The following is a 144,179-nucleotide window of genomic DNA, read 5'->3' as shown; positions in this document are numbered from 1 at the left end:
TGTCTATATAGTTCCAGTGGACAGGGTTTAATGCCATTGGGTAAATTAACAGACAAATTAATGCTTCATTTTGTGTCTTTTTTCAGTTCCCTTATTTTAAAACTGCTGTATTTTTTCCCCTTATTTGAGATGCTACCCGAGTAGTTTTTAGGCAGTGTATTGCAATAAAGATACTGAAGGGTTTTGGGTCCATTGCAAAACTGAACTTAAATTCTTCTAACTGATGCTGACAGGGCAAAAATTGACAGTAAGCTCCTGCTTCCTGATATAAGCAAATTTTGCTTAACTTCAGGAGTCCTATATATACAAGCAAGATTAGATCTACCAGATGTCTGAATCCCTTCCAGTGTGTCCTCTGGAAACTTTGTTCAGGTGGACTTTAAGGACTGTTACATGTCTAGTGTTTCTAGTGTCTGTCCAGTTGGAATGGTGAGAAGCTTGGCAGCAGCTGATTTCTTTCTGGATACTTCTGAAAATTAAAAAAGGAAAAAGAGAGCCATCACTCTGCATTTATTTGTTTTCTTCCTTGAATTTTTCATTACTTGCCTAAGCCAACTGCGTTGGAGTCCCATTCTTATTTACCTACCTGACCGTCTGAAATCCATGAAGCCTTCAAAGCAACATCTCAGCCTGTGCTTTCCTGAATTGTACAGAACCAAGATACCCGTCTTTGCTAGCTGTAGTAGTTGCCACCGTTCAGATAGGAAAGGGTATGGTCATTGAGAGAGGCTACTGGAGAAAATGCAGGACAAAGCGGGGACAGGGCGATAAGAGTGGGGTAGAAACAGAGAGGAAGATTTATTCACTGGCAATTTCTGTAGCACCCTAGATATCACATGTCCGCATTAGACTGCAGAGTTCAGAGTAACATGAAAAGATAAAGCAAAGAAGGTTGTTTTAAGATGGTGCCAAGTAGTATAAATTGGAGAGCAGAGTAATGAGCATTGCTGGGTAAAAGGAGACAACGTCATTCAGAGGTAATGCAGGAGGGGAAACAGTTTCTTCCATTTAGGAAAACAGCTGATGAGAATAGACTTCCCTCCAAACCAAATTAGGGAGAAGAAGTTAATGCATCTGAAGGGGCTGCAGAGAACAGGATTCCTGCTCCTATAGTCAGTGAAACAAGGTACAAATAGCAAATAAGATTTGCTATTTAAAAAATTATTTCAAAGTCCTTTAGATTTCACCAGCTGCTGAAATGGAGAAGGCTGCAGATTTTTTGTTTTAGGAAAGTTAGCAGTTGACAGTTATGGGGAAAAAGGGTACTTGAACTTGTCAAGAAGAGTTTCTACTCTGTTGTGAGTTCAGCCTGAACAAGATTTTGTATGTATGTGAAAATCTTGTAGACCTATGACTAAGAGAGATTTCTTGGGGCAGCAGATGTTTAAAAACCACACTTGGTGGGGAAGAAACATGGATATTTCTTAATGGCAGGTCTTAGAACATGTAATAATTTCAGTTTTTTTAATTGAAAATGAAAAAGCTTGTTTTCATCATTATAAATTACTGATTTATATAGCAGGAATTGGTCTGTTTATTTAAAATTTGTTATATCCAGTCTGGACAGGGACTAGACATTTATCTATATATGTATTTATCCACCCAAAATTTGGTCATCTGTTATAGGTTACCTCAATGGATCTCTAGAGAGAGGGTTTAGGGCAGGTGTCTCAAATGAGCATAAATGACTGATAAGAGCCTAATGGCTAAATTAGTTTAAATGGACTAATGTGAAAGCAGTAGGTCTTAATTTATTGCTTGTGTTACCTTCACTGTAAAATTAGAGGTTCACAGGTAGGGTCCCCCTATCTCTCCCCTTTTTAAGATGGTTTAGTTTCAGCGCTATAGCAAGCCTGAAGACCCTCATGTAGATGAGTTGCTGGCTGCTGTAGCCATTACCAATCACCTGAAACTCTGCTCAGCTGAGAGTAAATGTGTTATGGACCCCTGCTGTAGCCAGGATCAGTGTATGCTTTTCCTAGAATAAGTGGATCTGCCAAGAGCACTGTTTTTAAAGCAGAGTTTTGTCTATGATAGAATACATAGCAACTGTCCTGCCTCCACTCTAGCACAGTCTGCTCCTCCAAGATGAATGCAGGCATAAAACAAACAAAACTCCTTATATCATAGTGAATTAATAGCAGCAATAATCTGAATAGGAGATAGAGCCTCTCATTCTCATAGAAAAAGCTAGACCTGGCTTGATATTAGAGTATTATTTGTGCTCAGAGCACTAATAAAGTAGTCTCTTCCAAATTTTTGAACAACTGTTTAAGTTAATGTTATATCAATGGTACTATAAGCTCTTGCTGCTGAATTTTGTCTGAAATGTATATTGTTTGATGACCTTGACACTTTGCAGCTCATCTCCTGTGGCTAGTTTTTGACATGGGATACATCTATCAAGGCTAATTTGACTACAGTAATTGTATTCAGTAACTAATAAATTGTTTCCTTCCAAAAATGTGTGCTATTTATTTGGAGGGTTTGGGGGGGGGGGGCATTTTGAGTGAGATGTTGCACCAACACAATCCAAACAAGAGATCTCTCCATTTTTGCAGGCTAAGCAGGAGTTTTAATCCATTGTCATCTTTTGACAGAATTTTGAGACAGTAGGATGCTTTCTGTAAGCCACCGAGAATGAGCTTTGAACTCTTCATGAAGGTGTTTATATTTTGCCAGCTGACTTTGACAGCTGGCATATGGGAATACAATTACTGTGTCCTGCATGATTTTCAAAATAGGCTTTGTGTTTGTTAAACTGCCAGTGAAACACAGAGGGGAAGAAGTCTCTGTAAGCATTTATGTAAAGAAAATCATATTATAATTAGTTCATTACATTACATGCTCAATATTAGATGAAGAAAGCTAGCAGAATTCTTTAGCATTCTGATTCCCCAAATACCTCATTCTGCTGTACTCAGACAGTAAGCAGCTGGGGTGAATACCTGCACAGAGAGAGACAGACGAAGACTGGCATAGTTTCTTGACAAATCGTGTGATCAGGAGCGTGAATGGTGTTTCATATGTGGCATAAGGTTATGGAGGGGAGGGCGGGCTGCAGCTTTTACTTGCTATGGTAAATAATATGCTTGACCAGAATGTGTTGAAAGTGTAGGGGAGGGGGTGAGCGTCGGTCTCTCTCTCTCTCTCTCTCTCTTTTTTTTTTTTTTTTTTTTTTTTTGTTCTATCTGTATGCTAAATAAAGGCTTTTGTTGACTGTGGGAAATACAATTATGATGTATGGAAAAGTATCATCTATTTTATCTACTTTCTGTTTACACAAAAAATATGATCACTGGCAAGTGTTCGCACAGTAGACTCTAAGCCACTTATCTGTAGTCAGTCATGGAACAGTTTAACTGTGAATTTCAGTTTCTGAAATAGTTTTTCCAGTTCAGGAAATAATTAGATATGTAGTAAAGCACATACTTTATTCCAAGGAAGAGAGCTCCATGGATTGATTTGTGAAATCTCAACCAAAAAAAAGGTGTGGTAGTGAGATGGCCACATGGAAGACTCATATTGCAAGTTTTCTTCAAACAAAACCATTAAAAAAACTGCTAAGGAGCAGGGTAAAAAATGCAAATTCAAATAATTGCCACATGGTAAATATGTGCATAATTGAAAGCTCATGCTTTTTATGAAAATTTGATTTTTCCATTGCATTGTCTTTGCATGCAGCATGATTCCTGCCCCCTCCTGAGAAAAAATTTCAAATGCAATACATTTAGAAAAATATCCCTGACCGTTTTTCTTTTCCTGCTTTTGGCAGTCTTGATGGAGACAGCAGTAATCTTGACTAGTAATCCTGGGAAGAGGAAATCTGCTTGTCTTGCAGTAACATATTGCTTTGTGCATTTGAAGTTTTTCATGATGAACATATTGCTTGACAATTTATCCCATCCTACTCCAGATTTTTGCTGTTGCTTGTGGTAGTTTCATATGTATTCTAGCTCTTTCCTCTGAAATGTCATGAATTACGTGATTATGCTTTAGTAGATTGAATCTGGCAGCTCTGCCAAATTGGTGCAAATCTTTAGGCAAGATTAAAGCCATTAAACTTTTGGGAATTATCTGATGGCATGCACAGTTTTCAACTCACAGATCTTCTAAACTTTCAGTTGTAAAAGCTGAATTAGATTACATTAATGGGAGATCACTTTTGGAGGGACACAGTAGAACCTTCAACCTAAATCCAAGTCTGAAGTTAGATTGGGGATGGAATAGAAAAACATTTTCTTGACCAAAGTTCAAAGCATTCAGTTGAATCATAGTGCTGAAATACGAGATTATGGGCCAGATTTTTAGCTGGCATATGCTGCTGTGATGTTATCAAAGGAGATGATGTTTTCTATTGAAGGACTGAGATTAAAGTATTCTATTTCTATTAAAGCATTGTGTACTCCTCAGTATGCCCTTTGCCAAAGATGAGGTCTGCCAGACTGTATCTGTGCTGAACCAGAAGCAGCACTGCAATACAGGTGGAAAACCTGACCTACCTGAAGGGTGAAGTATGTTCATCTACAAAGCAAACATGTTCCCAGCAGGTTATTCCACCTTCTTGATTCCCACACCACACGCTTTCTGCCATTCTTCTCATGCATTGCATGGTGTTCTTACATACTGGCCTATTGTTGTTGCATACATGCAGTTAAGGCATACTGGATGAACAGAGTACCTTAAAAGTATCTTAGCTAAGAACAGATAAAATAAGACATCTAGCAATGTTTATAGGGATAAGTACGTTTGATGAGTTTTCACAAATGTGATGAAGAGAGAAGTCACTTGTATGATCCAATATACTTCTGAGTGAGGAGTTAATAGGATTAGTATTAGGCCTCATTAATCCCCTTTACTATGGCAAAACAATGCAGGTAAAAATCAAAATGGACTGACTACAAAAATGCAAGGAAAGGGCTGGTATGCCTAGCTAGCCTACACAAATTATCTACAGGAGCTTGCTTGACACATTGTATCTGTTACATTGTTAATTACAGTAAAAGCATATCTCAGAAAATGAATTGCTTGGGCAAATGTACCTTTAGGCTCTTGTCTTCAGCTATTTCTGAATCAGCACTTGAAGAATGTTTAAATTGTCCTGTTCTATCTAAATACTGGCAGCGGCAACCCACATTAAATAGCAGTTACCTGTTCATATGTAAGCCCCACTGGGTCCTTTGTGAAAGATTTTGCATCATGGTTTCTGCTTTAAATGCCTAATAGTGTATTGGGTGTATCCAGTAGACCGAGTATGTACTTGTATGTACAGGTTCCATTATATTTGGCATGACCTGACTTTCCAGTACTGCTAATGGGTTTTCTATGGCCAACTACTACTGGAACACCTGTATGATCTGCATTACTGAAGAGACTTTGACAGCATCTTGCAAAATCTTGTGAAGAAAACAGGAGCTTCCAGTGCCTCAGCTGTGCTGTCTGGAAGTTCACATGATGTTGATGGAGTCCATGCCCAAAAAAGGGGTGATATACCTGGATGGTGGTGGTTCAGTAAGTGTAGGTACTTTCTCATCTAAGGCTCCACTTTGTGATGTTTCAGTGAACCATGAAGGGGCTGTGAAGATGTACTGTCAGCAACGGTCTTCTAAGAAGAGCTAGTTCAGCAGGCCTCGTGGAAGATTTCAGTTAAGACATGTTAAGCCAGAGCCATCCTGGAATGCCAAATTCCGAGTGCTGGAGAACAGTCAGGCAAACATTTTATTTTGTAGTGTAAAATCAGCTGGCAATCAAAAAGAAACTCTGACTGTCTGAGCTCAAGTTTGTTTATACATCAGACCTTATGAAACGGCTGCTCAATCTCTTAACTCTGTAGGTGGCTGATTTATCAAAAAATAAACTTTTGAAGAAAGCCACAAGGAAGAGCATTGAACTCCTCATTTTGTTTGAAGGAAAAGGAATGGTTTTGTTGCAGCATGAGGATTTTTTGTTGTTGACATTCTGGCAATTCAGTCAATTAAAGTTTCCTTTCTGTTAGTGTTGCTAGTAGTTATCAAAAGCTATTTTTTATTAAACTGATATATCTTTAGAGAGTGTTAGATGAGTGGAATACGATCATGAAATATACAGGCTGGACACCCCAGGATACTGAAGCTGCTTTGCCCTGTTCTTATGACACAAAGTTGATATAAACTTGGCTTATGCAAGGCTGGTGACTGGTTTGTCTCATCAGAGCAGTTCAAAGCAGTAGGAGTATATCAGTGAATCTGCAAAATATAAAGAAAGTTAATACAAAATAGAACTTGAACTAAGAAATATGTTTTAATTTAGGAAGATACCCTATTCCTTCTCCTGTTTTTTTTTCCGGTAATCGTAGTAATACAGATATCTTTCCAGATTTTTATGAGGTTTGGATTCAGGAGAAATTATTGAAATTCATTTTTGACTGGTCTTTAACTTCAATATGTAACAGACATGCTTAGGGATGTGTTTGCCCTTCTTGAAGCACATTAGATACTCCAGGGGTGCTTTTAGGCCTGTGCTGATACCTAGTGTTGCTACAAAGAGCATGCCTTGTTAATGACCTCACTGGTCCAGTCTTCTACTGAATGAGCCCTACAGTCCAGCTTTTTATCACAGCTCAGATTTGGTTTTTATTTTTGGAAAATAGATTCCCAATTTCTGTTTTAAGACAGTGCTTTTTGTCAGACAGGGTGTCAGGATCTTAGAGACTCACTAACTCATTCTTCCTTTTCCCTGCACCTCTCTTGTTATTTAATGCTTGTATTTTCTCTTTTTTTAGCAAATGTTTTTTGTTTAAGAGCAGATACAGAATAAGCTGGTTGCTGACAACCTTAATATTGTGTCTGAGCCTCTTAGGGGCCAGATTCTGGTCTTGGAGATAGACATTTCAGCTCTTTTAAAACAAGTGAAATTGGCTCACATGGACTCATGAATGGGCTTAGTACTAAACAAAATTGGTTAAAACATCCAACAGTAGGGAAAGGTGTTTGCTCTTTTTTTTTTGCTAACAAATTGAAAATAACTTAGTGACAGCTGGCCATGGAAAATGTAAACACCTGTCACTTGAAATGATTTCTTCTGAAGCTTGGAGATGAGGCACTTCGCAGTTCGATTTGAGCAAAGCATGAGGGACAAAAGTATGTGGTGCAAATATTATAGTTACAGAACAAAGTTTTGTTTCTGGGCCTTAATTTTATTCCATGGGCCCCTTCTCCACTCTCCAAAGCAGAGAGGCTTTAGGAGTTCCCTGGTAGACTTCTCCCTCCTTTTTGGACTGATGCCACCTGCAGGCCCAGATTAGCCTGTGAAGTCACACGTGGGATGGGTGTGGGGGGTCTCCTTTCTAGACAGTTCATTGCCTGCCCCCCATGTCCTTTGCCCAACCTTTGGGAGACCCAGTTATCCTTCTGACTGCTCCATAAGGACTCAAGGCTAAAGCAGCTGGACTCTGCACAGCCCTCTTAGGTAAATAAAGGGAGCAGATGGTGTATGTACAGTCCAGCAACTTGTAACACCAGGAAACTGTGCAACGCTTCTTTTGCTTTCGAGTGCACCTTTAAGACAAGAGCAAGGGATATTGCTCAGAGTCAAGAGGAACAGTCTGAGTCTCAGCTGCCCAGCTATATCTGCTGTTGCTTCAGAGTGACTACGAGTTGAACTATGAGTGACTACGTGCTGAAGTGGGCCTGGTTAAGAGCAGGAATACACTGTGAGCACATATGGGGACTGACAAGGAAACAGAGAAGATGCTAAACATTGCAAGACCTCTCTATTAAAAAAAAAGTACCGAATGTTCTCCTCTGCCACATCTCTGCTTTTGGCAGCAATGCATTTGCAAGAGTCCTCAAGCTTAACAGACCTCAGGGATAATCTTTCAGGGAGGTGTCTGGTGGGTGCATAATGCTGGTACTGCAGATGAGCCCTCTCCCCACTGGATAATCAGAGTTAATTTTGCTGGCCCGGGCCTGCTTGCACTGATAGTTGGTGAAGAAACTATCCAAGTGGTTTCTCTGTGGCTGGGCTTTCCTGTCTTTCCAGGATTGACCCTCTGACCTGGAGCCTGGCTAGAGAAGAGGTGCTACGCCAGCACACATTGCACTAGCTGTCTCTCTTGAGCACGGAGCATTTAAGCTGAGAGAGCAGCAGTCAGAACGACACCATGAGTGGTGCAGCACTCATGGTGCACAAAGCAAGGGGCGAAGCTGGGCCAGAGCCAGACAGGGGCCAGTGGCCAAGCTGGAGCATTGTCCTGCTGAAGGTGGACAAGTGCCTGTGGCTCTTCTGTCCTTTGTGGAGCCAGCCACAGCTGGCCAAAATAACCTGGTCATGGTCCTCTGTCTCCATGTCCAGGACAAGGGAGATCTGGAGTCAGAGCCTGAGGGTCCCAGACCCACAGTGTGGCTAGGGTTGGTAGGGACGTGGCGTTTCCTGCCTTCCCTGGTCTCGTTTTGCAAGTGGAGGTTGTGGCAATGTCTGCTGCCATTTGTGTGAAATCAATAAACACGCTCAGTGGATATGCAAAACAGGGCCTTAAGACACTTCCATGAATTCAGTGGCCTCTCGACATGCTGCAAACATCCATCACACAGATCTATGGATGTCCTACCACACGCTCAACAAACAGAGCAAATAAACAGGGTAGGTGACGTAAAGCAAATCACAATTTTAAACTTAAAAAAAATCTACTAAAAAACTACAGAATAAGTGCTGTTTTTAATATGTGACATAGTATTCTTGGTAGGGCTTGTTGGTGAAGTGGCACTTTTTGAGTGAGACAGGCAGGGGTTGGGAAGTAGGCTTGATCTTGGTCTTGCAACTGCTTCGTCTTCCAACCATTCACCAGAATGGAAGTGGAGGGTGGTGGGAGAAGCTGATTTGAATCTTGCCATGGAGATATGGATGATTGCCTCCATTACGAAAAGGTGAGCCTTGCATGGAGAGACAGCTTCAATGAGCAGTTAGATCAGGTTTATAAATTATAATGGTTTCTAAAAGCAGTGGGTCGTTAATGGCCAGATAGAAGAAAACACTTGAACAAAGTATTCCTGAAAGAAAGCATTTTGAGCCACAGGGCTCAGGCACAGATTTATTGTCCTGATCCACCTGCAGTGCCAGGCAGATGGCTGCTGGGCAGGGACCCTGGAATAACACCCCTTATACCCCTTATATTTACTTTCCATCTTTTGCTTTTATGTTCATCCCCTTCATTAACCTCATACCCCCACAAATAAATAACCCATCCCTGATTACCTTCTCCCCCTTGATCCTGGCTTTGCTACACCCATAGGCAGCTCTGGTATTTCTGATGTGGTTCAGCACTTGCTCCCAAACACCAGTGCAATCTGGCTGTTCCTCACATGGCTACCTGCAACTTTTGCTAGTTTCTTGCATTGTTATCCATCATGTCCAGCACTTTTTCATGTCACATCCAGTTCTTTCTCACCTCCTGCTCAGCTATCCAAACTGCAAGCAGCAACCTGGGTAAGAGCTGGCAGTCCCGACTGCTCCTGTTACGGGTGCTCAGGAAGCTGCTTGATGGTGTGAGCTGGGGTTAAAGATGTGGTACAACTGCTTTGTGCCACACTGTGGCTTGGTCTGGAGCAGTAGAGACATCAGGAGAGACACTGAAACGCAGCATTTCCAGAGCAGCCTTGCTTGGCTGTTCATTGGTTTCCCAAACAATGTGTCATTCCCCCTTCCCAAGAAAATGTGAAAAAACACCCATAGCAGTCCAAAGAGTAAATCCCTAAAATAGAAAAACAACATTCTTGGTGGGTTACAGCTGTGTGCAGAGCTTTATGGAAGCGTGGCCTGTTTTTGGCTCTTGGTGTTTGTCCTCTCACTGTAGATTCGGTGAGATAACAACACTCAGCCAGAAAACTGCAGTTAATTAGTGGCAAAAGCTTGTGCTGTTGGCACTGCTCTGAAGACTAATTGCTGGCACTCAGAAAGCGCTGGAGGACTGGTTCTGGAGGATACGTGTGTACTCCCGATGCCTACTTGCTCTCCTTCTCTTGACCAGGTTTGCCATAGAAACACGCGTGTCACAAAGAATGGGTATAGATTATTTTTCATTCTTTTAAATACAGTTTGTCTGTTTACATACAATGGTTGGCTGTTTAGGAAGCTAAAGTCCCTCAGCCTATTCACCAAACATTTGTGTTGCTGGCAGCAATAATGCTTGTGTTTGCACACTGCTCGCAGGGACGGCGCTTGCTTTGACGAGGGGACACTCCCTGCTGAGTGCAGAAGAGGTGGTTTATTTTGTTTTCCACCTTCATCCCATAACTTTACAGAGCACAAGCTGCCAGCTGTCCTGAAACCTCCCACAGTACTGTGCATGCGGTTTTGTGCAATTAGATGCTACCAAAGAAGGGACAGAAACGAAGACCACTCAATCCATTTGGGATTCCTGTCATAAAAGTAAAAGGCCCTAGTTTATTTCCTAGCCATGCCAATTTGTATTTGCTTTCCTTTCATTTCAGGGTTACATAACTTTTCTCTCAGTCTGAGTATGAGAACAAAACACAATACCGATTACTTCATTACTTCTCTCACATTCAACTTTCCTTGTTAACATCTCAATTAAAAAATGTAATGGGACTGAAGTAATGTATCATTTCCTTTTCATTTTATATAATTCTTGTTTACAAAGACGAAGACCACAGGTATCTGTAGGAATCAGGTCATGGAAGGTGAGATTTCTTTTTATACTTTCTTCTATTCCTAAATATGCAAGTGTTTTTGCTAATTCATCAGATAATCACTATTGTTTAAATAATAGTTTCAGAAAAGTAATTATTTTGATAACTAAATTCTGAAATTAATTCTTTTTCTGTCGCTCACTTGCAAACTCTTCTTGGTAAATGTTCAGTATCTTAAATTACAACTTCAAGCTGTTCCAATTAGACACATGATACATTTCCACACAGAGTGCAATGTAATTCATAATCAGATGCCTAGGGCAAATATTTACATCTGCAAATTCAGCTTTCACTTTTCATAACTATTCTGCAGTACCGACTAAAAATTAGCAGCTTTTGTGATCGTTATTGTTAGGAAATGCGCTAATTGGAAGCATTATGTTCCCAGAAAGGCAAATTCAGAGGGGAGAAAAATGAATGAATAAAATAGTTAAGATAAAGAACTGTATTTCCTTTTTCAAAACATTTTCTAACTTGTACTGATATTAACTGATGGATGTTTTAATATTTGAACTTCATGTCATACTCAGTGCTTTCTCGCCTCTTACCCAGTTAGCCAAGCTGATTAATGTAGTTAATTTAGTTTTAAATAAAAACAAAGAAGCTTCCCTTCAGGGGAAGGACATTCCCTGGAGGTATGTCTTGTTGGAGACAGACTCCAGGTTCCTGTCCTCTCTAAGCTGAGGGAGAGGAAAGGTGCAGGCACGAACCTGGGACCATGGGGGTGGTATGGCAGGTTGTGTGGGGTGTCCCTAATTCCCAGTGTCTTTCACTGTCAAGGGATGCTCACAGCACTTCTGTGAGGTTTTCTCCCTGAGTTGTTGAAGTGTGCTTTAATACAATTCAAATTTCACATACAGTTTACCTGAAACCTATTTAAAAACAGACAAATAAAAAATTGGTAATATTTTTAAGTTCTATCTACAGTTTCTCTAGAGTCCCAAAATGTGGGTTATTTATAGAATGCCAGCTCCTGGAAGAGAAATTGTTTAAATATTAGGTTGCTAGCGAAGCGGGCTCTGATAAGAGAGGAAAGGGGTAGGGGTGCAGTTAGACCCCATCAGCACTCCCAGAGTAGGACAGCAAGAGCTGCAAGGAAACCTTGGCCTTTCCCCTGTGGGACAGCAAAGGAGGACTTGAAATTGCAGAGAAAAAAGAGGAGTTTACAGGAGTTAATTGAAACTGGGAATACCAGATGCTGTGGGAGTTACTTCTCAGGATATGAAAGAAGTGGCTGCAACCTTAACAAGATTAACTGAAACTGAGAAATGTGTAGGAGATTATTGAGGAAAATGTACTGCTAATTGGAGCAGCAGTCAGAGGACTGAGTCCACACAGCTGCGTGTTATAGGGAGAGGAGAAAATGTGTCTGAATTTCCGTGTCATGGCTACGCGGCTCCACACCTGAAGTTGGCTGTTGCCCTCTTGGATGTGTTGGACGTGGAGGTGCCAGTACAGGACGGGTGGGGACAGCTGCAAAAAAGCCACAAATTCGTGTGAAGAGCATCCAGAGAGCAGCTGTGCTGGACATACGGGGGACCCCACACCACGGAAGATATTAGCAACTGCATGAATTGAGTGTAATCTTTAGGGTACTTTTGGACCTTACATATACCTGTATACACTCTGTGCACACTTGCACCTATGCTTATTAACGTAGTTAGCACTAGCGGCAGACTTCTAGGTGTGAAATATCAGCTTGAACTCGGAGCAAAGACCTGAGCTCTTGCGTAGCCCTGCAGACCTGGGATCCCACGTGCCCAAGGACTCAGCAGCCACCTGGAGCTGGCGAGCTCTGGGCACGCGGGCATGAGGAGTGACAGTATACTGTCATCACCGGCATCAAAGCGGTCAAGTGAGGCGCTCGTCATTTGAAATATTTGATTAACTGTTTTCAGACTTTTCAGACTTTCTTCTGCTGTATGCTGTCAGCTCTGCTGCAGTTTCCACCTGGGGTCTGTGCCCATTTTGGAGAGAGCAGGAACAGACATGTCAAGTGAGCATGGGCTTGAGCCTGAAACCAGGAACGGGCACGTCTGTGTCCCCCTTCACCTATCTGAGAGGAAGCAAGTGTTGCAAAACTCCTTTGAAGATCTGTCTGTAGGGGTGCCTAAAACGAGAAAGGAGTGTGAAACAGAGGCTGCCGTATGTGCCTTGACTGTGGAGGGAAGAGGTGACAGAAGCCAGACAGGCTGCATCTTTCGGATGCCAGTGTTGGTGCTGTGTTTGCTACCTCGTACGAGAGCCAGGAGAGTTAGCTGAGCTGTGTGACATGGAAGAATAAAAAGGGCCTGCAAGAAATATTAGATAATAAAGCTCCAGGACCAGATGGATATGCAGCTGATTTTACAGGACGTTCTGAGACAAATTGCTTCCAATTACACATGAAATTTGTTAATGCACTTTAGAAACAAAATATGTTTTCCCCTAATTTAATTCAGCCTACCAGGAAGAAAGCCAAAGAAGGATAATGTGTACAAATCTACTTCATTATCCAGCATTGACTACAATAACTCTAAAAGTCCTTGTTATTAGATTAGTGGCCAACCTAATAGGATTTGCTGGGGACAAGTTTTCTGGAAGCCACGGCTCTGCGAATGACAGCGCAAAGCGAGCGTATCAGCTTTGCTGTAGCATTATAACTTGACTGACCAGAGTGTCTCAGCAGGGGACTCAGCTTATCCCGAACACAGAAGCCACTTGCGCGGCAGGTCACTCTCCCAGCCCGCCGACTGGAAAGGCAGCGCTCGCCCTCTCCCACCGCCCATCGGGGCCGCCTCCCTCGTGCCTCTCAGCGCCGCCTGGCCCCTTGCCCGGCCGGTCCCCACGGGCTCCTCGGAGGCTGCACAGGGAGCCGAGACCCCGGGACGGGACCATGGTGGGAGGACGCAAGGGTCCCTGGCCAAGCGCAGCGCGGCGCCGTGGGAAACGCCGTCTGCACGGCTGGTCCCGCCAGCCAGCTCCCTCCCAGGCAGGGGGAATTGTTAGCGCTTCCTCAAAAACACAAGGAAAACCAGCACTGTGTGCTGTTTGGCACTTGTGTGCCTTACAGCAAACAAAATCTTTTTTCTAAAAAAAGGTAATATTGTGTGAGGTTGAGGAGAGGATATTTGAGGGAGAGATCTGGGGGAACAGAGTACAAGAAAGAAGTCCTAGTAACACGGTGTGGACACAGTTCATTGTGCAATTAATTAAGCCTTTTCCTGAGCTGAAAATACAGTGAGCACAGTTATTCGGATAGAGCAGCATATGCTGTCCTCAGCATCTTGCACTAATAACCATGATTCATTGTTAAGAAGCATTTCTGTTTTTTTAGGCTGTGCTGGGCAAAGCTGAATTTTCTGTCTGCATAAGAGGTAATGTACCTATGTATATATTCATGCAGGTGTTAGCCTAGAAAACCAGTTTTGTCAGAGGTGATGTTTTTGAATGCCACTATCCAATTATCAGAATTGGAGACATTGCTTAGCACCTCTGTTTGATGGGATTAGCTTGTATTTATATGGAGCCAGTGCTATAATCTATGTGTGTATATGTATGTATTTAGGAATACATATGTATATGCTATTTAATTATCTATTGAAAAATGGGTGAATAATTATTCTACCTAAGCACAGTTTCATAAAACCGTGTCAGCCCTTAGAGTTGCAAGTTATTTGGAAAATACTCTGTGCCCCGCATCACCCTGAGACTGCAGCTCCTGCGCTAACGCAGGGAGGTGGGTTGTTTGGCCTGGGAGGGGAGAGCGGTGGGCAGGCGTACTCGTGTGCGGCAGGTATGGCGTGGCCTCCTTTGGCGGGGGTGTCCCTGGGTGCAGAGGAGGCCCTGCTGGTCCACGGGCTCTCTGGAGTCCGGGGATGCTGTGGGGGGTTATTTCTGCTCCAGGAGGAGGGGCGTGCAAGCCGGAGCCGAGTGGCCCTCCGTGTGCCAGGCAGCGGCTGTGCTGGCTGAGAGGGAACATCATCCCGATGAGGTGCTCTTCGCTCCCGGCTGACCTGTCGTGAGGGACACCAGCCTGGGCTGCATGCCTGCTAAAGCTTTTACTTCTTGAATTTTTGTTCATGGCTCCATTAAATATATTAGCAGTGTCTTCAGTCTAATGCACATCTCGTCCTTGTGAATTTGGGATGAGTGCAGCCCTCTCACGGTCGGTGAAGTCTCCGTGACTGAGGTAGGACATTGCGCTTTTCTCTGAGGTTGTGTGTATGCCATGTGTTTCACTGAAAAGCACACTGAATTTTCTGAACGTTTGTGGGTTGTATTTCTCATATCCCTCATGTTGCAAAGACAGGCGAAGGCTCTTAACGGTTTATTACCGGTCCTTCTTATAGGCTCTGGAGGTAAATTAAAAATATCAGTATAATTTCAGCAATAGCTAGAACATGACTTTTTCTCACCTAGCTGTTTGTGACTTAGAAGATCCCAACACTTTGTCTCTCTAGGAAATTATACTCCTGCAGAAGCTGGGAGACTTTTTTCCAGTAATTTCTGTAAGATACCAGACGTCAAATCTAGGGCTTGTTCAGGACTAAACACAGTCTCTTAGGCTAGTGTTACTCTGCAGGGAAATTTTGTAAATAAAGGAGGAGGAAAAGCATTTATGTTTTTTTTTAACCAGTACATTGGCATCTGTCTAAACACACTCAGGAGTCTTTAGGGCCAAATAGCCAAAAGTGAGCACAGCTGTCTTGCACAATAGCTGCAGTATGTTTTTCTGAGTTTTTCCCCGCTTCTGTCGTCTCCGGCGTTGCTGTGCTGTGCTCCCCTCAGTAGATGGCAAGCTTCGCAAGCTGTGGCTGGCGGGGTTTTCTTGCAGGACCCTTGTACTGTAACTGAAAGAGAGCGAGCACACTGGGAAAGCTTTGCTTGGACCTTTTCCAAATAAAATTCGTTGTCTTCCATTTGCAAAAATGAGCCGTTATTGCTCCTCATTGATATATTTTCTTTTCTGCACTGTGCTGTGAAAAGACTATGGCCACTTCAATGTAATATTCACCTTCTGAGTGCAGTGATCTGTGAGACTGTTGAGGAAGCAATGGGGAGAATACTCCTTTTTGCTGTTAAAAAAACAAACAGAAAGGCAGTGCCCCCATCCCTGAAAAGCTGGCCTGATTTGTTAATAGTACAGAATAATCTTTTGCTAAAATAAGGAAAAGCACTGCCATTTCTTTCCATACAATAAGTATCCTCTGGTGCAATCATTTGTTTATTGTCATTACTAAGTGTGGGGTGTGTTCCTGGTGTTCTACATACCACAGAGAAAAGGCCCCAAGAAACCTAGGAGTCCGGTTACCCAGAATATGAGTAAAATGATCCCTGTGTTTCAGCAACCATATAATCTCATTTTAAATAGAGAAACAAAGTAGCTGAGTGATATAAGGAGAGCGATCTGCCCTGGGATCCCAACAGGTTTTCTTTTTACTTGTGGATTGGTGGCATTTCTACTAAGCCTCTGTGGGCACTGCAGAGGAACCGGCATTTCAGGACGCATCTGGCAGAGAACAACCTGGATGCCCAATGCACTGGGCAATGCACTGGGTTAACAGTTTAAACAGTTTAAAGCATAAAGGGCTGTGTTAGGATGTTCTGAACCTAATCGCACCCCCTAGAAATGTGTGTTATTACATTTACAGTGTAAGACATGGTGCATTTAATTTATGTAGCACTGTATAGATGCTTGCTATGCAGTGTTTCTCACAGTGAGAAAGAAGAGATGGTGAAGAAAATTGGAGAAATAAACATAAGGAGCAACAGAGAGGTTTAACTGTAAGATATAAAAGAACTTGGGAGGATGGTTCAGCTGCTGTTGCAGCTGTTAGGCTTCATTTTAAAGATATTGCATACAGACAAAGGACAAAGCTTCTCTATTGCACAGCGAGTCCTGTGAGGAAATGCTTCTGGGCATGTGAAAGAGAGATTGCTTGCCTTTTAGCAGGAACGATGTGGGTCAGGGGGGAAGACTGAAGCCAGCTGAATTGGTAAGATTGTGTGGTTTTAACTGAAATCTTTTTTCTGGCTGGGTGTGACGACAAGCTGCGCATCCAGAGGCACTCTGTGCCTCTGTCTATCTGCACTGCTAACCATGACATGACATCTTAAAGTAATAATATGGGTCATTTTAAAATATGAGATCTGATTTTGAGCTGGAGGGGTCCATCCTGCAGGATTCATGTAAATTGAGGAAACCCTATTAGATTTCCATGAGGAAACTCTGTTAATCCTCTCCTCTTGCTTGGACTGAGTCTTTATTCTTCTCTGTGTCCCCTACCTTGTCTTCCCCCATTCTCTCATCTGTACCCTCAATAAATCTGTTCACATAATCACCTCATATGATCATTTTCACAGTACAATACCTTGTTCCTTTTCTTCTCCTTTCTGCTATCCATCTCTTCTTGCTTTGCATGTTCCCCAAATAACCTCAGCCTCTCTGAATTTATGTCCTTCTTAATATTGTTATTTCCCATGGATTAAGGTGGGCTTTACTGTCCAGCTGCCTTTTCCCATCTGCATCCTCTAGGCCCATTGCTGCTTGTTTGTCTTCTTTTCAATATGGAAAAAGACCATGACACTGAAGAGAGACATGTCTGAATGTGGCAAGATAGGGCCAGTGTAACGCCAGGAGGAAAATTCTCTTCCCATGACGAATATGTAGCTCAAAGCCCAGCAATGGAAGAAGGTTTTGAAGAGGGGGTCCTCCAGGTCTCCCTCTGATTGTCCTTTTAAGAAGAGAAGAAAAAAACCTGAACTTCATAACCAAATAGGCAGGACAAAAGCAGAAAGCAAAGATCATGCCTGCATACAACTGTTTTTTAGTAGCTGGGAAACAGAGCCAGAAGGGAGACACAGTCCTTTTGGAGCAATCCCTTGGAGTCAGCTGTGGGAGAAGAATGTGTAAGGGAAGCCTTCCCCTCCGACCCAGCTAATGCCGGTTGTCAGGGCAAGTGAAACAGCTACTTGAAGGCATGAGCAAAATGGCCACCAAAGCCATGAAGTTGGAAAAAATATTATCAGGGATGAAATGCAAGGAAGGGCTGAAGCAGAGTGAGGTGAGTGTACCCAGCTGTGTACAGAGAAGCTAGAAAAGAGACAAGTCCCACCTCTGAAGTTCACACTGAGGAGAACTATGTCCTCCATGAAGCTGAGTGGTGAATGTGTACTAGAAATACAGCACAATAAAAGGGAGTGGAAGTAGACTGTGGGACTGATGGTGGAAGAGAGAGATTGAACATGGCTTAAAATATTTACTTTTAGCTGAAGTAGTCTTACCTGGGTACTGATGTCCTGCCAGAATTGCTTAGTTGCTTTCCTTGCCCCCAAAAGAAGAAACGCTGAGCTCTCCACTCCTTACTGGCACAGCCCTAGCTCTGGCCCAGGGCACCTCTGGGATGCCTGAGCTGAGGGTCGGGGTGACCACTGGCAGGGAGATTTCCCTGGGCTTGGCCACCACTTCCACATGTGTCTGCACGCAGCCTGGGTCTGTGCTCATGTCTCTCATTCCCTCCCGTGAGCTAGCATTTGGCTCTAAGGACTTAGTCCTGCCTCCTCTCATACCAGAACTGCTCAAAGACCCTTGAAAGTCTAGAAAAGAAGAGAGAAAGCGAAAATTCTCCTTGGAGAAAATTTTTGTTAAAAGTGTTGTTGATTCTTCAGGTCTTTGCTATACAAAGGATGAATTATTCTTCACCTGCTCCCTCCAAACAGACAAGGCAGTTCAGAGTCTAGCTCAGAGTATTTGCTCAGATACATGGCCTGGAGGATCCAGGATCTCTAGCAGCTGATGTTTTGTATTTTTAGGAAGTAGCCCTTTGAGGAGTGCCTCTTCAGGAAAAGGGCCTGTAAATATTCCTGAAGAGGGCAATATGGTGTCAAAAACGTCTCAGAGAAAAAGAATCACCTTTTTCCATGTTTCATTTTAACTACACAACAAAAAGTAAAAAACAAAAAACACACAAACAAAAAAGCCCCCAAGGCTAGATGTTTGAAGGAAGTTCAAAGTCCCACTGAGAGACCTTTCACAGGGATATGTGGTACAAATGAAGAGAACAAGATTTGAGCAGCCTGTCTTAAATGCAAAACGAGACCATAGGGACTTGATCTGCTCTGCTGCCAAGGTGACAAGTACACTACAGAGGACTGACTATGTAAGGGCCCCTGTTGCCCAAGCCTTGAGCTGATGTTAATGTTGGTAGCACAGTTCCTGCACCTCACCTGATCTCTGGAACAGATTGAAGAAATCTGCACTGCCCCGGGAAGTCAGGACCTCTTTCTTCCCTGTACACAGCCTCAACTAAATTGTGTTGTTTTTTAGTTGAAGCAAGAAAAGTTGAGCTAAGCAAGTGGCTGTTTACTTATGTTGTGTGCAATTGGATGGGCTGCCTGTGTTTTCTGGAGAAAGCTAAGGCTTGGCTTGGGCTCTGCAGAAGCTGAAGATGAAAGTTGTTTGTGACTGCATAGTCTGCAACATGAAATGTGAAATACAGCTGAAAAATACTCTGTCTAACCCACACTGAGGCTGTGCGATCTTTCTAGATTTTGGCACAGATATGCTTTTCAGAACAGGTGGCCAGGTTAAAAGTACTTAATGTGTTTGACACACACAGGGCTCACAGTACGTGAGAGGAATTCAAAGTCCATCATAAACCAATCTGTACTTTGTTTCTCTTTCTCCATACCACATGGTCACTTGTGATTTTCATTACCTGTCACGTGTTAGAGTCCTATTGCAACCACCTTTCCTACCCTGTACATTTGGAGTTTTGAAACAGAATCTGTTAAAGCCCCAAACTTCTTTTTAAAGGAATTATGAAAAATCAGGGTATTCATGAATTCATGTTTCAGCATGAAAAGGGAAAATGCTCATAAAACCTGTAATGTCTTCCTTTGTTTCACTACCTAGTTAGTCTCATGCTCCCATCTGCTATTCTGTTTTACCAGTATAGCTTTGCTCAAAAATATGGACATAAAATGAATGGATGCAATACTAAATCAGGCTTTGTCCTTCTCTTCAACTATCATTTCCCTTTATTGTTTATTTATTTACTCAGTCACTTGGGATTTGAGTTGTTCAAAAATGTCTTGGATTAGCTCATGTGATTAGTGATTTGTGTGAATTAAAAGAGTTTCTGGAGCAGGACCCTACTTTGTTGCCAGAACTGCCATAGAAAGTCTCCATTGACTATGAGCTTTGCAGAGAAACCAAAGGCTTGCAAAGCTCTTGGAAATTGTTCCCCTGGTTTCTCTACATAAAGATTGAGATAATTCAGAGAATTGTGATGTTTAGCTCATTAATTCCTCCAGCCAGTACATGCAAGCATGGCAGGAGCATCAAATCATGCTTGAAAAGAGAGAAAAGAGTTTTGTTCTGATTTGAATGAAATGCAGAGAAGACAAAATGAGAAGGTATACAGCTCAATTTGTATTATTCTATCACTAAGCTTTCACATGAGGACTGTTTTCATAACTGCATTTGTTGCCCTCCTATGGAATTATGCCATGAGTGGATTCAGCTCATCATGACTATTTTTGGAGGTTTTCCCTCTCAGGCTGATACATCAGTAGAACGGCAGCTGTGGTAGCTCTTTCCCTGGATAATCTGTGTAGTTTTATGTCAGTTCTCAGGGAGTGAGGCAGAGGAGGCTGGAATACACTATCTCATTTCTGTAATCAAAGACAGCTTCTGGCAAGAGCCACAGAAGCTTTTTTCCAGAGATCAAAAGATGTCCAGTGGTATCTTTAGACACTGTCCATCCAATCCCTACGCCTTGCCTAGTGATTTTATCCACTTACTGTTTTACAGGAAGATGCATCGTTATTGGAGCAAAGGATAAGGTTCATAGGGTAAGAGATTCAAGGAACTGGAGTAAAAATGCTAGTTATAAAAGAAGCTGGAAGTTAGAAACCACATGATTGGAGTCAGAAGCCTTCCACCTTTATTGACTCACTGTTTGGACCTGGGCAAGTCATTCAGTGCTTGCATTTCTATTCCTATGTGTTTCAAAGGGGGATAAATGTTATCCATCTGCTGAAGGCACACTGATGTCATTTGTTGAAATGTTTTATACAATGCCAAGTGATATTTCCTTGGGTTGGGTCAGCCATACCTGCATCTGGGGGTCTACTCCTGTCCCAGAATTTCACCGCTTAAATCAGAATGAACTTCTATATTGTCTGAAGTCATCGATTCCTCATGAAGAAATTTAGTTTGCCTCTTTTTTTCTGGGTGTAAATCCTCATTATCAAATTTGCCCAGTACAGAATGCAGAAGAGTCCCCCTGTTCTTCAGTACTTATCCTAGGTGTCAGAAGTTTCCAATTTGTCTTATAATAATAGAGTAATAAGAACGAGCTCCTTAAGAAGATACTCTTAGTCCAACATCATTCTAGGAATCCAGGTTCCCACTCTTTAATTCACCGCTTTTCCCCTATTGTAGCTTAAGAATTAGCTTCTTTCTTTCTCCCCTCCACACACTAGAAAGATCTGTGGGAAAATGACCCAGATTGTTTATGTAGTTAGTTGCTGCTGCAGGTTCCCGAAATTATTCTTGCTTGTATTAGTCTTCCCTTCATATAAATCATTGGTCTTTGCAGCAACGTTGTGTGGGTGTTTTTACTGATTATGATCACATCTCTGACTCTTCATGTTGGGGAGGCAGAAAGTGCACTCTCACTCTTATTTGCTCAGAACTCCCCCGTAAAATGCTAAATTATACTTAAGAAAAACAGCCTGTTGTTCCCATCTAACTGCTCCCTTTGAGAACTTATCTTATCTTGCAGTCATTTTTTGCTCTGTTTGATCTTCTGGTAACTGTTTCTGATCCTAAAATTGAACCAGTATGTACAAAACATAGATCGGTCTTGCTTCCACTGAAACTAGCAGGTGTGTAAAACAGCCAGTGGCTTCAAAAACAGGACACTCAGCTACCAGTTCTGTCCTTTGCGTTGCCATGCTCCCTGGCATGCCCGTGTTTGCCATTCGGTGAAGTTAGAGATGCAAATACTCCGCTGGATCATGTGCTCTATTCGCTCTGCTGGATCAGGTTAATTCCCAGAAATGTAACATTTTTGCCTTCTTTTCCATCTTTTCCTGACTAGACAAGGGAGGGCTTTTAACTACATCCACTCTCGTCCTTTGTTTCATTCTTTGCTTCACAGTATATCAAAGTACTCAATGGACCTCAGACATCACTCATGACTCCTTCACTACCATCTTTATCACGCTAACTTTGCCTTTGGCCATGATGATATCTGCAAACACTGCTATCTCATCCTAAACATGTTACTCTGCTTCTTACCTCCCTCCTTCACCATTCTTCCTTTCCACTGCATCCAATTTAATCCCTGGCCCTCAATTTTAAGGGCTGAAGCAGTGCTATCTCCTTTCTCTCTATCTGGTCAGCTTCTGAAGGCCTGCCTTGGTACCTCTTTCATCTGTTTTTCACACAACTGTGTCTGCATATTTAATAATGGCAATTGTATGCACAGATAGCCTTCTTGCTTTAATTGTTAGTTTTCTCTTCATTCTCCAGGAGCTCGCTTTTACATCAAAGAATGCCATTATATGTCATTGTCTTCCTTAGCTAACAAACAACCTAAGATGCAGTAATAAAACATTAAGGGAACCTCAGTGGCCTAGCACAGCCTGGATAACTCGCTACTGAATTGCCGTGAGCTTTTTCAGCTTTTGCCCAACCCTCTTCTAATTCTCGCCCCCAGTCCATTCTGTTTCAGCTTTTGGTTACTATCAAAATATCAAAGTGATGTTTCTGCTGTGTAGGAGGACCCCAGTCTGTCAGGGGTAGAAAAAAGTTCAAATATGCCGTTTGTAGAGCTGATCAAAAACTGACTGATGCCTTTTCGTGGGGCATTTTATTGTTGAAATCTGGAATGTCTGAGCGACACTCCCCAGCTCTCATGCATTTTTAATCTTTTGCTACATTCTTTGGCTCACCACTGTGATTTTGGCTTTGTAGCGTGCCTTGGGCTCCAGTCCCACAAGGTACTGATTATTCTGACTCCTCTTGACAATTTAATTTTTTGCTCTGCTTGTGTATGCCTTTGTCTTCTTACTACTAATGAGCTACATCACTACATGATGGTTCAATTTCCTTTTAAACACTTCTCCTTCGGTATGTATATGAAATTAATGACATTTTATTAACAGAAACAGATTTGTAATATGTGATTTTATTTGCAACATCTTTTTTGCTGACTTTTAACATGTCTTAAATGTTAGCTCAGTAGAAAAAAGATGTATACTTACACTGTGTGCATTGGCACAGTCACGGCAATCACGGCAGTCATTCAGCAGAACTTCCCTTGTTGCCTAAATGCGCTAATGCACTTAGAGTGTGTTTAAGAGCTTTGTCCTGCAGGGACCTTTCACCTTACCCTAGCTGCAGGAGTAGTCATGGACATGGAGCAGCTTTCAGGTTGGTGCCATGGTCAGTGTGTCCAATTCACAGGCTTTTAATACAGCATTTCACACCATTGTGGTAAAGACATTTGCTTCCATATGGTTATCCTAGATATGCATCACCTGGTCTCAGACCAGTTGTGTTTTTAGTTTACGTCTTTCAAAGCTTAACTTGGGATTGCAAGGAGGCTACCTTTTTCTTCTTATTTTCATTAAATATTTTAGAGCAAAAGGGAAGCAGGAGAAGATAAGGACTGGAATGTGCCATTTGAATAGAATACAAGGAATTATAACCTTAAATAGAAACTGTAGGATGAAAAGCTATTTCCTAAAAAGTGATCTCCTTGGTAGCATTGCTTTTATTTACTGTGTCTCACTGACTTGTGGGCCAAATATGCTTGCTTACAAAATAAAAATGTCTTGGTGACTCTTTTGCTGTCCTTTCTGGCTAATGTATTCTCGATATTAATAAATGTTTTCCAGTTAGTTTTGAATGAAACTAATGAAATTAGCAGTGACAAATGTAACCAGTGAGCTTTAGAAGAATATCTTGTTCTGACAGCAAGGTAATAGTTTTCATGGCTTGCTTTTTCTTCTTTAATGGCAAAGCCTTATAGTGGGAAATACCGGTCTTCCTGTTCCAGAGGTGGAGAAACTGACGCACAGCAAGGAGGGAGATGAGGCAAGCTGGCTGGGATTAACCATCCAGGTCCACAAGTCACTTTCCAATGGTGTCTGCACAGAGAAAAGGAGGAGGTCAGGAGTCCAGACTGAGCATAACCAGCCTGGCAAAACTGGGCTGCCTGTGGGTTTTTAGCTTCTCCAGGCAATGTAGCATTTACATGCTCTATACCCTTTCAGGTTGATGCCCAAGGAACAACATGACTTTCCAGTTTCGGTCAGAGTTGTAAGCACTGTTGTAGGATCTCACAGCTGTGTGCATCAGCTAAAGTACGAGGGGAATGGAGTACTTAGCTTAAACTAGAGAGCAATCCTAATGCTTAGTTAAAGTCATGAAGGAAAGCTTTTCTGCTATCTGAAAGTTGTTCTGTTTTGGTGCGAGGTGAACGCAAATTCACTAAAATATATCAGAAAACATCTGGTTCTTAGCATTTAAATATTTTGCAAGAAGCTGTTAAGTGTTACTCCATGTGTTCCCCTTTCTTCAACCCAGACAGTGAACACACCTTGCAAAGAAATCCATTTGAGGTGACAAAAAATGAAACCTTCTGGAAGGGCTTGCCACAGCTCTGCCTGCAAGTTATCTTAGCAAACCTCATTGTTCTGGACCTGAAAAATGCTCGTACAAAGGCATGTTCTTTGCAGTTAATTCTGGCAATGCTTTTTTAATCAATTCTCTAGCAGAAGACCACACAGAAAGCAGAGCAATGCAATGTAAAGGACAAGCCTTCAGGGATCGCAGCCCCCAGAAGGCAAGCAAGACCCTAGAGCGAATGCTGGCTGGAGAAAAGTCTCGAGAGCCTGTAACTGATGGGGAGCTCAGGCCTAATTCCCTGCCTGCTTGCAAATGTAAAATTTGAAAGAAGCAGAGCTCTGTTCATTGCTGCACTGTGATCCCTTGCAATAGCAACCCAAAGTGGGGCAGCAAGTGTGTCTCAGCACAGAAGATGGGCTTGGGATGACCTGGAGAGGAGAAGCCCTGCAGTGAGGTGCAGAGGGTGCCGGGGTCTCCTCTCGTGCGGCTACATCCATTAGCTGAATATCCACCATGATGCATTCCTGCAAATACCTAGGCTGCAGGATTTTTCATGCCTGTCTTAATGCCATCCTGGGTATTTGAATCTCTTCTTCCACAATGGATTCTCCTGTCCGACACTATTAACTGAGGTTAACACTCTCATAAGCTTCCACCTGCGACTGTCTGTTACTGAGTGTGTTAGCTGAACAGCTGTTACGCTGGAAACTGGTTTTGAATATCTGTCAAAGTAACACTCTTGTTTTAAATGTCTTTCAGAAGCTCTGATGTGTTGTGCTTTGCTTTTGTGTTTTTTCTTTTAATGGGTAATCCTCATCCTTCAGCTTGTTTATTAGCTGTGGAATCTCTATAAATTCAGAGTAGCAATCAATTAATAGTAAATTGTCCTGTGAAATTTTAATATGCCTCCTGGCCTTTGCTGTGACATTCCTGGGATTTCATGATCCTGTTTCCTCTTTCTCTTCAATATCCAATCTGGCTGCCTTGTTGGAATTTAAAGCGTGAAAGCACAACTGCCAGGAGCTTATTGTTGATCTTGTTATAGTTTCTGTATGTTTCGTAGAAGTCGTTAATCATGACTCAGTGGGCAGCTCTTCATCCATTAGTAATAGACGGTGCATCTACCAGGACATGAAACCATTTGCGAGGCACCTGGCCAGTCATTTGTAAGCTGGACAGTTGGCAAACAAAATTTTTAGCTGCCTCAGGGACTTGATTATTGAATTCTGTCTTCTAGAGGCCAGCAAAGTCACTTTCCACAAAGCCTGGAGTGGAATTAGGAATCCTACATAGATTTAGGAGGAATGTTAATAAGTAGCTTTATATTCTTATAAATGTAATTAGATTCTCCATCAGGAAGACATGTTCCATGTTTTTAATGTCTCTGGACTGCTTTGTTCAATGTTTGTTCTGTAAAACAACTCAGTTTTTCATTGCTAAATTGCATTCCTTGGGGCTTACTTTTGCTTTTTGCAGCAGTTCTCTGCCACAGTTCTTGTGCCTTTAGGGTTATTTGAAATAACTATTTTATGCCTGATTATTCTTCAAAATATATGCAGTTATTCATGGAAATGCCTTCATGTTACATTTGTAACAAATGACATATTAGGGTCTCTAGTTAAAAGTCAAACCCATATTATTTGCAAAGGTCTGGTTTTCCCTTCACTGAAAGAAATTGCAAAACTTGTATTGGTGCTTTTATTAAATGGTGTGCATTTGATTGAACTTCCTTCACTTTTAAAATCTACTGCAGGAAGTTACTGCAAATAAAAACTCTGCAGTTGCAGTTTCAGAAATTACCACTTGTCAGATGAGGTCTTTGTTGGAGCTCTTAACCTGCATGTCTTGGTGAGGCAAAATGTATCAATACTATTCATCTACTGCTCTATTTTACATCATGTTTGCCACCGAGAAAGAACATGCACCCAGTTACCACAGTTAAGATGCACAATAATGCCTTTGTAAAAAATACAGTTTTTCTGACCTTCTGCCATTGTGTAGCCTTAAGACTTGCTGGGTTCTGTTACGAAAGATTGAATTACCCTTGTTGCCAGCGCTTTTTTTGCTCATCTATCAGTCTTCAGTTTCTTCATATCAGAACTGCATTTTCCATTAAGCCATCACACCTCCCTCAGCTGGGAGACCAGGAGCATCATCCTGCACCATTCCCTCCCTTTGCTCCCAGTGACGGAGTGCTGGTCGGTTAGTTAATAGCAGGAGGGGGGCATCACCTCCATATTGTTCTTTCATTAGAGCGTGTAGATGTAACACTGTCTTGCAAATATTCCCAGCTGCAGTGTTATATGGGAATTGCTAAGCTCTCCATGGGAGTTACCATGTCCTTCATTGCATGCCTCTAGGTACTTCTGCAGCTGGACCATCATCCTGTTTGGATTCATCCTTTAGCTGATGAAGTCTGTGTCGTCAGTGAGTACACCTTAGCTTTCCAACAGAGATATTTTTGCACAATTTGTTACTGGGCCTGTCAAAATTCGTAGTCTCTGTAAGCCAAGTAAAACACATCAATTTCAAGGTCTGTCACAAAAAACACATTTTCATTGTGCAGTAATGACATAAAAAGATAACATGGCATCTGGAGTTTTTGCACAAAATTTTCAGGAGAACAGCATTTGACTATAGGCAATCTAGTTACCACAGTTTTTACAAAAGCATTATCCTGCATCTTAACGATGGTAACTGGGTGCATGTTCTTTCTCCATGGTAAGCATGAAGTTAAATACACTAGTAGATACATTTTGCCTCGCCAACTAATTTCTTGCTTGTCTCTGAGAAAGCTTAAGCCTGGACTTTCTGAAGGTAGTTCAGCACTACCTGTTGTTCACCACCTGGCCTATGATACCCTTCTGGAAAAGTTCTGAAATATTTAATGCAGTAACATTTTCCCTAATACAAAATCAAGGTGGTTTGAACCTGGCATGGGCGAGTGGGGTGAGGATGATGTTCCAAACACCTTCTCTTGCATTTGAATCCTTCATCCAGATGTTTTCAAGAATTGTAGGTCCAAGGTCCATGGCTCTGGCAGTTGCACACATCCTCAGTGAGGTCAAATAATGGGCAGAGAAAAGATATGGCACTGTGTGGGGTATGCAGAACAGGACCTTTTTGTAGTTATTTTTTGGATGTATTTTTTGTCTGTCAGCTTGCTTCTGCTTACGATTGTCTTTAATGGATACCAGTTAGGGCAATAGGACTAATAAGATTTAGAATACAAACCCAAGCAGAATAACAAGAAATGGAGAAAGAGAGTGCTGTTTCTCTCTAATAGCACTCTGAACAGAAGTGTGACCAGAAGAACACTGCCAAGGGCGCTGCATTTTCTGGTTGAAGTAATCCAGTTGCAGTTTATTTGAGCGGTGTTTTTTTGTTTTGTTTTGTTTTGTTTTGTTTTGTTTTAAAGCACTTAACTTCAGAGACTAGGGAAGGTTCCTAAGTGCTGTGGTGGAAATTTCCTGCCAGTGGACAAGGACATTTTTATGTGACTTTGGTTTTATTTTTGCCTTCTCCAGATGTAAAATGTCCATGTAATAAATGGAAAGATCTATTTAAGGAAAGCACTGAAAGGGCAGCTTCTCTTTCCTACAAGAAATGAAACACTGGCATTAATAAAAAAGGAACTGAAACCTTGTTGTTAGTGGCTTTATGGGGACCTACTTCTCATTTTCATCTTAAAAGCATGTTTTTCCAAAAGACTGCAAAAATGTAATGGATCTGCATCAGATCTGGACTGAATCAGACCAAATCTCCATCTCAGTTTCTGCCTCCAACAGTCGCTAAAGTGGGTGCCTGAGAAGGAGTGTAGGAATTGAAAGATGACTACACAATATTTCAGCATTTTTGTTCCTCTTCCTGCCCCCAATGTTCTTCAAGCCCTCAGTCTTTTCCATCCACCTCTCACTGAGCCAGAAGTGGTTTCTGTCTACTTTGTAATTCAGTGGATTTCTCCTCCATTAACCTGTCCAGACACCCTTCAGTGTACATAAAATTTTAGTGTCCCTAACATCCTGTGGCACATTGCTCCACAGCTGAACTATGGCTTGTGTGAGGTACCACCTCCTTTGGTTTGTAGTGAACCTTCCTGCTACCAGCTTTATTTGCTGATTCCTAATTCTTCCTGAAGGCTGTAGGGGATAACTTACATCACAGATGTACTTCTAGAACAAACTGGCTTTATTAGGATCTCGGTTGGTATCTGAATCATTATGTCACCATATAATATGATATTGAATAACCTGAATTCTGTATTTGTATGAAGGTATATATGTTTATGACAGGTACACCTGGCAGTAATAATTACTGAAGAGAAAGCTCATTATGGGACCTTGTTACTCTTTGGAGAAAACTTTGACAGATTTTAACTCCTGCGGCTGAAATTTTATGGAAGTGTTGCCTAAGTTTGCCTAAAATTTTGTCAGGCTAGTGAGCTCCACCCACTGTAGTTAGCCACTTCTGATTATGAGATCAGCTGAAGCGAATTTTAGCAATGTTTGTTGCTTTGAGAAGTATGCCCAAGCTCTGGGCATGGACTTCTGCTACAGTGGTGTGTTTCCTTGGGCTGACACTTGCATTCAAATCAGAAGTCCCTTACTGCCTATGTCACTTCTCCTTTAACTTCCAGGCACCAAACAGGAGGATGAGACTGGTTCATGCCTGAGTCTTTTGCAGGCAGTGCAGGGACAAGGAGCTTCTGCAAGTTCAAGCTCATAGCTAAGAGCGCCAAAAGGCAAAATGGCCACGCACTGGCTCTGAAAAGACATGAAAAGTAACTGGCATGTGGTCTAGAGTCCTTGTCTCCAGATCAAGCAGAGTGGGGAGATCTGGAAACCCACTGATCGGTGGTGGAGGTGGTGATGGGTAGATGGTGAGAGGCCGAGTCTTGCTCTGCAGCAGTTTGCTGTAGCTGGGGCTGTGAAGAAGAAGGGGAGACCTGAACCAGGGCATGCAAATGTGCTATCAGGTCCACCACTGTGGAGGGGCTGATGACGGCTGACAAACTGCAGAGTGAAAGGGAATGAAAAATTTTAACCCCAGATTGACGGCTTTGAACAGTTGGGGGAAACTGGCCCAAGACAAGGTGTGGACTGAAAAAAATCACTGTTATCCAGGACTTGTGTTGCTGCACCCCAAAACTCTATGACTCTGAGATGATGCTCAAGTCATGCTCCTCCATGATGCTGCAAAACATTCCCAATAGGAAGGGCATGTTTAGAAACCTGAATGAGGGTTTCTTTTCTGTGAACATTTTGAGTCTAGAAGAATCCTTGGATGGGTGTGTATGGACCACTACAATAAATTTTTTTCCATTAGCTGTAATTTTCCATTTCCACATCCAGTGACAACTTTGGGGGCTCTTTTGGTTCTTGCGAGTTAAAAAATTGCCCTTCCTTCCCTTTGCCCTTTACCAAATAAAGTTGCCTGAGGTTTAATTTTCATTTCACTGATAAGCTTTCTCCAGATCTTTTCTAACTGTGAAAGCCATATGTTCCCTGTCACACAGAAGACTGTTAGCCAAGCCAAGCTGACTGCCAAATGCCCTGGGGCCTGTGAGGTGCTGCGTCTCTGGGAAGTTTTCCTTTTTTATCTTTTCTGCAACTCCCTGCCTTTTGTAGGGATCTGGCTGAAACTTACAAATGGTTACATGAAAAGGACATAACATAGCTGGAATTTCATCTTCAGCTGCTCTAGGAATAAATCACATCCTGGGCCTCCTTATCAGTACAATGTCATGAATGCTGTTACTGACACAGAACAAATTGCTTTACCACTGCATCAGACAAACTGTGGGCAGCAGTGTGAACCTGAGATGCCCTTGCACAGTTCATGCTTGAAATCTCTTGAGTATATATACAGATTAATCAGACTGGGGAAGAAGAACAGCTATTTAAGGCACTTTAATACTACTAGATTGGGTGCACTCTGTGGTGTTCCTGATTTTTTATTTATTCAGAGCTTGGGAAAATGAGGAATGAAATGCATCAGTTCACACAATTTATTTAATGATCCTCAGAGCATGTACTAGGGTGCTTATTCAGGGTTTTTCATTAATAATGAGAAGACTGTGTCAAAGCTTTTTAACTGTGATGAGTTTCAATATTAAAATAAGCAGTATTTGTTACTGCCCATTTTAGAAGAAAGTAATTCTATGTCAGAATGAATCAGACTACCAAAACTCTCTGGAAAAATCAGAACTACATTGGTTCAAGAAGAGCCGTATTTCAGTACAAGCCTGTAAGAAGGCAGTTATTCTTACCTTCTTTAACTGCTTGACAAAATGTAGCTGTAGCTCCACAAAATGCTTGGACAGGAGTCCCCTTGAAGACGATTAGACCCTACCTTGAGAAAAGTAGTTTTGCAGGTTTTTCTGGAAGAAGGTAGTGTCTGTGCTCATTCCTGAATGGTGGTTCCTTCAGAACAGGAGCATATCGATTGTTTAAAAATGCATCTGTGGTATTGATATTTTCTGATTTTATGAATTTTGATGTGTCTTCAATACATTTCCAGTGACAAGTGAGAAGCTTCTGCTGCAATTCTTTTCTACTCCTTCTAAACTCTAGAGGACTTCGTTTTTCACATCTTCCAAAACTTTAATGTATGGAGTTGAAAAGCAATTCCTTGCATGTCAGTGGACCTCTCCATTGGTATGGAAAGCAATTATAAACTCTGAAATTGATATGAAACGTCTCATGAAAGAAGAGCAGCTGATTCATTTCCTATTCTTTGGTCACCTTTCGGAAGCTGTGCCCTGTAGATCAAACAGAGGACAGTAGCAGGGAGCACATTTTCCAGGAACTTCACATTTCTCCAGGCTCTGACTCAGAGTCTAAACTCCCCGGCATGGACCTGTCACTGTTGGAGCCTCTGCTGCGGAGTGAAGCCACTTCATGGGAGTGAAGTACTAAGACTGAAAGAGTAATTTATATGTCTGTATGTCTAACTTTTTTTTTTGATAAGAAAGTCGTGTGCATGTATTGAATGACAGCTTCTGGCAATTTTACAATTGCAGTTTTGTCTTTCCATAACCTGTGGCTTACTTCTAATAAATAATAGTTTACAGGGCTATGTGTTCTATATTAACATAAACATGCCACTAATGTTATTATGTAAGTCTGTCAAATATTCACCTGTATTTATTTTCATCACTATCGACTTGTTCTTCCTTTTGTTATTTCACTAATGTAGGATTAAAGATGGAGCTAGTGTTGCCTGCTTAATGTCTAGCTGACCACAGACGTGGCTTACTTTAGTTTCTGTTGGCCCTTAGTTTTGCTTTATTCTCTGCGCAAAGTTCAGAATAAGTATTGTCACGCCTTAAGGAACGTGGAATTTTTCAAAACACTTAAACATTTGTCCACTTTAATTAAAGTGCACTGGAAATGATGAATGGACCCTTTACTCTACGTGCTTTTCAGGCTATCTTGGGGGCTTAAGCATTTGTCAGAAGAAACAGAGGAATTTTACTTCTTTACTTTCCTAATCCCCCATATGTTGAAACTTATACCAGCGAGTCTAACACTGTTTCTTTGTCACTGTAACCAAATGCATGCCTTTGCACCTACCTTTAGAGAGAACAGTAGCTGGGCAGTGTGATAAAAATGACTGAGGAAAGTTATACACTGTATGCTTTGGGAAACTGCATCTTTGGTCACTCTGAAGAAGAGTTAGTTTTCATTAAAACAAGCGAGGTATATTAAGACATGGTCTAACAGAGACATGTTTGATGTTCTATGGTTATTTCTCATTTCAAAATTGTCTGAGACAAAGTATGATTATTCTCCATCAGTTGTCTGTGATGAGAAAAGGTCTCAGTTCGGTTTGCGTAAATCTAGCTGTGTCTATGCTAATGTAGGATTTATATTACAGATCAGGTTAGGTAATGTGACTTCTCTTAGCCTGATTTTCCAGCAAGGTAAGTTGTGTAACTCATTTAGACTTTATTTCTAAAAAGACATGTCACAGGAGTTTTGGGGGTGGAGACCACAGTCCTGGAAAGGACTGCCTTTGGCTATTGCACCAGCTGGATGTGATTTGGAAAATGCAAGGACACTTTTTTGCACCACAAAAACAGAAAACAAATTCAGAAAAATGCAAGAATTAATGGCAATATTGTAAGTGAAACACATACGCTTCTGTGCACGTATTTAGGATGTCATCTGACTTACTGTGCTCTAAGCTCCAGAGCTATTGTAGAAATAATGAACTGAACCTAGTGGCTTCCTCAGATCTGCAAATAATAATAGTAATAGTAATAATGATAATAATTCTAAGTATGATTTTGAAAAAAGAGAAAAAAATCATGAAGGTAATTTGTTGAATGGGGTTGAGAGGCAGCATATGGTTGAGAGGTTTAGTCCATGAGAGACTTACACTGGCTGTCATGTTAACAAGTGCTTTCTTCTCAAGGGGGTGTTATGCATGCACCTTGAATTAACAGAACTGTTCATCCTGTTTTGTAGGGGGAGAGATCCATCCACTGCTCCATAATCCAAAGGAGGACTATAAGCATATTTGGAAAGGTAAGACTGAAATCAAAATTTGTCACATTACCAATTTGTATTCTCCTTGTCCAGAAAAAAACATCTTCCAATAAAGTGAGTTCTTTGCATGTTCATGAGTAGAAAAAGGACTTCTCAGCTTCATTCAGTGCTTCGACTGCACTGAATGGAGTTTATGCAGTGAAATTCGAATCACAAACACTTTGTTATTTTCTGTGTGAAACCAAAACTTTGATAATATCAGTGTTATGTTATTTTGAGGTGGACAGAAGTGTAAACTGGAAAGCAGTTTTAAAATCAGATTTTCACCTATTTTTAGCTTCCTTGGCTTTTAAAAAGAGCTTGACCTCTCCTTTTCAGCCCACCCCTCTGGTTTTAAAAAGAGTGTCTTTGGGTGTTTCCTTTCCTTGGAAAGGTCAGGAGCAGCTGCTTTGCTCCATGCTTGTTTTTCTGAAGGAATTCCTGGCTGAGAAGGGGTCTCATGTTTTGTGTTGTCAGCTCGCGTTCCTTGATTAACAGGAGGACATTTAAAGTGTTAGCCAAAACTTCATTAGAAATCAGGATAAAAAGCTGTTAACAACTGAAGGAAGCCAAAAGGTTTTAAAGAATCTGCTGTTTACACCCTTTTTTTCTGGATTTTCAGTTTCTTGAGTCTAGTAACAAAGCCATTTTGCCAGTTGCCTAGGTATCTTAATGTCATTCTCAGTAGACAAGACCTGGTGTTCTGAGTAAAGAGAAAAAGGGTTCCTGCTGCAATAGACTACAATAGTTTCTGTCTCTCTTGTGCATCCACATCTTCCCAGAATACTTTAAAAGAAATCCAGAAGGTTGAATTTCCTGTTCTTTCCCCTTTTTCACATCCCTGTAGAGGAAATGGGGGTGGAAGGATGAGAACAAAGAAGCAGAAAAAGTAAGTGAGCAAACTCACAGAACAAAGTACTATTTTGACATTCCTACAAAAGCATTTCTTGTCTGGCCCCTGACCCCTGAGATCCTTCTGCTCACTGCAGAAATTGTGCAAAGCACTTTCCTCATGGGAAAGGAGTAAGTTTCTTCCAAAGTAAGCAAATGCTTTGGTAGAGTAGAACCAGCACTGGGTTATGAAGTTGTGTTATGGACGGAAATGCATTTCTTTGCTGTAAATAGTATTAAGTTTGATCTCCTAAACAATAATCTTTTTGCATTTAAAGTATAAATGATGTGATAGATATCAGCTCTGATGACACTTGCAATATTAGCAGCTCATTTTTTAGGGTATTTGGTTTTGGCAAGGCATGCTATTAGTCAAATGGATGGTCACTCAGACCTCCTAATCTTATTGAATGTATTTCCTATAGGGAGCAAAGAGAGGTTATTCACATTTTAGAATCAAATATACTGTGCAAAGCCAGCAAGAATATTTACTCTGGCAGTTACCATGTTTATGGAAGGTAATACACATGCTCCACGGCCTGTCATCTCCAGTGCTTGGCGGTGCTATTAGCAGAATCTGGTTTGGTTAATCTGGCTGGATGCAAACTTGGGGCCCCTTGAACTCTGGCTGTTCAAGAAGTCATGCTCACAGTTCCAGAGAGGAATGTTGAAGTAGATGCTGGACCTTTAAATGCATTTAAAAACATTTCTTATATGCAGTTTACTTCTGTTTACATGAGATGTTATCTAGAGGATGATAAGAATGTAAACATCACTGTTCATTTGTGCTTACCAGTAAAAGCTGATTATAACCATCTGTTATAAAACAGACTAGGAAAGACCTGACCTTTCTGGCTTCTAGCTCTTGCCTGCCTGAGCACAGCCTAGCAGAGTGAGTGAGCAGTGAAAGCACTATTATGTTGCTGTGTCCTGTGTGACTGCTTGATAGCATAGAAGAGCCCCTCAACATGCAATGCAGAAAAAAAACAGGCATTTCTGCTTGACAGTACTGCACCTAATTTTATAATGTAATTAAAAACCCATTTGGCAGGGTTTGTGCCACTGGTAGGATTTCTGCTTAGCTTGCAAAATAAGGTACTGTTAATAATATTTCTATTGTATTGTCCGTAAATTATGAGGCTTGGATCCCCTGATAAGCTCTGCGTGGGGAGGGTGTATATTTATTTCAATGAGGCCCCATGCAAATACAAAGACCCACCCAGGCAATGCTAATTCATCGCATACAGGTTGGACACTTGGCATGCATTGTCCAGGACAAGCAATCAGCCTCAGATTAAAATACAGTCACTGAAATTTTCTAAACAACATTATTCTAGCTTTGATGCACACTGCTGGTAAATGAAGCAGTTTAAAATGTTATACTATTACAGTGCTGCCTCTGATCTTGTTGGCAAATCTCTGTTTGTGTGACATTGTTCCCTGAAACCCTTAACCCCTGCCCCCGGTAGTTTGGAGGTGCCGGATACTCAGCACCTCTGCAAACAGAGTAATATCTCACGACAGCATTCAAATGCTGGTGACAAACTGTCACATACTGGACATTTCGTGGCCCAGCCTGCAACGGGCAAGGCTGAGGGCCATCCTACTGCACATGCCTTCTGGAAAGAGGAAGGTGCTAAAAACGGGCAGGAGCAGGGTTCTGAATTGGCAGAAATGAGGCTCTAGAGGATTATATGTACTATGTATATGAAAACTGGCAATGAGAAAACATGAGCTGAATACCGTAATTCAGAAGAGACAAGACTTCAGTTTAAGTTAAAAATGCAGAGGTTTTTTGGATACAGTTTCAATGAGACCTTCCCTGTCTCCTATGTGCTTGGAAGACAATGGCTTTCTGCTATTGGCAGAACCTGTTTGCTCCAGTCAAATTAAAAACTCAGGAAATGAAAGTCTGAAATGTGTTTTGGCTGAGGCTGTGAGTTTTTAAATAAATAAAAAACCCACTGGTTTAACTGATGTGTCTTTGATCTACTTGATATGGTTTGCTCTTTCATATTTAAAAGCAGATTTGAATCAAACTCCATGAATCGTAAAGGGTAAGTTCTTGATCCCAATGGATAAGATCATCGATGTCATTGTTACAGCTTTCCTTGTCTTTAGCAGAAATAGGCTTCCACCCCAAAGCTGAACAGAAGTCTCCATTTTTGTAGCCTGCCTGCATCCCTATTTATAATGTATCCTGTTAACTATGTCAGCTGTCCTGCACATAACTCAGGCCAGCTTTGGAAATACAGGCACAGTATTAGAAACATAGAAATTAGTTTTTTCACTCGACAGACAATTTCTTTTGTCTAGTACCTTGTCAGTAAGTATCTCTGCATACAGCCGGAGAACAAAGGCAAAGGCAAGTTGGAGAAGGGATGGAGATTTTCTGGTCAACTTTAGTTTCCATTGAATACTAAGGTCTACAGTCAGTTTACACTGAATACTAAGGTCTGGATAAAACTTCAGAAAGCTAATGCCATATGTAAGCTGTTGCCTCCTTCAGCCACAAGCAAACCCCCATGTGCTCATTTGTTCATATTCCAATTTGTATTTCATCTCCTTGCCCCAGGCTGATGCTCCCAAGTCCAGACTCTGGGGCTGTGGGGCTGTATTGCCACGTGGCCTGGGGGACAGCAAAAGACATGTGGAGAGCACTGGCCTTTCTAACTGGTTCGTAAGGGCTGTGATCTGGCCTTTGCCTTTGCCAGGATACATGCAGTGCAAAAAGTGTCTACCAAAGGCGGCCCTCAGTGGTGCTACTGCTTCTGGAGTGGATATTGGGCAAAGTATAGTACAGGCCTGTGCATTTAGTCTGGACCGTCAATAAGACCAGGCTGCTTGAGCAATGTTGGGATAACAGGTTTTTCCACAAACTTTGTTCCCTCCTGAAAGGGTCTAACTTAGGAATCTCTTGGTTTGTGAGCATATTGACCCCAGGCTCCGCTCTCTCACGCATGGAAATGCAGAGAAGAGAGAGAGAAAAAAAAAAAAAAAAAAAAAGGCAACTTCTCTCAGGTTATGCTTTCAGTCTCACTTACTTTAATTACTTTTTAGAATCCATTCTTTCTACCCTCTCTTAGGATGGAAGAGCAATTAGGAGAATACAAGAGCCTTGAAGCAGTGAAATTCAGTATGTTTTAAAGACTGTGAGCCAAGATCATATCTGTCACCACAGGTAAGAGGCCTTTGATACTGTCTGTGTAATTCCCTTCTGTGTAATTACATACATGACCTGACTCTGTGATTTAAAAGGATCAAACTGCAGTTTTTGGCTAGACTCTTAATAGGGTTTTTGTTGGTGTCTGCATTGGATGGATTTAATAAAGCTACTGACTGGAAGACTGAATAGCTCCATAAATTCCATTACTGATTGTTTTGACTTGTTTACGTTTGAGCTTTGAACATTAATGAAGGAAATTTTTGGTAAACTTCATAATGGGGACCCTATGATGCACGTTATTTCTCTCTTCCCAAACAATTCCAAGTGCAAGCCACACCTTTGTGATATTGATGCCTGTCATCCTATTTTTTAATCTAAAGGGTATTTAACAAAATATCTTTTCAATTTCGTAAGTCTTAAATATCCAATGATGTTCCTACAGATGCTGATAGATCAAACCGTTAGAAAACAGAGTTGCCTGCACTGATTTCTACAGAGGAAAGGATTCTCTTTCCTCAATAATTACAGAAAGTTCAGTTTTACAGCACTGAGCTAATCTTTCCAGAAATGAACCAATAACCAACAAATGGAAAACTCCGTGTATGCTTGCAATGTGACTTTTTAATTTTTTTTTTTAGTTTTACTCATGTTAAATAAAAGCCCTTTTTTGTGCAGTAAAAGCTTTCCTTAAATACAAATGAGCTTTTATTCCATGCTGGTTTTCAGTTCTCAACCCTCTGCTGTTTTGGCTGCATCCTGGGTGAGAGCATTTGCCGACATGTGGGCGATTGCCTGTGGCCTGCCCAGTCCTTGCTCTGAAGCTGCCGAGGAACACTTGTGCCATCGGCTCTGCTCCAGGGCCGTGGCCTCTGGACCAGGGTGGTTGCAAGCTGCTGGTGGGTGGGAACAAACTGCAGCGGCTGTCGCAGTAAGTGTAAGTGTAATCCTTTAGCTCATTATTTCTGCAGAAAGTGGAGACAGCAGAAGTTCCCCAGGGCAAAGCTCCATGCCAGCGTGGCATGCCTTAGGCGCCAGGCAAACACACTCAGCCTTGGCTGGGGAGTGCCCGTGCAGCACCACCATCCCCAGGTGTCCTGCAGTTGAAGCTTCCTTAGGGCTTTTTGACCCACGTGCCTAAAAATAACTGGGCAGCTTTGACATTCAGGCAGGTTATTTTTTTGAGACCATTCAATTTTATACCCAGTTCAGTCTGAAAAGTGCAATTTTCAAAAGCTGTGAGGGACTGAGAACAGGCAACGCAAATTTAGATGTATACACCCTTCACTTTCATGGCAGCTTTCCTGCACGCTATACTGCTAAGGTTGAGTAAGTCCCTAATCACCCTACACAGGCTCTGGGGGAGATGCTTTCTCTCTCCTCCTGTATGGATGGATGAATAAAGTAATTGGATATTTCAATCGGGCATTGACATCTGAGATGTGCCTGAAACCCATCCTGTGAAATCTATACCAAGATGAGGTTAGTTGGCTGGCTTGAAATTTCAGCGCTGGCTCCCATCTCTGTAATAGCCTGAACCAAAACTCAGAGCGCCCCATTTTTGCAGTCTAGTGCTCTCGTTATTCTAGTCTAGTCTCAGTCTTTGGGAGCGGAGGGTCAAAAGATAGGAAAATTTTCCTTGTTATGTATTTACATTTCTGTGCTTTCATAACACCTACCTCTGTCTGGAAACAGTAGTTTTTTCTTGCCAAAACACTGCAATTCTCAAGAGAGTTCCTGTATGCTTTTTTAGATGGACCTGGTTTGGTTATTTTCAAATTAAGCTTGGATGAATTTCCAAGTGAATAGACACCTCACCCTATCATTCATTTGTACTCTGTAGAGAAGATCAGTTTGAAAGCAGATTTTTAAAAAGTTGTTTGGTTTAATTTGACTTTTTTTTTTTTTAATGGGGATCACCCTCTAAAAAGCATGGGAGTAGGGGGAGCTGTAGGTCTTTCATCTCATTATCTAGATGATAATTTTAAAAAGAGGGCCTGAAGAAGGAGCCAAAACTAGCAGTGGATGGTGATACAGGTTGAACACAAAGCTTAAACTGGCACAGCATCGAAAGAAGAGATTTTTAGCACAGAGATTTAGGAAACTAGCTGACCAGCTCACAAAGTAAAAATCCAAGGAATGGATCAAGAAGAAGAAGTGATTTCTGCAACATTGTAAGAAGCAGATACGGAGGATAAAAACTAAGCACTTCCAGGAGTAGCTTAAATTGAGTGACTTCTCTGCTTCTGGTGGTTTAAAGACTTAAAAAGACAGAGATGTGAAAAAAGCAATGAAAGAGGAAGGGCACTATTTGTGAGCTAAAGAAGAGAGAGAATTTGGTTTATTTGAGAAACAAATGCTGCCAGCTACTGATGTGACTTCTAGACTGACATGCTAAATTTAGAAAAAAGTCCCTGCTCTTGGTGCTTGCCTAGCTATTTTATGATGTATGTTTTTAATTTTTTTTCTCTACTGATGTAAGAACATGAAGCTCAGACAATCTAAAATATTTATTCAAGAGCCTTTCTTAGGCATCTTTCCCATTTGAGAACTTTCTTCTTTTTCTTGCATTATCTACAGCCATCCTAAGTGCTCCTGAAAAAAAAAAGAAAAGAAAAAAAGAAAAAAAAGAAAGAAAAAGAAAGAAAAAGGCAGAAAACTGCTTCCACTGACCTACACTTTTGGACTACTTGCACCTTTGCAGTGATTTCTTATCAAAATCTTGCTGGCTTTCATTTGTCTGCCTGTCTATGTCAGGCTGGGGAACCAGTTCTCTGATCTCAGCAGATCATACAGTAACATGTGCTTTGATTTTATTCAGTTATAATAACAAAAAAAAAGGTGTGCCTTGGGCTGCACGAGGTGAAGTTATAGACTATATCTGGTGCCCAAGTTTCAAGTTCTCCTTTCCTAATGCAGGTTTTGTTCTGCACCCCTCTCCTTTTCTTTCCAGCTTTGCCTTGCACTCTGGCACCTCTCAGGTCATCCATCCTCCCTTACAATCCTGTGCATTTCCCACTCCTCAGGTCTGCATCTGCCCAAACAACACCAGCTACTACTTGGTCCACAGCTGAGCTGTGGCATTTAATTAGGAAGAGCACTGGAATACCTGCATGTGCAATGGGGATTTTCTGGAGGAGTATGAACTTCGCCTTTCCAGGTGGTGATAATTTCGTTCATTGCTAGAGAGTATCGGTTCCAAGGGTGTTATGATTTAAATAACACATCTGTCTTCCCAGATTTCCGCAAGACCTCTCTAGGTGCCTAGAAGTGGAGTTTCTTTTCTCTCTGTATCTCAGGAGGCTCCTTCAATTTTCTCTAATTAAACTGTCACTGTAATAACACCTTGGCTGGATGCCAAGATATGAAAATCCTTCAGAAACTAATCTTTTTAGAGGTTTATAGCAGATTAAAGCACCATCCTGTGCTTAAAGTCTTCAGCATGCCCCCCAAACAGTTACAGATCACACTAGTTTTAGAACATGGTTTCACACTTACTATAATGTTGCTGTAAGTAAAAATGTGTTCTCAGCACAAAACTTCAGAGGGAATGGAAAATCTTTATGAAGATTAGCAGTCCTGGTTTTCAGTTTGAATGCCATTTGTAGCACGGGCAAGGGTAAATGAAGGATGATTTCAATGTACTAATGAATTGCTTTACTGGAGCTATTGTTTGAGATCATATTGCATCAGTTTTGTGTTAGTCCTGCCTAGTTCTAAGAAGTACTCTGCAAGTTAGGGAGTAACTCCACAGGGCTGTATACTGGGCACGTTGTCCTCTGGTCGGGGGGAAGGTTTGCCCACAACTGGTGTAGAGGTGCTCCTGACGCTCTTCTGACTTTACACCATCTGCTTGCTCTGACTGGTGGAAGTGACTACAGGAAACCAAGGCCCTTGCCAGGATCTCCCTGTTCCCTTCCTCTTGTAAAACACTTTTTCTTCAATTTATGTTTATTTGATTTGTGTTTATTTACTGGCTTTACTTAATACATAGGCCATTGGGCAATTACTGATGTCCCTTGGGAACTGCAGCCTGCTGTGAGGCTGAATGTCCCCAGCAAGACCTTGATAACCCACCTGTGGTGTGGGATCAGAAGGGGGATGGACGCTTGAGCCTCATGTAGGCAGAGAATGAGTTTCTCCATTGCCTGGGGAGGAAGGACCGTGCTGTGTCACTCAGCAGCCGTAGGGCTGGTGGTGCGGCTTATACAACCAACGTCAGCCCGGTAAAAACAGGCACCGAAGCAAGTGTCCTCCTTTTCCTTTCCCAGAGGAAGGTGATTGCAGTGACAATGAGGTAGTTCTCCTTGAAGAATATATATGTATACTACAGGCATACATCCATATGTATATCAGACATAAATATGTATATCTGGTCCAGATAGATGTTGATCTCTCATCTAGGGGAAGCCAAAAGGCACAGATCTTAGTTAATTTGTGCAAAATTCTGCTGTTGGTCTGTCTTCCCACAGAGTAGTATACTTTGAATAGCACCTGGAAAGATAGTGTGTGGTCTACATACCTGCTTGATGCTGTAGCACTTCTATTATGCATCAAGTCAACTTTTAAAATGCTTCATATTCAGAGATGTGTGACTATACTTGTACTAAACATTATTTGGATGGTTTTCCAGTTGGTAACTTATTGTCCTCTTCATCTTGCCAGGATCAGCTCATCTTCTCTGTGTAATTAGGGGAGAATCAGGTCCTATCAATCAGCTTGCTGGTGGTGATGGTTACACCCTTCTGGGGTTAGGAAAGCTCCCATGACACAGCTCTGGTCTTGGGCAGATCTCTGCGGATGTATCTCATATCCCCTGAAAGTTCTGTGGTCTCTGCACAGTCAGCTGCTGGCAGTGGCTGGTGAACTAGCTGCTGCCCTTACAGCGTATCTATTGCAAAAACTGCCTGGTCAGCGCAATGCATAAAGCCAGCTGACAAATACAGCCTGATAGCTCCTGAGCATCGCTGTGGTATGAGAACATGGTTGTACCCCAGCTTACCAGCCAGTTGTAAAGGACATTAACAGCTCTTGAAATGGCAAGAAGAGAATCACGTAAATCTGTGGTTTTGACCCCAGCTTTCCCCACACAGCTACAAGGGTGGATGGGAGTGAAGTATGCACAATGTTGAGAGTTTAAAGAAGACCCTGTCACATGAAGGCTGTGGTTCATGCCTCAGAGAGGGACAGCTAGACACATTCTTTATGCAGCCCTTAGGCAGAAGATACCATTCCTTATCTTGCTACCAGTTATGTATGATCTGTTCCTGATTCTCCTCTTTGGCCAGCCCTGATGAAGGAAGGCATAAAATTCACCCAGCACATGAAGGTACCTCCTCTCACTGGGTGCTTGGATGGTTGGTTATTCCTTGGGCTTTTGCTTGTCTCTCCTGAGAGCCAGGCAGAGCAAGGTGCCATGGCCTTCTGTCTTCAGGGATTTTGTTTCTCCCTGGGGGGGTTAAATCATCTTCAGCAAAAGTGCTGATGAAAATGAAACAAATGGGAAAAAAAAAAGTTTGTGGTGACTGATTTTCAGCAGAACTCCCAGTAAGGCTTAATAGCTTTTGCTCTGGAAATATCTAGTTATTCCTGAACTCTCTGTTTGACAAAATGCAATTTTCCTTTTTTTGTTTTCGTTTAAATAAAAATGCTGCTTCAATGGAGAAAGGAAGCGGCACTGCTGCAAATATGTCAAAGGTTCATTTTTGGGGCTTAATTGTTTAATTCTGAATGTACATATTTATAGAAACAGTACATTTTTAATTGTGTCTTTAATTCTCCCAATTAGTTTAATCTGATCAGAAGTTTACAGTGCTCAAAGATCTCTGACTTAACAGAAATACTTGCTTGAGTAGGAACCTTGCTCTCTAAACAGACCCTTTATTTTGTTCCGTGCTATGTTTCTGTAGATTGCATTTTACAAAGTTAATTAAGAGCTTATTGTTCTGCCCAAACTGATAAGGCCTTCAGGCAATGTAGCTTTACATGCATGCTGGTACAGTTAAAGATAAGGTATTATTCTGTAGTCTTTGTAATTACCCCTGAGCTACTAAAGCTGTTTACAGCCACAGCCTGAAGCGAATCTTTCAGATGCTAAAATGCAACCTTTGTGGGTTGAAGAAATGCTAGAAGGTTTCTCACCCTTCTGTTAAATGTCACCGCGCCGTGCCTGCCACTGCAGCTTCCTGCAGAAGGCAGAACATGAAGTAAAATGGATGGTCTGGTCTGGAAATTTTTTTTGCAGATCTTTGATGGTCAGTGGCAGTGTGAGCTAAACAAGGAAAGTCAGTGAAATTTTAAAAGCATTAAGTGAGATAAAAATCCAGTTGTGCCAGCTGTGGTCTAAATCCATATAAACCAAAATAAAGGGCCTGCCCTCAAAAGGCTCAATTTTCCAAGACTCTGGGCTCCTGGTAAGGATGTTCAGAGCCCCATTAACTTTACTTTTCACAAAACAACTCAAAATAACTAAGAATCCTTTTCTGAGTATACCAATATTGTTTTAATGGCAGTAATAGAATGTTTCTGAAAGCCTGTCAGCTTGCAGTAAATCAGATAGATGTTTAGCTGTGAGGACAGCTCCCCAGCTGTTTTAATGGGGCTGTGTGATCTGGGGGTTTTGGTGGAATGGTCAGAGCAGGAATAGATTATAAAGAGATCATGGGCTCTTCTGGACATGCGCTTCCAAGCCTGACTGTGAGCATTTTTACAGGGAGTGGGCAGCCTGCATACACACAGGCCTTCATGCAATTTTTTTTTTTTTAATCAGTGGTGATTGACTGCATGCTGAACTTGTAGTCTTTACCCCTTCCCTCCTGCTCATCTTGATGTGAAAAAAATTGTCTTTTCCTGTCCCTTGTTAGGTACATTAAAGAAAAAGCCACCGTTTGGAATCTACTTTTTCTTCTTTTTTGATCCTCCAGTGCATTCAGTTAAGTTTCTGTCTCCATACATGTCAAATTCATTACTTTGGTATTTGTTTAAGACCTGCTTTTGCCATTTGTGAGCACATCAGTCTGCTCAGGAAAGGGTGGAAGGGGTTCATCTTGGGCCTCCTGACTGACAGCTGTGTGATGGCTCAGTCCCCACACTCAACAGTTAGAAATGCTGAAGGTCTTGTTAGCTGCTTCCAACCAGTTCATGCCAGTTCATGCTGAACACTGGAAAAACTCAGTCTCCACCCGTTTTTGCTAGATATGCAGCCTTTAGCAGCAATGGCCAATACCGTCATTGATGCCGGAAGCACAAGTGCAAACATCCATAACTGCAGTTTCTCCAGTTAAAATTCTGTCTTGTTAAATGTGCAGACATGCCTATTGGCACTGCAGAAGATGCTCTGTGCAAAAAGTGGCAGCTGAAGAGCAGCTCCTTCCTGCAGCTTTGCTGGTTGGGGCGCAGTCCCACCGCCCTCCTGGCAGCTCCGCCAGCTCTGAGCTGCCTCTGGGCATACGGGGAGGGCACCTCGCTGCTGGCGTGCCGCCGGCGCTGCCTTGGCCACCTCACGCGCCAGAAGGAAAGGCATGACTGTGAAGAGGTGTTTGGGTGGTTTGCAACGTGTGCAGTGACCCTTATGACTCTACGACTTGAGGTAACCTTAGGAGTGACATGCTGCAGACGTGGTCAGGGCCAGAGGAACTGCAGGGGCTGTCAAGATTTCGAAGGTCTTTACCTATCTCTAGTCATTATTCAGGGAAACTGAATAAACCGCTGGAACAGCGGAGGGTATAGCCCAAGATATGCAGAATTTTGAGAAAAATGAAACTGTTTAAAAATGAATGTTTTTGTGCTATCTTGTGGCCCTTTTATTGTTTTTTTTGATTTTCCAGAATGCCATTCTTAACCTCAGGTTCAGTGCCTCTTTTGCAGTCAGAAACTTAAATAGCCCATCTCTGTGCTCATGAGCTGTGCTACTACAGATATGGTGCATGCACTTTCCAGGGAAGCAGCCGGCAGCGATGCACTGCATTTGATCTCCTGAGAGCTGTGCTGTGTATAAGACATTAACACATTAGAGTAATTTCTTTAAAAGCTGCGTGAGATTAATAAAGTCTATAATGCAAGCTCTTGCTGCATGGCAATACATGGTTTTACTTCCTAGAGCTATATGTGAACCTAAAGTGGGTTGTTGTTAGATCTCATTGCTTGACACTATATGAGGCTCAATTAGTAATTATTTCCCACATATTCATCTTCTGTGACACAGTGCTTTGTTTGCTTTTAATTGATATATCAAAATCTTTTTTCACAAGCCCATAATGCCTTGTGCAGTTGGAATTATTAAAAATACTGAAGATTTCAGAAAATGATGTCAATTACTGCCTACGGGTTCAATGTGCACTGGAATTTTCGCTTGTGCCATTTTCTATCACTTTCTGTTACGCCTCACAGACAATCACAATTCCCATCCCTCTTGCCTGAAGGGGCACCATTGTAGAGCTGTGCAACGGGAACCATACACCAAGTTTTCCAAATGTTGCTGCGAATGTGATTGCAGAAACACGTTCTGCAGTATGTTCTGTTATGGTGACTGTCTGTGAGACTTCACTCTGTTGATGTCCTTTTGCATTATTGAGATGACCATTATAAAAAATACTGAAAGAATTTGAGGGCTCCTAAATGAGCAAACTTTGCCTGCCACAAACCAGGCATGATGGTACTGCCAAGAGGGAATGCTCTCCTCTCCAGGCAGTGGGATTGGGATTGTTGCTGAGACCATGTAGCTGCCGTATCAAGGGATTATTAACAATGTAACCTAATTCTACCAAATTAGGAAAAATGGTAATCCTGACAGGATATATAGCATATCACTTAAGGAAAATCTCTGCAAAAGCAAGTGATGGGTCCTCATTTGAGCCTGCAGGGTTTACTGTAAAGATGAGTTACATGCTGCACTAGGCTTGCTGCTGCTGTGTGTGACACAACACACACAAACAACGTGCTCTTTACCCTCCTGCATTAGCCGTCCTTGTCTTATGTTCAGCAAAGCCCTACCCGTCTCACACAGCGGTAAGACCCAATTCAGCTGCAGTTATTTAGATTGCACGTTTTGCAGCAGACTCACAGTAACTGGTGTCAAAACAGCACTGTAACACATCTCTTAGGCCAGAGCCCCGCACTGGGATTTTGTCCCGCCGGTCTGTACGAGCACGAGGGGGGCTCGGCTTGGGCGCTGTATGGCAGCAGCCGCTGCAACAGCCACGTCCTGTGAGCAGGACCCGCGTGTCTGCAACACAACAGCTCTGCTCTGCTCCCATCTCCCTCTGCCCTAGCCCCGCACAGGCATGAGGGGGACTTGTGTTTTGCTTGGCCCCGCGTGTGGCTGAGGAAGTGAGGAGGAGGAGGAGACCAGAAGGGAGCTCTGCTCTCTACAACAGTGACAGCTTAGTTTGTGAAGTGAAGAAAATATACAGCATAAACTAGAAACAGCAAAATATGCCATTCATGTAATAATCTCAAAACTTAGTGACACAGCTTTACACAGTCTGGGGGAGGAAGGCTTCACTGGCATGGCCCAGATTTTGTAGAAATGATGGCTTTGCCCAAAGATTACTTCATTTAGATTGCCAGCTTTATAAAAGCCACCTTTCTTTTATTAGCAGTAATAGTAGACAAAAATAGCATCTTGGCTCCCTTTCTTTCCTCTGTTCTTTGCCAAAAGCCTACACTGTTTAAAGAGAAATCTTAGTAAACATAAATAAAGAAATCATTTTCCATGGTATGTGAAATAAATAGCTTTGTTGCTTTTCTATAATATGTTTCCAGTTGAGCATCTCAGTGTTTTATAAGTGTAGGTTTGAACTTAACTTAAAAGAAAAAGATTCCATAAAAGCAGTCATGCTGCAAATGGCTTTGATATGATTTGGACATCAATAGATCATGTCATTTAATATGACTGGAAGATAGCTGAGCAGAGTTTTCATTTGTCAGGAAAGCTGAGGCATACAGTCCTTCCCAAAAAGTTGCACTGAAGCTTTCAAGCTGAAACCAGTATCCAGAATTTCTAACTTCATATGTCACGCTCAGTCTGGAGAGCATTTTGACATACTGGCATGTCTCCACCATGTTCATTACCCATTAGAAGGAAATTGAAAGCCAGAGCAGCTATGCCTAATCAGAGTTCATCCCAGCTGTCTATTCAAGCAAAACTAAAATTCTAAATGAAATCTGAAGTAAATAACCGTAACTTATCTGCTGATTAGAAGCTAACAGTAGGGTAAATATAGGCTTCCTTGTATTCAGTAAGCGGCTGTTGTGAGTGGATTGGATCTATGGTAACTTCCCCCATTCCCCGAAGCATGCCTGGATATCACTTTAGTGGAAGCGTATGCTGGTTAAAATTCACTTTAGGTCACAGCTACATGGACTTCTTGTTCCAGACAACACAGCAATGTCATGGTTCATGAATTAAGAGGTCAACTGTTTGTCACTGGAGCTGAAAATATCTCCTGAAAGGTTAGTTAGGCATCTAAGAGACTCTTTAAAACGTTGGCAAGTTTCTATGACAATGGCCCTTTGGAAAGAGTGGTTTTTGACACTTACCAGGGAAGAAACTTCAACAGCATGATGCCATGTCATTCTGGACTCATTAGCTTAGAAACCTTTGCCACGCTTGCTGAATAGAAGTGTGCATAGCTTGACACTCTCATTGTTGGTTACAGGGAGAATTAAACCCTTCTGTACTGCAGCACAAAACTCAGTAGCACTGATGAAAAGAAAGTTCCAGTCTTTCTGTTGCCTAAGGATAAGAATGGCTTCATAGGATGCAGACAAAAGTGTTCGTTCCTGTAGGTGTAGCACAGCATCTCAGAGGCTGCTCAGCTGCATGTGAGAGGGCTAGAGCCATCAGAAAGCAAATCTCTTGCGGTCCGGGGCCACAAACCATTGAGCCATTTTTGAAAGTCACTAAAATCGTCCAGGACTCAGGGTGCTTCCTCTACCCAACTCCCTACTTACCATGTTCTCAGCAACAGTCTCGGCTCCATCCAGGATACCGACAGGCAAGCCTCCACACAAGCCTGCCAGACCGCCTGCCCTTGCAGGATCAGTCCTCTGCCAGTTTATCTGCCCTTATTTTCATGTTCACCATCCGATCTTGCATTGTTGATCCTGCATTTTGTGTTTTGGGAGGGCGTAACTTAGCACTCTTCCCACATTTGTTGTAGCCAAGAGTATGGTGAATCTTTAGGGCCATAGGCTGGGGAAAGAGAAGAAGGCAGATTTAATACTTTCACTTTTTAATATGATCTTTCACCCTCTCAACCTCGCCCTGCGTCAGAGAGTGAGGAGCGGGCCCTCCCCAGAAAGCACCCCAGAGGTGCTGCAGCCTGGTGGTGTTGCTCAAGGAACAAAATTTCTGCCATTTTGCAAATTCCTGGGAAATAATGGTATCTCCTTTTCTCACAGCTCAGCAGACCTTCCTCCTGGAGTCCTCTGGTCTGGGATGAGCATCGTTGCTTTGAGAGCACCTTTTCCCTTGCAGTAGTGCTGGCTGCACTTGCAGGTCAGCTTGCTGTTTACAGCACTACACATTACAGTAGTTAGGCCATTGCTTATCAATAGGAACTGGAATAAAAAAGAGGAGGTTGCTGGGGGGTTTTTTCCCCTTGCCTGTGATGTGCTTCAAGTGCATTTTTTTTCTTTCCAAATAAAAGCCAGGAAAGAAAGGGACTGATTATGACTGTGTTCTGTTAAAGAAAGCTTCAAGAAAAGAGCTGGCCACTTACCTTGCTATCCACAGTCTATGCTGCAAGATTATAGCTAATTATTCACAAGGAACATATGCTATGCTTAAGTTTCATTCAGAGTAAACTGAGCCATTGTCCTTCCTGCATGGATATACGTTGAAATAAAAAGGGTGACTGTGTGTATAAAAAGCCTTGTCTTTTCTTCAGTGCTCTGGCATTTCTCAAGAAAAGCTTTGGTAGTTTCGGTCTATCCTTTAGAAAACGTGACCTTGATACGGCAAAAATTAATCACAGTTAAGGGCTACAATAACAAATAAGATGCCAAGTTCACTGATGAAGTAATCACTCAAACTGGTTTGAAAGGAGCCTCCACAATTACATTAGCAATTAATGGCTCAGAGATGTTCCACTTTAAAACAAGCTGTCATTTTTTAAATCAGCATATACGTACAATTATGTTGACGATTCTAACTAGACCACTGTGCAATACAAACAGGCCATTCATCACAATGAATTAGAAGTCATATTTTACTAAACACAAACACTTGGCTGCTAATGCAAGCTAAACTACAAGCTAAACTACGTGACTCAGACAAGATGAATACTCATTCCATATTTTTCTGGAACTTGACAAAATCTGAGGGTTATTACAGGTCTGAAAACCAGGGCATTATATTTACTCTGATACTAGTATTGTATCTGAAGGAAAGGTTTTCTCCTTAGTGTTTTTCCTTAGGCAAATGTAGCCCAGATTGTATCATATTACACATAATGTAGCTTTGAGTTCATTTTAATTTTTAACAGTCGTCTGTTTTCTTCATCTGCCTTTAAGCTGTGCCACAAGAACATCTGCTGGTTCTTTTCTTTTATCATAGTTTGAGGTCTTATTGTTTGGAAAATATTGATTTCAGTTTTATATTTTTACAGTGCACTTTTTGTTTCGCATATGAGGGCCAAAGTCAGCCTGCTTGTTCAAATGGGGCAAAGAGATGTAGTATGCTGTGGAGTTACTTTTGGGCTGGAAAAGGGCAACTCTGCAATATAGACCCTGTGATCTGAAAATGAGAGCTAACTGTCAGGTTTAGTTATCAGGAGACACCAGTGAGCCACTGCTCAGCAAATTTTGCTTTAACTCCCACCAGCCAGTCACTGCTGCAAATCTGGTGATAGAAGGCTGAAGTGATGACGTGATTAAGCGATTGGTGTGATTTGGCCTATACCCTTCCTCTTTCCCGTAGTTCTGAATGGAAAAAAAATCTAGAATGCTCCTGTATTTTCTTTTGTTGGATCCAAAATTAGTTAGTAAAATGAGTATGTTTTAATTTGAATCCTTATTATTTCAATATGCAACAGGATTTTGAACTGTGGGTAACTGAACGCTCCAGCCTGTGAAAAGTGTCACATTTATAAGCATGTAATATGCATTACCTATTAGACTGATAATTTACTTGGTTTTAATTTCCTCAGTAAAGATCAAAACCTGTCTGTTTATTATTTTACGGAGGAAATCAATTATATCTGTATTTCAGCAAGGACTCTTTTTCCCTTTCTGTAGGAGAAAAGATTTTAGGTCATCTCTTTGTGAGTGCGTGTGTGCATGTGCGTGTGTGTGCAGAGGGAATAAGCCAGCAGAAGTGGAGAGAAAAAATGAGCAGACCTTATTAACAGGAGCTCCGTTTTTAGTCCCAACAGACTTAACTAGCAGAAGGGGAAGGGAAGATCTGGGGCTGGCTGCCAGGGAAGCATTGCTTAGTGTAAAACACTTCAAGGCATCTTAAAATACTCTTATCATAGGGAGCCCGAAAGCTTTCCTACTCTGGGACCTCTGCAGTCAGGAGCAGCCTCGTAAGCAAAATTGTAAGTGTTTATTGTGGTTTTTCAGTATGAAGAAAACTAAAACCCAGCTGACCAGAAAGACTGGAATTTCAGCTCTCTCCCCCTCACCCCCCGCCCCTTGCTCTCTGTCTCCCACTCATTGGATTTCTTTCTCTGCCAGCCCTTTAAACCAGAGATTACTGGGTCAGTGATGTTCTTTATTCCTTTTATTCCAGTATCATCTTGTGTTCAGCCTCCTGAAGTAACACTGCTGAAGTAAGTATCTGTTTCAAGTTTGTTGTATACACTGAATGCTATTGTGTTTGTAGTCATAGTAGTATTTAATGTCTTAAGAAGCACTGCAACAAGGCAACCAGACAGTATTTATTGTACTTGGGATGTATGAACGCTTAATTCTAATTTAGAGGAAAAGAGGCACTGGGTCTTGCCTTTAGAAGTCAGATCCTTTGGAAGTTAAGGATTCCAAGTAACTTTGTTCAGCCTAATGTACAAGTTGGTATAGATTTCTCAGCTATGCTGGCTTTTTTCCATCTGCACTAATAAAACTTCATGGTTCTGTATTTTATAGGGGCTCGGAAGCATTCAGCAAGATTTATTTTTTTGGAATTGTCTGTTTAATGAAACATACTGGCAGAAAGAAACATGATATAAAGCCCTGAAAATATCACAAAACCTTTCAATATTGGTAAGCTCTTTCAGTAGATGTATTTTATCTAGCTGGTAGAAATTGATTTTTAAATGCATGCTTTAAAGTTGTAGACTTTCATTTTGCAGTAGGGATCTGTGAGGGTTTTTACATTTTGTTTGTATTCAGACAGCTGACTTTATTTGACCTTAAATACACAGATTTTGATTAGTCATATGTATGTGTAAGTGTTTGTGTTGGAGTATCCACATACATGCATGCAGTCTTTACATTTCTTGCTCATTTTTCTGTCTTCCTTAGACTAAATTCTAAATTCTTCAGCTTTTAGAGATTAGTTGCTGTCACTCTGTGCTGCACTGAGACACTTCAGCAACTCCAGTAGATAATTATACACAGTTTCCTGAAACAGTTATTAGAAGGGAATTTTGCAGGTTACAGTTTTTCTAATTACAGAATTCCACTAGTTCATTGTTTCCGCTAACTCAGGACAGCTCGTTACTTTAGGCAGACTGCACCTCTGCTGTGGACGTGTCCAGTGTTGTCTGCAGAAGACATTGGCACTGGAAATCACCATTTGCTTTCACAGTGACAGAGCTCATACATCTGTAGGAGTTGTCCTACCTCTTTTCTCTTACTCAAGCACATGCCCAGCTATGCATGCAGTGGCCTGCCACCATTTTTTTTATGCCTCTTCGCTTGGGTTTATAATGGGAAAATTTTGTACGCAACACGACTATATGCAGACTGTTTTGACCTACAGAATGAGCTGGTTTAGAACTCAGTCTTATTCTGGGCACCTTTCAGTTTTGAACATTTTCTCCAGCATAGATCCCTGCTCTGAGGAAAATTAGGCAAGTATATTGACCAGTCAGCAAGTCCTTGGACAACTACCTGAATTTTTAAATGAAAGTACTTTATTCATGCTTGTTCAGTCATTTCATTTATTTTCTGCAGTGTTTATAGGTTGTTTACTGTAATAATAGCAATGTATATGACAAAATTAGCTACAGTACAGCAGGAATTAATTTATTCATGAGGGGGGAAGAAATATTGATTGACTTGATCAAGCAATCAGAGAATGACTTTAAATGGGTAAAAATAATCTGTGTAGCCCAAAAAAAAAAAAAAACCCACAAAATAGTTTGTATTAGTCAAATAATGCCACATTAAAAGTGCAAGCTACTTCAATATACCTGCTGAGCAGAAAGGGAGGTTAAGCAGACCATTCTTGATGAATATTTTAACTATCCTCCTCTCAGTTTTTGAGATTCTGTCGCAGGCCAAGGTGGACAGTCATTAACTTCTCTCATGCTAGTGGCTCTCTGGGTTAGGAATGCTGTAGCTAGGTGCTCCTCACACAGCTTCATGACTGCCATGCCCTCACACTGTGCCACATCAGAGCCTCAGGATGATTTGCCTGCCTTCTGTGCTGCTGGGTGAAAAACCTGAACAGACTACTTTTGGGAAGTTGCTATACACTCTCCAATGAAACATGCTACTTCTGCTTCTAGTTGCTATCTTGTGAAGCCTGTAGCAGCATTTCAAAGGACTCTAAGAGCTGGTTGTGAAGATAAACTGAAGCTGGATTGTGTCTGATTTTTCAGAAAAATGTAGCCTCCAGCTATCTAGTGAGTACTTGGAGCTGACACATTGTATTGCATTTTGCAGGCATCCTATACGCATAAGGATATACTTTTATCCATGAAAAATGGTAACAAAAGGGGGACTACGTTTTTTTAGTGGATCTAGGTGATTATGATGAGGTATTGTGTGACTGGTTAAACTAACGCATACTCTTTGTGGATCAAACAGAACTGGTAGACAACCATAGCACTACTAAGTTACAGGTTTTCACAGAATGTCAAATTGCTTATGCTTTGTAAGAAATGTGAATCAAGTGCACAGCAGAGCCCCCTCATATACCTTTAGAAATCTAAATTTTTGTCTGGTATAAATCTATCCTGCTTCTCTTGGATAACTATACTGAATTGGAAGAAATTGCTCTCTGGAGGCAATCTTTTGCTCCTGAAGTGGGGAGGTAGCATTAGTGATAAACAAGTATCCAACTTTCAGATGTCTAAGCTTCAGTGAGATGAGGCAAGACACTGCATTTGCGGGAGAGTGTAAACCATACCACCTATCAGCTGTTAAAATTTAAGGATTCAAAAAAATCCTCAGTGCTGCATGGAGAGCAAATTGCAACTCTTCTGTTGTTTGGCACCGTGAGATGCAGAACACTCTTTAGTGAGCTTGACCTTGTATAAAGTAGTATGCAAACCCCTCTTTTGCAAAAATTCAAAACTTTTGCCACCAGAGCAAGGCTCCTCAGTCTTCTCCCCCACACTCAGAAAACCAGCCAACCTGTAATAATAGAAACAGAAAGTATTCTAAAAACATCAAGTCCACATGCTCTGCTCTAAGTAGAGTTTTATCCATAAAAGGGAATCTAGCAGAAACTGAAATCCTCCAGCATTTCATTGTTCTGTATTTCCACGTAGAACAGATTGTGTGTTACTGCACACAACTTGCTCCTACATGAGCAATCATCACTATCTGATGATCAGCCTCACTGTTTCACAGACATGTCAGATCATGTAGCATCATGAGATAATGAAACAAAGTCACCCCTGAGCAGCCGGTCACAGGCTCCCTATCCCTGTCTCCTGATTTTGTGCAGGAGGCCTTTCCTGCTCCCCTTCCATGGGCTTTCACACCCTTGGGCTGGTTGTTCAGAGGTGTTTTCACTGTCTGGTAGAGCTCCTCTACCATGAGGAGAGCTCACCTAGTGCCTCATCCTTGGGATCAGTCCTTAGCTTGCAAAGGCCTTGGAAATCAAGAGGGCTCAAAAGCCAGAAGCTTTGTGTTGTCAGGTGCTGAAAACAATACTATAATTTCTATCTTGAGTTGCTGACATTGTGGTTCAAAGCCAAACACAAATGTGATGGTCACTGACTAATCCCCTGGTTGCCCGCTGCATTTCATTTGTTTCTTTTTTATTCATTACTAGTTGCTTGTCCATTACTAGTTACTTGTTAAAATGAAGTATCTGCTCAAACTTAGAAGACCTTGGAGGTTTTCTTTATGCGCTACACTTTTCTCACTTCACCCATCCACAGCTTCCATCCTCTGAGGTGGGGTTGTCATTTCTCTATCTGAGCTGTTCTCTGCTTGGGTTAGGGGAAGCCATTCCTCTAATCACACACAGTTGTATTATTCCCTTTCTGCAGTGCATACGATTATGCATGAAATCAAAAAGATGGCTAATCTAGTAACTGTTCTAGTCCTTTCATTTTACGGTTTCCACATTTTGTGTGCTTTCCCTCATTTATGCCCCTTAGAATAAAGAAGCACCGTAGCTGAGAATCTCCAGGACCCCTCTTTCCTTCCCAACACAGAATAAGGAGAAAAGAAGATATAAGTCGTATATGTTCCTGGTCTTCACAATCACATGATACTCTTAGGAAAGCACCAGCATGACTACAAAGTAACAACAGTAAAGAAATATAGTGGTTTGTGTTAACGTTAACACCAAGAAGTAGCTTACTCCCTTGAGGTATGATTCTGAAAAGTGACTTTTGTGACCTTTTTGCCACATTCCTCTTTAATCATCAAGAAAACAACCTATTGTTACATTTGAGTGGTTGAAAGAAAATTTTAAGTGGAAATATTCAAACCTTCTAAAGGTTTGATAAGTTTTGGAAATGGCCAAGAGGTTGGTACAATCTGAGTTTCTCATAGGTTGGTTTAACTTCCCCTGCAAATAGCTTTATACTATAGCTCTCTGCTATAGCTTTATACTCCCGAAAGGAAGAGGGGAATTCAGTGAGTGCTCAGTAAAAGGAAGATGAGGAGGGAAGGAGGAAGGGTTGTGTGGAGGGTGGTACCCTGCCAACAACATCAGTGGAAGAATCTCACTGGAAGCTGCAGTGTTTTACGGATTCTCTCAAACATCTGTCAAAAAGACATACTTCTTTTTCTCAGTCTTTTCTTCATTGCAGTGGGAGTATAAGGCTTTCTGCTTCATTTCAGTGCTTAGATCTGGTGGAGTATTAATAGTCAGAGTGTGGTTGTTTCGATTTGTGTAAAACCTTAAAAACACATAAAGGGAAACTAAGAAAAAAAATGAAATAAGATTATTTCATCTCTATCTTCCCAACTTCTGCTATGTGGGACAGTTTTCTGGCTTAAAAGAGAAAAGTACAAAGACATTTTCATTGTCCTCTTTGGGGGAAAATATTTACCTGTTCAGAAAATGCAGTACAGATGTTAATCTCTAAGCATCTTAAATAAAACAAAAGCCAAGACTCGATTTTATTTGCTTTTTAAGTTGTCTTCAGCATGCTAAAGGTCTGCTAACAATGTGATCTCTATCTTAAAATTTAAAATAGCTCTGACAATACAGACTGATCTATTTAACACTTAAAAGGGAACAATGCACTGTCTTGAAAATCGTTGTTTAAGGGAGGACAATGAATCGGTCCTTCTTATTGTCCCAGTCAGGGACTTTGACCTCCTCTGCCTTTTTAACAGTATGTTGCTGATTATCCAGGACATGTGTTATGGTTAAAGGCCAAGTTGTGAAGTATCCCTGCTCCTGATTCATTGAAAGTCTCCCTCTCTATGTTTCTCTTGCCCTTTCTTTATTTTCTCCTCTGTAGCTGTTTCAACATCCTCACTGCCCATCCTTTAGCTCTACTTCAGGAGAAAAGCAGTGGGGCACAGCTCCCTAAACAGAATTCCCTCAGACTTTGCCATCTGTGGTCATTGCAGAATGCTGTTTCTTAAAGAGTGGAAATGGAAAGGTTTCAGGAAGGGCTACCAAGGCACCTTCTGGAAAATAGTAATTCAGTCTTTCTTCCCCACTTTTCCCCCTCGGTCTCTGGGCTGAGCTCTGGAAATTCTGAGCTTCTGGGGAAAGGGGCACCTCTTCCACGCTTGGAGGTGAGTGCACACCTTGCATCAAGGGGCAACACTTCACACTACAGTGCAATAGTGTTTCTAATGCTATATTCAGATCTTCTCCTTTACTATTTGTACGCCCTAGTCTAATGTCAAATATGCTTTCAGTTTTATATGGCCCCTCAGCATATAGGGATACTCCTGCTCTCAGTCGCACTATCTAATATCCTAAATTTGAGTGAATTATTGCATAGTATATGACAGTGGCAATGTCATGGCAGGAATGAACATAGAAATCAGAAATAATCACTGTAAATTGAAACTGTAATATGTAATAATCACTCTTAAAATAACTGTAACGTGAAAGAGGGTAGAATAAAGAAAAACATGTTATTTCTGCCTTAAAGTACTCTTCTACAGCAGAGCGACAGGAGAGAAATGCTAATAGGACATATCTTATACACTTCATGTCCTACAGCTGTTTTCCCTGATAGAGATAGGTCTATTGATTGACCATGCAATGAAATACTTATTTCCTTACTTTGCTATGTCAAACAATGTAAAGGAATTATGTTCACAGATTAAAAAAGAGTAAGGAAAAAGGAGAGCAACTGTTATCTAGCATTCCTTTACTTAGCCAACACCTTGCTGAATATTTGTTTCTGTGTGTCCTATAATCTCTGCTTGCAGCGTGGGGAAGAGGAACGTTAACCATCAAACAGTCCGAGGGGTGCACGTGCTAATTGCACATTTTGAAGTGACAGCCCCCTCATTTAACAGCTCAGAGTCCGTTCATTGCCCTGAGCTAAGTTTTAACTGCTGCAATAATATTCAGTATGTAGGGCTGCCATTTATTTTCTTTAATCACCTCCTTAAAGAAAAAAAGAAATCCCACGTTCTTTCTGTTTGTCGTAAGCTTTTTTTAGTGTTCATTAAAACAAGCCAGGCCATCTCCCAGCTCACAACACCCACCCTCCACAATCTGCCTCAAGCTTTACAGAAGAAAGGGGCAATTTTCAATACTGTTGTTCAGTGAAAACTCCCAGGCAACCAGATATTGTCACACACAGAGAAACTCTTAAGGTCTGATCCGAATCCCACTAAATACTCTGGATTTCACTGAGACTTAGCTCAGGATCTCTAGTGATTACATTTTTTAGTCAGGTATTAGGTACTATAACAGAGTGTTATTGGTGCTGTTTCTGATCATACTTTTAGTGGTCCTGCAGTAGTAGATATCGATCTAAATTTTAGGGGTGAGTCTTTATTCACATCACAAATATCTCATTTCAGAAACAGAGATTTGTACTTTTATAACTTCTAAATAAAAAAGTGCTGAAATTCTTCCTACCAACTGGTTTATAGCACACTCTTTCAAGTGAATTCCATTCATGAAGGAGTTGTAATGGTAGAATTTTTTGGAAAAAAATATGTAAAAGATAAGACCCTAACTGACATGGCTTCTGGAGGTAGAGTCAAGGTTTCTATGTGTACCCTAGCATGGGTCCTGCACAGATGTTTTCTCCGCAATCTGCTGTTGGAGGGATGTCTGGTTTTCAATAACTCATAGATGCTCTCAGAGTCTTACACATTTCTCTGGATTCCTGAAGCCAGTGAACACTTGACAAATTTAGAAGTTTTGTCAAAAACTTTGTGATGATGACAACTCTACAGCAGAGTTGCAGTTTCTTTTGGACAGTTTTTTTCTTTTTTTTTCTTTCTTTTTTTTGAGCATCTTGAAAACCTGTTGTATTCTGTGAGAACAGCTAATGTTTGTAATTAGCCGTTGCACAACTTCTCACATGTACACCAGCAGTTCTGTGGGAATACTAGCATTCTTCTGGTGCTTGGAGGAAATTTTAAACAAACGACATCTGAAGCTCCCAGTCACCCTCCTCTAATCTGTCCCCAGCCTGGTCTGTGCTGTTGTTAACTCCTCTGTCATACTCACTGTGCCTTCAGATATTCCTTCTCTGCACAAAGACTCATCTAGGGGAGGTCTGCCAGCAGATGAGGAGCTCCTCAGAGCCCCCTGGGCTGAGTGTCCCTCACGCCATGCCTTGGCCACGTCCTCGGGGTGGTGTTGAGGGCCAGGAAGAGTCACCACTCTTGAACTAACCAGGGGTAGACTTCCTTTCCAGGCTCCCAAACCTCAGATTCAGCTTCACGAGGCTATCTGTAATTATGGGAAATGAACTCTCTTTCTCTGCCACCTCATTTCTTATGCCAGCAGGGTTTTATAGTGGATGCCTCATGGGATTTATTGGACTGTCTACAAGGCAAAATGCTGCGGTGTGTACAATAATGTGAGGTAATTCATTTAGGTCCTAGGCTCAGAAACCTCAGTCCTTTCAGCTTATAATCATAGCAGAACCGAGGGTGGAAATGACCTCTGCAGGTAACTGGTCCCACCCCCTGCTCAAAGCATGGCTGACTTAGGTTCAGTCCAACTTCAAAGATGGATTAGCTGCTCAGGCCCTGACCAGCTGGCTTTTAACTGTCTCCAAGGATAGCGACTCCACAGCTTCTCTGGGCAATCTGTCACACTGCCCCACTCAGAGTTGATTTTTTTCTAATATCGAATATGAGTTTCCCTTGTTGCAGCTTTTGTCTGTAGCTTCTTGTCCCTTCCCTGTGCACCTCCGGCTGCTCCACACTCCTTTGTTAGACAGCTGAAGACAGCAAGCAAATTACCCCTCAACGCCCTCTTCTTCAGGCTGAAGTAGTCCTGCTCTCTGATGCTCTTGGTACATCATGTGCTCCAGCCACTCATCATTATTAATCCTGCTGTGGGATAATAATCAACATGCGGTATCACACTGAAATAACACGGCAATTCTGCTTCCAGGGCCTACGCTGGCAACTCTCTGTGGACTGGGTAGGCACGCAGCTCACCTGCAGCTAATTCAGGTGTTTGCCTTATAGAGACACCCTTAGAGAACCAGTTAGAAGGGAGCTTAATTTAAAACCACTGCACTGTTCATCCTAATAAGTTGCTCATAAACACCATTACTCCACCAAGTCACGAAGTATATCTGAACCACTGCGGGTATCTGGAATCAAATAATGTCAGCCATTTGTTCATTCTGGGTAGGATAGTTGCCACGTCAAGCAACAGCAGGGGTGAATCATGCTTGGTCGTGATACTGAGGGCAGAGCAGTAGGGAGGCTGTAAGGAAGTCAGAGGCAGCCTCAGACTACGGTGGGAGTCTGTCCGTAGTGGCTGTAGAGTGGTCAGAGAGCAAAGCCGTCTCTGAGGATCAGCGTAAGTGCCTTGCAGGACACGCACAGCTTTGCTGAGGCAATGGTCTTGTTTACACAGATGAGGGAAGGTTAACCTCAAGGCTCTCCTTCCAACCTTTTCATTTTAATGCCATTATGCACTGAAAGGATCTTTTGTCATTTCATTATGCAATCACCAGATAACGATTGAAAAGGTGAGGTAACACTTCTGAGGAACTTCGCTCAGCTGCATAAGGAGATAGCCCTACAGCTAAGTAGGAGCCAGCTGCAGGAACATATGGAGCAAACATACGTATACAACCATACAAGAGTAATGCCTGCAGGCAAAAGCAAAACCATACGAGAAGTGCTACCAGGGGACCAATTCTGTGGCAGAGAAGGGCTCACACATCCACCATGAGAAATGGGCAGGGTGTTCCTGGCTCCTTTTGAAGCCTCTCTGCCCTTAGCATTTGACACAGGGTAAAAAGGTCAGCAAAGAAACAATTACCTGTGCCTGAGGTTTATACCTGCACCCTCTCCTGGAGTTTATGGGGCAGGAACCAGAATTTAGATTGATCTGAGCTGTGTGAAAGTCAAGCCATGGCCAATGTCTGCATGAACAAGACTCTGGAAAGGTCTGTTCTGAGAGACACAGCTGGTTCTCCCTTTTTGTAAGCACATATGGAAGGTATAAAGAGAACAGTGCATTTTCTGACCAACACCATTTCTAAACTGGTGATTAGGCTGTCTCTAAACTGCAAACTATGATTTTTCTTCCCTTTTTTTTTGTTTTGTTTTGTTTTGTTGTAGTAGTAGTAGTATTAGCTATTCAGGCAGGAGTGGGGAAAGTCAAAACTGCTCAGGCTTGGGTTTTGTCAGATCTCTTGAGGTAGAGAGTGCTCTGTGAATAAAGACATTTTCCTTGTGAACCAATGCCCCAAACTGATGTTCTGGAGCACTGAGCTACTGGAATTGTCATGAGCTGCAAAACACTGGGTCTATGCTTCAGAGTTATTCAATACAACTGTTGCTGGCACTTTGCCAGTCAAAGCCTACAATTCATAATTGTATTCTTCCTATCTGAGTCTCTCAGTGGCTTAAGAAACCAGCTTCTCTGAAACTAGTTGAGAGCTTAGATCCATCTAGTAGCTGCTGTGCCTTACTCATGCATTGCTTTGTTGGGGGCAAGAGTGGGAAGACTTAAAATTCACCTCAGTCCACCCTATGCCTGGAGTTTCTTGTTGGTCAGTTGTCTTGGGAAGCCTGAGTTTGGAGGAAACATTAGGCACAGCACCTTCCTGAGACACATGCCAAGGAGTGATGTCATCTCTCAGCCCTAGCTTCACTTTGCTAGTGTCAGGAAGGAGGAAGAGAGCACGGCAGTATGGCATGTTCTCACTGTTAACATCTTCCCATGCTTTGCAGCTGATATTCTAAGAAAATTTAGGTTATATCCGAAAAATGCTAAAAATCCTTGCGCTATGTGGTACATGCCAAAGTCAGATGTTCATTTAAAAGGGTACAGTTGCAGCAAACTCTACTTTTTTATTTGGAGGTTGATGTATAATCCTTTTTTCTTCCTCTTTCCAAATTGTCGTTTATGGTATTGCAGACTGTGTTTCAGAGCTGTGAATTTTAGGAAGCGGAATGCTGTTTCAGACGTGTTCATCTGGTAAAATTCCATGTATGCTGTCCCACTAAAAAGAAACAAAAATTGGCATGCTCTTTAGGCAGAGTTACATATCTGGGCTTCAGTAAAAGCTGTCCATATAAGTAAACTCTTTTAAATAAGGTGAGATACAGATTTTTTTTTTCTGAAACATGTTACAAAATTTTCAATGATGAATTTCATTTCTGTCCCTGGGGGTAGAATTCTACATTTTCTCTTATTTGGATTTTGTTCAGACTCATCCGTCTGCATAATTTTAGACCAAAATGGAAAGATTGTCAGATAAAAAGCTTGAAAACCAGAGTTAAGATTTGAGGCCTGGCTTACACAGTGAACATGCATCTAACTTAAAACTCTTGTTAGTCCCAATGTCTTCAATCTTGAATCTGGGCTGAAGTGAGAGGATCTGTCTTCTTTTACTTTAGGAAGTGGATAATTTTTAACAAATTCTTAACTGATTTTGGTTGTTCAATGAAATATAAAATTGAGCTGATATGCACATACAACTGTAGGCGACTAAGAAGGTCAGTCTGCAGGAAATAGTTGAGTGAACACTTACTTATTGGCAATAATGAAGGAAATTAAGAGTTACATGGATTTGTTTTTTAATCTTTTTTTTCAGGAAAGCTCATTGCTGGTGGTAAGGCTGTGGTTAATTTAAAGAGACTGTGTAAATAAGCATCAAGGGCACTAAATTTTTTTAAGAAACCGAAGGAAAGTTGAAGCTTTACTAGCTTGAAATTAGTTAGGAACTCATCAGATTGAAGTAAACTACTATCATTTTCTAATCTCTGGGTCACAAGGACTTTGATAGTGCTTGTTTGATGTCAGAAGAACTGTGCTTTTCTTAACAAGTTTATCAACATGAAAGATGAAGATTAACTGTAACTAGTGGCATGAGAAACCTTGTGCAAATTTTATTTTTCTTATTATCTTTAATTGCTTGTTTCCACTGCATTATCTGAATTTCCCTCAGATGAATTACTGTAGCTTTTTTTTTTTTTTTTTTTTTTTTTGAACAAGAAGAATTTCAGCTTTGCAGTGCAATATTATATATTTCTATGTTGGCATCCAGGAGTAGCTAATCACTATAGCAGGAAGAGCAGAGGGACCTTGGCAAGGTCTTTTAAACTAAAGGTTGAAATTTCTTCCCCATATTCAAAGGCAGAGCAAAAACAGATTTAACAAAAGGCCAGCTATTCATTTACTCTACTTTCAAATATGTTGAATCTGGAGAAATGTCCATACCTGCATTTTGTGTACTTGGAGACTGTTTTATTAATCTCTTCCTCGAAATAGTACAGCTATGGTGCTCCAGCAGTAAGAAAGGGCAGTAACAGAGGATCCTACATATCCGTCAGGGTTCAGCTTGTGTTTGTGTGTGCAGATGGATCCCAAATTCCTGGAACTCATATTGAGAGCTGATTTGTTGAGGGAAGTTTTATTTGCACAGTTAATTTTCTGAGCATGAGTAGATACTTAACAGCAACCAAAGGTCAAGTTAATTTGTTGCTTGAATTGAGTTGTGGGAACTGATGAAAGATTTTTTTGTGTGTATTTTTTGAATAGTTGATCAATGCCTTTTGCCAATTTTGCTTTCATTCTTTTTTTTTTTCCTACAGGATTAACAAACCTTAAAAGTACTCTGAGAACACATTCATCATTTTGTCAGACTTGATCAATGAATTTTATTAAAGCCCAAGGATATTTTGAAAGGCCCCTGTCCAAATATCAGCCAAAGGAGAGCATCTTAACAGAAAACACGTGGTACATTATTACCTGCGACTAATGGTTTGGTCCTTCATTATACTGTGAAAATCTGCTGGAGGAGGAAGAGAAGACCTCTTTTGTTAAGAGCATTTTTACTAGTGGAAAAGAGCTCTTTTCCCCTCACAACATGAAGCCCTTTGAGAACAGCTGGTTGTTTCTACTGCTGGCTGTTATCCTGAGAGTCGTCTGTGCCTCCTTTATCAGTGTCAACCTTGGGGTGAAAGTGATGAAGGGACAGTCTGTCTTCCTGTCAGAAGATGACCTCAAGTTTACCATCCCCAGAGAGAAAGATGCCTGTAAAGTAGAAGTTGTGATTAATGAGCCAATAACTCAGAGGGTTGGGAAGCTGACTCCACAGGTATTTGGGATCTGCTGTACTGCTTTGAAGGCATGTGTGTGCATGGGCATGGGAGAAACCAGCAAAAAGTCACTTTATTGAATTTTTTTTGCAAGTCAGAGTCATCTGAGTGGGTGGGTGGTGATTAAAAGCATAAAACTGAATGGTCTGTGTGAATGACACTCAGCTTTTTGCTAACAGTATCCAGCTGAGAGAGCAATACTCCCCTGAAATCCAAATGCTGAGCTCAGTAACGTAAAGGTGCATAGAGGAGGGTTCGGCCAGTGTCTCATTTCACTCAGCTGGTGAACGGGTCTTTCAAAACTTTCTGTTAGGAGACCTCTTGCAGTCTCTTAGCTGCTTGTTTTTCTATCATGAGGGTAACTAGTGTCCCTCGGGTAATGCATAGCCAGCTAGAGCATTTTGCATTTTAGTCACGCAGTCACTACTTAGGGAGCAATTAAGAAAAAAAAACATTGCATACAATAAGCACATTGTGTACAATGCTGTTCGCTCTGTTCCTCAACAGCCAAATTACTAACAGATGGCAAATATATAAAAGATTTTCTTTGTTTTCCTTTAAAATTTCAGGCTTGTAGGAACAATGAAATGTATTTCACAAATCACCTTTCTGCTACCCATTTGCCTTGCAAATCTCTTCACCTAAGAGCAGGAAGGAGTTGGAAGTAATTGACATGAAGATGTAATGGCAGAGATAGATTAACAGTTCTAAAATGAACCATAATCAAATAATTCTTGTCAGTATTTCAAAATGCTTTGTTAACTGTACCATACAGCATATATTTTTATGCGTTTGTCTATGTGTATGTTTTTTAAACATCATCTCTGAGGTTTCTGGTGGTTTTTGATAGGGTGGATGATGAAGCGTCCATCTCAATAGCTTTTTCAACACATCTGGCTTGGCCATCATTATTTTCACTCCAGCTGAACCAGCGCTGGAGGGGCGAGGAGCACGTGCTGGCTGGGGAAGAGCAGGAAGAGATTAGCTGGGAAACATGTTCACTTTTCTAGAAACTAGGCCCCGGGAAATACAGCTCCTCTGTTGCTGATTAGGGGAGGGCTATGCCCCAGGGCTTCTCCCCAGGGAGAGGTCTGATGGTTTTTCCCCCTACATGTCCCTGGTCTGGTTCGGCGGATGTACAGAAAAAGAGGGGTGTAATTCTCTTGCTGCCAGTAGACCTCTTCCATATGCAATGCAGCTGGTTGGGAGAGTAACTTCCAATTTCTGGCTCAGCTTCTAAAGCTCGGTAGGATCCAGGTACCTTGAAACAAACCACTTTGCCTGCCTGGCTTGAGCAGAGCGCCTTTAGGAAAGGTTGCCTTCCCTTCCCCTCTGCTGGCCCCACAGCCTCGTGGAGCCGGGAGCATCCAGCAGTCTCCCACCCTGACACTACCAGCAAATTAGGAGGTCTGGTTATCTCAAGTCACGTTCTCCAGCTGGAAGAGAACAAGAAGATGTTTGTAAGTTGGGAGCTTCTGTGTTAAATCACAGAGTGCCGGAGACAGACACTGGATATTAGCCATGCCGGAAGAAGGGTGTCAGATTCGGGCCCTCCCAGCACCACTCATGCTCTTTCTACCGGGGCGTTCTGCAGCCAGAAAAATGTCTCTGGTTGGATCTGTTTTCCTGTCATAAAAGTGAGTAATGTGCTAGGAATGTGTGACAATTTAATTATAAATTGTAATTGAAAAGCATTTGAAGTGGAAAAAACCAAAGCCTGACATTAATTAGGAAAAAGATTTAGCTCTCCTTTGTTTTACCTAGCAAATTTATAGACAATTACGGTTGCCTGTTCATATAAGAGGAAAACATATTAGGAAACATAAAACAGCTGCTTCTTTTTCCAAAGCAGATTGTGTCTTATATACATATAAAATGACTGTCAGTCACTGGTAACAGGCCTTTGTGGAAAGATTCTTCATTTTCTATCCCCTTGTTACCAGTCAAGAGAAGGAATTAATGATGTCTTGTAAAAAAATTATTTTTTTGATGCGATAGACCATCTCTGTTGTAGGCAGTCTCTTCTGATATGAGCAGAGAGGTATTATATGAGGACTATCTGATTTTTAGGTGCACATTAGGCCTATATGTCCTCAGAAATATTACTGACTTTGATGGCTGTACACTGATTTAAAGTAGCAAAGAATCTAATCTTTAGTGTACCATATTAAAATACAGGCAGCTATAATATCAGCATGTAACATGCATTTTTTTTGTCTAAAATAACACATCAGCTACCTAATTTTCTATTTTTTTTTAAATCTAGAATACCAGTTAGGACTATACAAAAAATAGCAAAACACACATTTTGGAGACATTTGAAAACAACACTCAACAGAACAGCTACAACACAGTCAAATGGTGCCTTCAGAAGCAGTTCTGTTTTCCACAAACTGTTCTTGTCCTGCTTTTCTAAACAGTCATCACAAGTAAAAATCAATCATATTTTCTGTAATGACATATAGTATGAATTATTCCAAGATTATTCTAGCCCATAGAAACAGACCCAAAAACCCAAGTACATGTCCTTGCTAATGAACTAGCTTTATTTACCGAAAAAAATATGACTTTGCACAATGCAATTCTTTGTGAAAGTTAAAAACAGGCAATACATTTTAAAATCACCAGAAACATAGAACAATTACCGCACAGCTTGAGTCTCTGAGAATAACCTCAGCGGAAATCACACTGCCAGTAATGATATAAGGTGATGAACTATAATTATTTTTATAGTATAAAAATGCAAGTTCTAATTCTGTGTTTCCTTTTCTACAAAAAGGCAAAGGCTAGTAGTTCTTGTATCCTTTACTGCTAATCTATGAAACAATCATGATACACTTCAGTTAATCAAGTGTTAATAATTAGTTTAAGAGTTAAAGTATCATTTTATTTTTATGTGGAAATTCAGAGCATCTAAGGAATTTCTCTGTATACCACACTTCTAGTGAACATTGCAGAATCTCACTGAAACACTCCTTCCATTTTACTGTCACCTAAAGCGCTTGGGGAGACATGGGTCATTTAGGCAAGCTACTTTATTCTCATGATTCCTATACTGTATTTGAAGAAATGACTGCATATGAAGGAATGATCTCTACTTTCTGCAAACAGACATGGTCTGTCAGTCAGCCACATGCGTATATTAATCCTTATTAGTTAAGTCCTCACCTGATCTATTAATGAATACTGAAGGGATTTTAGTTTAGTCCACAGAAGCGCTAATCCGGTGAGAATACTGCCTACAAAAAGAAAGAATTAAAAAAAGCTTAATTTCATAGTTAAACACTCAGGAAATGCAATGATTAGCTATTGCCTTCTTGCTGACAGGAATATACTTTGTCTCCCTGTAGAAAAGAAACATGAATATACGTGGTCTGTGTAGGAGCTGTGTAGAGATCCTGTTATCATGGGGTTTGCACAGACTTGATCTTATCAATGCTAGGAGCTTTCAGTTGCTAAATTCTATAAAAATACTTATAACCACGTGGGAACTGTAACTTGCCAAAGACTTGCAAATTGGCAGAATATGTGAGGACGTGAAAGTCATACCCAAAGAATTAGTGTGTCAGTACTGTCCAAAGCAAAATTTTTCATTGTGGGGTGGGTCTTTTTTCTCAGACTTTCTTTTGCAAGTAAAGAAACCACTGCACAAAACACTCAGCCTCAAACAAGCATCTGGTTTAAATAGTTGAACTGTGGCTGCTGTTAATATAGAATGTATGAACTCTCAAACCAGCTGCCTCTGTGAATTTGATCTGTATCAGGTGTAAGAATTAATTTCTTTTGAATTAGCCAGAGGACATTGTATAGAATTTCTTCTTGCTTTTATGCCCTGGGATTACGCTAACATTGGGGCTGGAAGTTGTAATGGCAGAGAGAGAGATGACATCTGATCTGGTAAAGAGCTGCTGGTGCAACTTAACCTTCCAAAAACATCTAATATATTTGAGCTAGCAAAGTTTCCAATAGAGCAGTTTCAGAGGATCATACATTTCTAGTCCGATAGCAGTAGCCTTCTTAGAACAGGATTTACTGTACAATCAAGCTACAGCCATGAACAAGGTAAAAACATATTAAATGCAGAGGTATACCACAGGAATTGCTGGCTGCTTAGAGCCACCACATCTCTCCCACTGATTGCAACTGCATCCATAAATCCACTGATTGCAGTGGTGGAGCAGCATGTGCTCAAACTATTTGTTGACCTGGGGGAGAGAGGAGTGACCAAGATGCCTAAAACAAGCACATTCATATGCCTGTTCCCTTTCTAATTGCAGAGAGCGAACAGCCCCACATTACTGTGGCTGCTTTGGCTCTCGCTCTCTCCAAAAAGCGGTTCCATACCTAAGCAAAGAAATAAACAGCAAATTAACAGTTCCCTCTGTCTGACACATTTCTGACAGTCAGCGAACGGCAGCAGAAGCTGTGAAGTTAACACTCTTGCTGGTGTTTTACTTCTCCTTCCTTTCTCCTTCACAGGTGTTTGACTGTCACTTCCTTCCTAAGGAAGTCAGATACACGCACAACGGCTGTCCGCTTCTAGATGAAGACAGTGTCATGCTTAGGCTGTACAGGTAAGCAGCTCTGCAGCATCGGATTTTATTGTCACTAGTAACACAGCTGTTCTCAGGAAAAACAAGCAGACCATTTTCCATCGTAGAATCATGTTCTATTAGTATTTGTAATGACTAGATTCAGTAGCAGTATCATTAATCAACAACTGACCATCTGTTTCTAGAATCGTTTGTCACAATATTTATCAGATATGCTCTGATACTGGGTTTTTTTTTATATTAATAAGTATAATTTATTGCTGGCTCATTACAGAAAGCCAGTGATTTTCCTTTTTATTACTGAAAGTGACAGCAGTACTTACACAGCACGGTATGTTCTCTGCTGTGCTGGGACAGGGGACACAGACCGGGGGGATACACAGCGAAGAGCCTCTTCCTTCCACAGACACCTTTTTTACAGATACGAGGAAATGAGCAGCAGTGCCCTGCACCTCTTGGTCTCTGGAGATCTGGGGTCGGAGGGCACTTGTGGGAAAGGGGTTTAAGTAATTCAGGTTAGAAAGTGATGACAAAGCCCACAGAAAGTGACAGAATGATGCATAATTCGTTTTCTTCTCTCACCTGCAGATTTACAGAAAATGAAACATTTGCAGAAACATTCATCCTCCATGTGCAGTTACTTGAACCAGACTGTAACATCATCAAAATGCGCACCCAGGCCCTGGAGGTCCCCGAGTACTATGGTCTGTCCAGGGTGATCGACAAGAATGTCCTCACTTTTGACTATGACAGGAAGATAAACTTGGACTGCACCATCACCGTGGCCTCTCTGGAAATGCACCTGCCTGCTCACGGCCAGCTTATCATCGGGGAAGGGCAGCGAGAGCAGCCGCGTGGAGACCAGCCACAGAGCTTCTTCCCCGGTTCCAGTACGATGTGCCTCAGTAGTTCGTATTAACATGTTCAGGGGGAGCACGCAGATTAAGTCTGCTGCACTAGATTGCTTCATACACACTGCTTAAGAGCTGTCAAAGGTGCTGTGGGCAATGTGAAGTTTGATGGACAGCTTGAGCTGTCTGGGAAACTGAAAGGGACGTGACGTTTGTGTGGGGCCCACTGCAGACTTCAGATGGTCAGTACTTCCAAAACTGGAAGAGTCTTTGGCTCCGAGACAGGCAGACCACTCTGGCGGCTTTGGAAATGCCAAAACCCAGCAAAAGCACCACAGGAGGTGTGCAGGGGAGGTCTTTCCTCAAACACCTCCCCAGGGATCAAGGCAGGTTGGAGCTGGAAGAGCTTAAGAGTTAAAAGCAAAGTGCTGCAGGAAGAGTTAGGGAGGAAGGAGACCTAAGTGTTACCTAAGTGTTACAGTATACTGGCTTTTCATCCGGTTTAATTTTGCTGCATGAACATGCTTCCTGTGGTGGTTTCTGCTCAGACAAATGTTTTACTACTGTTTCTGTCGGGTTACAGAGCACAGCCTAGGCCAGCCGTGCAGAAGCGGGAACTGCGTGCCAGGACCGGGAGCGATTCACAACACAAAAATGAGCTGTGAAGAGTTTCTGAGGATGGGGATCCGATATCAGCATCTTGACCCTCCCTCGCCTGACACTGACTATATTCCTGTCAGACTTGATCTCACAGATACCAGAAGCAAAACTTTGCACAAGGTAGACTTTTACACAACATTACAGTATCTGATTGTCTTCCTGGTCTTCCAGAATTTGAAATCTGCTTCTCCCTTTCACATCTGAAGAGAGCTAGTGGGTGTGAAAATTTGTTTAATTTTTACAGTTTTGCCAGCTGGACACATTAAACACATTGTCTCCATCACCAGATTTTGTCCTACCCCTATGCTTAGACTGTAATGGCTACAGCAAAACACCTTTGGTTGTTTACTTGCAGTCATAAGTAGTTTAGTCTGAAAGCAAAATTAAGTCTGGCACAATTCCACCTTTTTTACAGAATATGAGCTGCATAGACTTCAACATATACACTAATGAATAAGGTAAGAGTTGTGTGAACATTTTCAGTTAATAATAATTAATGACCAATGTGCATATTTCTGTCAGGTAATTTTTTATATGAAACTCACATCAAATTAAGCAAGTTATTTCAGCCCAAAATTAAGGACACAAATAAAACAAGTGAACACGGCAGACCTTTTCCTGATGTCTAAATAATTTACTGTAGGCATTTTCTCATTAAGATGTTTCAATTTTTCTTTTCAAAATAATTTGTAGTTTTAACATGTACCTTAATTAGTTATGTAAAGGTAATGGAAACGGAATTTGTTTGCTTCACTTTGTCCTTTTGGTTTTCTCCTTTTTTCCCTATTGTAGACTGAGTATGCATGGCTCCCCGTTCAGATTAAAGGTGCTATTCCCAACCAAATCCCCAAAGCTGCCCTTACGGCAAAGTTCAGCCTGGAGGTAGACCAGTTTATTTTAACTCCCATAACAACCACCACTGTTGATGCCGAAGACAGTGAAACACCGAAGCCCCTGCTTGTATTCAACATTACCAAGCCGCCTCCACGGGGCTTCATCACTCATCTATCAGACCACACAAAACCGATTGGCTCCTTCACATGGAAAGATCTCAGTGACATGCTTGTTGCTTATCAGCCTCCCAATAACAGCCACACAGAGAGGAGGAATTACAAGGTAACAGTGTATTGTATGGGCATATGGGGTTCTCCATCTCCCTAAGATTCAGTAAACTGTAAGCAAATGCATTTATCTGTAATAGATATTTTTCAGCAAAATGATGTTTTTCTAGTTATATGCAATGCAGGAACTGAAGTAGAAGATACCACTTTCTCTTATAACTCAACATTTTACCTGTCTACCACAAATCAGACTTTTTTTTGTTGTTCAATACTTAAGTAATTTCTTTGCACTGAAAGATTTCTCTTTTCTCTCTTTTCTGTTTGAGAATATCTGAACAGGGTTTCTTTGTTCTGCCTTTTTTTTTAAATGTGGGTAATAATGCTACTTGTACTGCCACCTCCTACCCAAGAGCCTTTCAAAGGACCAATCAACTCAGCCTTTTGACTGATCACTCTGCCCTGCAGACAGGGCACATGTTTAAGGTGGTGGAAGATGCACCAGCTAAATGGCAGGATTGCCATCTGTTCTTGCAGCCTACTGAGGTGATGATGGTGAAGAGATAATATTAAGGGATTCCTGGCAGCTCCTGCTAAGAATAGTGAAAGTATGCCACTAACATAGAATATATGAGGCCAATTACGAGAGCAGACCAGTACCTGTAGGGTTTGTAGTAACTAACTGAGTAAATAAACAGTGCCAATCTATTAGACCAAAGTTGCCAGGATATATTAAGTTTTATGTACAGGAATTGAGGACCACTTCTACCTTTTCTGTGTCTGCTGCTAGTAATGTTTCTCCCTTCAGACCTGCCATAGATTGCTGAAAGTGAATGTCTCCTATTTTGGGTACATTGTTATTTTATTTTTTCTAGTAGCCAGTACTACCAGATATTTGGTGGTGCTGGATAGTGAGCCAGTGCTCTGAGGAATATGCAAAAGCCATAAAAACGAGAAATGGGAGGAAGAGAAATGAGTTAAAAGAGACTATAAATATGTTGGAATTAAAGCTGATGAGATAGTGAAGCAATACTGAGAACCAAAACCAAACAAAATGGTTGGTACTAAAGTAATGAGATTTTCTGAATAGATAGAAAATCAGAGCAGCTGATATTTTGGAGAAAGGGTAGACTTGGAAGCAGAGCAATTGGTTCGTGCAGTAAAACATTTTGGTACTGGATGCTGATAGGGTTTGTCTTTTTTAACCTCAGCTGTCACAGGAACCTCCTTTCCTGCTGTTGCCTTAATGTCAGGAGCAGTCATCCTATCAAACTGTCTACTTTTTAAGTGCTTTTCCTCTGCTCAGTGTTTGGTATTGCTTGAATATAGATTCAAGAATTCCTGGGAAATTCAAGAGTCTGACATTTTCTTTTTTAAATTTTTTTCTGTGCCAGTTTTCTTCCTTCTATCTTTTCTCTTGTAATTTTCTTTTTGGCCTTATATATGCAAAGAAAAATAGGAAATGCCCCTCCTCCCTTCATTATTACAATAACAAAGCCCTGTACTAATTGTTGTGCTAATTGTTCCCCAAGGACCACTGAAAATACTCATCTTTTCTGTTACTTTATACACCTTGTAAACTAACTACCTTTCCTATAGCTCACTGTGAAGAAAACAGAAGACAGATATTTAATTTAGTACAGAACCTAAAGGCAATTTTAACAAGTTAAATTGAGTTACAATTGTTAATGTATTATTGGAAGACCTTAAAATCTCCGAAGATTTATCTTTCAGATAAGAGCAGACTATATATGTTTTGAAGGTACAGCTTCTTTTCAGTGTCTTTTTTTTCAATAAATAGTATGTCTGTTTTCACAACAGGTGGAGTTTGAGGTCCATGACTTCTATTTTGAAAGGAGTTTACCAATTACTGTGCATCTTTCTATCAGAACAACAGATACAAATGCTCCTCGGGTTTCATGGAATACAGGTGAGATGTCTTTCCCTCATTTTTTTCTTCTACAGAATTTATATAACACTGTGGACATCGCCATTTGATAAAGGCTCTAAAATGCAGATCTATGCCTGGAGTTTGAGGAGCATTAACTGAGGGAGTGCAGATTTAATTTTTCCCTTTATTTCTTTTGGTGTGATCATGCTACAGCATCTGGGAGAAATGTTAACTTTTAACTGGAATGAAAAATTTAAAAAAGGGACTTACAGGAAAATCAGAGTTTTTGTATACAGCGTTTTCTTGAAGAATGAACTTGAACACAGAAGAATATAAAAAGTAAAGAGAAATATTTGATGGTGTAAATGTAGTAGGATATCTGGAAAGATAAAGACTGGTAAATATTGCTGAAAGTGGAAATCTGTAAGAAAGGACAACTGGAAAAAGGAAACAGTCATGAACTGTAGGATACACTGATTCAAGACACCACTGATGTGGAAAATGAGGTGGTAAAGCGTGATTGTGAAGGTGGTAAAGGTGAAAGTGATTTCGCAAAGGAAGGCTAGGAACTGATGAAAAGAGGAACGAGAAAGTACAAGAGTTGGAGAGTGCCTGGAAAATGTGCATCAGTGTCTAATACCACACAGCAGAAAAAAAGCCCTCAGCACAGTACATAAGGAGTGGACTTGTGCAGGTCTGTGCTGGGTCCACCACTTGGGACTGTAGGGCATGACATGCCCTCAGTAGTTCAACCTTAACAGGGTTAAGGCTAATTCAGATTCAGTCTAACAGCCTAATAATGTCTGCCCCAGAGACAGGGCGGGCACTTCAGCCTAGAATGAAGTGTACAGAGATATTTACTTGTCAAAAGCCAAAGGTATCCTAGAAATCATGTTAAAGAGGAAAGGAATGAAGTCAAAAGTCTGAAGCTGATGCCAGAGAAAGTGTATCCTCTTTCCAGTGGAAAAGGGGAGGAGCTGAGAAAAGACCTCATCCCTCTCAGAGAAACCCCACCTGATAGGAATGCCTGAGTAAAAAGAAGGGATCCTGTCCTCTGCCATGAACATCACTATATTTTTCAAATACAAATTCACTAAGGAAGTTGAGTTGCCCAGTTTCACACATTGTGAGATTTCAGGTGTAACACTTCAGTTTGTGTAAATGTCCAGAAATGTGCCTAGCTGGTCTGCCAGATTACTGGGAAACAGATTATATCTTTCCTCTATAAAAAGACCCTTAAAGGCAGCTGACTAAAGTAAAGATGCCAAAAGGAAAGCTGATATCAAGCTTTGCTATTCTTGAAATGTCTGCCACATGCACGCATGTAGATGGAATTAAATATGCTTTTATTCCTGACTGCAAAAAGACTTTAAAAGAGGACACCAATAACCTTGAATGTCACAGATATCGTGGTGAAATTACACTCTGCTCTTTGCAGGCCTCAACCTCCTGGAAGGGCAATCCCGACCGATCACATGGGAACACTTCCAAATTGTAGATAATGACGACATCCAAAATGTTCGTTTGGTCACAGTAGATGGCTTGCAGCATGGGCGGCTCACAGTGAGAGGTAAATCATTGTTTCAGCTTGAGGGACTGGAAACACATTTTCTAGTGAGAACCAGCTATGATAACACAGCATGCAATAAGGCACCAATAGAGTCTGTCATATGTCACTCCTTGCTGAGGACAGCCAGCATAAGAGCCAGATTTGCAAAAGAATAAAGCTGCTTGAAGAAATAGCTGGATGTGTAGTAAAAATTTCAGAAATTCATAACCTTATAAAGAAAGTTAGTTGCATAACTTAAGATATTTCTGCAGATAGTTTATTTAAGCTATCTACATCTTTAAATGTCTACATACTGGTAGATCTGGCATGTTGCCGACACACTACTGAAGTGTTTGTATCTTCATTTGAAGTTGAAATTGGTTCTTACTTGCTGTGTTGGAGGAGAATTCAGTCCAAATGAGCTAATGCAGCTGGTAACTGTCGGCAGCATGCCTGACTCTGCACTGCTTCCCAATGGGTAAACGAGGATGTGTAGTAACTCCTTGCAAGGTAGCATTGGGATTGAGGCACTGCTGAAATGAGAGAAGTGTCAATGTAGCTTTATATTGCTTTGTGGTGCTCAAAGAAAATACGAAAACCTGGGCATGAGAGTATTTCTTCTGCAAATTGCATCCCCAGTGTGCACAGCAAAATCATAACTGAAAGGAAACTGTCATCTCATCGAACCAGTCAAGCAGATTAAAAGGGAAAAGCCAGAACCTGGTTTTTGTTTTACCTTTCCTAGCCTCTTCAAAAGCTGTTTCTTCATCTTACTCCCTTTCATATTTGCAATTAAAAAGCCCACCATTAAACTGAAGAACCCAAGTAATGTGTGGTGTCTGGTTACAAGATGCTTACGTAGAATTTCAGACAAAAGTAGTCTCAGGTTTGGTTTGGCCAAAGCTACATGGACAAGGTCTTTTGCTGTGTTGCAATATTTGAAGTACTGAGTATTTGAAGATGGGCTTGTAAAGGTAGCTTGTGCTCCCTCTGCTGACTGGCTTCCTCTACTACAGCCATGTTATAATAGAATGGGAATTGAAAAGGCATTTTAAAATTTTGTATTTGAATTTTTATTTTCTTATTATTCGTTTATATCCAAAAGATAGTTATTAAAGCAATCAGCTGTGCCTTCATAGAATGCCTTCATAGATATGACTTAGGCCAAATGCAATGACTTTATTTTGCTTCTTATATATTGGAGATGATAAGGAATGCTGAGTGATTTTGATTTCTTGGAAAATATAGACAACATTTCAATATGGTTATTATTCACTGGCAGATTTAAAGGTATATCTTTAAGCAGAGTTCAAACTTTGGACCTGAATTCCTCTTTAATCTCTTAGTAAATCTAGTCAAAGCTGGACTTTGTAAAGAGATAATATTTAATACAAGGATGGTTGTCAAATCACACTTTTTAAAGGCTTACTGAAGGAAATTCAATAAGTAGCTGCCATACTTTAAGAGCAAAAATGGGGCTTGTTCACAATCAAAAGCATGACCTTTGCAATTTGTTTGTGTGCCTCTGTTGAGAAAGTTGATAGTGATGTGTTAGGAAACTAATAATACTCTTTTGCTCAAAAATGACCCGCATAAAATCATTCATTTATAACATTCTTTTTCCTTTTTCCTTTGAAGGCAAATAAAATGAAAGCATTTAAATATCTAACTCTTCCTCTTTAAGCTACTTGATTATATTTTACATTTCACAAAGTGTGGCAATTAAATCAAACTTCTAATCCATTAGCCTTCTTCATTTTCATTATTACTAGTTTGGTTTTGTATTGTCATGAGTCATCACAGATCTGCTTTCTCTGAGAAAATGTTTCTGTGTAAAAACTCACTCTGCTCCTGCGGTGAGTGGGTGGGAAGAAGCTGCCACTCCAGATGCTGGATTTTTTGATAGTTTAAATCTATTTAAATAAAATACACAGACTTGAGACATAAAGCAAGTACTTAAAGAAAAGGTGAAGGTGATACCTACAGTAGCGGAGAAAAACACAGAAACTATACAGAAGTAAGTTCTGTTTCAGGAAACTACTGCCACGGAGTCCATTTTTTTGTGTGGTCGCCCTCCCATAACTTTACAACAAACTCTGCGGTGTTCGCTGCCTTATAGAGGCTGGGCTCCTGGAGAGCCTCGCATTACCGTGGGCCAGCGCAACCAGCCAGGGCAGAGGCTGAAGCCCAAGTGGCAGAGCTGCTCGTGGTGGTGGCTGTTTGATGTTTCTAATTAGAAGTGCATTGTCTTTCTCTCTCCTTTAATAAAATTCACATTGGTGGAAGGATTCTCCTCTTGGCTGAATTATACATTTTTTGACACATCATCTCCCATTGCTTTGACAGGAGGGAAAGGATTCATGTTCACAGTCTCCGACATTCAGGCTGGAGCTGTATACTACCATCACGATGACAGTGATTCTACAAAGGATTTTGTGGTGTTTAGGATTTTTGATGGCCCCCACAGTATTCGCCATAAATTTCCAATCAATATCCTTCCTAAAGATGACAGCCCTCCATTTCTAATCAGCAATGTGATAATTGAAGTTCATGAAGGACAGATGATCCTGATCCAGGGCTCCATGCTTCAAGCCTCTGACATGGACTCCAGCGATGATTACATACTGTTTAATATTACCAAGCCACCACATGCTGGAGAAATCATGAAGAAACCAGGACCAAACCTGATAGGTAATGAAATACATTTATAATACAACACTTTTTTTGCCTCTTCTTTTTTTACTTCATTAAATGTAACAATTAGACTTATCTGGGCTGTGAATAGTCATGGAAAGGTCAAATTTGGATTTCTGTTGTTACAGTGTAAACCCCTCTCATTAGTTACTGTTGGTCTCTGTTTCCACTAGGACAACTATGCCTGTGAACACAATTTGTCCTACAATTCTTCCATTCTGAGCCTATTTCTCTACTTTTCTCCAGCAGAGGAGTTAGGCTTGTCAGGAGCCATTTTACTTGCAAGGATCCCTGACAAGCTCAAAGCTAGAAGATGACACTGGTGATGCTAAAAGATGAAAGAAGCCCTCCTTCCATTTAACTGAACTCAGAAATCCCTGTGTGAGATTTCAGAGGTCACTGGCACTTCTGCAGTTCTCTTTTGTCTTTTGCGCAGATACATAGGCCGATTTGCTGTGTTGCTTCATTTTTTGAGTAATTGTAAAGTGACATGGATATATGGAAGTCTGTGATCTTCAGGAAATGTGTGAGACAATGAGAACATTTCAAAAGGCTTCCCCTTGTTAAGGTGAAAAAGGATTCATTGGTTATGCTTCACTGGTTTCTTGCCTAGCTAGTGGATAATTTTTACAAGCAATTAAAATCATACACTGTTCAATAGAAGGTATATTCTTTAATTTAACAGGATATCCTGTCACTACTTTCCTTCAGAGGGATCTATTTAATGGAATAATTTATTATCATCATTTGGGAGGAGAAATATTTGAAGATTCCCTTGAGTTTGTCTTGTGTGATAGCCATGACCCTCCCAATCTCTCAGAGCCACAGGTATGACACTGAACTATCTTCGATAGGGTGCTGCATTTCTTCTTCAAATGGCTAATGATTTTATACTGTCTGGCAGACCTTAACATTAAACTGAGATCTCTTCTGTTGCCCATCTTTCTCCTGAATTATGTCTATTCTTATATTCTCCTCTGTTGCCTGTCTCCTCTTCAGACCTATTTTTCATTCTTGTTTACTCTCTCTGTCTAAAAAATACTGTCAGTTCTCAAAGACTTTTTCTCACAGTGTAAATGAAATGTCAAATACATATCAGGTTCTGAGATGGTACAAACAGACCAAACAGCCCTCCTGAATTCAGTACAGGTGAGACTATTCATTTCACCCAGGACCTGAGCTTACGGAATTGAACTTTGCTTTTAATTTAACGGGACACTGCTAAGATACTAGAGTTCAGCATTTAACTGGTTGTATATTTCTGCTACCTTTGTGTTTATGATATGGTATTGGTATGACATCTATATCCCATGTGTCATATTCAAGGGCTCTATTTTCTTTGCATACCTGCTTGTAAGCAATTGCTTGGATATCCTCTTCTTTAGAGCAATGGCTGCTGATTTTACTTTTTCCTGGTTTTAGGTGCTGATGGTGCACATTATCCCTGTGGATGATCAGCTACCCCGAGAAGCCCCAGGAGTGACCCGTCACCTGGTTGTTAAGGAGACTGAGATTGCTCATCTAACTAAGAAACATCTCCACTTCGTAGACGTGGAAGAAGAAGAAAGGGAACTCACATACACCATAACCTCTTCCCCATTTTTCCCTTGTAGACACAGGTATGTGTGACCCAGTGAACCCTCCAGGTGGGATGGGGCGATGCCCCAGGTAAGAGAAGGGGCCTTGTCGGCACTAGCAGGGTTGTCTCTTTGGTTCTTCATCTGTCTGTCTAAGGAGCAGGTGACAATAGTTGGATGCAACTTTCCTGTTGATAATAAATTGTGAGTCAGAACCAAAAGCAACAGAATAATGCACAATATTGCATATTCTTGTTTAACAAGAAAGAAGGAGAAAAACACATGGTACCTTTTCTTTCCTTGTGTTTGATGTGTAGTTTACAGTGGCCCTTTGGAGCCTCTATAGTCCTGAGTATGTCATAGCAGCTTTCTTAGCTGGTAGGCCAGAAGCTGATCTGGGGCTGTCCCAGACAGAGAGGACGCGAGGTGTTACAGCTCTAGCCAGGCTGTGTGAGTGTTACTGTGGTATCGTGAGGGAGCCTCGGGCTGGATCAGGAGCCCAAAGAGCAGAGCAGAGCAGAGTGGGCTACAGAGGGCACTGGTGACATGCAATCCATGTGTGCAGTAGCAGCTTACACGTCACTGATGCTGTGAACTGTTTGGTAAATTCATGGCAGTGTCAGCAACTATTAATAAATAGAAAAGCTTAAATTCCTACCATTGCACGGTGTAAACTGAAGATCAATATTTGCAATTCTGACCTAAAGCAACAGGGGATCAGTATATAGCTGAGAGCAAAGGATGTTTATCAGCCAAAACAGGCACCTGACTGACAAATTTGCTGGCTATTGCTGTTGTCTTCTTTTGGAAAGATGGCTTGGTGGAAATTGCTTCACTTGACAAGTTTACAGGATGAATAAAAATAGAAATAATTTCTTTTTTTACATAAAGAAAAATGCAGGTATGTAAATAATGGGAGTGTAATGAGCTAGGCTTGCAGTGATGCAGACAGGCACAGGTGCACTGAAGCTGATGTATGGGATGCGCATGGACATGCCTGTAGAAAATCCAGCGCGTGCCTGTATTGTAATGCATGCAATGATTTTTCATATTCATCCTGAAAAATATCTCTTATGATCATTTTTCTATAATAATGTTTGAATGAATAATAACAATAGAAGAAAGAAAATGACTTTACTTTCACCACATTTGGGCATGGAAAGGTAGTTTAAAATGTAAGATTCAGCTACAGGCATACCTCATTTTATTGCACTTCACTTTATCGCGCTTTGCAGATATTGCGGTCTTTATAAATTGAAGGTTTGTTGCAACCCTGCATCGAGCAAGTCTATCAGTGCCATTTTTCCAACAGCATGTGCTCACTTAGTGTCCCTGTGTCACGTTTTGGTAATTCTTGCAATATTTCAAACCTTTTCATTATTGTTATATCTGTTATGGTGATCTGTGATCAGTGATCTTTGATGTTACTACTCTAATTGTTTTGGGGTGCCACAAACCATGCCCATATAAGACGGCGAACTTAATAAATGTTGTGTGTCTTCTGACTGCTCCACCAACCGGCCGCTCTACCGACTTTCCGTCTCCTCAGGCCTCCCTATTCCCTGAGACACAACAGTGTTGAAATTAGGCCAATTAATAACCCTACAAAGGCCTCCAAGTGTTCAAGTGAAAGGAAGAGTCGCACGTCTCTCACTTTACATCAAAAGCTAGAAATGATGGATGAGGCATGTTGAAAGCCAACACAGGCTGAAAGCCAGGCGTCCTGCTCCAAACAGCCAAGTTGTGAATGCAAAGGAAAAGTTCTGAAGGAAATTAAAAGCACTACTCCAGCGAACACACGAATGATAAGAAAATGAAACAACCTTATTGCTGATATGGAGAAAGTTTTAGTGGTCTGGACGGACAGAAGACCAAACAAGCCACAACATTCCCTTAAGTCAAAGCCTAATGCACAGCAAGGCCCGACCTCTCTTCAGTTCTGTGAAGGCTGAGAGAGGTGAAGAAGCTGCAGAAGAGAAGTGTGAAGCTAGCAGAGGTTGGTTTATGAGGTTTAAGGAAATAAGTCATCTTCATAACATAAAAGTACAAGGTGAAGCAGCAAGTGCTGATGCAGAAGCTGCAGCAGGTTATCCAGAAGTTCTAGCTAAGATAATTGTGAAGGTGGCTACACTAAACAACAGATTTTCAATGTAGACAAAACAGCCTTATGTTGGAAGAAGATGCCATCTTGGACTTTCATAGCTAGAGAGGAGGAGTCAATGTCTGGCTTCAAAGCTTTCAAGGACAGGCTGACTCTCTTGTTAGGGGCTAATGCAGCTGGTGACTTTAAGTTGAAGCCAATGCTCATTTACCATTCTGAAAATCCTAGGGCCCTTAAGAATTATATTAAATCTACTCTGCCTGCGCTCTATAAATGCAACAACAAAGCCTGGATGGCAGCACATCTGTTTACAACAAAGTTTACCAAATATTTTAAGCCCACTGTTGAGACCCACTGCTCAGAAAAAAAGATGCCTTTCAAAACATTACTGCTCACTGACAATCTGCCTGATCACTCAAGAACTCTGATGGAGACATACAATGAGATTAATATTGTTTTCATGCCTGCTAACACGACATCCATTCTGCAGCCCATGGATCAAGGAGTAATTTCAACTTTCAAGTCTTATTATTTAAGAAATACATTTTGTAAGGCTATAGCTGCCATAGATAGTGATTCCTCTCATGGATCTGGGCAAAGTAAATTGAAAACTTCTGGAGAGGATTCACCATTCTAGATGCCATTAAGAACATTCAAGATTCATGGGAGGAGGTCGAAATATCAACATTAGCAGGAGTTTGGAAGAAGTTGATTCCAACCCTCATGGATGACTTGGAGGAGTTCGAAACTTCAGTGGAAGAAGTAACTGCAGATGTGGTGGAAATAGCAAGAGAACTAGAATTAGAAGTGGAGCCTGAAGATGTGACTGAATTGCTGCAATCTCATGATAAAACTTTAACGGATGAGGAGTTGCTTCTTATGGATGAACAAAGAAAGTGGTTTCTTGAGATGGAATCCCCTCCTGGTGAAGATGCTGTGAACACTGTTGAAATGACAACAAAGGATTTAGAATATTACATAAACTTAGCTGATAAAGCAGCAGCAGGGTTTGAGGGGACTGACTGCAGTTTTGAAAGAAGTTCTGTTGTGGGTCAGATGCTATGAAACAGCATCACATGCTGCAGAGAAATCCTTTGTGAAAGGAAGAGTCAACTGATGTGGCAAACTTCATTGTTGTCTTATTTTAAGAAATTGCCACGGCCACCCCAGCCTTCAGCAACCACCACCCTGATCAGTCAGCAGCCATCAACATCAAGGCAAGACCCTCCATCAGCAAAAAGATTATGACTCGCTGAAGGCTCAGATGATAGTTAGCATTTTTTAGCAATAAAGTGTTTTTTAATTAAGGTATGTACATTGATTTTTTAGACATAATGCTATTGCACACTTAATAGACTACAGTATAGTGTAAACATAACTTTCATATGCACTGGGAAACCAAAAAAAATTGTGTGACTCATTTTATTGCGATATTCACTTTATTGCGGTGGTCTGGAACTGAACCTGCAATATCTCCGAGATATGACGGTATATGAGTGCTGCTCTTCCTGTTCTTAAGTGTTGCTAACCAGGATGCAATATGTATGTTTTTGTACAGCCACTTAGACGCTGGGAAGCTGTTTATGGTGGACACCATCCCAAAACTGGTCAAGGATCCTGCTGCCCTTGCGCTGAGGTCATTTACTCAGGTTAGTTACATTACATGATGCCATAACTAGTACCAAGCACTTTTAAAAGCAGTTACAAGAGGACAGATTGTTATTAGCAGAGAAACAAGAGGTGTGAAGTGGGATATGAAGCTATCACATTAGCTCTGCTTAAGATTCTCAAAACCTTGCTAATTCAATCCCAGTTTTTAAAACAAATTTCCATCATGCTTCAGTTCTGGAATATGCAAATTTACCTTTCCTTCTGAAACCAGCAGGGGCTGCACTTGCTTATGGTAGGCTGAATTTAGATCCAGCATAATATTAAGACAGAGGAAAAAATGCACAAATTGCAGAAATAGGACTGTTTTCTAGATCCCTGTTGGTTTCATGTTTCTTCTCAGCACCTGTGATGATAGCTGCAGTCATCTGGAACTGGCTTACGTGTTCATTTTCAGTATTTTGTTGCTCAGTTTTTACGCTTGTACAGTTTGACAGATGTCTTTGTTATGAATACTAGTAAAGTGCCCTGTTTTATATTCTGCTATATGGTTAAGGTCGCATAATGGTCATACCTGCAATATCATAATGAGAGCTCTGAGGCTCTGAGCTTATCAGTCTTTAACTGCATGCCTGATAAGAGTGTCTAGATGGAAAGATTTGCTGATGGTCTCTTTAGTCTCTTTCACTCACCTGCCTTTACCTTGGGAGACAGAGGTAAATTATATTAAGTTATATTAAAATTGTTCTTGTATAAAATATTTATTTTAAAGTCACAGTATAAAAAAGGCTCTGGGAGCAGCATTCTTAAATGGCTCATTTTCCACCCAGAAGATAAGACCACTGCCTCTGTTATCACTTCTAAATTGTGCCTGTATTTTTTGTTTCCACATGGTTAAGTATTTGCACCTGTACTTACCCAATTTGTAGTTAAAGATGCAATTACTCAAGGTTTTGTCAGAACTGAAAAGCAGATGTAAAATTTCTGGGATTTGCTTTGACAGTTCAGATAACTTCTAAGTAGAGGTTGAAAAAGGTCTGTAATGTCCTGAATTATGTCTATTCTTACATTCTCCTCTTACATGCACCCTTCTTCATCTTTTGCAGCATGCTGTGAATTATATGAAAGTTGCCTACATGCCCCCACTGCAGGACATTGGGTCTGAACCTCAGCAAGTCCAGTTTATATTTTCTGTCAGCAATCAGCATGGGGGCACTTTGTATGGGATCTGCTTCAATATTACGATTCTTCCTGTGGACAACCAACCCCCAGAGGTAGGGTGGTGGTGAAGGTGAGGGTGGAGGACTCGGAAGTGGCTTTGAGTAGAACTTAAATAGGACAGAAATGCCAGGAGATGTCCTGATCCAACTGAAGTCAAAACCAAATCTTCTCCAGTAGCAGAGTGTCAGTGTCTTACATGTAGGCATCAGTGGGACTGAAGTGGAAGACAAAGTCTGATGAATGTGCAAGGTGATTTTTTTCTGCTGAGTAAACTGAGAACTGCATTCAGAGGCCCTAGATCTCTTCTTTTTGTTGCCTGTATTCTAGGTATTTCTGAAGGTGTAGAGCCTTCCTGAATGGGACTAGTACCTATGTATTAGGCCCACTATTAGTAGATGCCTGAACTCCTCCCACCACACGACAGAGAAGCATGCAGCCCTTGAAATTTTGACTTTTAAGATATCGCATGTCCTAATTCTAGAGCACATTGAAATTGTCCTGTTCAGTGTATGTTTGGAGGTGCAGCAGAAAACAGCAGTTCAGCATTTCTCCTCTGGGCAGGTGTTCACAAGCCATCTGAGAGTGGAAGAAGGTGGCCTGATCCCCATCACGGAGGGGCACATTCGCCTCTCTGACGTGGACACGAGACGGGAGCACCTCCTGCTCTTCCTGCGGAGACAGCCACAGCACGGTGCCGTGGAGCTGGATGGCGTTCCCATGAAGGAAGGTGACAGGCTTTCCTGTGGGGACCTGCGCACACTGGCAGTCAGGTTAGAGGAGTGTCTGGCTTTTCCTCCTGCAGTGGCTGAGTCCGTCGGTTGAACCAGTGAAACTGTGGGGTAGTGACGTGGGATGAGGGGCAGAGGCTCATCGCCCCACGGCTCTGTTAGAGCTACTCCAGGACAATATTGCGTCTGAACCTCAAACTCACAGAAGAAACTGAGCCGTTGTGTGGCCGGACAAAGGAGCTAGGGACCACGTCTGACGTACAGAGCTGAGGTTTCTGCCTAAAGCAATGCCTCATGCAGGTGAGGAAGCAAATTCTGCGTGCAGCCATCTGGTTCCTGTAAAGAAGGCAATGGTTGCCAGCTTTATACTTTTAAGGGAGCTTTCGCATTCATTAAACTTATCTAGACTGCAAGAAAAGTTGTAGCAACCACTGATTAACCAGACGATGAAAATTTTGCTACTGTATTTGTGGAGAGAAGAGGATGCTGACTTTTATATGCAGGCAGAATTAGACTTCCCTGGCTTAGTTTCTATCTGTTATTCAAAGAAGATATCTACTGCAGGCAGAGAGTATGTATTTAGTAGCCATCTCACAATCAACCAGAACACAGATGAAAAAGCTTCAGAGAAACTTCTTTCTCAGATGAAGTCCTGTTTTTGCTGGGGCCTTTCCTCACATAGGAGACCCTACAAGCCCCAAACACACTCTGATGACAGCCCTAAGTCGTAGATGAGTGCTCCAGTATGGAGATTGGCTTTCTGTTTTGGGAAGGATCCATGAGATCTGGCAGGACCAAAAAAGCACATCTTTGTGTGAAATTACTGTGGCTCTTTATCCTTGCAGGTACCGGCATGATGGCTCAGAGACACTTACTGATGATATCCTCTTTGCAGCCACTGACAGCATCCACTCAGTAGAGTTCACCTTGCAGGTCAAGGTCAGTGTGTTGCACGCTTTGGAGAGCATTTGCTTGTGCAGAAAAGGGCAAAGTGTGACTTCTGCCTTGGAAACTGGAAGATAATGGATTAGTTAGGGTTTTTTTTTCAGCCTAGCTGTTGGGTTTATGTGGCAAATTTGAGAGCAAATTTGGCTTGCGTTCACTGAAAGGCATCTGTGCTTGCTCTAGCTTGGGCTCTTCTGTCTGGAGCTAGTCTCTGTAATTAAACACGGGGAGTGAAGGGAAAACCTCTTCTTTTTCAGGCTATAAATTCCACTGTCAAAGAGATGCAGCCAAGTTAAAGTTGTGCAGTGAACTCTTCTAAGCAAACTTTTCATCCTCACTGCTTAGCAACTAAAGGTGAAAAGATTTTAAGCCTTCCATTTTCTTTTCACAGTCTGCTTAGTTTGGTTTACTTTTGTTTTTGAATTTTAACAGCGACCCTAACTCAGCTGGTTTCATTTTGTTCACAGAGAGAGCTCAATGTACACAAACACTGACACTGTGCAGCTGGTTTGGGCCGGAAAGCAATATGTTTAAAACAATAGTTTTTCACTGAAACAAAAAATTTTTTAAAAAACCTTTAAATCTCTTTCTTATTAGGTGTTGCCTGTGAACGATGAGCCACCTGTCATGCGAACAGGCCTCATTCCTGTTGTACACTGCCTGGAGGGTGAAGAAGTGGTCCTTTCCTCAGAGTACATTTGTGCAACAGACGCAGACAGTGATGACATGAAGCTGGTGTTTACGCTGGTTCGCCAGCCCTACCATGGGGTAGTGAGGAAAGCTGGCATCGTTGTGGATCGTTTTTCTCAAGCTGATATCACCTCTGGCTTAGTCACATACAAGCACACAAGTAAGTGAGATAAGGACAGAATTAGACTGAAAGGCGGTCAGATAGTTTTGGCAGAAAATCTTAACCTAAATCCATATAATCTTTGCAGAAATTAAGTAGGAACTGCTGAGCAAGCACATCTGTTATAACTGGGGGGGGGGGGAGAAAAAGTAAGTGATCTTTGAAATAAGGCTCCTATACAACTACCAAATATTTTAATGTGTTCTCCAAATCCCTATTTGAACAGAAATTTATATTAGAACAAGTGTATGAAGGGATTGTAATCCTGGAGGATATCTTTTACAGCTGCTGATAAAATATCATTTTATCAGCAAAATTAAAATTAAAATAAGATCAAAATAGTATCTTTTAGTTTGTTCCATGGCATTTTAAGAAATATCTTAAACCTTTTTCCATAAATGTGTTTAGATAAAATGTAATGCTGTAAATAAGGATGCAGAGATTTGCTAACAACCTGAGGTACTCCTTGCGAGCCTTTCCGATCTGCACAGATATCATCTAGTAGGGAATTAACAGTCTTCCTGTACCACAGAGAAAACAGTGTTCAGGTTTCTGTCAAGAGAACGGCAGCACTAAAAAGTTGTCCTTTTGTGGTTTTATCTTTAAAATCCAAAAATATATTTTTAAGTACTCACGGAAATCAAGGGCCAGTTAACCCCCTTTCCTACTTATTCAAATCTTTCATCAGCATTGAAAGAAATTCCTTCCCTACACCTATGATAACAACTGTAGGATGTTTTTCAGTTTCTGGTTTTCTCTGTAATTAATCTCCAGTTTTGTGCTAGCGTAGAGAATAGAGGTGATCTTCTCAGACTTGGGGCTGTTTAAATGAACAGCTGGTATATTTGAGAGGGAAAGGAAGTACTTGATTATGGCCATCCATAACAAACTTTTCTTCAGCATCCCAAACAATATTGGGAATACTATTTTAATGGCAGTGTTTTGTAGAGCAATAAAGGGCAGAGGCTGACCTTCAAAGGTGCATTGCCAAATCTGTGCTTTTTCATTTCCAGATTTCCACACATTAAATGAGCCGCCAGTAGATATTGTGAGGGAGCCAAAGAGTCACTATCTTTTCTTCATCAGCAACATATTGGCACAGGCTTCCAGGACTTCTCAAGACTGAGATGCACTCACTCACAGGAGTGTCTTGCAAAGGATGGCAGTCCCCAGTCCTGTGCTAGCCCTGTTGCACAACACTCAGTATCAGCCCATGTTTTGAACGTGACTATGTATGGGTGTAATATATCGTATGGCAACAAAGCACAGCCCTTGTTATCATCCATTTTGTAGGGTTCAGAATATAGAATATTATAATAGTAATATTACAACTTTTAGTAGTATTGTCTTAGTTATATGCTTTCCTACACCCTTTTACTCTAGAATAGAAAAAGCTGGTTACAGTTAATTAAAAAAACAATCAAACAAGTAAACTGACACCCAAACCAAACAAAGGCCCCAACTCCAAGTATTCTATTCATTTCATCAGCCTATTTTGCTGTTATTTTGGCCTATCTTTGTCTTCTGAATTCAAATACTGCAGTCTGTCCTTGCAGGATACAAGATTTGTCTTCAGGGAGTTTTGGTTCCCTGCTGCAAAACATTACTTCTCAACATGTTTTCCAGGTGGGGAGATTGGCCTGACTCCTTCCTTTGAGATCTTAACCTTTGTTGTCTCTGATGGTGAAGCTGGCTCAGATGTCAATGACTGCTGTTATGACGGACCTCTTCCTCCTCCAGTTCCACTTCATGATCCATTGCCAGTATTTGACCTTAACATCACTGTACTTCCAGTGGACAACCAGCCTCCATCCATCACAACTGGTGAGAGCTTCCTCCTGCTGTATCATATTATTATAATGTGTGCTATGCAGTAATGTAATGGCTAAAGGCTGAACTTTTTTTTAGCACTAGAAAGAGTCAACTGAGAAGCTCAGCACTCAAAATTTTTAGATCAGAATTTCCGTCAAATAACTTTTCTTTTTCTAGTACAGCCTGACCACCAAATTCAGGTGCTAATATGAGCGACTGCTTGTGGCTCTTCAACTGCATGCTTAAATCATGTGGCTACAGAGAAGGGTGCTCAGATCTGCTGCCATCCATCTATACATGTACGTTGCTGCACATGTCCATTCTGTCTGAGTAAAACTGTACTATATCTTAGCCCTGAAATGTGAACTTATGTCCAGACAGCTCTCAGGCTTATACAGTACAAAAACATAACCATAAATATAGGTATACTTCTGCATTGTAAGTATACAGCAGAAATTTAGACTCTGGTCCTTATTCTCTCCTGTATTTCCTCAAGGGAGGGAATATTTATAGTACTGACATTTAATCCTGCTAGTGAATAAAGACAAATCTAGGCTATATATGTAACTGATCAAATTAATTAAATATGAAGCTACATTTCTACTAGTACTCTTCAGGATCAAAAATCCTCAATTAAAAAAGAAATAGTTTTGATAAAGTACATTTAGTTCAGCAACAGGCCATTGTGTGAAATTTCCATTGATTTACTTGGCTTTGAAGGAGTATACTCAACAAAGGCATACTTTCTACCTGCCTATCTTTTTCTTTTTCAATATAATTTATTTGTAGGCATCAAGTACATGTTAGGTATCTCAGAGAATATTCAAGCATATGTATGAATAGTTTTGTAATTTGCAGGCTATCACCCAAGCAATGTTCTGGAAATGAAGCATTGTCTCAGCAGGGAAATTAAGCACTGACACATGAAAAATTGTTTATTATGAGCAATTCGTAACAGCTCTCATGCAATTAATGCTCTGACAAATAGAGGTAACAAATGATTTTGAGCAATACATAAACCATACTTAATGACTTACCAGTAATATCATTTTCTGATCCCCTTCCCCTCTACTTATATGTTGGGAAGTAGAACTGATATTCATGTTCTTTCTCCCTTCAGTTATTATTTCAATTCTTTTTAACAAATACCAGAGTAAGCTGAGCTAAATAAGCAGTAATGCTTATCGCATTGTTTGTGTGCAGGTGCAAGGTTTGTGGTGGAGGAGGGCTCCTCAGCAGCCCTTACTGCTAACCATTTGTTTGCCACTGACCCTGATACCGCTGCCGATGACTTAGAGTTTGTCTTGGTTTCTCCTCCCCAGTTTGGTTACATTGAAAATATACTGCCTTCTCCTGGGTTTGAGAAGAGCAACACTGGTATAAGTATAGGTAAGTCTTAATGACATATGGTAAGCCTGTGGATGAAATACAGGGGGCTTGGTGAAGGCAGTGATGTGGGCTGTGTTGAAGTAGCTGCAGGTGCAGGCATTAATATGGACTAATTGAGGAAAGCAGGTGTTGGCAAATGAGAGTGGTGGGACTGCGTAGGAGGATTCAAAGGGAGACTGCAGCTCTGCAAATGTGGAGAACTGGCATTTGCAGTAAACAAGCTTATTTCTGTTTTACACATTCCAGCTGCAATCTATTAGAAATGGCAATATGAGACATTAATCTACTTGCTCTGCATCCCCCTTCATTCTCCTAGGCAGGCCCCCCCCCTTATGTTATGCTTATATTTTTGTCAGTAAAATAGTAGTAGCTGAGAATTTGAAAAGTGTGGGTCCCATGTTAGTCTCCAAAGTGAAGTTACAAAAGTGAGGGAGATGGTGGTTGGCTTGGATCTTTTCCTATGTCCACCTTGAAGTATCACAAGACAGTTTCATCTTCAGCAGAACGGGCTGTGGCATGTTCTGTCACACTACCAGTTCTTACCAGTATCCCCAGCTGAACACCCAGAATCACTGATCCCTTTTGAAAATGATTTGTTTCGGAGAAATGCCTGTAAGGCTGGAGAGAGACATTTCTTAGTGAGACTTTTGGCCCCCAGTCTCTTGAGCTGTCAATCAAATGACAGTCGATGTCATTATTTAGACCCCAGATCTTTTCCTATCTGCTGTTTGGATCATCTTATTCAGTTCTGCAGACTGCACAGAGTTGCACCGCCCTAGAATAAGCAAGAGGATGTATTTTTGTTTCAGGGAAAGGGAATGCAACCTGTGCTCCCTTGCAGAAGCCCATGCAGTGGGACACCCAAGCCTGGCGAGTGCCTTGTGCCTGGCAGCAGAGGAGGCTGAGCACTACCTCTCCTCGCATCGGTCCTCCCAACTGAGCTCCCTGGGAATAGGGAACGGTCAGCCCCTTCTCTCCCCCTGCCTTGAGCTCTGAAACTGGGATCCTGCTAGGACTTGCACACTGGAAGTGGGGAGGGGTTTTGTGCCTTTTGCTACAATGTCTAATAAAGCAGCAGAAAACATGACTGATGATAACTGATAAAATCCAAGAGATTTGTTCTTTGAAGAAAGACACAGTTCCAGATATCTTATGGTATGCAAGACCAGGAAGCAGAAGAGAAGTTGTGCTAACTTATCATCTCTTTAAAATCTCTAGCATCCTTTCAGCTGAAACACCTGAAAGCCCTGAATATAAACTATGTACAGTCCAGGCACATGCGGATTGAGCCAACATCTGACCAGTTTGTACTTTACGTCACTGATGGGCTGCATCACTCAGCAGAGACTCCATTTTTCGTGCTGATCAACCCAACCAATGATGAAGTCCCAGAATTCATGGCAAGGAACATTTCTGTAAGGAAAGAAATAAAAGGCTTGTCACAGAATTATTTTATGCCAGAAAAACTCTTTAGTATAAATTGGAGCATTGTTCTGACATCTGTTCCTCTGCATCTTTCCCTTACTTTGTGCAGTTCTGCAAAGAGTCTATTTAAATCGCAGGTAACCCATAAAACAGAGCTTCAGCGATACTGAAGCTGTGCACAGCTCTGCTTGCTAATCTGCAATTTAGTAAACAAAGGTTCAAACCTTTAAACAAAAAATAAATCTACAAAGAAGGAGGATCTTTATTCTTCCGCTTTCACAAGAGCTTTTGGGAATTTTTTCTGGAGTCATTTTTGTTCGTGGCATAGCCTCTCCTCTCTCTGAAGACACTGCTTTTAATAGAAGTAATGACTCTGTGACTGCCATGCTAAGGAAGCATGAGATTATCTCATTGTAAAGACCCTATAAAAAAAAATGTGCCTATGTGTATAAATTCATACACACAGATATATACATATTTTTATATATATTTATGCATTTAAAAGGCTTTCTCATCTGCATTCTCTAACACCTGTTATGATGTCTGCTTACCTAAAAAGCTTTTCTATTAATTGGGCCACATATGAACTTTTCATCTAGCCTTCTGGTTTTCATCACTGCAACTATTTACTACTCTATGTCCCTTAAACTTGATTGAAATCAGTACCTGTTTCAAAAGCTACTGGAAAAAGGATAAAGAAAATGAAGAGATAGGCTCCCACACAAAAATAGCCTACTTAGGCTACCATGCTAAAATGTTGCAATTTTTCTTTATGTAGAAAAAATTGATTTTTTTCTCTTTCATCTGTGTTCAGGTTCAAGAGGGTCAGATGAAAGAGCTGAATCTCTCTGTTATCAATGCAATCGATCTGGATGTGCCTCAGGATCATTTGGTGTTCAGTGTTGTGCAGAAGCCCTGGCATGGGTTTCTCATTAATGGAGTTCATGGCAACGATATTCTACACTACAAACAGTTAATTACTCATCATCACAGCCACGAACTTCTTGTTCATGACTTTTCCATGGAGCTACTTATGAATGGTAGGTGTAGCATTCATTTGACATTAGTCTTTCATTCCTTTAATAATTCATAGCAGACAGAGTGGCACAGTAAGAAACCTTCATGACTTATTTATTCACTTGCCTTAGGTGTATTTCCAAGAGAATGTTTAAGAATAGAAATTATCCTGTTTAATGCTAATGTTGTCTAAAGACTTGAGGAACTGTCAATAAATTCACCCTGAGAGGCCTGCATGTCAGAAAGGGTAGTGATATGACTAGAGAGGCCATCTGCCCTGAAAAAACAAAGGGAATATTACAACATATCAACAAACACATTTTAAAACGTTTGACAGCAACTAGAGTAGAGAAGATAAGACTGACTTAAAAACACATTAGCTAATCATGAGAAATCTTGGGGTTTAATATTGTCCTAAATAATAAAGGTAACAACTGGAATGCTATAGCTTATCATGTTCAGTTAAACTGCTTTGAAGTGGCAAATCTCTTTTCAAAAGATGTAACTAAAAAGTGTATATCACGCTGTCAAGAATATGGTGAATTCTTCCATACTGTTGCCATTTAATGTAATATGGGATCTACTGATACCAATGGGGACATGGATTTGATCCTGTCACTCAGGATACAGTTCAGTCCTCAAAACACTTAGGAAATATTTTACTCCTCTCTGACTGTCTAATAGCACCTTTCAAAAGTACATACATGAAAAATAGCATATCCCCAGCCTATATTCCTCAACTTTTCCAAATCCTGATCTTGACTGTCTTCTAATCGCTTGACTTTTCTCTCCTCTTTCCTACAAAGGAGACCTTACAACCTTACCAGTTCCCGCTCAGATCTTCTGACTGCTCATGCCCATAGCCACAAGGCCAGCTTTCCTTCCCAAGCCTTGTTGAAAGCTCCCTGTGGAGCTCTGTGTCTAAGGCACGGAAAAGTATTGCTTCAGACTATCATGTGTTGCTTAATAGTTTCACTCTCCTATGGTCTCTGTTAAAATGAATCAGAAAGGGGAGAGTAGAAGAAACATGTAGTTTTTCAGACCAACACAGACTCTTTTGTGAAAGGAGGGCATTTGTTAGGAGGTCATACTGGTGTCTTTGAGTCACAGGTATGTGATCAAGGTCAATGAACAGCTGCTGGTTGCCAAGCTTATCCTATAGTAGCTAAAACAAGATGGCTGTGGCCAGGGGAGACGTGGAGGGGAGAAGGAAGGAGGATAATGGACAGAGGGAAATGATGGGAGAGATCTTGAAGGAGATAGATAAATTTCTGTATCTCTCTCTCTCTCTTTTTCCCTGCATAGGAATGAAGCTGATATACATGCATGATGACTCGGAAAACCTCACTGACAGCTTTATAATCCAGTTATCAGATGGGAAACATAAAGTCCTCAGAGCCATTTCAGTAAAGGTCATTCCTGTTAATGATGAGAAACCAGTGCTGAGCAAGTAAGCCACATGTTCCTATCTCAAACTGAGGGATGAGTTCAAACAAAATTATCCAGAAATGATCAAAACAGCACATCAGCGATTGGTAGGACTAGGATGCCATAAATAGTCACAGAATAATATCAACAAAGTTGTTCCCAAGCGAGTCACCATCAGTCTATCTTATAAAAGCATTTTCAGTGAAGGAAGGGCACACCGTTATATTGATTAGTATTTGAAGGAAAAAAAAATTCAGTACTGAGAGCACACACAGAGAAAACACAAGAAGAAAGGGGGCAACATGCTTGTTCTGTCTACCATGCTGTACTTCAAAATGTTTCCCAGGGAGCCCTGATCTTTGCACACCTCTGCTGGCCACTCCACATGCTGCCATCAACCCCTGCCGCTTCACTTTCTCCTTCTCTGGGGCTACTGTCTGTGAAAAACACCTCTGAAAGCAGCTCAGTATTGTGTCACAAGGGAGTCCCCAAGGCTGGCATCTACTTGCCTCACAGTGGAAGATATTTCCACTTGATAATACTTTTTTTCTATTACAAAAACACTACTGCGTAGCCATAATTCAACTTTTGAACAAGTACGTGCTGATTTCCTTTACTCTCCAAAATTAGGATTCACAACGAATTAATCCCAGGATTAGGCCAGGCCAGAAATTGCCTAGCAGACCATTGCCTGGCAATTCATAGGCAGCTATTGAGAGTTGCTGATAGGATTTGTGAGAGAGCTTGAACCTCCTGGACACTTTAACAGGGAGTTGTCTCTTGGGATCTCCATTTCTTAGCTGATGAACTGCCACAGAGTACCAGGGCCCCTGTTCTTCTGGCTCCCCTCCAGCCCCAAGGTGGGTGGATGAGGGTGTCGGGGCCTGAAGGCCTGGGGAGCACAGCTCCAAACCACTAAACCATGCATTTTGGAAGCGAGTCACAGCCTGTCATGCAGGCTGCCATTAAACTGGGAACTACTGAGGTCTCAGGTTATATAGCTATAGATCAGTCTGGAGTTTGGCCTGTCTCCAAACCAGACCCACATTTCCTTTTTACGAGAATTTTGAATGTTTTCTTTTTAATGTGGAAATTCCTACATTAACAGATGTTAGTTTTAGAGTTGAAGGATTATCAAGGGCCAAATAATGCTAACGAGAGAATGTTCACTTTAAGTTGTAATAAAGGGTATAGTTTATGTATTTATATCATGTACTGATAATTACTGTTTAAATGTCACTGCCCGTTTGTTTTCTGCTTGGTAAAGATCCGCATGTCATTCTCCACCCTTTTTCTCTGAAGGAAGGTGATGGAGTGCAAGAAGCCATGTGTTTTTTCCTATGCCCACCTGGATCCAGGAACTGTTGCTATCTTGGTTGGCAATGTCGGACCTTATCATTTGTCATGCCTGTGGTGAACACAGAGCATAGTGAGCCATTTCCTTGTGAAACAACTATTCCATTATAGGAGGTTACCACTTCTTACTTGTTTTTCTTCCACTAAGATGCAGCACACAACCAGCAGTTAAGTGACAGTGGTCTAAGGAAACATGTTTCCTTTTGCATTTGAAGTGGATCTGCCCCCACATGCAGTTGGTTGCCATGTCTTTGCTGTGGGGCAGGAACTTGCTTATGCCACTGCAACGGTTTACATGTGAACGTATGACAATACCTGTAAGCTCTGTTTCACTTTTTGGTCTGGGAGCACCTTTCCAGGCCAGGGAGTTTTAATCCTCACCTCCATCAGCTGTGGTCACCAGACTGAAGAATCCGGATGGGATGTTTTTGGCTGGAGCCACAAACAGTGGCTCTGACCCACAGTGACTGCCAAACAACCAATCTGTCCCCTCTCCGATTGTGTCCTGCAGCACGCGATGCCCTTGGGGAATGTCAGGCCCTCACACATTCCCTTAAAAGCTTCATTTCAAGATCAGCCACATGGATGCTATAAAGACTTAACCACCTAATTGCTACATGAATAAATGAGCTGGGATTAGACAGCATTCAGAGTGCACCTAAATGTGTGTATCTTCACTCATTTTTTGTTTGATGCTTGTCTTCTTAGGCTGTACAATCTTTGGGTCAGACATGCGATCCTTCTGTATTTACAGGCCTGGCTACAGCATCATTATTACTAATAGGAGTCATAAATCTTGAGGTTGCTTGACAGGTCGTTAATATGACTTGGCATACTTTGTTATTTGACTTCGTCTTAGTTGCTCATTATTTTGCCAAACATGACATTTCTATGCCTCATATCTGTGTCAGTTTGAATACAGAAACTTCAGGCAAAAAAGCTCTGCTGATTTTGAGAACAGTAAATATATTTTCAGCTATCAATAAATAACTGTGACAACTTCTTCTGTTGGAAAGCTCAGTCATCACTCTGCTTTGGAGCAAGCACTTGAAATCTGGCAAAGGCTGTTATATGAAGGATTTGTCTTTTGTGATTCTTGTAAAAATCTACCTGCATTTGGCCAAGCCAGAAGCCTTTGAAATAGCATGGCTTTCACATGCTCAGTAGACTCTGGCCAGAGCTTAGCTGCCAAAATGCCCGAGGAGTCTGTCCTTGTTGAGCATGCTCTGTGCCCCCAGGCAGGCTTGAACAGGTCCTATTTCTGGGCTGATTGAATATGCTGAATCCCTTCCAATGTCTTATAATATATATAGTCTATAATACAGTTTGGGTACATGCTGCAAAAATTTAAGACAGCTAACAGCAAAATGATAAAGCAGAGTGTGTAGAGGCAACTGGAGGATGACTGTTGGCTGAGAAGGAAACAGAGCAGACATGGTCTGAGAATTATACCAGAGCAAGGCTCTGGAGGAATTTCAAGCTATGTGGAACTTCTCCGCAGAGCTGTCTCAAATTTTATTTGTGAATAATGATGGCCATTTCTGCCAAATACCAGGTCCCTCCCCTTAAGCTAGTTATCTGAACCCAGGGCCCAGGCAAGTTCTGCAATGGGGAGCATTAGAGGAAATCGGTTAGGTCTCTGTAGGGCAATGTCCCTTAAGGGACAAGCAGTGTCAGGCTAGTCAGCTGGGAGACGATCTCTCCTCTGAAGAACAATGGAGTCATTATTGGTATGGTCTATAGTAGCAGTAACATGTAATAGAGCCTATTAGTTTATATTGTCCCCTTCTCATAACCTGTTTGAGGGTAAGTGGAAAGGGCCCACGGAAAGAAGACAGATGTGGTAAATCCCAGGGTGCTGCATATCTCCGCTTTGCTATTTTTCACTACTGCTAGGGGAAGCTAGTCTCTCCCATATGATTTTCTTCTGGTTTAACAGAAATAGGCACCCTTCTTCCTTACTTTCTGCAGTTGTTATTTCTGTCAGAATCTGGGTAATCCATATTCCTGGAAGAAGTATTATGTGTTGGAAAAGTTACTTTTCTGTTTTTACATGTATGCATGACTTCTTATTTTTGCAGGAAGGGTGATATAGAGGTACACATGGGTGAAACCCGAATCATTTCTAGTGCTGTTCTGTCAGCTGAAGATAAGGATACCCCCAGGGAGAGAATTTATTATCTATTTGAAAGAATTCCAGAAAATGGTCAGCTTCAGCTCAAGGTTAGTCTTTGTCTTCAACAAAAACAGGCATGCGAACAACTCTCTCATTAGGATAGAATGAAGCTCAGCTTCCTTTTCCCCCAAATGTCTTTCATGTTTTGAAATAGACTGCTATGGGTAGTTGGCTTGTGGAAAGAGTTTTTGAACCAAACAGCGACACTGTCCTAGAGGCTTTGAAACGGGAGGCCAGATTCTCAATGGGAGGAAAGTGAGGGTGAAAAGCACGGCAGATCCTCTGAGGGGATGGTGGAGAGAGACACCGGTGGAATCAGCCTACAGAGGGGGAAAACCAAGGGACAAAGAGAGAGAAAAAAAAGACCTAGGCTAAAGAAGGTGACAAGTGAGCAGTTACTTCAGTTACTTCAAGATACAGAAAGAGAATGGATGGAGATCCTGGATGTGTGTGAAAAGTAAGTAAGAAGTAATGAGTTAGAAGAAAAGTGTGTGCAGAAGAAAGATAAAAAAGAGGGAAGATGGAAAAGGATACAGCAAGAGGATAGGCACTGGCAGAAAATAAGATTAGAAATGGAAAAAAGATGACCATCTGTTGACCAAAGATAAGCCACTGGAACAGAAACAGAGAACAAATGCCTTTCTTTTTATTATACATACATATAATTGGAAAAAAACAGTTTCAAAAACCTAGGATCCTGGGAAATATTTTGATGCTGTACCCCAGCACAGTCTGTGGATCACATGAGAGTTGTGAATGAAAGGGGTCCCACACTTTGGTGGGAGAGCTGCTGCTGAAGTCCAGCAGTTTGAATGTATTTGTGAGTCCTGTGTGTGTGACACCCTTTGCTGCAGAGCCTGTGACACTCTTACTACATGCCAAATACACAGATCTGTCTAGCATGAGGCACTAGAACATCATCTAATATGCAAGGAATTTTATCAGACATTTCACATTTTTCCAGGGGAGGACCTCTAAGTCTCTCTAAATTTCTGTGCTGCCTAAAATTCTCCACAGTTTCATTTCTGATATACCTCTATGTATTGTCTAGAATAGAAGAATAGTTGTATCAGATTAAGAAATGGAAAACATAAGATGGATCAGTATCTTTTCCATGTTCCCCTTGTTGGTGTCTCACTGAGAAGTGTGCAAGACTGTATTTCTCAGAGTAAAAGTGACTAAACTCTATTTACCTGCATTTATTCCTTATCACTGTATCCTCTCCAGCTTTACAGCTACTTGGGAACCAGTAGCTTAAAAGGGAAGCCAGGGAGCTGCCACCAACAGTCTGCATGACCACAAATAAACTCAGTTAACTGGGAAGGGTATATGGGGGACTGTCTGTTACTGAAGGATGTTTATCCTTTCCAGGTTGGCAGAGACTGGGTGACTCTCCAAACTGGAATGAAGTGCACCCAGGAAGAACTAGATATGAACCTTGTGAGATACATCCATACAGGAGCTATAGGGTCCAAGAACCAAGACAGCTTCACATTTTATCTGTGGGATGGATACAACAGATCCCCAGCTGTGGACTTCTACATAAATATCAAGGACATGGAAAAGGGTAAAGATCTGCTTGACTTAACATTTTACAGTGCCTGTTTCTGAAGCAAAGATGATCTGAATGAATGGGATCATCCTGAAACTTCCCCAAGCACCAGGTAGGCCCTTGGCAAGCCTCCCTGCAGACCCCAAAGCCTGCCTGCTGGGATTTCATTGCCCTGATGTCTCTGCTCCTGAAGAACCGGTCCTGGGGATTACAAAAGGCTTTGCCTACAGCAGTTTTTTACACCTTGCCTCCCAGTACTTCCACCTACTTTTCAGATAGAGTTGACAACATCTTTCTGAAATCAGTTTTTTGTCTGAGTAAACCGAAGCACAGAAAAAGGGCAAGAACATAATAAGGTAGGCAAAACACTGTTCAAGAGCCCTGACTTCCAGTTTTATGTTCTAATCTTATCGTCTCTCTTCCATTACTGGATCCCTATTACAGTCCTGACTTAGGCAGGGGTAACTGGAGACTACTAAGATTGGAACAGGGGCCCAGACAGGCCGTGCCATCTCCGTTCTTGGAGGTGTTCCGGCCCCAATGGGATAAAGACCCGAGCAAACTGGTCTCATGAGCAGGTCTCATAGCTGACCTTGCTTTGAGCAGAAGGTTGGACTGGAGACATCCTGAAGTCCCTTTCAGCCTGAATTTTCCTATAATGCTATGATTTTTCTGTTGGTGATGACTTGCATGTGGCTAAATGATGCATAAGAGATGAAATTTCAAATCAGTATGACTTTTAATGTTGTTTTATCTATTCTGCAGGAGATATTGCTGTTTTCATAAAGCCTCTTAGAGTGCCAAAAGGGGATCGAGGCTACATTACGACAGATGCCCTCCTTGCATTGGATGGAACGGACAAACCAGAGGAGCTCCTTTACGTGATAACCTCCCCACCTCAGTATGGACAGATAGAGTACGTCAGCTATCCCGGCATCCCCATTACCAGCTTCAGTCAAATGGATGTAGCAGGCCAGATAGTCTGCTATGTTCACAACACTAAGGCACCTGTTTCTGAAGATACATTCAGGTAAAGCATTAAGAAAAAGCTTCCTTTCCTCTTGAATTTCTTGGGTATTTGCAGAAAAAGTATTAAAAAGAGGAGATGTGGGAATTCTTAATATCTATATAGTGAAGATATTTCTGTTCTAACAGATGCAGTTATGACTGCCTCAGTAATAAATACATTTTTATTGACCCTGAAGTAGTAGCTTGAGCCACATTCACTCAGTGATACTGTCTTGAATATTATTAAAGCACTCAAACATCCATAGGAGAGACAGTGCAGGAGAAGAACTAAGAATGTAGTTTTTGGAATTTCCCTATGGTTTCCTGCTACTGTTGGATGTGGTGAAACTGCTCGGTCCAGCTGTTAGCTAACTGATTTCTTCTTTTTTCTTATTTATTACATTTATTCTGTTGCAGGCTTTTTGAATCCAGTAGTCATTCTTTAACACACTGATAACCAAACTACTTACCTATTCCGCCATCATAATAGTTCAAAAATTTGTGTAGACAGCTGGATTTTTTGAGTAAAGTCAGCTATTTATACACCCAGTTCAGCAGCTTAGTGGCAGTTAAGTTTACTTTCACCTGGGTCCATCCTTGGACCAGCTTAGACTAGGTTCACTCCTAAAGTGAATATTGCCTTGCTTTTACTTGAACCACTCCTGGTCATAGAATGGAATGATCTAAGGAGTTATCCTCAGGCAAAGAGAGAGGTGTGTTGCTGCTGAATGTCTCTGGGGTAGTTTTGGTAAAAGAGAAAAATTAGGCAAATTTTTTTTACAGAAGAATGCTAACTTCTTGTTAGCTTTTGACAGAAAATTGAGTTCCTGTAAAATCAAAAATTTCCACAGGAAATAAATAAAGGCTAACTGTTTTTCTTCTGTGACTACCAAATAGAGCATTAAGTCTTAAGAATTGTAATTCAGATGTATGAAAGTCCCCTTTTCACACTCTCTTATGAATAGGATCCCTGATTTGAACTGCATTTTCCATGATGCATGATGAAGCTTAAAGGACATGTTGCATTGTTCAGCCAGAGAGCTTTTTCCCGTAGAAGCCAAGGAAGTGGGATGTGGAGACATGAAATAGTCCCACCTTTGACAACGGGGCAGCTCATGCAGACATTATCTCAAGCTGAGCCACATGTAATTTTGGGACATTTCTCAGCCGAAACTTTTTGAGCTATTCCTTCCAATTGATTCAATGTTGTGGAAATTCTGATTTTCAACCGTCTCTAGTCATGAGATTTGTCTGATGGCCACTTGTGGTCATAACATAAAAAGTGAATGAATGTTCTTTGGCTTGATGGAAGCTTAGCAACACAGTTGTGAAACGCTATGACCAAAACTGGAATTAGCCTGTACAAGGAAAGTTGCTGTTGTGTCAGCGCTAGGATGGGTAGTGTAGAAAGTGGCTTGCGTCAGTGTGACTTTTGTACCAGACTAATGAAGGCATTCAATGATCAGACCAACATTCAATGATCAGAACTATAATTCCAGGGCAACTGTGCATGCACATAAGCCCAATGTTTAGGCTAATGGCTTAGAACCAAACTAGAAAGTCAGCTTTATTAAAAGTAAGGTTATGATGTTTTAATAAATACGCGTATCCGTTTTAATCACAATAATTGATGTTCCATGATGTTACCATTTGGTGAAGAGTTTGGTTTTGTGTAGGCATATAAATACTGTGGCAGATTATTATTATGTTCTTAACATGGAATGGTAACGTTAATTATATGGGGAAGGGGTGTTAATTAATCAGATTTTTACCTTCCACCGAAATATTTTCTTCAGTCAAAAATTTGCCTGTATTGTTTGGTGCTGCTGGCCTGGAAGAAAGATTTGGCAGTGCTTGTTTGGACAGATGACTTCGAGTGATTAGCAACCTGACATCAGATGCTGGCAGCAGGATGCTAAAAGAACATACTAATGTCCTCCATTTTGACACGCTGGCTCAATTTTGTAATGAGCTGGCACTATTTATGATTCCATTTTTATCTTTTAAATGCCATGACAGATGGTAGGTCCTTCAGCCAACTCTATTGCCATGAAACTGCAGAAAGCATGAAACCTTGGTAATGGTGAAATCAAACCATGCGACATGTCCTCCTAACTATATCTGAGATTTGTCCCCTAAATTTCATCAGAGTGGTAAGAATGTTGGCTGCTCTCTATTCCTTGGGGAAACATGAAGTAGCCATAAACCAGAAATAAACAAAAAACAAAACCCCCCAAAGTGCAGGAGAAAGGACTTCTTGGACACAATCAGCTTCATTACCTGTGAAATCAAGTGGCACACAACATTTGCATTGTAATTTTCAGCGCTATGTATATAACCAAGAGCTGTACTCCTGTCTGGTATTCTGTAGAGGATTCTGGATGAATCTTTGCTTTCATGAACAGAATTGTCCTCTGTAAATCTCTCACTTAAGTATCATTTGAGATGTCATCCAAATGACTTTACAGACATCAAAAGAAAAAAAGGTTGATTTCCTAACGAAGCAAACTCACTTCAGCTGCAATTTTTCAGACCTTTTGAGGTAGGGATAAGGTCTTAACTGAACATGTTTTGCCTTTTTTTTGCATGCTATTTATGATCATTATTCTAGTTCCATGTTTGATTTCAGCTAGGTTGCTGACAACACAACCCTTTTACCATTGGCATAATAGCATGAGGTCAGTAGAGACAGATGTCTCTAGGTTCCCAGCTGGGAATACTGTCCTCAGTAAACATATTTCTAACTCCTATACAGTCCCTGGCCTGCCTATGCTCATTCCCATCTGTTTCATGGCAGAGTGCCTGCTTACAAGTTGATGAGGCCCCAACCATCCGGCATTGGTGAGGGCAGAGAAGGGCTTTAGATGGACAGCCTGGGTGATACAGCTATTTGAACCATGCAACAACAGACCCCACAATTCTTTGAATACTCCTATGAGATATGTAGGCAAGGTCTGAGAACAAGATGAGGCAGATAATCTAAGTGTCAGCTAGTCCTCATTTCACTTACATCAAGTGTAAGCAAGATAGGTGCAAGACAGCTAGCTCTCAGATTGCCTGAGACACCCAACGGTACTGGTTGGGTATAAGATCAGCTGTGCAAGCACAGTAAGTGCAGCAAAGTGTGCACTGGGTATCGGAGGGCACGGGGAAAAAGGAAGGACAGGGAATGTGGATATTCTATCACAAACAAATTTCTTTGCAAAGAAGCCTTGGTCTGACCTGGGCCTTTGGTACTGTATTCTGGCTCAGACAGAACAAATCTGGGTAAGGACCGCTCTCCAAGCTTTTGTATGTACTGTGCAGCATATTCTCTGAAACAGAGTAAAAACCTCTGCAAAACCAAAGCTTACTTTTACATACTATAAGACGATGTGATATGAAGAACAATGAGATCTTCCTGAAGGCAATTTTTGTGTTGATATATCCTCCAAGTATTTTGTTATAAGACATGGCATGACAACATACAATATTCTTGCTTTCAAAATAAATACGCAGGTAATATCTTGGCAGTGAAACCTAGGATGAATTTTGAAGGCTACAAGATTGATTTTCTCTTTGTTTTTATGCACTACAAAACTTAATAATTAATTTCTGCAGAACATGCTGTCACTTTTATAGTAAACATCCATACCCAATTGATAGGCTTGCAACACATTTTCTCTCTAGCCTTGGATACTTTTATCTTTCTCTTGTTTAGAAAAGGAAAATTAACTCTAGTGAAAAACTGAATCTTTAATATATAAAAAGAAATATTTCTGCTTTGGAGAAAAGTATAAGAATATATGCTGCTATTAATAAAAGTTCCCAGCATGGAATAAGAACTTGGCATCTGACCCATTGACAAACTCAGAACAGAACTCTAACTCAGTGATAAATACACAGTATGGACAACTGCATTTTTCAAATTAACCTACCAGTTTGCATAATTCTGTCCAATATCTGCTGCAGAATCTTAATATTTCAGTGAATTTTTTGCTTGAGTTTGCTTGAGTGCAAGAAACATAAATCAGTCCCTTTGAATATACAGAAATTTACAGATAAAACTAGTACTTAAATAAACCTGTAAAGTATGATGAGGATGGATCTCTACACTTCTTTTCCCATTTTGCTTTTTTAAATAGTTTTGGCACTAGTGGGTATGAAGGGCTTGTACCAGCGAACAACCCTATTGTCTGGCAGACCATGTATTTATACACCTCTTCCTGTACGTTGTAGACAAAGTCATGACTTTCACTGAGCTGCCACCACGAGGTACCCAAGCGAAGATAACCTTAATGATGTCTACAAACATCTGTACCTATGCCAGAGGGTCCAAGAAACCCGTTAACCACCCCTTCATTTTAAATCTGTTCCCTGTCTATCTGAGCTGGAAGATTAGAGCAGCTCCTTTGTGACGGCTGAGACTGATGGGTATATCCTCAAAGCCACTCGCCTGGCTTTTAGTCAAATTCTTGCAGACACAGTGTCAGTCTTGCCATGACTTGGCCGTCTGCTTCCACGTTTTTAAGTCACACACCCATCTCACAGTCTGGGTGTGAGCTCAGACCAGTTGCAGTTCTCCATGTGTTCTGCAGCATCACCACAGGCACATCCTGTAGTGAAGGTGTGTATTATTGTTTCATTTCAGTACATGGTGGATCAAGAATACATGCTGAAGGCTGCCTTGCCTCTCTTTGCCAGATTCATCATCAGCAATGGACTGAGGACTAAGCATGGGACACTCACGATCTCCTTGGAGGCAGTCGACCAAGCTTTACCCACTCTGTCTAGGAACACGGGGTTAAGATTAGTGGAAGGCACTATGGCACTCCTTTCTCCTGATGTCCTGCAGCTTTCAGACCCAGACACTGCCAAAGAAAACCTTACCTTCCTCTTGGCTCAGGTCCCCCAAAACGGTCATCTGTATTATCGAGGGGCTGTGCTACTGCAGCACAATTTCACCCAGCAAGATGTGGACAACATGGATGTTGCCTATAAACATCGAGGTGGGGATTCCCAGATTGACAGATTTACATTTGTTGCAACAGATAGGACTAATCAAGGCTTCATCGTGAATGGGAGGGTGCAGATCGAGCCAGTGGCATTCACCATTCAGGCAAGTGTGGCTGCAGGCCTGCTTAAAAGAGATGTTTAGTATGATAAGGTGGAAAATGTAGTGATTTTGAGCAGGCTTAGAATCGGTACTTTCTTGCTGCAGTTAATGATCCAACTGAAATATTTATAGAGGAAAAGATTTGCTTTCTGTGCTCTGTCAATAATTAACCTCCAGAACAAATCACCACAATGCATTACTCAGGCAAAGAATTCTGTATAGTGCAAAGAAAGAGATTACACGTAAGAGAAGAAAGACATCCACTTACACTTGCAAGTATTTTCTATACAGAATTTCAATCCTAAAGGTTAGCCCAGCTATGGCAAGGAAGAAATTTCCTCCTTCTCTGCTTTCCCATTTCATCCTTTTACCCACTGATTTGCATGTGAGGGATATCAGCATGACAGCTGATCGATGTGTTGCAGGAATCTTGAATTACAGCCACTGCTTCACTCCTGCAGCCAGTCTTCCTCCTGAGATTTGTAAGATGCCTGCTCTGATTCCTCCCTCCCTTACTAGGATCTTTCTGTTTCTTTTCTGTTCTGTTTCCATTTCTTTCATTTTTAAGTTCTTTCCACTGTGTCATAGGCTCAAATGCCCTTGCTATGACTTCTTTTATGCATCTGGCATGTTTTAGCATGCAAAACAAGCCTGCATGTCAGGAGTCTGTAAGTCTCAAAATACTGATACTAACAAAGAGGCTGTAGCTCTTAACTTCTCCTGATGGCAAAGCCATCAGGTTGTATAAGGAGCAAGGAGCGTCACTGCATCAGAAAATGAGATACGGAAAGAGCAATAGCAACAACTGTTGTGGGATACTGAAAGCTAGAAGACATATCAGAAGTTGGGAAAGGTATCACAGATTCAACAGGACATTTTGGCCAGGTCTATGATTGTGATTATCATAATCCTTAGATTTCCCTGATTGTCATACTAGTCCCTGCTTGTAAAACAGAGGTGAGCGACCTTTGCTGGAGTTTTCATTTGCTACTTGGAAAAAGATATCGAAAAAGGAGAAGGACTATGGGGAGTAGGGGAGATCAGGACAGAGGTGCACAGAACTTGCTGTTGCCTTCCCCGGCATGCGCTGTATCCCTCTATGTGCAGCAAGCAACTAGGCAATCTGGACCTGGAAACCTCTCATGGGAAGTAGTACTTACCTGGAGGTTGGATTTCCTCTGGAGCAGACTGAAAGTCAGAACGACTATTGCATTCCTGAGCATGCTTTTGTGCTTTCAGTAAAAGTAGTAGGAACATGGAGTAAGCCGATTCTGTATAACAAATATACATTTCTCTAACTTTGATTTAGGTGGACCATATGGACAAAACAGCACCAAAAATTATTCATCTCCATTGCTTTACTGATGTAGAACTGCTGAAGAATGGCAATTATGGGATCTATATTACTGCCAGGTCCCTGAAGGCATCTGATCCCAATACAGAAGATGACAAAATATTTTTTAAGATTTTACGAGGTCCTCATTATGGCTACCTGGAAAATATAACCACAGGTACTGTGTCCTATAACCTCTACATTTTGTGACTTGCTGGAGAAGGTTTAAAAACCTATCTTGTTAATATTTGCTTGATAGAGGGAGCCAAATTTTCTTAGAAAACTTTGGGCAAGGTTGCAATGTGGTAAGAAAGCTTCTGTATTAAGACCTGAGTGTCACAGTAATCATGAATGCTTAAACCATTTGAGCAGATTGTTAAGAGCTGCAACTCAGAAACTGCTTTTTGTGAAGCCTGAAATACCAGCATAGGAAGTAGCAAAACTATAATATAGCATGCCTACTGTGAGCTTTATGTCCAGGAAAGTAATGATGAACACTGAACTAGGTCATCTGATAAGCACATCACTTATGTGCAGAATGAACTGGCAGGGGTTTTTAATGGGCTGGGATGTTGCTGCATAGTTATAGAAACAGATTTCTGGAAGTTCAAAGTTTTCTAAGTGTTTCACACTGTTGATAACAGTCTATATGAGCTATGTGGTTCTTGTTTAACAGCCTTTTGATTCACCTGACTGTTTCTGTTCTTTCCCAGGTGGTTTTATCCATGAAGGGTTTAGCCAAAAAGATTTAAACAGTAAAATCGTACTTTATGTCATCAATCCGCTGCAGGAAGTGAATTCAGATGACTTGGAGTTTCAAGTCACAGATCCCAATGGAAATTCAGCGGTCCCTCAAATGTAACTTTGATCTTCTGTTCTAAGCACCATAATGCACCGTGCACTTCAGCTGTCAGGCCTCTGCAACGGCTTCTGCCATAGGTCAAATGAATCACTGCTGGGTTTGCAACTCAGCAAGAGTGAAAATAGTTAGTTTCAAATACTTAAATTGCCATTTCTGTAGTTAAAGAATAAAGAAGGTTTCTCCCCTTCAGGGTAGGGCTAGTTTCAAAAGGCTAATTTCAAGTCAGACTGGGCACATTTCTCATGGTATCTGAACCTGGTGCCTTATGGCCTACAAGGCCTCACAGAAAGATAAAATGGAATACACTGTAAGTGAGAATTAGACCTATAATATTTGGAGAGTTAAGACGCTGACTTAGGGACAGGACTGTTGCTTCCTGTACATGCTCCTGCAGCTGGAGGTCACTCTTGCCCTGTGCTAACAGTAATAAGCATGGGATTACAACAAAGGGGAAACTCTTAAGCAGTAAAAGCTATGAGAATTGTATTTTTGCATGAGAGCACTGAAAGAAGAAGGTAGAGAGCACAAATCATCCTCTTTGTTGTGTACTTCCAATATTTCAAATAGGCATATCATCAAAATTTCTTTCTGACATATGATAAACCTACTGTATGAAAATTAGAGACCGGGTGATCATCTAAGCTGTACTTTGATAATAATGACCGAGAGTAGTTCCACTGCAGGTTTCTCTTTATTTCTGAAAATGGGACTGAATGTTGAACCAATTTAGTTAATCTGAAGTAAGTGAGAAAAATGAAAGCTATTTACATGTGCTAAATAGCCTATCCGCAAGCCTGGCATCATAGAGAGGGGCGAAATGGAAGGAGGAGATAGCTGGCTTCAAGCTTCAGGCCCCTCTGCATAGCACTTCCTTGTAAACTAGAGGATGGAGACAACATTTCCGCAGTTACACACTATGCCAAAAGATGTCCCTGTACTCAAACGCATCTGAATACAGCTAGCACTGTGCTCAGCTCGCTTCCCAGCTGCATCGTGTTTGCTCAGAAACACATTGATATTAAACCCATCACTAAAATGCAGCCACTACATGTGGGAAAGTATGGGTTCCTGCCTATCAATAGCAATACATTATATACTTTTAGGGAAGAACAAAAGAGAAACCACTTTTCCTATGAAAAATATGAGTTTCAGAGAAGTAGACCAAACCTATTACTTGCACTGGACTTTGGAACAAAGGAGAATTTCACTTTTAAGGAAAAGTCCAAGTGTTCAGTACTGTATTTAAAATCCGGTGACAGATTTGTTTGAACAGTTCATCATCTAATTGTCTCTGAGTCAAAAGACAAATTTGATTTGCATGTTGATAACATTCAAATTAAACCCCAGGTTTTATTTGAATGCTGCTGGACTACACCTGGCACTCTCTTTAGTAAACAGAAAACAAATCAGCTTCTAAATGGGTTGTCTTTCCCAAGGTATTAGACAATCTAGGAGGATAGGAGAGACTGTCCAGTAGTGTTAGAGCTATTCAAACCCTGAAAGGTCTAGAAGTTTGTTTTAGAAAAGTTCGATAATTAGATCTGTAATTAGCACAGCCTAGTTTCCTTCTTTCTACTGTTTTCCATTCGTCTCCGACTCTCACTGGTTTTTACTGCAGCTTTTCAAAGGGTTATATGTTTATCAGCTACCATCTGCAGTATGCAGTCCTCTGAGGTTCGGTCACATTCCCTCACGAGCAGTTCTAAAATTCACTGTGTGAGAAGTCTGGACTCAGCTGCTTTGGTGTATGAGGAGAAAGTAGAGAGAAAATTAAAATTAAGGGAGTAGGGAGAACAGTGGATACAGGCAGTGAGCTGCTGGAGCATGCACTGTACATTATAGGAGGAGGGATCCAGCTAGAGGAGAGTTGAAGGAGGGTGGGAAGAAGAGAGAATACTGCAATACCAGGGACCAACAATTAAAGAGAATCACGGGGGTGGAGGGACCCGTGAAGAAGGAACGGTAGCTTGTCTTGGCATATCTTATTTTATGGCCAAACATCTTTTTTCAAAGCTGCTGGAGAAACCTCTGCTATGAATCTCCTCTCTGGTTTTGAGATGATGTTCAGGCTTGGTTTGGGGTAGACAGGAGCTTGGCTGGAAGATTTATTAACTGCTTCTTTCTCTTTCTAATCAGCCAAATCACACAAATATGTTGATTTGAAGACAAAGACTTAGTATGTGTATTGGCTGAATCAACACTCAAGAAAGAAATGTCAGCTTACTGAACCTTCAGGCAGCAGGGGGTAGGGGCAGCAGGGGAGGTTGCTTTTTTTCACATAGGTTTTCCCTCCTTTCCCCACAGACTGGAACTAAGGTGGTCTCGGATTGAAATGCAACAGATGGAATATGAAGTGTGTGAGAATGCAGGAATGGTGTCACTGAAAATCACTAGGGCAGGACACTCTGCAGACTCTGCCTTTATTGCAGTGAAGGTAAAGCTATAAAACAAGGCTTAAATGGAAACTGAATAATAAACAATACAGCCAGTTAATTTCTTCCTCAGATTTAAAAGATATCTCAGTAATCAGCAAAAATGCCATCCAATTCAAACCAGATTCATTAGAACATTGTCCTTCGCAAAAGAGCTGGTTGATTTTCTGATAAACAGTTTTAAGGGGAAATGCTGATTAACAAAAAACAGAATGTTGTGGACCATTATTTCAGTTTTGCTGAACTTCTGTGAAACAGCAGGCAGTTTTCTCTGGCATTCTGCTCCGAAGGCTGGGTTTCCACTTTGGAATACAGGCTTTGGGGAATCCCTGATGGGTCTGGGACTGAGGAGCCCAGGAGCTATGGGAGCTTCAGCTCCACTGTGTAAACCAATGCCTGCCACTTCTCCCCATCATTTCCCTGCCGTCAGCCTAGGAAATGACCTAAGGGACACCATGACCTTGTTTTATGTCAAAAAAATAAAATTGAAAGCTGAAGATTTTTAATGTTTTTGTAAAACATGTTTTGTGCAAGTTGCCTTCACAAAATTTTTTTTATCCCCATAAAAAGGAAAATCCAAGTTTTTACTGGCTCCCCTTGCTCGCAAAATCTTCACACAGTCCCCCTCACAGTTTCTCCTGATCATAACCCTAACTAGAAACAAAGGTTTGATTTTTATTCCACCGAAGTCTGTCAGCAGAAATGGGGTCAAAGGAGGCCTCACAAAGGACCGATGGGGGAGCACAGCCAGGCCGATGTTGCAGGGCAACGACGTGCTCTTTGAGAAAGCTACAGCGTGCCTGCCCAGGAGCCAGCGTGACTGGGTGCCCAGGCCTGCTGAACAGCACTGCTGTCTAGTGCAGTCCAGTAGCAGTTCAAGAGGTCACGAGAGAAGATTTTAAGATGAGCAAACTTGCTTGATTACGAGTTTTAAACCATGAGCAAGGCTAAGTTGATGCCCAGGTTGGCATGTCTTTTTGAGACTCTGTGGAGAGACACAGCAGCTTCAGCACCCACCAGAACGCGCTGGTTTGGTGAAATAGGTAACAGCACGGCATTTACTGTTTCATTTCTTCTCAGATCAACGAAATATCTGCTGTGTTGGGAAAGGACTTTACAGTGACTCCCTCTAAACTTGTTCAGTTTGATCCAGGTATGAAACAGTGTGCTGACTAATTTTAAAATAAACTCAGTGATTGTGAAAGCTGCCATTTTGGAGGGTGAAACCTGTTACATTTATAGCTAGAGAAGCTGCGCAGGACTAAAGCTACTTGGGGTCATTTGCTGAAAGTGCAGTGGGCCTTCTTTGTGAATCAGCATCCTTATTTCTTTGATCTCTTTATTCCAGCTAAAATATCAAAAGTGCTGTAATGGTGCTCCCTAATCTCCCCAAGCCAGGTTGGGAAGGACTTGTCCTGAGATGAGCTGTGAGATGCTTTAAAGATCTGAGATATGTTAGGGGAGGTCTAGGAAGCTCCTCAAATTTAGACAAGCTTGAGAACAATTTAAGTTATACAAGGTGCCCAAGACCAGAAGGGTATAAAAGAACCTGAAAGTTGTCAGACCTCACTTCCACTTGCACCGCAATCACAACAGGAGTCTGACCTTACAGCCTTGAGGCTGTAAATAGCTAAAAATAATAGTAACTGTATTAAAAAAAGCGGCCTGATTCTTGCTGTGGGAGTATCAATACTAAAAATGAACAAAAACATGACAATCTTGAAATAAGCTTCCTCTGTTCTGCAGTCTCTATTACTGTCATGTTTCAGGTGTGCCTCTGGTGTCTACAGAACAAGTAGTACCATTCTGAAACTCAGCTTCATCCATAAAACTTGGCTTTGCCCAAATTACCCAGATTATCCAGGAATGAAAACCCATTTGCTATCACAATCACTTCCTTTGCATGTGGAAGCCTGAGTTTTTAGAACACATTTTGTAGACATGGCCTAGGACTTGAATTGAGAATATGGGCTCCGCGGAGTCTGGATGCTGCCTGCAATGCCAGCAGAGATTGTGCCAAGGCTGCCAGGAGTAAGATTTCCAGGACAGAAAGTCACAGTCTCTACAGAGAAGATAAAATATATCATCTGTGATGACAACTGACACTTAGTTGACCATAAAAAACAGTCTAAGCATGTATGTGCATCTTAAAAGCAGATATGGGAATATAAGTCAGTTCCAGCCAAAGCCCGGGGATTTTTACATTAGAAACTCAGGTTTTCTTACGCAGACCTGCATCCTATGGATGAATTTGCATATTTACCTCTTTTGACTTTGATGTAAAAGTGTAGAATAAGCAACTGTTGGTTAGTTTTCAGAGATGGATAAGGGAGGACACTTAGATAGAGAACAATAAAAAAATGGGGGAAATGAGAAAAATCTGCCCTGATTTCCATTACTTTTGGAACACATATGAAACCTCTGAAACTAGTGACCACTCTCTGAGACCGTTTATTTAGGTTTTTTTTTTTTTTTAATTTTAATTAGAAGAAGGAAGAAAGATTACAGAGATCATTGTAAAAAATATTTCATATCATGCCTACCTGTGATTCCAGCTCTCTCTCCAGCTTCCTTAATGCATCACACACTCAAGCTTTCAGTCTTTGGACTGAAATGGCAGGAGATTATTGCAAAGACATTTTTTTGTGCAAGGCCATATACTAGAATTTTCCTTCTCTGCTCTTCTTCTCCAAGCACAGTATAGGCCAAACTACTGTTACTGCCTTTCTGATTATGGTGGAGAGCCACATGAAGAGTAACCATGACTGTGGGTAAGAGAGATGCACACTGTACCTCTTCCCAGCTGAACCACCTCAGTTCCCTAACACAGGCTTTTTAGGTAGCTCTCTTTGAGGGCACTCTGTTTAGGCTTGACCTGGAAGGATTCCTCCAAACTCTTACATCCAGGACATCAATTTCTTAGGCCTTAGCTTGAGAGTTTTGATGTTTATTAGTTAATAGTGGCCTGTTTACTAAGGCTGATAGGTTTGTTTTATAAATAAACTTCATCTATGCCAAATGACTGTACTGATTTGAAATCAATAAATTTCAAATGAAATTTAGGAGCAGAAGATCCTACTCCAGTTAATGGGTCTGTTTGTACTGAGCTCATGATTTGGCAAGACAGTTACAGCTGAGAGGCAGCAAGGAAATGGAGCTTAGGAGAGCTGGCAGAATGATGTAGGAAAATCTTTTTACAAAGTCAAATGTGTTTTTGATGTTAACTCGGGATGTTAATGCTGACTTTGTGATGCAAAAACAGTTCTCAAGATGTTTCTATGACAGCAATGTCTATATTGAGATGTTTCTCTCCTGAAGCATCAGACTATACCCAAAGAAATTCTGAAGCCTTTCAGCTAATAACCAACCTAGTTCTTTATCTTGGAATGATCTTTTCTCATTTCCACTAACATAAATCTGAACTAACCTAGTTAAGACTAGCAACTGAGTCAAAATTTTGTAACTAAGTACAAAATATGCATTCTAAAAATTTGTAATTAGAACCAACATATTCATTGCTCAATATGCAAATATTTTAAATAATTGCTCTGTCTCTAAAATTCAGTTTTCAAGATGATGCTTTATTTCTTCCTTAAAATTGCAATGGAAGCCCTAAATATATGTATTGTAGCCATCACCTCCCATGTTTAAAGCAACTTTTTGTCATGGTGTATGCATTTGATCTGAATCATCATTCTCTGGGAACAAATTTGGTCTTAATGTTATTTGGGAGAACAGCAGGAGTCCAGTCAGTTGGTAGGAGCACAATAGCATACACAAGCTAGTCCATTCTAACTGTAGACATGTTAATTAATATATTTCTTTGACACCCAGATTGATTGAAATAGCAATTAAAGAGTAATTAAAATGTTTATTTCTGTTAGGAATGTCAACCAAGATGTGGAATATAGCAATTACCTATGACGGATTAGAGGAAGATGATGAAATCTTTGAAGTAGTTCTGAGCTCCCCTGTGAATGCCATTCTTGGCACCAGAACAAAAGCTGTAGTGAAAATTTTGGACTCAAAAGGAGGTATTTCTTTCAATCTTCATCTTCAAAATCTGGAACAATCTTGGCTGAGTAGCTACTTCTTTTCAGCAAAAAATGTTGTTGCTAACACTTACCTTCATATCAAAATGCACAGTTTCTTTTTAGAAAAAGCAAGCTTGACAGCTGCAGACCCGTTATTCTCTCTCAAAACAATGTTTCTCATCTTAGGAAATGGTGCATGGAGAAAGCAACAAGTAAAAAATGGGAAGGGTGGAGGCAGAGAAACAGACCACTTTTCATAATGACAAGATTTCAGTTCTCATTTATTAAAAAAACAAATCTGGGTCCACTAGAATTGTTTTTTGGTGATTGTGTAAGAGTTGTAACACTGTTATACAATTTATTTTTCTCTCAGAAAACTAATAATTAAACCCTGCCCTTAAAAATAATTTTTGTAATGTTCTACAAACACAGTTCACAACATTACAGCATACAGCAGTGATTATTACAGAGTTTAGGCCATTATTTCCTCATTGTTGTTGTGCTTTTTAGTGATCAACTGTGGCATGCCTTAAAGTTGAAACAGTAGAAAAATACAAATAATCAGCAAAGCAGTTGAGCCCTCTGAAAGCTGAAGAATTTTTTCCTTTCTGATGCTCAGTGAAACAGTATTTTAAATATATGTTACGATAAATTAGGCTTCATTTTACAAAAACTCCATTAAAAAGTTTATATATGGTTTATCTTTAATGCTGATGATTTAAATTAGGAGTTGACACAACTAGTGTGGAAGAACAACTGTACCCTGAGTTTCTGCAGAGAAACTTGGCGGGACAAGATAGAATAAAATCAACATTAGTTAAATATATCTCTCCCTGTCCAAAAAAATCCAACCCCAAACCACAATTTATGTATAAAAATTTCTATCTTCAGGAGATACTCAGTAGAGATTCTGATCAGCGGCGAGATGGATGTATTACGTGCAATAACATATATGTACAGGTAGTAGTTGCAGAGACAGTTGTAGTTGTAATTAAGCAAACCACCTAAATGAGGATGGCTGAACAAATAGCAAATCAACCACATCAAGTGAAAAAATCATCCAACTTTTAATGACAAGCTGTTTCCATGCCCATGTCAATATGACCACTTATCTGCTCATGGAGTTAGAACTGACCATCTGCCATTTTTATGCTTTCAGGTCAGTGCAGCTCTTTCCATTCCTCTGGCCAAAATAAGCGTGACTTCTGGGGAAGAGGCACGCTGTTTCCAGTTTCCTCAGGCTCCTCATCACCTTCCAGGCCTGGCAGCATTCACTTGGAAGGGATCCCACCATCTCCTTCCAGAGGGATGGCAGAGCATAGAGGGGACGTGCTGCAGGAACACAGCTTGGCAAATCGGTCAAGGACCAGGCTAAGAGTGATTGGAAATGGCAGAATAGTAAGACACTTCTATTGTGCAGTGATGGACTGATTTGAGCTCTTTGGGATTTGACATCTTCATTTAGTTGCCATATTTTAGTCGTGATCCCACTAACTACACAGTAACCATAAAATACCCAAGTTTGCTCTAAGACAGACTTGAGAACTATTGGAAAAAACTGAAAAAAAAAGAAAAATTCCTGATTTTGAAGATGTATGTGTGAGAGCAAGGAAGGAAAACTGAGTTGGGGAAGTCTCATCAAGCAACTAATCTGAGTAATTATGCAGTTTCTAATCCTGTCTAATCTATGGGTCTGCTAGAAGAAAGAAGCAGGGTTTTGTTGAAGTCATTGAAGCCAGGGCGAACGTACAGAAGCTGTGCACCTGGTGCTGAAGTTGTAAAGCTGAAAATACAGTTAGTTTAAACAGGGAACAGTTACTTAAAACTTGCCTGCTGAGTTCCCTCTCTAAACTAGTTTATGCTAGTTTAATTAAGTGGTTTTGTAACATTCCACTATGATCTTAAAAGATCATGGAACCTGTGCAAAGACACTTTTAATGAGTGATTTTTAATGGCTGTTTTCAGGGGTCATCTGTTTCCAGTCTCAGAGAAAAAGAACTAAAACAAGAATATGAACAAGAACAAGATATGTTCTGCATGACTTGATAGCCTAGATTATGCAGTAAATCTTACATACAGTTGTTTTGTTTCTACAATGCATGAATCAGCCCATCTCATTTTGCTATTCTACCTTTTCAGGTTCATCCCTCATCTGTATTTAGAAATGGAACCGATGTGGTTTTCAAAGTAAGAGTATTATGAGTATTTGTTCATTCATTTCTGACTTCTTCCTGATTGTGTTCTTTCCAAGTCCCATGTAGAGCAACTTATTAATAATTCATTCATGACCAACATTTTATTGTTCGATGTATCTCTCTTTCTCTTTGGTGTCATTTCCCCTTGATTTACAACAATTTATTTTTTAATTCCTTTTTATTTTTTATGGTGTTTATTTAAGATTTGCTGATAAATGGTATCTGTCTCTTTTCCCTCTCCTATTATGTGTGTGTGCATGTATGTGTTACTGTAAAACCAAGTATCATGGGATGGTATCGCTCAGAATAGAGGAAGACTCCTCATCAGCTAAAGCAAACAACAAGGCTGAAGTGTCAGTAATTAACCAAGCACAACCACAGATAGATACAATCGCCTCTAGGAAGACGGAAATCCCACAAGCTGATAAGGCAGAACTGGCATCTGAACCGAGCTCTAGCCATCAGGTATGAAACCTTTTGTTTCATAGACATTTTCACCATGTTTTCAGTCATGCTGTTTTCCAAAATGATTTAACACCTCTGAGATCTGAGGCCTAACTCTTCCCACTCCAAAACTGAGTTTATCCAACACACAGATAAATTAACAACTCAGTCCTTGTAGAGTTTTCATGTCATGAAGAGCCATTTCATCTGTTCCATGTAGCTTGTTTGGTTTTTGTAATTATTTTGTTTCAAATGTTCAGACATTGTTCCATTTTCCAGGACCTTTACTCCTTTCCAAAGGTGTGTACACCAGATTTAAAGGGGCTCTTGCATTATGAAGAAAGCACTCAAAGGCTGTATCAGTGTAATGGAATAATATGGAAGTCCTGGAAGTCCCAAAGCAAGGTAAAAATGCTGCCATTAGCATGCATCTAAATCAAAGCACATGCTGCTAAAAAAGCTCAACAGAGCAGTAACCACTTATAAGCCAATCTTTAGTGTTCTTCAGGAAAAATATAATCTTCAGTTAATTATTTGGTGCAACTTGGGAAAAAACTCATTCTCTTTTATCTTATTAAAGAAACAGTGGTCTATAGGAGCCTGTGCTCTCCCTACTGTTAAATTCTATAGTCACTATCTACAAATGATTTTGGATTTTGGTATTTTTGTGTGTGTTTCCCTAGTACATTCAGTTTATGTTTTACATGTATAAAAGTGACAATTTTAACAAGTTTTTCACTGAAAGGAACTCAAGCAATCTACTGTGATGGCTTTAAACTTCCTTCCAACCTAAGTTTCATTAGGCTCTTCATTCTTGACGAATCTCAAGAATGTGCACTAATTCAGCACTTGAAATCCCAAGAGTTAGATTCTGAAAAGCTGACATGAAGTGTGTGCTTGTTTGTATATACACACAAACACATAATCTGTAATCTCTAACCATACAGATATATCTATAACCCCATATACAGCCTGCTGCATTAGGGATGACACACTGCTGCATTAGGGATGCTGTAGGTTGATTTGGTAGCCCAAAGCAAATATCTCCAAATATGCTCCTGCTTTCTATAAGAAGAATCTCAAATTTTGGGAAGAAGTGGTAATTACTTCTCCTGTCAGACCCTATTTTTTTCTTTTTGTAGAAGGTACTGCTGGAGATTCTTCACCCATCTGGTTCCTTGAAACCTGTAGATAGTCAGTATGGATCTCAAGATTTATTTAGAGAAATATTTAGAATGAAATGGTTCAAATGAAGTTTGAATGGAAATGGTGTCTAACACCAGAAGGAAGAGCAGAAAAAGTGTTAAAATAATAGTAAGTATTGATAATGAAGTATTCTTCATTATTCAGTTCCCAGAATCCTGCTCTAAGGACACCACTCCCAGGCATAAAATGAGACATGTGTTGCTTATGTCCAGACCAGAAGGCCTGCACCCTGATATGACCACAGCACAGATGACTTGTCAGTGAAAAACCCTGCATCCTAGAAACAGGAGCATGGCAACAAGGTTGCAGTCTATCATATATGCCATTCCTTTTCCTGTTAGCTCACAGAGAAAACAGGCAAATATTTCTAACAAACAAGGGAAAACAGACAATCAGTTGCAACCTCGCCTAGATTTATGGAGATAACAATGAGCAAGACTCTGAAGCAAAGGGCCACCCTGTAACAACTACTGACTCTGCAGGAGACAAGAGGGTTGTCCAGAGTCAGGTTTGCAGGCAGCAAGTGAGAAGATCTCCAGAGGTGTGATGAGGGCCTGATGGCTGGGGCTGCCTCTCATCTGTGTCACACACAGGTGATCCTGCCAGACTGCTGGGCACAGATGTCTTGGTGCTTGTGGGAATGTGGGCGTGAGAGAGTGAGTGAACGAAATCTATTGGAGAATGAGTGTGAGTAACTAAAACCAACTCAGTTAGGGATTCTGTAAATATATATCATCCTCCCCTTCCTTAAGATCCCGTACTGAATTTTGTTACACTAAATTCCCTACATAGACTGTGGGAGCCAGAAAACAGCATCCAAACCAATGTTCTCTTTCAAGAGGATTTCTGAATCTGAAACCATGTGGAATTAGCCTTAAATCAACACTTATTAAAAGCTGTAGGTTCCTCTGGCAGGCATGTATTCCTTTACTTTTCTTAAGCAATGCTTTAGTTTATCATATATACCAAAGTCAGAATTCAAGAGAACGCTTGAGAAGCCGTGAGCAGCACCTCCAGCCTTGAGCCTGATTATTAGTGTGCAGAACTAGGTCACTGCGAGTAGGAGCCTATTTTGCCTTTTCATCTTTTATTTCAGGAAGTGAGTACGAAAATATGTCCTGCTGGATGGAGTCATCATGAGGGTAGCTGCTATTTCCTGGTAGTGAATCACAAGGTCACCTGGAATACCGCTGCTCGGGCTTGTAGAGAACAGTAAGAGACTTCTCCAAACAAATGTGTTTGTTGTGCACGGGGTGCTCCTCTAAACTGAATGCTGTTATGGCTGAGTTCATTATCAGAAGCCCCACTTTGGTTGTGCTGCACAGCACAAAAAAAAAATAAAATAAAGAAAATGTAACAGGCCCTGGGATTCTGACCCAGTGGAAGACATAAATGCTATCAGTCTCATAATGTTTTGGGTGCTTATCCTACCATATTTGTAACATGAATTCCTGAAACTGTCCAGCTGCAGTGAGGTTGCTTCCCAAAGGGAGAGGCATTAATGTTAGTCTGGGAGAAGAGGAACTGAGCAAAGACTCAGTCTTTCATCTTCTGTGACCAACCACTTTCTTAGTTCTGTCTCCACGTGATACAGCACAGCACAATGTTGCCAGCTCCTGTGTGCTTCTCAGTATTTGTCTGAAGACTCAGCTCCTCCGAATCTTTAACTATTTGAAAACTTTAACTTTCAAAAAAAGTACATTTCTGTCTTTCATGGATAAATAAAAGCTAAAATAAATAATAATAATTATCTCAAAGTAGGAGGCAAATAGAAAACCCAACATTCCAGTCAGTCTTGCTTTTTGGAAGTCTGCTTTGTGATTTTCTTTTATCAGAACTAGCTTGGGAATGCCAGCCATGGCTGATGGAGCTTGCAGTGGGATCATGCATGTTCTGTACCTTGTATTGCATTTTGGTGAAAGAAGAGCACCAGGTTTTAGAACAAGTTGAGTCATAGGAAGTCCTTCGATGGACCCTTCCCCTTTCTCCGTGAAAAGAAAATTGAAACAGGGAAGAGATGGAGATGAAAGAAACAATATATTCGAAAAGCGTTTTAAGAATCTGAGGGCAACATGAAGTACAGACAAACATACGTAACAAGCCTTTATTTATTCCAGTCAGTTGTGACAGTTTATTTTGTTCTGCTAACATGCAAAAGGAAAGTCTAAATTCTTGCATCCCCCAGATGATGTCACCTACTCTTACAAAAACTTTACTTTCTGTTACCTGCTGTTGTGAGCTTGCCAAAAATTTCACAGTTCACTATTTGTTTTACTTAAAGTTTCAGCTCCTGAGATGGTTATATTTCAACTGCTTTTATTCTGATACTGCCACAGACAAAGCTGTCAATTGTGAATATCCTAATATTTTTCCTAAAGGCTTCAACATTCAGTTGAGCCCTTGGGAATTCTCACTGAATTGGTTGTATGTCCATTTACCAGCAGGTATTACCCATTTCCAGAAAGAGTGTGTTCCTGGGGACACATACTATTTGTAGGAGATAACTTCCTGCTGAAAGCTATAGTGCGTACTATAAAAGTTAAACTGAGTGACAGTGTGAAGCACCTATGCAAAGAGTCAAGGCATATCACTGAATCCGCATGCAAATGAATCCTAGCGATAATTTAATTAATGTCAAATTACTGCAGACTGAGGAAGCATTATCATAGTAAATGGAATCCATTTACTCCATCTGGAATTGGTTTACAAAAGCACAACCCCAGGCACAAACAAGGTTATATTCATTTAAAGTGCTACTAGAAGATAATTTAATACATTTCATTTTGCTTCTTTTTTTCTCCCCCCAGCTTTGGTATTTCTGTAATTAATACTTCTACTGTTGGCAATTAAATGGCTTATATTTTCCAACAAGCAATTGAAATCAGCATGGAGGCAGCTCCTTAGTTTTTTATAGCAATAGAGAAGTTAGATACTAAGTGAAAAGATCAGCCAATTTCACTGAAAAATAAGAACCATTTTCAACTACATAAGCTGCTTTATTTCCAGTTTCTATTCAACATTCTTGCTGGACTTTTGTTATGAAATATAAAACACAGGAAAAAAGCATAAACAATGTTAAAAATTGCTTCAGTAGCAGTCTCCAACCAATCAGCTTTCAATCCTGTTAGAGAAAACCCTGTTACCCTGAGATGATGGACTCGAGACCAATCAATTCAGTAAAAGCAATGCTATCAATTTATTGTGAAAGCAATTAAAGTATAGACATAAACATATGTAAACAAGTTTGTACATTCAAATCCATTTGGACTTGTGTCACATGGTGTTTCAGCACTGAGTTTTGACACCTGTTGCATCCATATGCTGTAGGTGGTATATCATCCTTTTGTTCAGTTTCCCTGTGCAGGGACAGAAGCATACATAAAGAGCTGCTTGTCTCAACACATGTTGCTGCATGCCATGATGATACCGTGGGTGGAAAAAAAACCTCAGCTAATTGCTCTGAAAATCTTGCTCCATTTCTACCCCACCTCCAGTGCATCACAGAGAAAGGCAGTTAATGAACTCACTTCTCTAAATTTTTTTCTTTATGCATGAAGAGTCTCTTGGCAACATGAAGAGAAGCATCTGAGAGACATTATGGTGTGGTGATCCCCTAGCAGCCTGGCTTAGCAGCAGTTCTGGTGGTTTATTTCGCAGCTCTTGTTTATCCCATAGGGACATGCCCTCCCCAAAGGATCACTGCAGCAGGGCTCACCGGCATGCGAAATGGCATTCACCGCTGCCATCAAAGGGACTCTGCTGTACAGACAGAATCCAGGGCTGCTTTTTTCCTCTCTTGTTCGGGTGATAACATGAACTTCTTGAAATTAAACATTTAGTTAGAGCCTAAATATGGTCAGATTTCAGATCCTTGACTGTCAGCTCTTTAGGGCAGGGGCTATTCTTTTGTTCAGTGTCTATATAATGCCTAGCAGTGGCCTCAGTCATGCAGAGTCACAGCAGAACCATAATTTTAAAGAACAGGTCTTTCGCTACGGCTCAGTATTGTCCAGTGCAATGCAGGATGGACCCCACTGCCCTCCTCTCCTAATATTGGGTTAGTTCTGTAAGTGACTGATATAACTTGTATTATTGCCAATGAACTCAGCAGAGAGCTTTTTTTGCTACAGCTTGTGTTCATGAGTTATCATGAGTCATTTTAAAGGCCCAAGACATACTGTCTGGCCCTTCAACTGCCACCCTGGAAGTACAGGTCTCCTGTAAGCTCTGCATGTCTGTCAGCCTCATCTGAACGTTTCAAGTACCAGGAGGTGTCTTAAACAGCACTAGACACCTATTTTGAGGCACCTGAACTACTTTCTAGGTGATCAAACAAAAGCCGAGGGTAAGCAGATCAGAGAGATGCTCAGTAATTCCCCCCTGCACTGTCAATATACAGGACATGAATTATTACAGAAGTTCAACTCAAATATCTTCCTGTGCTGTGGAGACCTCTGTAGCTAGTCAAATACGCTTTTGCAGAACTTCAATTTATCAGAATGGCACAAAACTCCTTTGTATTGGAGAATTTCATGTGAAAGCAGCAAATTGTTTGTGCTGAATGTATTGCATTTAATGCTTCAAGGTCGATGGCTACCTGAAATAATTCCTTAATTTGGGCAACTGCTCTGAGATGATGGATGGTCTGGACTTTATAGCAGAAATTTTAAAGCACACAGACCTAATCTGCAAATGGACTTACGTGGCACAGGAATCAGCAACGTGTGCTTTTTTTTTTTTTTTTAAATAAGGCACTATGACCCCTTCTGTAGAGTCATGTAAATTAGGAAGTGTTAGATTTACATAACTCCATAAATAACATTATCTTGTCATTTCCTGTGTCTGGCATTCTGCCTAGTGGTACAGGTTAGTAGTATTATCATAAGTGGCACATTCCTTCAAGACTGTTCTCATTTCCATAAGAAACGTCTAGAACTCTGACTAGGTTTAACAATTAGAATGGGTGTTCGCTCTTCAGTCATGTGTATTTCTCAGGCTGTATTGAGAAAGTACTCCAACTGAGACAAGATTAGATAAGGTTATAATTATTACAGTGCTTTCTTTTCACAATGCTAAAGCCTCTCCCTGGTACTCGGACTGAAGTAGAAGTCTGAGGCTGTTGCTCAGACCACCCCTATATGTTATAAATGGTAGAGCAGTTAGCGATAGAATCTGACATTTTTTGTTAGTTTTTAATTTTCCTAAAACAACTGAAACATCAGGAATAAGCTAAGCTAAGCTTACATAAATTAAATAACATTCAAGGGCTTTGAGGTTGTTAAGCAGAAGCCAGATGAACTGCCCTGTTCTTGTTCCTGCTCAGTTACTAGTGACACCACAGACCCTGCTGCCTAATCTCCTTTCAGCCCCAAGTTTGGTCATTGGCCAACCAGAAGCACTGTTAGGAGGAACGGCATCTCTGCCACTGAATCAGTTACCCTGGGAAGACACCCAGAATGAACTGATGCTGGTTTCCTGGACGAATCATTTTTTTTTGTCCGAAAAAGAAGACAGAGACAGAAGCTTTCCAAGAGGCCCACTGGAAATTTTGGGCCTGGGGGATGAGCACAGAGAGGTTGAACCACACTGCCCTTGGGATATGGGGGCACCAACAGCATGCACAAAACTTTGAGAAGAAGCACACTCAAAACTTCTACTAAGAGCTGGCACCACACCTTTGTCATTAATGGACGAAACTTTGAAAGCCTCTCCCACAAGAAGCTGCACAATCCCTGCCCCCTACCACACTGCTGCTAACTAGTTTATGCTGGTCCAGTCTGCCGAGGGTAAAGTCATGATCAAGGTTTCTGAGGCTACCCTACCACACCTCTACTTCTTGAGTGTACACAGGAGATGTCAATGAGATCTTCCACGCTTTTGTCCTCTGGTGGTCCCAGACTGAGGAGGCCCTTGCTGGGATCCACATTCCTATGTGGTGTTTCGTCTATAGCAGCCACGATTACACAAACTACAAGGGCTGACGCTGTGACAAGGGCCTTGGTGGCCCACTGAACAATGGGGAGCAAGGGGAAAACGTCCTGCTGCTTCAGCTGACTGAAGGGCTAAGAGAGGAGGCTTCTGGAGAGGGAGCATCCCGTCAGGTTACAATGAGTTTGCTCCATACAATGCTCTTGTATGCCCAGATCACAGAATGAGCCAGACTTTGGGCAAAAGGGATTGTATAGAAAACTAAGGGCTACTACTTGGAATTCCTCCCGATGCAAAGTTTGTCTACTTCTGTATTTCGTGCAGCGTTATGACATGGCATCCATGGAACCAGTACTGTTGGAAGAAACACATGTCAGCAAATGGGATGGAGCTCCAGGCATGCACAGCAGACTTGGTGGTAGGCTTCCACCCCAAGATCTGTTGAAGGTCTCCATAGTAGCGGCATGTCTGTCATGCCACCCTTGAGGTCTGGTTGTTGTATCAGGTCTTCAACATGACAGTCTTTACCTACTTGGATTTAAGCAATACTGATCTTCCGTCTCTGATATCTGGCAATAGTCATAAAGTTAGCAAACTCCTGACATTGCCACTGGCTTATTCTTCTGCTAGGAAAGCTTTTGGCTCTCTTAAAACATGTTTGGATGAGCAGCAATGTTTCCTTGAGCTCTATCAAACATCACCCAGAAGTTCAGGGAAGCTGAACTGTTTGAAAGAGTGGCAGTCAGAAACACTGGACAATAAAAATGGCAGAGGCTCGGTGCGGAGGGCAGACTGTTGCAGGTAGGACAGGTGAAGAAGGGAGATGATATTAGGGCAGGGAAAAAGTTGGATAAATAAGAAAGTGAAGCCACCATTGGCAGACAGTTCTTGGCAAATATGAATGATGCCATTTGTCCCTGAATATAGCACAAGAAATACTTCGGGGTTTGACCTGACCTCTAAATGGTTTAAGAGCAGCCTGCTGATGCTTGCACTTGTTGGAGGACCTTGTAGTGGCAAAACCATTTAGTGGTTAGGGTCGATGAGCGATGTTGGAGCACTTTAGGCACACACACACAAAGCAGAGCTTCTCCTTTGGCTTCATTCAAAAATAATCTAGCTAATAAACACCAAAACTGCTCTCTGATCTAAACTAAAGCATAGTCATCACAGACAACCCAACACTACATTTCAAAACCACACTATAACTCCAAACCAAAAGCCTGAAATAAATAGACACAACCTGAGTTCTATCTTGAAACATGCCTGAGATTTTAATAGTGTTCTACAGAGCTTTAGTCCTGTCAGAATACAGTTAAAAATTATATAGTCTGCTGCACTACAAAGTGGGTGCGGTTGTATCTTTCAGTATGCTTGGATTTTTTGTGTGGACAGATAATTTTTTTTAAAAAAAAAGAATGTGCAGCTTTCTGCCGAATAATTCTGGCTTACAGAAAGGGACGTACCAAAAAGGCTTAAATGTACTTTCTAAGGTCAGTTTATAAGAATTATATATGAATGTGACAATGTTTTAAAACATAGTTTGTGAGTAGCAGGTGTACATTTCCTGTAAACACTTCATTCAGTTGCACAGCTGATTTTTGCACTAGAAAAGTTGAAACAGCAATCAAAATAAGAAACTTCCTCTCCATGTAATCTAGAATTTCAGGACATGATCTTCATATAATTATTGTTTTCATGCAAGTATTGGTTTTCCTGTGAAGTGTTAGCTATATGCTTTATATTAGAATCGGTGCTTCTTGTTGATAAGTCCATGGGAGATGTCTGTCACTCTGTGGAATCCTAATTATTCTGTCCTCTCTTGTTGAGCCTAGATACCTGGGGAGTCTAGCAAGTGTGGCTAATGAACAACACATGAAATGGCTGTGGGACTTCAGTGGGAGGAAGCCCTTTTGGATAGGCAAGTACATCAGCTGTCTCCTCAGACAGTCAGTCTTTTTGTGTGCCTTTCTTTGGAAAACATGAACTGCGACAGCAGTTCCAGCCCAGTTTTCAAATGTTGCATTGTCCTCAACTTTCCAGTGCTTTCATCATTTCAGAGCAAGGCACAAATTGAAAGCCATCATGCACCTGGCTACTTTTATAAGTCTTTATCAAAAAGAGGAGTTTCACATGTGAGAACTTGCTGAGTTGCTGAGGTGTTTTTGCCTTGAAACTTTTTCCATTTCAATCCTAGCTGATGAAATAATTTCCAGTAGAATTCTTATTCTTTTGTTTATGTCACTTTCTTTGGACTGTTACTCTATTTACCTTTATATATTTATTTTAAATAATTATTTAGGTAACTGTTAATTTACCAGTGACATCTTGTATCAGAGACTCTGTGAATTAACTATATGATCAGTTAAAGAATATTTCATCACACCACTTTAGATTTGGTTGTCTATTTCTTGTTATGCACCTTTCATTTTAAAAGAACAGGAAGAACTTAGATGGGCCTTCTCTGTAGTTCCTGGTATCCCTATCTGTGAAAAACTGCCTTAGCTCATAGATTACTCTAGCTAAGAAGACATACCATGTTTGAAATATCTATTTAGGTTGTATTAACTCAGAGACAATGTGAAAAGTCATGTTCCAAGCTGTTAAAATTAACATGTTTTCAACAATGTAAACAAGGTATAAACAAGGTCTGCAAGATTTTATTTTTCAGAAGGAATCTGGTTAAAGTCTGAAGCTGCCTAAGCTTGAACAGAACATTCTGTTTAGCACCTTAAGTATCAAAAAGAGAAACTTGGGAGGTGATGGACATGCAATAGATGGAAGGGGAGATAACATTTTAGATAGGTGGGTAATGAGGAAAAGGATATTTTCTTTTATTCAGATGGCACCAATTGCCTCATGAAATATTCAGTTGTATTTTACTTGTATTCCTCCAGACAGTTTTTTCTCTCAGCACAATCTTACACGCATTTTTTAACACAGGGATAGAACATGCTTTTTTGGCATCAGGCTCCAGAGGTGATAAATATCACTAATTTGGTCTTACTGATTTGACATAGGCTTGAATGACCGAGTGAACGCTGGACATTGGGAGTGGAACGGCGGAGAACCCATCACCTACATAAACTGGAGAAGAGGCCTCTATCGCCTCCCAAAGAGAGGGAAGAATTGCGTATTGGTGCAGAAGCGAGGGAAATGGCAAGCAACGGACTGCAGGAAGGTCAAACAGAACAGCTATATATGCTCAAGAAAGCTGTAAAGAATGGAGGATCCTTGTGCATGCATGAGGCCTTTCCTGTTGTTTCAGTTTTATTTGCAGTCATGTGAGGGTAGGCAGTTAGAAAACTCTCTAAATTATCAGCAAGAATTTTTTTGCATGCTGCCACAGGTGCAGATGCATTGGGGTCTAATCAGGAAACAGAGGTCAGTTGCAAAGACTGAATCTAGATTAAGATTTTACACTCTCCTCAAAGATTCTGATCTGTCACTTATTCTTAAGTATTTTTACACCAAAGAGCAAGGCCAGAAGGCTTTCATCAAATTTCTGTGTAAACATACTTAACTTAAAAAACAAAAATAAACTAATATATCCTTTTATTTCTTTCTCCCTGAAGGAGGGACTGTGAATTGGCTATTTCTTTAATTTAGTTGCCATAAAACTGCAGTTTTATCCTGTAATCATAGAAAGAGGAAGACTGCTTGGAGCAGAAATAGGGGCAGTCTGCTGGCTGAAAACAGGTTATCTTGGGTGAGGAGGAAAGAGACATGATATTCGGATACAGGTGCTTCTTTCGTGGATGCACTATTACAAATATTGTATGAAAAGAATTCCAATGGAAAGCCTTAGTGTCAGAGTACCAACAGGAGCAAAGGCTTATATTTCTCTTTCTAATTGCACAAGACCAGATCCCAAACTTTCATATCCTAATGGATCTGCTCTTACAAGGCTGTACGTTGTTTGATACTCCTGATCAAAATAATTCAATGTTTTTCAGCAGTGCAGGATGGTGCTATAACTTTTGCAATGAAATTAAATAATGGAACCCCAGTAATCTAGTGCTATCTGAAAAGGTGGTTTATGCAAAACATTAATACAGAAGCTTAATCCCAGAATATTATCATAGGATATTCTGTGATACATTAACGTCAATAGGATTTATATGTGTGTATAAGCCAACGTCTAGTGAGACATATTTTGTTCTAAAGCAGCTATGGGTTTTGAAAAGTATTAATCTAAGTCCTCATTAGGGATTTGAGGTCTTTTAATAATAATAACATAAAATCCAGATTTAGTTCTGAGAAAGGCTTAAAAACCAGCATTTAACAGGAAAAAACAGCTGGAAAAAAACTTCATTTTAGATATATGCATTTGTCTTGTTACCGTTTGGTAACATTATAATAAAGTTATATCTTATGCATCAGAATTTTTTTTTTTTTTTACTTTAGGAACCACTGCCATCTTTAAAATTTAAAAAAGAAACAAGTCACAAGCTTCCTAAAAATAAATAAATAAATAAAGCCTCCTCCCCCCTGCCCCAAACCCTTCCTCTGCCCATGGGTGTGTGACAGTTGGTGTGGTAGTAAGCTGAATTTGTCCTATACCATATGAACTCTCAGCCCTCCCATCTGCTGCCCAGCAGTTCATCCTGTCCCTTGCCCCCATCGGTGTCTATATTCAGCCAGCCTCTGCATTAATTGCATCTGTACCTCGTTTGTACCTCTGCTCCTTTTGAGGTTCCTGAAAGTAATTTCTCAGGCATGAGAGGGAACAATTGCAGCAGGACCACCTCTCCTCCCTAGGCTGAGGGACACTATTCCAGGTGTTAGCCTTCCTCCTTTCCCACAGCATGTCTTAGAGGAACATGGACGTGAGTAGCTAGGCAACCTTTATATTTTAATTTTTTAAAGCAGAGAACCTCTGTGAAAGGACTGTTGCAGATAAGCACAAGTGCATTGCTTACAGCAAAAATGCTGCAGTGAAAACCTTACCACCCTTACTGTTGATCTCAACAAATACAAATATACATATATATTTACAGTATTACTTTTTCGTAATCTTTACGCCAAGCTTCTAAGCCAAATCAGACTTTTGTGTAAGAATTTATCTAGACCAAAAAGAAAAGCACTGTGAGCATAGCTACGCTAATTATTTCAAGAATTCCTCAGAACAAGTAGCCTCTTGAGAACCTGTCCAGACCTGTTCATTTTTCTCTCTGATAGTTTTCACTGCAAAAAAGATAAGCCTCCAGAAAGTACACTTGAAAACCAACTTTGAAAGTGTGGGGCTCTGTTACTATTGTGTTCTCGGATTACAGTGAAAATTGGACTAAAAAAACTTGGTAAGACATACAACGTAAAATTCTATTTCTTTAGGGCTTTCTTTTTATTAAAACTACAAAGTTAACTGGTGATATCTTGATAAAACCCATCATGATTATTTAAATATATCTCCTAATTATTTAATGAAGAACTTAAGATAGAGTGAATTTTGGCCATGGTGTTCATTACCTGACTCGTAGCTAATAAATGACTAATGCCTAGGCAGAGACAACAGTGAGTTCAGAGGTTTGTTTGTGTAAGAAGGGAGATTTTAGCCTTTTCCTTTCTTCATAATTAATTCGAACTACCTTAAAGTAATTGAAGAATATTGGGATTTCACTACACAACAGACCATTAGCTGTTCAAATCGTATGTGCTTACTAGTTTTAGATTTAATACAATACAATAACACAGCTAAAATTCTTTTATGACGGTGCAAGGATATTTCTAACCTGAAAGGCTGCTGAAATGTGTTTCAGTACATATGAACTGTTTGAAACACTTGTTCATAAATTATCCTTAGTCTGTCCTTTAAAATGAAGCATTATTTTCAGTGATTTTTATGCCTTTCATTAGAATACTGGGGTCCAGAGAATATGACATATTCAAGTCAAGGAAAGCAAAAGTAAAAGAAGTAAAGTAATTTTTGTTGCCATAGGAAGTTGCTATCTCTGAGAGGTTTAGTAAAGAGCAGCCCTAAAATCCCAAGATATTATTGTGACTTCTAGTCATTTATATGGTTTGAATCAGACTCTGTGTCAATGCAAGGGAAAGGCAGTGTTGAGAGAATCAGCATCACCAGGGGAGTTTTGAGAGGCCAAAAGGAAGAGCAGGGAGCACATGAATATTTGTATTCACCCATGGATGTCATGCTTTCGGATGAATAAAGGATTTAGTACACCAGAACAATTCATATGTCTTTTATGAGCAACAGAATAAATGAAGATAAAATAGTTCTGTATATGGAACCCAACTGTTAGATTAACTTTCTTTAGAAGGCAAACTAATGGCATCAAGATGTTTGTGTGCAAGTATGTCTCTTTTAATCACTTCTCTCCTTGTCAAATATCTTTTAAATCTGTTGACCAATTTCAACCAAACTTGACAGAGGAATAGATAACTCAAAGGCAATTGTTTTGAAAAAAGAAATTAATAAACAACTAGCCACAGGAGCACTTCCCCCAAAGCAAAATATTTTGACCTGAATTTTTGTGCTTTTTTACTGTAGAGAACTTGTAGGGGGGAGACCTTCCGAATTCAACTGTGAGGAAAGCTGCAGCCAAAAAAATTATCTTACTGGCCACCAGATTCAACCAAACACAAAGAAGCAAAGCTTCAATAGCCTTAGAATGAATTGTTTGCATTTGTGTGGATAAGTCTGTTATTAACTTCATAGAATTCAAGTTTTAATCTGAAGTTTTCAAGATCTCTTTAGTACACATTGAAACCTATTGAGCGCACTTATGTTTTCACTCGCTCATTCTAAAATTGTAAGAATAGCTTTGAGGGTATTATATATAGAATTCAGTGAATAATGTGATTCTACCTTATTTACAACACAAGACTGGTGCTAACCTAATTTTTGTATTCATAACACTATATATACTGTTAGGTGTAACTATGTAATCTGTGTTAGGACAAAACTGATCCATATCATTTTGGTGAATATGTGTTTCTTCAGTTTCTTTCCATAATTGTATAAAAGTTTTTTTTTCTTTTTTTAAGTGATAAAAAGCACAGCACTGGGCATAATAGAAATGCATCTATAGTTAAGCACAATATATCTATTGTTTACTCTATGAAGTTTCAGAATTCTGTTTCTTCTTCTGTATGAGTCTATTCCTATTCCCAGATTATGAAAGAGGGTCATTTATGTCATGGGCACATCATTTTTTAAGAGGAAAACAGTGAAATGTTTTCTGAGAAGCGAATCTAAGGAATCAGAAACTTTAATTTCTGCAAGTAGATATTCAAGAGAATGAATTCAAGAGAGATTGTCAGTCCATAAAATTGAATTTAAATATAATTCTTAATTTAAGAAAGAATGTAAAAAGTCATTGTTCCTCAGTAAGCTCAGTCACTTTCATGGAATATATGCAGATTTCAGTTCTGCTCTCTTATTCCCCTACAGCAAGCTATGCTGCATGTAATATAGAGAGCTCTTACTCCTGTTTCCGTTGCTTAACTACTATTTTGTACAGCAGTACACAACCAGTATAAGGTCAGAAGATGAGAACACACTAGGGTTTGTTGTTTTATCTAATACTAAGAGAATGTATTCTTTCAGTCAGAAGAAGTCCAAACTATCCTAATGAATAGGAATCTGATATCTGAAGTACCATATATAAGCACAACAGGCAAAAGGAAATTATTCTATGTGTACAGACAAAATTTTTAGACATTCTAATGAATTTTTACTTTAATAAAAGAGTAAGAAACCTTATCTGCATCTTCATTCTTGGATTATGCTAGAAACATTTTTCTGCTGCTGCTCTGAATCACCACTCCTCTCTCAGTTGAAGAAGATCTAAGATGTGTCTTGTTAGGTCTACAGTCTCTCCTGGAGACTGAAATTTTTCTGTATGTCCAAACTCCTTCTCCCTTGGCTCACTGTCCAATGACTTTACAGGCTGAAGTAATCAAGCAAGTACCCAACACGGCTTCCCCAAGCTGGGTTTGAAACTGGGTGTGTTCTCAGCTAGACAGTATATATGTGCCAGTACTATTCAGGAGATGCTTCAGGTGGGCATCTGTCCAAATTCTACCTGCCTGAGAACTACAGTACAGAGAAAACCACCCCTTGTATCATGCGTACTTATACCCATACAGATCGTTCCATCGACTTACTGTCAAGTGCTGTGAGAACAAGGAGTCGACAGATGTGAAAGGTAAATTATCCTAGTTCTGCTGGACACAAAAGTGAGCAATTTCAAATGTGAGCATCTAAATTTTAGCAGCAGTTTGAAACTTTGATCCAGTCCTGTTGCTACAGCATAGAGAAAGGAAATAGGGAAAGGCGAATAGAAAGCAATAAATGAGGGGAAAAAAAAAAAAAAAGAACACAACAGAGGATTTGAAACTGAATAGAAAAGGAGAGAATTAGTAATGTACAGTAACTGAGATTGAAGATACAAAACTAACCAGATTTACTGCCTGTTCTTTCATATCATACCTTGTCAAAGCCTTTTCATTTCATTATTTTAACCCCCCCGTGAGGCCAGTATGTGATCTTTTTTCCCACAACCCAATAAAACCAAGACCACAGATGGCTTTCTTCGAAATGTGTAATAATTAGAGAATAAACTGCATAGTGCTAACTCATTAGTTCTGAATTCTTTATATGGGTTCTGTAAAAGATATAACTGGATACAAGTCTGTCTACACAGAATGTCATATCTAAAACGGCAGAATATTGAAATGGGCAGTAATATATAAAATCCATTTCAATAATTTAATCAGCAGTCATGCTACGATGAGAGTATTTAGCTCAACAGAAGGCAAGTAATTCAAGCACTGTGTAAGAATTATTTTTAGGCATCAACTGGCAGTATAACTAATTACTCAGTTTCTGTCCAAGATGACTGAAACTGCAGCTCTGAAACAAATGAATAAAATGACTTTGTATTTGGTAACACTTGCCAACACCTGACTGTTTTACGAAGATCAGCAATCATCATTCATGGTGACTATTTCTAGTGAAAGTGGAATGCCCCAAATAAATTGCTATTATGAAGGCAAATCAAAGCCTGCATGAAATAGACTACTGGCTATAACCACAAAATTTAACAACAAAATGCAGTGAAAACATGTGCTTTGCTTATATGAAAGCATGATAAGGCAGGAAAACAAGTTTTTATAAAGGTAGAGCACGGCAGTTTGTAGAAATCTGATATTAGCTGTATGTGGAACATGATGATAATATGCCTAGTCGAATATCTGTTGACAATTACTAGCCTACGCAGTTGATGTCACCACTAAGAGGCTTGCAAATATTTCTTACTATTTTTATTTCCAAAACAATTCTACAAAGCAGCTTTCTGAGCTGGGATGCTTTGCCACAAGCAGGTAGGCTCCTGGTTGAATGGAGAGGCTGAGGATAGATCCCACTACCTGTGCACGGTTATACCCACAGTGGACTCCAAAACAGACTTAGACGGTGTGTTAAAACAGACCAAACTGTGCCCAGACGTATCAGGTCCTATTTCTTTCCATTGTCTTGTCTCTCGGAAAGCAGCCAAAGCTTACTTTTGTAGGCATGAAAGAACAGTACTAGACTGACCTGGCAGGACCAGAGCTGACATGCTGCTTCTGGTTCCCAGCAGATCTCACTAAAACCAAGAAAAAAAGGGTAGCAGAGTGATCTTGCTCACATTGCTTTGCTTCAGCCTTCTTTCCTACCCTTTTGCAAACATTTTGTGCTTTTATATCTGAAGCCCTCTAAGGTAGGCCTTGTTATTTGCTGTATGTTACAGTACAGAACTGTACCAACCATAAAGGGATCTTAATCTCAAACGGCATTTTTCTGATAGCACATTTGGTGCCAAGTTATGGACAAATACAGCACTAGTAGCTTAGTATCTACACATGCATGCCATTTTCAGCTTTTGTACATTCCTTTTTAATGTTTTCACTGCACTGGTAACCCAGACTAGTTTAGCTTAGATATAAGTGTTGTGTTTAGATACACCCTAATTATTCCAGCCGTAACATTTTCTTACTTTTTATCTGTGGATTGGTGGAGATGTCCTTAAATTCTTTGCATCATATTTGCTACTTAAAACCTGATATATTCTTTGTGAAGAGTTGCAAGAACCCTTTGAAAATATACATAATAAAATGATTTTTCTCATATTCCTGCTATAAAGAAGAAAAGCTCTCAAAAGAAACTAAGATGCTTTCTGAGCACTAACCCCTACCTCAACCACGTCAGATAAAAAGGGCAAAATACACCTCCACACCTAGATGTGTGTTTTTTTCTTTCAGGACAGACCAGGGTAAAATTTAACTAAGACTTAAAAGCCTGTTCTCTGTTACATTGAATGTGGTGAGATTTTTCCAGCTGTCTCTGAAGGGAGGTAAATTGGGCTTTCCAGGCACTTAGTTTTCAATCTTGTAAATATGCATGTCAGTGACTTAAAGAAATTTTGCTTATATAGATAAAGCTATATGTAGATATTACAGGATCAAGACCAAAGCTGGACGTTTTAAGCAGTTAGTGCACCAATGTATTAGACTTCGTCAAGACCTGGCAAAAGAAGTGAAAAATAGCTTAACTGGCTAAAAACAAACAAAAAGAACACCTCTGTCTTATTGCTATAACCCAGATGGACTCTTTAAGTTGTTTTAATTACCTTTATGTTTTTAAAATTTGAAGCAAAGAGCTGCAAAAATACACATTGCTTCAAATGAAAGACTGACAAATGTGTTAGACCCTTATGTGTCAGTATGTCTGTCTGAGTATTGTACCAGTCTCGTAACTATTGGAGCAACTAAAATCATGAGGGAAAAAAGGAGGAAAAGTCCAAAGGTAACAGTCTTATTTCTGCTGAGTAGTTGTAAATGACTATTTTTAACCTGCAGTAGATAAAAGAAATTTTAGATCCAAAGGTACACTGCTTCAGTTAAACTTGCTGGCCAATGAAGATAGGATGTGAGCATTCAAACTGTGCTTTTAGGCTACTTAATCTTATCACATTTAAATTAATCCTCTTGACTTATTGCTGCTCCACCCTAATGCTTGTGTAAATAGGATACAAGGACTTTTGGAGGCACACCTCACAGCTGATCTTGCTGCAGATACCAAGCTTTTCTATGATTTCTTTCTTGATAGTTGTGGAAGAATCCATCTGCCCTCCCAGGGCACACTTGAGACTTCAGGAAGGCATCAAACAAGTAGAAGAACTAAACTGCCCTGAGTCCAAGTTACAGAGCAATTAAGTTAGTGCCTGACAGCTGTGCTTTCCTTAACTTGATCACCCCACTGAGGTGAAAGCACACATACACTCAAATGTTGGTGTGTGAATCCCATCCTTGCTGCAGCTTCATGCACTTCTGTTTTAGGATGAACCTGGGATAGCCTCAAGATAAGGACAAGCTCTAAAACTCCACTAACTTTGCACTTAAGTTCTAAGTTAGTGCTGCACAGGAATGTTGATGTGCAATTAATATACTTCAATTATGAGGCAATAAATTAATTCCCCAGAAGTCAAAAATGAATAATGCCATACATTTAGTACAGATCAGCTAGGTTTTTAACACTAAGGAATAGACCAGCTACAAATTAAGTCTACTGATACTTCAGTAGAGATCCTCTTCTATCATTTTTTTTCTTCTCACACACTGCATAACATAACTTTGCAAAAGATGACCTCCAATTCAGGGTCTAGTAGTCTTTGGACATTTCTGTTGAGACATTCCAGTCTAGAACCATGAATTATGTAAATTCTAACATATTTTGCTTAAATCCTCATTTTGTTTACCAACTTTCCATGATGTCTGTAGTCACTTTGGTGCCCAAAGAGAAAGTAAGAGTGTTAATCTTTGAGATTCTGGGATACTGAGTTTCTCCACCTTGGGAATTTTTATTCTAGGCTAGACACTTCTGCACTCCAGCAGCTGCTGGTGTTCTCTGCAAGATTCATCTGGGTGTGTGAGCACAAATCTGCTGGTTTGCAGTAGTGCTTGGGTCACACCCAGAATCTGAAAGACCGAACTTAGAAGCCACTTTTGAAAATATGGGCTGATTTGACATCCCCAGAACTAGCTTCATGCTTTATGGAATCAGTTATCTATTTATTCAGTTTGTTTTTTCTGGTTGTGATGAAATAGCACTAACTGTATTAACAGTCTCTGGCTTCGTAGAATGGAAAGTCAAAATAAATAATGAAGACCACACTGAACAAGCTAATACACAACCCCAAATGTTTTCTTAATTCCTAGACCTCAGCTAGACAGCTTATCCAAACATTTCATCCTATTGATTCCCTCTGTCCTCCCCCTCATCCTGGAGTACTAGATCTTAGATAGGAACTTCTAATACACATAACCCAGGTTGAAAGCAGAGTTTCATTAGCACAAACTCCCCTATCATAATTGTAATCTACAGTAAATGAAAGCAATTAGTCATGCTAGGGTCTCCCTCCAGCCCACCTCTCCTGTCTGCACACAAACATCAGCCATAAGCTGACACCAGCCTTCTGTATAAAGCTAGCAGACTACATTCACTGCAACAGCAGCAGATCTACAGAGCTATGCTCAACAGGATCATGTCACTACTTTTTCTTCAGCTGTTAGTGCTCTCACATCTTAGAGCCACAGAGACAGAGGGAGATCCACAGCAAAAGAAAAGTAGAAGGCCATTTCAGCACCTTTTCTACCCTGGCAAAAATCTGCTTGCAAGTGAGGGTTTTCGTCAGCTGGTGGCGAAAAATCCAATAGGTGTTGAAGAAACCCTAGGAGAAACAAGCCTATTTGTAGCAATTCCACAGACGGCAATGGACAGTGTGAGGCAAGGACAGAAAAAAACTTCCAGATTCACCCTTCCCCACACAGAACTTTATGCAGACCGAGATCTGGGAACCTGGACAGCACCCAGAGAGACCTCTCCTGTGGAAAACTTCTCTCTATCCCACGCTTCCAGCAAGAGAGAAGCTGAACCTCTCTATAGAAAAGATGCCAAGAAATTCTGGGACCACTTCATGCAAAAAAAAAATTCAGCTTCTGAAGAGGTTGTCCTGCCAATCAAGACCAATGAAATGCACCAAGAAACCTGCAGAACCCTGCCTTTTTCCCAGGTAAGAACAGCTGTCTAAGATCAGTAAATGTGACCTTTCCCTGTAGTCTGTAACTAAAGAAATACAGGTTAGTTCATTTGCTAAGACATGGGGGCACTTCAGAAATGCACACTCTTAGTGGCTTAAAAAGACCTTCTGAGGCTTTAGTCTGATGGGAGAAACTACTAAATTGAAGCGCTGGAAGGCAACACATTCAGTGTTCAGAAAGTTATTTATTCTCTTTATTCAAGGATGCTCCAACCTAACCTGACCAAGCAGGGAGGGGTAAGTAAATATCTACACAATGAATATACATCAGTACAGTATCTATACACAAAATATCTATGTACACAGTGGGTCCCAGAACAAGTACTCAAGGAGAAGCTGGTTGCTTTCTTGCAGCTAGGCAAGGATCCCTTATCTATTGTATTAATTGGAAGAGTGATGCATAGGTCTACTTCTGTGCCAAGAATGCTGAAGAACTGGTAGAGCGCCCCAAGCACAGATGAAGTCATTCTGTTGTATCTATTGTCATGCCCAGAGAAGCAAATAGTACGAATGAAAGTGCCATTTTCCTCACAAGGCTGCATCTATTCTCAGTGTTTCTGTCACCACAGTCAGTCAGGAACGATATGTTTTCACACCCCTCACCTAATTTACTTTATCAATAGATATCTGTAAATATAGGTGTGGCCTAGAAACTTGTACCATTTTATTTTTTCTGGACATATCATATGGCTAGCTCTGTCCAGAATGGCTGCAGTTATGCCAATATAAAAGTGCTAACAGTGTACTGTTTCTGGCTTGGGAATTGACATAGACTCTCCTGATACAAGAAACTGTTATTCTTGCAAAGACATTATAGAATTCGTATTGCACTTTGCTTATCAAAAAAAAAATTGCTAAAGAATAATAGTACTCCTCCTCATGAAGCTAAATCTTCAAGATTTCAGGTGTGAGTCTGACTTGTGGTTAATATACAAATATGTTGGGCCAAAACGACGTACTACTAAGTGACTAGTACTGCTTAATCATGTCAGAAATGTAGATTCCAAGCAGCAAGTAAAAGGTACAGACGACAAAGTAAAAACCTCTCTTTGTTGTTCAATATACCTTAAGAATGTATATTAAGCTTAAGAATGGAGCTCTCAAGATTGCTTTTAAAAGCTCTTGAATTTTATTGCTTGACATAAAAATTAGCATTTTAATGGAAATGTCCTGAGAAGAAAAAATATAGTAGTTGTACAGTAGTTTTGGGGTGCCTTTTTTTTTTTTTTTTCATGCCTTCTTGCAAAGTCCATGGAGATCATTCATGTACCAGGAAGATCAAGATTCAGACCTAAGCTATATTCACAGATCAGTGCTAGTATTGTGATCTTCAAACTGCTTTCTGTTACAGGGTGTTGCTCACGAGAGCTGTGAGAAGGTGATGGTGCAGAATAATCTTTGTTTTGGAAAGTGTAGTTCCTTCCATGTCCCTGGTCCAGATGATCATCTTCATACCTTTAGTTCACATTGCTTGCCCACCAAGTTCTCCATGAAGCGCTTGGAGCTCAACTGCACCAGTTCTGTCCCAGTGGTCAAAGAAGTCATGATTGTGGAAGAATGTGAATGTGTGATTCAGAAGATTAAAGATCCTGCAATAAGATCACTACAGTCAGACTTGCATGCAAATGTGTATGAGCACAACTAACCTCCTAAAATGCATCTCTAGACTCCTTCCTTGATCATAAGCATTTGCAATGAGAAAACAACTTTTTCATCACAGTTTCACCAACAGATTAAAGACACAGATTGTCTACTTAAACTGCTTTCCTGCTTTGATCATAACTTTACCTGAAACGCATCACATTTCTTTATAGTTGTTAAAGAAATAGAGATGAAAGTACTGGGCTTATGTAGTCCTTACTTAAACTAGGGAAATCTTTAAAAAATGTTTCACCCTTCCCTTCCCTGTTTCCAGGCTGCTAGTAAAGAACAGCCAAAGAACTAGTCTGTGCAAAAACCTAGTGTTTTACCTTTAGGTGTTTTACATGCATGCAGGCGCTGCCCATATAGTTTTGCTGAGAAAAACAGACGGAGCTTTAGTCTCCTCATCGGAAAAAGAGGTCTATTTTTACATCAAGGTAATAACTGGGCAATGCAAAATATAAATGGACATGAGGCAGAGATAGAGCTGTGACTGGTTAAGTTTATTCTGATTGCTCCGAGCTGGAGTTCAGTTACCAGTAAAAACTAACATAATTCACATATTACACATGTACATTGTGGCTGCAAATTATATTTTGCCATAGAAACTGATCCTCTTCTTTTACAGGCTTTCTTTTTTTTGCTCTGCATGTAATTTAAAGATGGTAAAAGTATTTTTATTTAAACTTTTACCTAGCAGTGAGAAAAAACTGAAAAATTGGCATGTGTGATACTTCCACAAAAAATACCAGAAATTAATGGGAGGATATCTTATTATTATTTAAATTCACTTTGGAAAGACAAAGGACATTTTCCAGTCTGACGAACATCAACATTGGCAGCGACAGGAAGCTAATGTTCTCAGCAGCTAAACCAAATCGCACCCACAGGACGAAGATGATCTGCAAAAGGACTATATCAGCATGACTGTAACTGGAAAGCTTTATAGGAATAACAGAGAAAACCTTTTGTTAGGAAAGGCCTGACTCTAATCCTAGCCAATACAGCACCAGTGGTTGTTAACCCAGCTGCTGGCTTCTCTGCCCTCTCTGGTTGCTTCTCCCTGGATTTGTCTTGCAGCCCTGGTACACAAGGTAGCAATCAGCTCCTAGCAACTAGACCTCATCCTATTTCTAGCCCTCCTCTGGGAACCTTCTCCAGTGTTATTATCAAACTCTCAGATATAGGACCTGTTATTAAATTATCCACTGCTTTTTGTTGGGTAGCTGGAATTGGAAATCAGTGGTAATACAGGTGATCAATTTACAGGTTGAATAAATGATTCCTGTGTACATGGACTGCAATGTGGACAGAAGTACCTTAAAATCCTATCAAAAATATGCACACTGTAGCTTTAGAGTGCAGGACATTTTTTAATGTCTGCTGAAAATTGCATCTGATGACATTCTGATACCAAATCTCAACTGCTGCTATAGTTGTTTGCTCTGCAAGTTACCTGCAATGAGAGAGCTAGAGATCAATATACAACTGCCTTTCATTATATATAAATCCGCTTTTAAATAAAAAAAATTGGTATCAAAACTAAGCAGAGCTTTTCTCTTTATCCTTTTGCACCAAAGACTAATATGTAAACTGTGTATGGCTGTTTGCACGATATGGCATGGTGTATGTCATTCCAAATAGCAAGTTACTAAGGTCTCATCATCCCTATATTGAAAGTATTATACCTAGTAATTATTTATTCTAACTTTTCCTCTCAGCTTTATAATGCTGACCAACTTTTTTAAGGTGCTAGTTTGTGAAATGAGCATGCATCCAGCTTCAGAAACCTGCCATCACATGTGAGACAGCATGGTATTACTTCTGCTATGATCAAAGAAAGTAACGGTTTTCTAACAAACAAAATAGCACCAGCCGGTAGCCATGTAGTTTCAAACAACAAAGTAAGCCTTTCCAGGTAATGCTTTTTTTCAGCAGAGATTCCTCTTCACTGGGAATATCCAATTGCACAGTCAGCCCTAATGGCTGCTGCTTTGTTAAAGTATGCTGTATACATGTGGAAAAGCTAAGGATGAACTCCCTGCCCTACCATAAGGTTCAACTTCAGCACCTTACCAAGACTTTCTGAATTATTGCGAGGCCTTATTAGTATTCATTTTTAATCAAGCCTAAGGAAGAAAAGCACACAAAGCATCAAGGTTCCAAATTTATCCTCCCATGGTGCCAATAATCTGAAAAAGCTGAGCCTTCTGAGAGTTCTAACAACTGGTGTTTTAACAACTGGTGCGAATATATAAGAATCTTTGTGTGTTTTCTTTGATGCAAGTACATTTTAGACTTTACACTTGTGGAGAACCTTTTGACAGTATGACCTAAGCTCCCATTAGATTTTCGAAGATCATAAAGCAATTAAAAAGAACAGTATTCTTTAGGTTTCATATTTTCAAAATATGCTAGCTTTAGGTTTTCATATTTTAGGTTTCATATTTTTGTTGTTTGAAGTGACTGACTCATAAATTGTGACTTTTTCATAGGAGGATGGCAGAACTGAAGTTATATTTTCTGCTGTAAAGTATTCAGCCTAATTTTTAACGTTCCTTCTGTGTGTTGAAGCATTATTGTAGTCAAAGAAAGCTATTCATGTACGTAGTCTGCAGGGCTAGACTCTTAGTGTGAATTTGCATAGCTTAAAAGTAGGTGAAAAGAGGTGATGACAGCTGTAGTAACTGCTAATTAGATTAGTGCTGTAGGTTTTTGGATGAATGTTTAATTAACCCAGCAATGATTCGTTGCGTGTAATTAGCACTGTATTCTGCAAAATCAAGAATGTGTTAATTGGATCAGATTTCTCAGTCTTAAAAAATTCCTTATTAGGAACAAGTTGTGTCCAGATGCTAACAGGATTTTGCCCCTTCAGAACAACTATGATGGACTCTACTAGTATAATGATGAGGGTCAGAAAGGTAAGAGATATATCTGCATCACTATGTGGATAACTTCAGTAGTAATGCCATTATAACAGCAAACCTGTATGATTTTAGTTTAGCTGTGTTCATTCAGAGGCTATATGTTTTCTTAGCGAAAGCTTTTCCTGTGTAACTGTATTTACAAAGGAAGTGGTGTTAATATGATCTCTCAGTATTTCTGACCACTCCTCATGCGCACTTATTTTACAGAACAAGACCAGGTTATACTTATAGAGTTCTCTGAAAATTAATCTCAGTCCCAGCAGGGACTTCTGAATGGATGTGGGTAGTTTCTGTGCTTTACCTTGAAAATAGTTGAGAAGAAGTGCTGTTCATTTGAATTGCCTAAGGAAATTGTATCTTCAGTATAGGCTATTCTCTTAAGTGTTTTATGAGGCCAGTTTTAATGTCTGTAACTATATCAAACACTAGATGGTAGCTCTCTCTGAATTTAATCCAGACATAAACTTGAGGGAAAAGTTTTTTAAGTTGTACTTGGTACTTTCTGCTCTACTTAGTACTTGTCCACCACTCTCAAAATGCTCACAGCTAGCCTCATGGCTGCCAGCTAACAAGCTTTAGTCTGTTTTACTGACAGGGGGTGAAACCTCTTGCTGTACCTTCTCCTTAATGTTCTGGCTTCTCACTGCAACAGTAAGAGAATTAGACTCTATACTTGGGGAGAAACACCCTGGCAATCTGTACAGCTGCATAATCACATCATGTGGGGCAGGGGAGTGCCCAGGCAATATGTACAATGTGGTGTGGACTTGAAGCTCCCTTAGGTTCTCCATCAGCAGGCCTGTATTTTGGGCAATTTGCCAGTGGTAACAGGAACTACTTCTTGCTAGTGGATTATAAATATTTTACAATTGCTGTTTTACTGAACCTAACTCCTTGCTATGACAGGCAGTCACCAATTTCACCTTTCTTTAAAGCCCACCCTGACAGCTGCTACCACTCCCTCTGTTCACAAAAGAAAGAATGGGGATGAGAAAACTCTTAAACTGGCCCATTGCAAGAATATTGAGAAAACACTAATTCTTCACCCTGAAAACAAAATCATCCTGTCCACAGTGCCATGGGTTCCATGGTACCAGCAAAATGCACTTCATCTTGAACAATATCTCTTGCTGTCTCCCTTTGATTAATTTTTTTCTGTGGTAGATGCCTCACATAGCAAGAAACCTCCTAGCCAACAATCTAAGCTAATGACAAAAACTAAAATAGATCTAAACAAAGTCTGAGCCAGCCTTATGCTTCTCTGAGTACTCTTCTCAGGAATTTCTGTTTTGCTGGTTTAGGGTATTGCTATACCCAACCATTTAGTCTGATGCTCTGTTGGTGTTTGCTGCCCATAGTCAGGGAGCCTAAAGAGTATCTATGCACCTTGGCTGCCTTTCTTCACAATGCAGTATCTTAGCTTAACTGCTCACTGAAATTGGTTCAAACTTGCACTGTAATAGAGATGGAGACATTCAAATGTTTTTTTGCACTGCCTAGACCTCAAACAGTAACCCTGGTTAAGAGAGAGAGGTTAGAAGAGTTGATGTTAGGACGTCTTCGACTGGACCTTATCTGAGATCAACTCATCATACCCTTAAAGTTTCTTTAACCTTGGATGAAAACTAAATCCCTAAATCAGGATACTGACTGGTCTAGCACAGCCTGCTCTGTGTAACCCTTCTAGGCTTGAGTATAAGCAGATTTCACCACACCCACCACAAAAGCAGATGGATCAGAAAACGCATCTTGCCTGCCATTTCCCTGACCATTACTATCAGACGGAGAGAGAGGAGAGAATCCCAGCGATATTTTCATTTACTTTACCTTCTATCCCGAGTCCACCTAAATGTTATGACTAACAAAACTTCTGGGCAAGGACAAGGATAGGTTCCATTTCAGCGTGGCATGTCATTAATGAAGGCCTCCCTCACACATCAGAAACATGAACTTTCACGATGCGAAGAATTTGGCTCATATTCTAAAGTTAACAAGTGTCTCCTGTGTACATTGGCAAGGTTTGCAAGGAAGTGAGCAGCAAAGTGGTGCTGCAAAAAAAAATAAGTGGCAATAACAAACTTCGCAATTTAAAAGGATCCAGGAAGATACAGAAAGTACTACTGAAATGGCTGATTTCTCCCCCCAGGTGATATCTATGTGCAGACAGCACATTGATCAAGGGGCACAACTGTGCGTGAAATAAATCCTGGAACACAATCTCATGAAGCAAGGGACTTGTAAGCAATAAGAATCATGGGAGTCACAGTGCATATCGCTCTCTTGCATGTGATCTCCATAACAGAGCATCAGCTGTTACTGCACATGGCTTGATTTTAGCATGCTGATTTAATATTTACAGAGTGCCAATAAAATTTTTATGATGACAGCTGGTGGCTCATGTGGTAATTTATAAACAGCAAAAACAACACAACACGGACATCAGAAACTCCAAGAGGAGTTCCATACTATTTTGCAATATTCAGCACTGAAGAATTTGAGTATTTTTCTAATTTTACAGACTTTTAATAGTCTTTGCATAACACATCCATGCTGGACTTTACATAAGACAAAGTCGACACTTGCCCTAGGCTTTTTTTCTCCTTTCTCCTAGAATAGACCTCACCATAAGGACTTATCAGTGTCTATCAGAGAATCCTGGATCAAATCTATTTGGATTTCAGTAAAAGCATCAGATAATTTCCATATTTACAGCCTTTACAAGTTCAGTTGGGAAGTCAAGCACATAGTTTCCCACTTTTCTTCCAGCACTATGTTTCCCCAAAAGAAGTATTAACAAATGGGAATTTTTCTGCTGATAACTGAGCCAGAACAGACTACTGCCCTTGCTCCAAAACCTGTGTTCTCTCTGCAAATCCATGAGTAAAGAAAAATACAACCTATCTGAAGAGACTGCTGATCTAGTAACTAAGTAAAGGCCATTATCAGAGCATCACCATAGATCTGAAAATATCTTGTATTGAGTAGGAAATGACATTATTGACTTGTCTGATTGTTCTTCATTCAGAAAACCTTCCTGCTATCATCTCTCCCTCTTATTTATCTTTCCATTTTATTTTCAAGCTCCTTGTTTTCCTTTCCTCTCCTTTTTTTTTTTTTTTTTTTTTTTTTTTTTTTTTTTTTTACATCTATGTTTATTCTTCATGCCAGTGGAAAGTTTTCACAAACCATCTATTATGTCTTACACATATAAACAGAAATTGATATGTGAAATATGTCATGGAATAGAGGCAGAGGCTGGCTTCAGTGTTACCTGTTCTTAGGGATATGCATAAGTTGTTATTTGAGGCATCCCTAGCTTTCCCTGAAATGCATTTCATTCTTTTTACAGACAACGCCTAGTTCCTCCAGGAATAAATATTCACAAGTCAGCGTAATTTTAGCTGGAATTGTTAACAATCACTCTGAACAACAGAAGACCACTGACACTGAAAAAATCAGGGCAAAGGCAAAAAAAACCTCAACGAAAGCTTGAAATCCACCTGAACTCTAAACTGACTTTACATTTTGGGTACTTGCTTTTGAGAATAATCATGATGATGAAATTTTAGGAAGAATATATCGGTGCTAAAGAAGAGTTTTCTGTATTAGAGCTGATCTCTGCACTATTCTTCAGGCTTCCCATTTAATTTATTATTGTGTAGGAAAAATGCTCCAGGGCAAGAGTCCATCAGTTTAGAGTGGGAACCATGCCACTCAAACAGATGGGTATACCTCTAGGTAGCCAAGAGATCATGTATGTGCATCAGCTCTGGGTGCTCAAGGCATGATTCCCAGCTGGGAATGCTGAAACTGCTGTCCATTACAAGCTGCCTGTAGTGATTAGCCACTGCTAATCCCTCTGTGGACAGAATTAACTTTTAAAAATAAAAATTTGCTTCCATAGCCACAAAAGGGACTTCTGTGAGCCGCATCTAGAGACTGAGGCATTGACCTCATCTGCAGTGCTTCTACTTTGACAGAAAATCACAAACACACTGTATGAAGGGGAGGACTTTTCTTGATAATGCTTTGTTTGGGACTGAGTACATCCTTCAGTGTCCTACTGAGCTTTTGCTGGACAAAAATGAATTCATATTCAAAAGAAGATTAGGCAAAAAGTAGAATCTGAAAGGAATATGTCTTTTTGGTTTTCCTCCTCTCCTGTCTTTTCCATATCTAGTACTCCTATATAGGTTGCTAGAAAAGTGGCAGCACAAAAGTGGTTTAATCATCAGTTCTGTGGCATACACTGCACTTCCCTGTCACCAAGAAATACAAGTTTTTACTACTGGCTGGGTTCCTGAGCTATTATTGCCTCGGAGGAAAGCAGCAAATTCTGAAAATAAGCATGTGAACAGCACTACAGCATCCTGATTTACTGCAGCCGAGAGGAGGCCACGAAGGCACACGGGACACTCGTGTGCCGCACGGAGCTCCCCGCAGACCAACACCTAGCGACAACCATGCTGGTGCCACCTGAGAACATGCAGGCAACAGAAAAGCAGGAAAAACCCCATAGCGTGTGTGATACCCTTCTGCAGCTCT

At 40.6% G+C, this 144,179-nt stretch overlaps 2 protein-coding genes across 8 annotated transcripts; both read left to right on the top strand.

Annotated features, from left to right (window-relative positions):
- The first annotated feature begins 50,291 nt into the window (after window positions 1-50,291).
- FREM1 (FRAS1 related extracellular matrix 1) lies at window positions 50,292-129,686 on the top strand. Of its 7 annotated transcripts, none has more exons than XR_003258836.2 (39): window positions 50,293-50,438; window positions 50,633-50,672; window positions 50,986-51,102; window positions 62,479-62,984; window positions 67,465-67,559; window positions 68,127-68,428; window positions 68,973-69,169; window positions 69,842-70,165; window positions 71,929-72,037; window positions 73,437-73,568; window positions 75,894-76,238; window positions 76,927-77,069; window positions 77,664-77,860; window positions 81,478-81,568; window positions 82,634-82,801; window positions 83,310-83,518; window positions 84,322-84,415; window positions 85,019-85,271; window positions 86,898-87,095; window positions 88,287-88,472; window positions 89,691-89,887; window positions 90,712-90,937; window positions 92,220-92,364; window positions 95,780-95,921; window positions 97,246-97,441; window positions 98,192-98,456; window positions 103,118-103,532; window positions 104,839-105,040; window positions 105,576-105,720; window positions 108,029-108,158; window positions 109,237-109,309; window positions 112,041-112,190; window positions 113,350-113,588; window positions 114,330-114,377; window positions 114,668-114,850; window positions 115,109-115,234; window positions 117,132-117,247; window positions 123,794-123,884; window positions 124,984-125,116. XR_003258836.2 is itself a non-coding variant. In XM_026097824.2 (39 exons), exons 4-39 carry the CDS (start codon window positions 62,754-62,756, stop codon window positions 125,181-125,183), a joined length of 6,558 nt encoding a protein of 2,185 aa, XP_025953609.2. In that variant the 5' UTR covers window positions 50,294-50,438; window positions 50,633-50,672; window positions 50,986-51,102; window positions 62,479-62,753; the 3' UTR covers window positions 125,184-129,686. The 7 variants fall into 7 exon arrangements, 6 of the variants coding, with proteins under 6 accessions (XP_025953613.2, XP_025953612.2, XP_025953609.2 ...); XM_026097824.2 differs by having other exon boundaries at window positions 50,294-50,438; window positions 123,799-123,884; window positions 124,984-129,686; XM_026097827.2 differs by lacking the exon at window positions 123,794-123,884 and having other exon boundaries at window positions 124,984-125,119.
- Window positions 129,687-134,508: 4,822 nt separating this feature from the next.
- CER1 (cerberus 1, DAN family BMP antagonist) lies at window positions 134,509-137,303 on the top strand. The gene is made up of 2 exons (XM_026097892.2): window positions 134,509-135,036; window positions 136,415-137,303. The coding sequence occupies exons 1-2, from the start codon at window positions 134,509-134,511 to the stop codon at window positions 136,706-136,708; spliced, it is 822 nt and encodes a 273-aa protein (XP_025953677.2). The 3' UTR covers window positions 136,709-137,303.
- Window positions 137,304-144,179: the final 6,876 nt, after the last annotated feature.

This window comes from Dromaius novaehollandiae, chromosome Z (assembly GCF_036370855.1).
Source record: "Dromaius novaehollandiae isolate bDroNov1 chromosome Z, bDroNov1.hap1, whole genome shotgun sequence".
Taxonomy (NCBI): domain Eukaryota; kingdom Metazoa; phylum Chordata; class Aves; order Casuariiformes; family Dromaiidae; genus Dromaius; species Dromaius novaehollandiae.
Note: the sequence above shows the minus strand (reverse complement) of the source record. Positions and strands in the feature narration are given on the sequence as shown.

Coding starts and splice junctions, on each gene's coding strand:
- CER1 (XM_026097892.2), top strand. CDS start 134,509: ATGTCACTACTTTTTCTTCAGCTGTTAGTGCTCTCACATCTTAGAGCC. Junction 135,037..136,414: donor GAACCCTGCCTTTTTCCCAG/GTAAGAACAGCT, acceptor TTTCTGTTACAG/GGTGTTGCTCACGAGAGCTG.
- FREM1 (XM_026097825.2), top strand. CDS start 62,754: ATGAAGCCCTTTGAGAACAGCTGGTTGTTTCTACTGCTGGCTGTTATC. Junction 89,888..90,711: donor TCATGGCAAGGAACATTTCT/GTAAGGAAAGAA, acceptor ATCTGTGTTCAG/GTTCAAGAGGGTCAGATGAA. Junction 114,378..114,667: donor GAACCGATGTGGTTTTCAAA/GTAAGAGTATTA, acceptor TGTAAAACCAAG/TATCATGGGATGGTATCGCT.